We start from the raw sequence: 107,948 nt of genomic DNA on the forward strand, positions 1-107,948 counted from the left end.
GTTCCAGAGCTGCCTCACGGGTCGGTTATACATTCTGAGAAGTCATTCTGCATACCACTGTTGCATAGAGTTGATATTTTGTGCACTTGTAGTCATACTTTCATCTTTAAAAAGATCTGGCTCTTCTCCTCTGAACTCTCTCATTAACAAGCCATTTTTGATAATTATATAATAGCCTAAGACCCTGAGCTTCATATATCTGCCCCGCTGGGCTGATGCGTTTACCTGTCTTCTGAGGGTGGGACACTCCAGTCATCTTCTCTGCCAGGGCTTGGAAGCTGGTCGTTGCTCATAGAGGTTGTCAATTCTCGATCATCATTATCGCTTTTAGCATTTCTGTAGCTTCTGTCAGCGCTATGCTGGTCACGGCTGTAACTCTGTTCCCACACATCTGCTCCTGTTAAATTGTAACTGACTTTACAAGTGCCTTCCAAACAACGCACAGCCTGTTGTACCAGAGACCAGTGAACTTATCCAAAATTTATTGTGGACTATGCTCCAAACACTTATTCACTAAAAGCACTTTGGTTGAAAGCTACAGTTCCTAATATACGTACAAATCAGGAATATTCCTACCCAGGGTGGTATCAGAGGGTGCCTCTCCTTTTTCTGAGTACAGGCTTGTCTTTGGGTCCTGTTGGGAATGGGGGCTTTCCTGTTGCCCCACAACACCCAGGGATGCCCTACCAGGGACGGCATTTGGCTCCCACTGTAGAGACTGGACAGGCAAAAGTGGGAATCCAGGCCTGACTGCTGGCGGACTGCTTATGGCCTGAGAGGGAGTGGAAATGCCAATGGAGCCAGCCAGCAGGGCCCACTGAGAGGGCTCCGCAGTCACAGGGCCTTTTCCTGCCAGCAAAGAGGACCCTGCAAAATCTGAACAACATTAAAAACAATTGATGGACAGTCGCTATCATGTCTACAAAGACAGAAGTGGAATTACATCTGAAAAGAAACAGACATTCCTAAAGAGGTCACTGGAAATGTTTTTCCCCATTATTTAGTTAAAAGGACAGATGACACAACGCTAAGCCATATTCACCAAAAAATTACAGAACTACCTGAGGCTATGTTAAAACCAAATAAACACTGCTGAGCTTATCAGAAATCAAATGAAAATGCAGATGATTATACCCAATGAACAGATACCATATGTAAGGACACCGGAAATGACACAATGGCAGAATGTAAGCAGCAATAGCAGAATGTCTAAGCCTCTGAACTCATAAACCCAACATATAAATACACATATAAAACTAGGACATATGAAATTGCATTTTATTACCCATTCCAAAAACATTGGATCATTAAGCTCATGGTTTCTGTAACTTATGCTCACTTATACAAGCATGTAGTAGGCATTAAAGTACAGGTCGAGAGCAGCAGCATTATAATTCATTATCATCTTCCCATTGCAGTGACTTTCTTAAGCATTTATCAATCAAAGGCTCCATATCTTGAGAAATGGCACAGAGCAGCGATGCCAAACTCCAGTCCTGGGGGGGCGGCGCCCTGTGTAGCTTAATTCTTTCCCTGTTCCACCACAAATGATTCAGCTCAAGAGCTGTGTGGTAATGGGCAGAAGGAGTTGATTCAATTGAACCAGGCGTGTTAAATGAGGGGAAACCCAAAAATGTGCAGGGCTCTGACCCTCCAGGACTGGAGTTTGACATCCCTGGCATAGAGCACAAAAGTTTAACTATTCAACTCAGCATAAATGATTTGTGCTTGCTGGGCACTAATATGCAAGTCATAATTGACCACAAGGAGAACACTCAGAAGTGAAAGAAGTGATCGTACCTGTACTGCTATGCTGGCCGACTGTACCCAGGAACCTCTGAGGCTCTGGCAGTAGCGGGTGGAGCTGCTCCATCTGATGGGCTTTTAGCTGCTCCTGCATGGCTCTCTGCAACTCCTTTAACTGAAATCAAATGTGACTGTGAGCTTTTACCAAACTGGCTATGTACTTAACACACTAATTTGTGTCACGGCCACATTACACACCCAATTATTTTGTAAATTAACATACTAACCCCTAGTTAGGCAAAACATATGTATAGCCTAGAATACGACTGATTTTTTTTTTTTTTACAATGTTTTTAAATGGATTTGTGGTTACTACACGTTTTTAACAGTTTGACAGTTGAAGATTAGACTCATTAGAAGGGATAGTTACTTCCTCTAGTTTCTGTGCTATCGGACAATCGCTGATCTTCCTGTCAGCCACATCCAAGCACACCCTATCCTCGGCGATCCCGAGTGTGTCCAGCAGCTTCATTTTCCCCTTCTGGTCCGGGTCTCTAGTGTCGGCCAGCACCAGAGAATCAAGGCTTATGCTGCTGCTGCTGTTTGACGCGGGAAGGGGGACGAACTGCGAGGCGAAGGAATCGTCCCAACTGTCCCTCGGTGAGCCGGCTCCGTCCAGAGAAGGACTCAGAATGACTCCGGCCCGGTGCCTGCTCGGCATCCAGCGGGCGAGGATGCTGATTTCCGACGGCTGCATGCCAGCTGAAGATGACATGACGGCTTACCCTCTCGTACGTTAATCCTGGTTAGGTGGATTTAGAAACCATAGACACAGCAGTCAGTAACCTCTAACTTCAAATGGCCCTTTAATTAAAGTTGCTTACTTTCTAAAATCGGTCCACAAACAAAAGTTGACATCGCTTGAAAGACACTTCACCGCTCAGTTGTAATTCGCTGTACTAGTCGTAATGAAAACTCTCTCAGTGAGAGGAAGCCCAGCACCAGGTCAACTGTGGCATTAGCTAAACTTCCATTGTTACCTACGTTACGCATCGGTTTAAATTGTACTATATTACAAAATATTTAGCTTAAGTAATTAGGCGTGCCAATGCCTGAATAAATGGCTACAATTCACATAACACGTATCACGTACCTCTGACATCACTATAAACTGCCGTGGAGGTATTTAAAGTTGGTGTTGAAAACGGACAACATAAACTTCCAAATGTACCGCCACAACAAAACAAAGCCCGCGAGAGAGAGGAAGTTCGCGCTGACGATATGCATTATGGTTCGAGTAGTTCTTAAAATGTTAACGCGGAGGTTTGTGTTAGCTAGAGTTCGGTTTAGAACTACATATCTAAGAAGGCAATGCAATTGTACGAATGTTACACGGTGATAGTTATTTTTCACGCTTCTGTCGTGTAGCGGTACGGTCAAATGTTGTGTCTCCTCGTTCTTCTTAAACACAAAACAGCCACACGCATGCTAGCACTCATTTACAAAGGACCGTCAGCTTAAAATAAAATGGCTGCAGGGCCGGACTGCGAGGCTTGATGAGGCCAGGAATCTGGGGTAGGGTGACGATTAAATTTTCCGAGCGGTGCGAAACAATGCTGGTTCCAACCGCGACACAGCTTTTTGTTTTCAATGCGGGATGACTGAAAAATAGTGATGTTACAAGAACTGAAATCAATTTAAGGTGAAAACTTATTTTATCTGTCACCTTAAAGTACCGCGAAATGAGACACACGGGGCGGGACCATGCTGCGTGCGCATTTTGCACTACAGCATCTGTTTTGTAAAATGATCTACTTGTTTCAGAGGTCTGCTCTGAATGGCAGGCCAGAACACAGGGAAATATCCCGGTACTCCCAGTGGCCAGTTCGGGCCTGGATAGATGTGTAAGCCATTATGGAAGATGAAAGACAATTTCTATGTCCAGAATCAGTCGGCACTTCGCTGCTTAATTTAGAAAAATGCATGCGATTTTGTCTAACATTCTCGTACTAAGTTATGTGTACTTTTTATTGACGTAACGCTTGTATTCAATGGTTTAATCAAAATTAAATCATTTAAAAATACATTTCATTTAGCCTCATTTTAATTAAATAAAAACCATCATTATAAGGCAATTCAAACACGAAAATACAACATTTCTCAAGTGGTATTGAAATTTCTGCATTTTTATGAAATAACTAGAGTTTTGAGTGAAAGAAAATGCAGTGGAAAATCTTTTTTGAAAACTGAAAAATGTTGAATCTCATGAAAGTATTCTGGCATGTTAATGTGATACATACATACATACATACATACATAAATAGTCACATAGTCTAGGCAACCTAAGCACACCAGTTATGTTTACTTATTTAGCAGATCTTTTTCTCCCAAAATAACATACAAATAACCCGGATGATTCAGCCAAGCGATTTGAACCTGCAGTCTTCTAATCACATACACTAACCCACTTAGCCTCGTGCCACTAGTTAGTCCACTCTGTGTCTTTGGAAGGTGGGGGGAAACCCTCGTGGAGTGAACAGTGTGCTACCCAGCTGCGCTTAACAAATAAAAACTAAATAAAAATTGGCAACATATTAAAATTTGATAAACAGTACATCTGTAAAAACATGCAATAAATGTATATACTACAACTATTACTACTACTACTAATTCACTATGAAACAAGCTATAAAATGTGATATCATTAAGGGCACAAATTTCTGTACAAGAAGAAACATCTTTTATCAAAACACGATACCATTAGCAAGCAGCTGAATATGGTATATTATAAGTATGTTGTTAGTACTTTGGCAGCAGTTGTCAAATGTTATATGCTGTGATAGTTTTATAACAGTGTAGTTTTACTAACTGTAGTTGATTTACGAGTTCTAGCAGAAGCACGTAATTGGGGCATAATACTGTGTAGGCTAAGCCATGACATCAACCCACTGATATCAGGTAATTGAAGTGTAGAGTAGTGTTTACCATCTGAAATTTGATACCATAGCTGATACCATAGTACATCATTGTGGCTGTCAAAGTTAACATGCTGACATGTGTGATTAATTTTAAAAGAATAACTAATTAATTATTTTTAATCTCGTTATCATGCAGCCTACTATAGAGCAGAGCCCACCATGTGGGTGCAGTGGTGGCTCTGAGGCTAGGGCTCTGTGCTGGCAATCAGAAGGTTACTGGTATGAATGCCAGGAGTGATCCTACTCCATTGGGCCCTTGAGTAAGGCCCTTATCCTGTCATTGCTTTGTGGTGGCTATGGTGTTATGGTGCATTCGATTATTTCTCTCCAAGTTGGAACTCGGATGAAAACGTCACGAAAAACGTCACTTCCCGTTGGAAACACGCCTCGTTTATGTCGGACAGAATTTTCTTGTCCGAGTTGCCCCTGTGACGTAATTTCAACATGGGGGCTTACACGCTCAACAGTAATTCTATTTTATAAATATTTTAAAATGTTTATTTTGTTAAATGTATTAATAGTTATAAATGTAATTGCACGTGTCCGATTTAGAGAATACCATATCATAACCGCAAACAGTATCCTAGCATGAAATGTCAGATTTTTACCAATCCTGCCACTAAAGAGATGACAGAGAAATTTTAAAATGTCATGTATTAAGGGATGACAGCAATGAAAATTATGCTTTTTATACCCCTCAAAGGACAAATGAACAATGAAAAAACACATTACACATTTTGCAATATTTTTTTTGGACTAAGGTAAACTGGATAACTGACAGTAACCACAGATACTGGGGAACTACTGTATTTAAGCTTATGCTGGTACCCTCAGCCATACTTAATATACAGAAATAGACTTTGATTCCCAGATGATATTCAATGGAAATTTTCAAACAAGCAGACAATACTTTTGAAAAATGAAAAAAAACTCTACTCAAACTAAAATGTTTCAAATAAAAATAGTTTTTGAACATCATTATGTTCTGTTGACAAATGTACAAAAAAACCGGCAAGTGTAATATATAAAAAAATATTTTTTAATCACAAGTAATTATTTACTTAGCTGTGCAACTCCATATTTCATATGACTGCAGATTCACAAGTAATGCATCACAACATGACCTGTTTGGCATGAAAGTGACAGTCACTAAAAAGTCACACAATTTTCGAACTATTTGTACAACAGAATGAATAATAATAATAATAATAATACATATTTCGCTTAAAAATCTCCCATATCTGAAACCACTATAACTGTACTGTCCAAAGAGCCCTAAATAAAATTAAGGGAAATGAACAATGCAGCAAAACCCTCCAAAATACATATCAATACATAATTACAATGATCCAAACTACCCATTAGAAAAACATATACAGTGTAACAATATAAAAGTATATCATTCATAAAAGTTAAAATGCTCATTTAAGTGCATATAACTACCACATGAAACATTAGCATATTAGATGAATATCCTTCAGTAATGTCGTAATGCTGCGTGATGCACCAGCATGTTAGCACTACTCCTCAGGTCTTTGTGAACATGACTACATTGCACAAAATACCATTTAGTGTACACAAATAAAGCAGTCATATGTTTTAAAATTAATCTAATTTTAAAGTATAACTCAAAATGTACACCTTCATAGTTTTATTGACAATAGTTTTGCAGAATTTAGTTTGAAAATTAATTACATTTCATTATCTTTTTAGTGTACTTTTAAGAAATTATCTGTAGTCAGACTGCATATGTTCACTGTGACAGTGAGTTGCTTGATGTTTCTTTAAGTTACTAGTGTCTGCAAACCTCTTTCCACAGTAAGCACAAACGTGTGGTTTATCTCCTGAGTGAACTTTAAGGTGCCTTTTTAAGTAGGACATAGCCTTAAAACGTTTCCCACAATGAATACATATGTTCGGTCTTTCTCCTGAATGAATTCTCATGTGTACTGTTAAGCCACTTAACTGCGTAAAACATTTTCCACACAGAGTACAAGTGTACGGTTTTTCACCAGAATGAACTCTCTTATGTACTTTTAAGTTCATAGCCTGGCTAAAACTTTTCCCACATTCAGAGCAGCTGTAAGGTTTTTCACCTGTATGAACTCTCTTGTGTACAGTTAAGCGAAATGATCTAGTAAAACTCTTTCCACATTCAGTACAAATGTATGGCCTTTCTGAGTGACAATGTCTTCTTAAGGCTGCTGCATTTTTAAAACCTCTACCACACTGAGCACAGACATTTGGTCTCTCTCCAGAATGAATTAAAACATGGTTCTTGTAGGTTGCTCGGGTGTAAAACCTCATCCCACACTCAGTGCAGTGGTATGGTTTTTCACCAGTATGAAATCTCATGTGCACTTTTAAAGAATCTGCTACTGTAAACCTTTGTCCACATTCAGAACACATATAGGGTTTTTCACCTGAGTGAATCCTCTGGTGCTTTTTCAAGTATGACCGACTTGTGAACCCCTTCCCACACTGATCACAGATGAATACTTTTTCAGTTAAATGTGTTTCTTTGTGTTTTGATAAGTAAGTGGGATTCGCAAAACTCTTACCACATTCCCTACAAGTGTGCAGCTTTTCACCAGAGTGGATTGAAATGTGGGTCTTGAATGATGATCGACTGAAAAACCTCAAATCACATTCAGGGCAATGGTACGGTTTCTGACCAGAATGAACTCGCATTGTGTGAACTTTTAAAGAATCTGCCACTGCAAACTGTTTGCCACACTCTGAACAGCTATGAGGTTTCTCCCCCAAGTGAACCCTATGGTGCTTTTTCAAGTACGATGGCTTAGTGAAGCTTTTCCCACACTGATCACAGATGTGTGTTTTTTCAGATGAATGGGTTTTTTTGTGTTTTGCCAAATAGGTGGTTTTTGCAAAACTCTTTCCACACTCATTACAACTGTGAGGTTTTTCATCCAAACAAATTGCATTTTGCTCTTTAAGGCTTGAAAAGGATGGTCCATTTTCAGAGCCTGCACTTGAATCTGATCTTTGGGAATTAAGGGTATGGTGGTGTTTCATGGTATGTGTCTCAGGTAAAATCATTCCAGACAGCATGGAAACCAAGTAATCGCCGTCTTCATGATTGTCGTTCTCACCCTGATGGGAGTCAGACAATGGTTCTTTTGCATCTTCAGTTGATATACCTCTTTCAGATCTCTCTTCCTGATTCTCCACACACCCCTCTGTCTCACTATTAGCAGCAAGCCGTCCAAAACCCCCCGTCTCATGACTTGATTCAGAGCTCACGTCTGCTGCTTCACCTTCAAAGCACTGCATAGCAATTTGCCGTCCCACCAGAACATTCTCTGAATCAACAATCCTAATTTTAACTTCTTCTGATTCCTGATGGACTCCTGATTCTATATAGTCAACAATATTTTTTTGCACTGTAGGAATATCCACTGCTTGGGAATAGAGTTCCTTTCCGCTACTTGAAATACATTTTATTTTGTTAATTACTATTTTCTCACCAATAACATGCCGTGGTTCAGTGTTTTGCTGCTGCTGAAAGTTGTCTGGATCGATAATCTCAGTTTTGATGTGTTCAAAATTTGAATATAATGCTGACTCCATGGTATCATTATTAAGATCCTGTTCCATGGAATCTAGAGTATAGTTAGAGTCACGACCATTTGACTCACACTTCATTCTGTCAACATGCAGTGCCACAACAGTATAGCTTGGGTCAGTCTTTTCCATTTTTATTTCTTCATAATTTAGACATAGTCTTGATTCCATCTCATCTATGGTGAAATTATGCATTGTGGCTGAATCCACTGTGCTGTAAAACCCCAGATGAGATTCATTTTTAACCGTTACACCCATAACACTATTTACATATTTTTCTCCAGAATGAACTTTAAGGTGCCTTTCTAAATATGATGAACGCTTAAAGCATTTCCCACAACGATTACAGATGCTTGGTTTTTTTTCTGCATGACTTTTCATGTGCCCTGTTAATCCACTCGACTGTGTAAAGCTTTTCTCACATAAGGTACAGCTGTATGGCTTCTCACCAGAATGAATTCTCATATGTATCTTTAAGTTTGCTGCCTGAGTAAAACTCTTTCCACATTCAGAACAGCCGTACGGTTTTTCATCAGAGTGAACTCTCTTATGTGTAGTTAAGCGAAATAAACGAGTAAAACCCTTTCCACATTCAGTGCAACTGTATGGTTTTTCAGCTAAATGAATTTCACAATGTCTTCGTAAAGAGGCTGCATCCTTAAAACTTTTTCCACACTGACCACAGACATTTGGTCTTTCTCCAGAATGGTTTAAAATGTGGTTCTTGTAGGTAGCTCTGGTAAAAAACCTCATTCCACATTCGGTGCACTGATATGGTTTTTCCCCAGAATGAAATCTCATGTGCACTTTTAAAGAATCTGTTGCAGTAAACCGCTGTCCGCATTCCGAACAGACATGGGGCTTTTCACCTGTGTGGACTCTCTGGTGTTTCTTCAAGTAAGCTGGATGGGTGAAACCTTTTCCACACTGTCCACAAATGTATTTTTTTTCAGTTGAATGTGTTTTCGTGTGTCTTGTTAAAGCAGCTATATTCGTAAATACCTTTCCACATTCATTGCAGCTGTGTGCTTTTTCACCTGAATAAGGGTTCCTGTCTCTCTTTGTAGTGCAAAGTCTTCCATTGCTCAAATCAATTCCATTCAAGTAAAGTTGCTGGTGCTGTTTCTTATCAAATGCATTAGTGGAATTTGTTACAAACTGCAAAGAACCTAACCAATCAGTATGAATGTCTTTCCTCTGAGATGAAGGAATGGGCTGCTCCTCTTGATGAGCTCCTTTTGATCTCTCTTTACAATCCAATTCTAGTCGTGCCTCTGATTTCTCCTCTATAAATCCACTGGAAACTACTATATCTCCACTTGATTCAGATTTTATTTGGTCGACTGTAATTTCAACCCCATTAGTGCACTGAGAGTCATTGTACTGTGATGGACAAACAGAATCTGGACCAGTCCCTTTCTCTGTTTGATGATACTCCAGGCAAACTCCCAATCCCATCTTCTCAGTACCGGGATTCTGCATAGCAGCAATATCCCCTGTATGGGTGCAGCCCAGATCAGATTCATTTTTAACACACAAGGCCATGATTCCTCACTTTGCACGCCAGGATGTCAAGTGTAACATGCTCAGTCCCTCACTACGCTGTTCTCTGAGCTCCTCTTCCTTGTACGTTGTTTTGCTTGTGATCGTCTCTGTGAGCTGCTGTGAATATACACTGTGATTCACCTGTGATGGAGGATGATTTATTTTACATAGAGCCCCACACTCACCGGAGACTCATCAACCCACACAGCAGTGTTCAAGTCCCTGCTACTGAAGCCTATGCTGAATCAGAAAAAGGTTAGCTTTTTTTTTTTTTGACCAACGCAGTTTGTTACTTGAAGAATATTAGCAGTTTAGTACTGGTGAAGAAGAAGAAGAACAAGAAACAATTTAGCAATATCCATTAAAAAAACAACAGAATACACAAATATATCCCTTTTCAAGGGCATAACTTTGGCCGGAACATTGGGGGAGTTGAGGTCTCCACCCATTACGGGGGAAACATGATTTCTGGGGGGTTGTATTAGCTGGTTTTGATTTATTGGGGGGGCTACAACCCCCCCGAAATTTACGCCCATGTCCTTTTTATTGAAAAGAGAACTTGTGACGGTCTATCCTGTGAACATTAGTTGCATTAAAAGTCATACAAATGTAACTTTATGTATAACTTTGGGGGTATTCATTCCAATTGCTTTTTGCTGTAGCTTGCAAATATGCGAATTACTATTATAATATTGAAGAAAAGTATTATATATGCTGAATATTATATATCCAATTTTAACTTTCACGTTATATAAATTGAACACGGTCTCAAACAAAGGAGCTGATTATTGTGACAGGCTTTCGAATCGTAATTTTTTAGAATTAAGTACTATTGAAAAGAGTGGTTATTGTCTCATTTATGATCCGAAGCATTTTTACTAGGTAAACGCAACGACCGTGCGTGTTAGACATTTGCTAAACTATATCTTACTAAACTTTGACAGATCTTTAGAAACAGCAAAACTTTAAAGGTATTTTTAAATGGTCAAGGCGCAATATCCAGATAATTAATATTAAGATATATTAAAATATAATTATAATTTTATTAACAAAGCATTTCAATGTGTTTTGTTTTTCTTAAAATATAACACTCAGGGAATTACATATAAAATTGTAATTTTATATGTTCAGTATTCCGTTTGCTAAAGATTGCTGAAATTTGTAAATAGCCTAACGCATATTACACCGTACGTAAATAATTTAGAAATGGTGGTACGTGACAGTTTTCTACAGTGTAGCCACGTATGGTTCTTACAAATAAAAAACGCATCTGGATAATGGACTACTGGAGCAGCGGCTTTGCACCTCCTGTAACTCATGGCATAAATGCAAAAGCCCTCAAACTGATAATGCTGCTGAAAATCTGTCCGCTTCACCATAAACATTTCCAAGTGGATTACCGTACTGATGTTTAATTTCTAACCTTAAACTAATCATTTAGATATTCATGTAGCATTTGCAGTCGGGAAATGATTTTTATAACAAAAGCATGCAAAATTTACCTTAAGAATAAAGAACGTGATCCCCTTCTTAAAAACGGTATAGGAGAACAATGTCACGACAAAAAAGACAAAATGTGCAAGTGAGCAATTACGTCCAGTACCATAAAAATTGACAAGCTTTTGTTTTACATTTGAATCGCCCGTATCCCTAGAATTAAGTGGTTTTGTAGTAATTCTGCCCGTAAACTTCCGCAGACAATATACCACAGAACGCAACTTCTTCCTCTTTATTCTGGGTAAAAGGGCGTTGATGATAACTAGGTGCATTACCGCCACCCAGCGGCGTGGAGAGTGAAATAAGAACTGGCAATGAGATGCGCTCTAACTCAGGGGTACTCAGTTATTTTGGATTCAAATTCCATCATTGACACAAAACCTGGTTTCGCCAAGCGGAGGTAGTTTATGAAACGGGAGGGGGGATCAATCGCATGACCCGTTTTGCTCTCTAACTGAATATACACTGGTTCTGTATGTATGGTCATCCATTCATACATCCATGTCCACTGTAGGACACACATACAGTACAGTAGATACTTCCTCGTTAAAGTACAATAAAACCTTACTCAACGGGGCTCCGTATTATAGGATTGGACATTTTAAGGGATTAACGATGCTTGATATAATCAAGCAGTTCATCACATTACAATATAATCGCCACACCAGCAGATGACATGAACACAGCACAACAGAAACAGAACAGAAAGAAACACACAGCAGCCCATCATTAAAATGATAAAAGGAAATGAAATGTTTTGTATTTTGAATCATTATATCCTTTTATATCCTTAGCAGTCGGTATATCGTGTGTAATGCTGTTTTCTTAAGACTGGATTATTTTCATCTGAAGTTTAATGTAAAATTATAAAAAGTAACACATGCATGCTTTGAAAACTCCACCTGGCCTCTTGAGCAAAGAGGATGAAAAAATGGTATAAAACTTTAAATAATATACATTTTCTCTCTGTGCTATTTGGACCAATTTACCTGTCTGCAAATACCACTGTCAGGTATGACGACCAGCAAAGGAGGACACTTGCGCAGATACAGGATAGAATAGTGGAGTTTATTCAGGAGCAATCCAAGCCATAGTCCACAGTCCGAGGTCAAACCAGCGAATGCCAAAACAGGATCCAAATCACAAACGAAGCCATGGTCGAAGGACTTGTGAGGATCGGGCGATGAGCGTTGGACAGAAGGAGGGCGAGAAGGAATCGGGATTCAGGCGATGGGCGTAATCAGGCAAGAAGGACTGGACGGTCTCGTGGTCTGAATACCGACCGGCGGCCAGAACTGAGATATGGCAGAACTGAGATACAGCAGAACTGAAATATAGCAAAAAGCTCGAAATCCGGAAAAATCAGGAAGATCTCGCGTCTTAAGATGAACTAAAATAGACTCCACTGATAAGAACAATTAGAATCAGCTGTGAGGGCATAGCTACCCAAAACCGGAAAAAACCGACGCAGACACACGTAACCTGGGCGGGCACCGTATTCAGGAGGGTCAGACCGGTCGGGGTTTCCCTGGAGGCGTGGGCTTCGTGACATCATCCGGGGATCCCTAGGGTTGATCGGTCAGTCACAGCCCGCCCAAACCCAATAGAATGCTTTAACTCCTCAGAGTTAACTTACCTGTTTAAGCTAACTGATTAACAAGAAATTAAACCAGTCAAACACATCATTATCGATTGGAATAGAGTCCCAAACTTTAATGACAAATTTATAGTTCACTACTTCAGGTTTTCACCTCCAACACTAGTTCAAATATCATTCACAATTAGGACACCTTAGACAAAAAACCAAGCCAGCACCCAATGACAGCAAAGTTAAGCCAGTACCAAGAATGATAATACACTAAATTAAGATGGATTTAAAAAATACAATATTGAATGTGGACAAGAAAATTTAGGCTGTAAAATTCAAATCAAGGTCGGGTCGCGGGGGCAGCAGTCTCAGCAGAGAAACCCAGACTTCCCTCTCCCCGGCCACTTCCTCCAGCTCCTCCGGGGGAATCCCGAGGCGTTCCAAAGCCAGCCGAGAGACATAGTCTCTCCAGCGTGCCCTGGGTCTTCCCCGGGGCCTCCTCCCAGTGGCAATAATATCAAACGTAAATTATAGAACTGTACCGAGTAAAAAGTAAAAGTGAAATCTCCCTTCTTCGTGAAATAATCGGTAAAATGCCTATAATTTTCGTCCCCTAACTGTACTGGTTTTCTGTAAGACTGCAAGCAAAAGAAAACAGTTGAAAGGGACCCACTGGGTGATGCTTAATGCGTGTGCTCAAGTGGTATGAATGCTTAATGAAATACATGCCAGTCATCATTAGATGTATGATACAGACAAAATCCATGCAAAACCAGCAACAAACAGAAAAGCATTTAGGTTCTTTATGAAAATATAAAGACTTATAAACTTAAAAAAAGAAGAAAAGTATGACAATATCGTAATATGTATATAGGTAAAATAAGTATTTATTGATAGATTAACAAATTAAACAGTTACAAGTTCATGATTATCCTTTGTGAAAATTTAATAATTCTAATTCTATCTTCATCTGTGGAAGAGGTGATCACTGTTTACAAAAAGCTAGTGCATGTCACTTACACAGAAAAACATTCTGAATGAAGCAGCCAAAAATATTTGAAATATAAATTTAAGTTTCACAAATTTCTAGTCCCTGTTTACATAACAGTATGTACGATGCATGTTTTCATTTTCTTTTCTTTAAGAGTTAAAGCCTAAAATCTCTGTTTTTACTACATCACCTTTGTCCATTGAATGGATTCTTTCTTGTTTTTTTAAACTACTAGTGTCGGAAAATTTCTTTCCATACACAGTGCAACCATGAGGTCTTTTCCCCGAATTCACTTTAAGATGTCTTCTAAAACACATCGGTAAAACATTTTTTTCACGTCTTTTTAAGTTACTAATGTCAGAAAATTTCTTTCCTCATACTGTACAAGTGAACGGTTTTTCACCAGAATGAATCCGTTTGTGCACTGTTAGGTGAATTGCTCGAGTAAAACTCTTACCACATTCAGTACAAATATAAGGTTGCATCCTTAAAACTCTTTCTACATTTGCGACAGATATTTGACCTTTCTCCAGAATGCTTTAACAGGTGTTTTTTAAAAGTTGCTCAGGTATAAAACCATGTTACGCTCAGCGCACTAATATGGTTTTTCACCTGAATGGAAACTCATGTGAACTTTTAAGGAATAAGCTACAGTAAACCTCTGTCCACACACAGAACAAATGTGGGGCTTTTCACCTGAGTGAACTCTTTGGTGTTTCTTTAAGTAGAATTTGGTTGTAAATCCTTTTCCACACTGGTCACAAATGTATGTTTTGTCCATTAAATGGGTCTCTTTGTGTCTTGCCAAATGGGTCCGATTTGCAAAGGTCTTCCCACATTCATTACAACTGCATATTTTCACTTGAATGTGTTCTGTGGTGGATATTAAAGTTAGAATGGCTTTTAAAACGCTTTCCACAATCCAAAGAACCATGCTTATTCATATTTGAGTTATCCTGCTGGTGCTGCTCTATTTGGAATGAGTCTACACAAACACTTTCTTGATTAGTGTGATAATTTCTGGAAAATCACAATGACCCAGTGTCTAGTTAATAAATCCCTTTTAAATCTCTTTCCGTCATCCACTTTACACAGTTCAGTCTAAGAATTTATTGTAAACTCAATGAAATCTGATAAGCCATCACGAAGTTCAGACTTCACACCTGTTATTTTGTCAACATCACCAAACTTTGACTTAACCTTATGTCTCACCTGGTCATACCCTGGATCAATTGTTTCAATTTTAATATGCTCAGATTTGATTTGTCTTGCATTTGGAAAGACTTCATCAATATCAGCATTCTGTATGATGGTTGTATTTGCTGTGTTGGCACAATCCAAATCAGATTCAGTCTTACCAGTCATTAACAATCTGCCTTGTGATTTTTCACCAAAATGAACTTTAAGGTGTCTTTTTAAGTAAGACATACACTTGAAATGTTTCCCACACTGGTCACACTTGCTTGGTTTTTCTTCTGAATGAGTTCTCATATGTACTGTTAATCCGCTTCCTTGTGCAAAACTTTTCTCACACAATGTGCAACTATATGGTTTCTCACCAGAATGAATTCTCATATGCATATTTAAGTGTGTTCTGTTAGTAAAACTCTTTCCACATTCAGTACAGCTGTATGGTTTTTCCCCAGAGTGAACTCTCTTGTGTACAGTTAAGTGGAATAACGTGGTAAAACTCTTTCCACATTCACTACAGCTGTAAGGTTTCTCAGAGTGACAATGTCTTCATAAAGAGGCTGCATTCTTAAAACTCTTTCCACACTGACCACAGACATTTGGTCTTTCTCCAGAATGGTTTAAAATGTGGTTCTTGTAGGTTGCTCGGGTAAAAAACCTCATTTCACATTCGGTGCACTGATATGGTTTTTCCCCAGAATGAAACCTCATGTGGACCTTTAAAGATCCTGCTACAGTAAACCTCTGTCCACATTCCAAACAGACATGGGGCTTTTCACCAGTGTGAACACTCTGGTGTTTCTTCAAATACTCTGAACGGGTGAAACCTTTTCCACACTGTCCACAGATGTATTTTTTTTCAGCTGAATGCATTTTCATGTGTCGTCTTAAGGCAGCTACATTTGAAAATACCTTTCCACATTTATTGCAACTGTATGTTTTTTCACTTGAATAAGGGTTACTGTCTGTCATAGTAGTCAGAAGTCTTCCATTGCTCAATTCAATTCCATTCCTCTGAGATGAAGGAATGGGCTGCTCCTCTTGATGAGCTCTGTTTGATCCCTCTTTACAATCCCATTCTAGTCGTGCCTCTGATTTCTCCTCTACAAATTCATTGGAAACTACTATATCTCCACTTGATTCAGACTTTATTTGGTCGACTGTAATTTCAACCCCATTAGTGCACTGAGAGTCATTGTATTGTGATGGACAAACAGAATCTGGACCAGTCCCTTTCTCTGTTTGATGATACTCCAGGCAAACTCCCAATCCCATCTTCTCAGTGCCGGGATTCTGCATAGCAGCAATATCCCCTGTATGGGTGCAGTACAGATCAGATTCATTTTTAACACACGAGGCCATGATTCCTCACTTCGCAGGCCAGGACGTCAAGTGTAACATGCTCAGTCCCTCACTACGCTGTTCTCTGAGCTCCTCTTCCTTGTACGTTGTTTTGCTTGTGATCGTCTCTGTGAGCTGCTGTGAATATACACTGTGATTCACCTGTGATGGAGGATGATTCCTTTTACATAGAGCCCCACACTCACCGGAGACTCATCAACCCACACAGTAGTGTTCAAGTCCCTGTTATTGAAGCCTGAATCAGAAAAAGATTAGCTTTTTCATAATCAAACAAACGTAATTAGTTACTTGAAGAATATTAGAGGTTACTACTGGTGAAGAAGAAGATTAAATAATCTAGCAATATCCATTTAAAAACAATATCCCTGTTATTAAAAAAAGGAAACTTGTGACTATCTTTCCTGTGAACATTATCTACATTAAGTGTCACATAAATGTAATTATTCATGTATCACTTTGGAGGTATTCATTCCAACTGCATTTTGCTATAGCTTGTAAGTATGCAAATTACTATTAAGATATTGAAGAAAAACCTTATATATACTGAACGATTGAATCCAATTTTAACATTCACATTATATAAACTAAACAGTCGTAACTGATTATTTGTTAGTATTGTGATTCACTAGCTTTAGAATCGTCATTTTTTAGAATGAAGTCAAATTGAAAAGAAAGGTTTATTCCGAAGTATTTTTACTCAGTAAACACAACGACCATGGATATTAAACATTTTGAAATTCCTATGCGCTCACTAGAAGCTCAGTTGATACAGTAATGTATCTTACTAAACTGTGACAGATCTTTACCACTAAACTTTAAAGGTACCTTTAAAATGGTCAAGGCGCAATATCCATGTAACAATTAATATTAGGATATATTTAAATACAATTATTTTCATTGTTTTAACACAGCATTTCAATGTTGAAAACTTCTTGATCATGTCCAATTTTAATAATTCAAAAGTGTTGTTGTTCATAAAATATAAAACTCAGGACATCATATATAAAATTGTTAAATATTTTCAGTAACGTGTTTGCTTAGATTGGCAGAAATTTGGAAATAACGCATATTACACGGTATAATTTAGGTGGTACGTGACAGTTTTCTACGGAGTGTACCCACGTATGGTTCTTACAAATAAAAAGCGCATCTGGATACTGGAGCAGGGGGTTTGCACCTCCTGTAACTCATGGCATAAATGCAAAAGCCCTCAAACTGATAATGCTGCTGAAAATCTGTCCGCTTCACCGTAAACATTTCCAAGTGGATTCCCAGACTGATGGTTAATTTTTAACCTTAAACTAATCATTTAGATAGTCACGTAGCATTTGCAGTCTGGAAAAGAGTTAAATAACAAAAACATGCAAAATTTACCTTAAGGTATCCTGCCTATAAACTTCCGCAGAAAATATACCCCAGATCCTAATTTCTTACTCACTATTCAGGGTACGATGCGCTGATGATAACTAGGTGCATTACCGCCACCCAGCGGCCTGGAGAGTGAACTAAGAACTGGCAATGAGCTGCACTCTAACTCAGGGGTACTCAGTTACTTTACCCTGAGATTCAAATTCCATCATTGACAAAAAATCATGGTCCCCTCACTAGATTTCGCCAACACGAGGTGGTTTGTGAAACGGGAGGGGGGATCAATCGCATGACCCGTCCTGCCCTCTAACTGAGTATACACTGGTTCTGTTTGTATGGTCATCCATTCATGCATCTATTCCTTTTGTAATGTCCATTGTAGGACACACATAGATACTTCCTCAATAAAGTACAATAAAACTTTATAAAAAGGTAGGGCTTGACATTTAAAGGATTTACGAAGCTTGATATGATCTTGCAGTTCATTACATTACAATATAATCGCCAGACCAGATGACATGAACACACAGCACAATAGAAACAGAACAGAAACAATTACACTACAGACCATCACTGAAAGATAAAAGGAAACAGAAAGCTGATATTTTGCATCATTTTCTCTCTATAAGGTGGCAGGATGATGCAGTAGTTGCACTGTTGCCTCACACCTCTGTGACCTGGGTAGGAGTCTCTGCCAGGGTTCCATGTGTGTGGAGTTTTCATGTTCTCCTCATGCTGTCGTGGGGTTTCCTCAGGGTGGTTTGGTTTCCCCCAACTCTCCAAAAACATGCTGAGGCTGAATGCAGTTAGCAAATTGCCCATAGGTGTGTGTGTGTGCCCTGTGATGGGTTGGTGCCCCATCCTGGGCTGTTCCCTGCCTTGCGCCTCTGATATAAGCTCTGGACCCCCTGTGACCCTAAACATGATAAGCGCTTTCAGAAAATGGATGGATGGATGGAAATCCTTCTTACCCCCCCCCCAGCCCCCCCATATGGCGCCCCTGATTATGTGTAATGCTGTCTTCTGAGTACTGTGGATTATATTCATCTGAAGTTTAATGTAAATTTATAAAAAGTAACACATGCATGTTTTGAAAACTCTACATGGCCTCTTGAGCAATGAGGAGGAAAAAATGGTATAAAACTTTAAATAATATATATTTTCTCTCTGTGCTGTTTGGACCAATTTATATGTCTGTAAATGCCACTGTCAGGTATGACGACCAGCAAAGGAGGACACTTGCATGGATACAGGGTAGAATAGTAGAGTTTATTCAGAAGCAATCAAAGCCATAGTCCAGAACCTGAGTCTAAACCAGTGAATGCCAAAACAGGATTCAAATCACAAATGAAATCGTGGTCGAGAGACGTGCGAGTGTAAGGTGATGAGTGTCGGACAGTTGGAGGGCGAGAGAGAATCAGGACTCAGACGATGGACAAAAGGCAGGGTCAGGAAACAGGCAGGCAGTTACTGAGATATAGGAAAACACAAAAACTCCAGAAAAATCAGGAAGATCTTGCATCAGAGCACATCAGATGAACTAAAATACTTCCCACTCATGAGAACAATTAGAATAAGGTGTCAGGGCGTAGCTACCCAAAACCAGAAAAATACCAATGCAGACGCACGTAACCTGGGCGGGCACCATATTCAGGAGGGTCACACCGATCGGGGCTTCCCTGGGGGTGTTGGCTTCGTGACATCATCCGGGGAACCCCAGGGTTGATCCATGTGTCACATCATGGGCAAAGACGAAGGAGAAGGCAGGCATGGGGAAAATCGAAAAGGGCTTTATTAAACAAAACTATAAGCAAGGAAAAAGGAAAGGGATCACAGGGGGTCAAAATGGGGTAGGATCAGACCCGGGCACACTGGGGAGCTCAAGACAGGGAGGCCCTATACTGTATATACCACTAACGAGGGAGCAGACAAGAGGCACCTGGGGTGATCCACACAGAGGCTGTAACGAGAGGAAAGATTAAACAAGTAACAGGTGTGGCTCAAATGAGCGGAGAGAACAAAGGGGAAAGGAATGCAGGGCGTGACACCTCATATAATGCTTTAACACCTCAGAGATTACTTACCTTTTCATGTTAACAGAAAATGAAACAGTCAAACACATGATTACAGTCCCAGACATTAATGACAAATTTTCAGTTCATCACTAAAGGTTTTCACCTCCAACACTAGTTCAAATATTATTCACAAGTAAGACACCTTAGGCAAAAAACCAAGCCAGTACCCAATGACAACAAAGTTAAGTCAGTACTAAGAATGATAATACACTAAATTAAGATGAATTTTAAAAAAAAATAATAATAATAAAAAAAATAAAATACTGAATGATGACAAGAAAGTTTAGGTCTTAAAAATTTCAAAAATCAAAAGTTCAAAAATGCAAATTGATTTAAAAAGTAAATTATATACTTGCATTGAGTAAAACTTAAAAGTGACACCTCGCCTTTGAAATTATTGGTAAAAATGCCTATATTTCTCATCCCCTAACTGTACTGGGTTTCTGTAAGATTCCAGAGAGAAAAAAAAGTTGAAAGGGACTCACTGGGTGATGCTTAATGCATGTGCTCAAATGCTTAAGTGGCATGAATGCTTAATGAAATATATACCAGTCATCATTACATGTATGATACAGACAAAATCCATGCAAAAACCTTTCTAGCAGTAAATATAAAAGTATTTAGGTTCTTTACAAAAATATAAAGACAACATAAAAAACCAAAGAACAAAAGTAAGGACAATATTAAAAAATGTATATAGGTAAAATAGGTATTTATTGATAGATTAACAAATTAAACAGTTACAAGTTCATGATTATGCTTTGTGAGAATTTTATAATTGTAATTCCACCTTGGTCACTGTTTACAAAAGGCTAGTGGACTTCACTTACACAGAAAACATTTTCAATAAAGTACACAAAAATACTTGAACATATTTCAAATGTGATAAATTTAAGTTTTACAAATTTCTAGTCCCCATTTACAACACAGTATGTGTGATGCATGTTTTCATTTTCTTTTCTTCAAGAGTTCAGGTCTAAAATCTGTTTTTACTATAGCACCTTTGTCAATTGAATGGATTCTCTCGTGTTTTCTTAAGTTACTAGTGCTAGAAAATTTCTTACCGCACACAGTGCAACCATGAGATCTTTCCCCCAAGTTCACTTTAAGGTGTCTTCTTAAATATGACACATCAGTAAAACATTTTTTCACATGTTTTTTTAAGTTACTAATGTCAGAAAAACTCTTTCCACATACTGTACAAGTGAACGGTTTCTCACCAGAATGAATCCTTTTGTGCACTGTTAGGTGAATCGCTCGAGTAAAACTCTTACCACATTCAGTACAAATGTAAGGTCTCTCAGAGTGACAATGTTGTCTTAAGGATGCAGCATCCTTAAAACTCTTCCCACATTTACCACAGATATTTGACCTTTCTCCAGAATGCTTTAACAAGTGTTTTTTAAAAGTTGCTCGGGTATAAAATCTCATGTCACACTCAGCACACTGATACGGTTTTTCACCTGAATGGAATCTCATGTGAACTTTTAAGGAATAAGCTACAGTAAACCTCTGTCCACACTCAGAACAAATGTGGGGCTTTTCACCTGAGTGAACCCTCTGGTGTTTCTTTAAGTAGAATCTGGTTGTAAATCCTTTTCCACACTGGTCACAAATGTATGTTTTTTCCGTTAAATGAGTTTCTTTGTGTCTTGCCAAATGGGTCCGATTTGCAAAGGTCTTCCCACATTCATTACAACTGTGGATTTTTTCACGTGAATGAGTTTTTTTGTGTATTTTTAAGCTAGAAGGGCTTTTAAAACTCTTTCCACAATCCAAACAACCATGCTTATTCATATTTAAGTTATCCCGCTGGTGTTGTTCTATTTGTAATGAGTCAACACAATCGCTTTTTTGATTACTGTGATCATCTCTGGAAAATGAGACCTGCTTGGTGTCTGAATTTAACTGTGACTCAACATTATGTCTCACCTGGTCATAGCCTGGATCAACTGTTTCAGGTTTGATTTGCTCAGATTCCCAACATTCTTCTAATCCCACGTTGATAGTATGGAAATCCTGCATTGCACCTGAATTTTCTGTGTGCTTGAAAATTGCTCGACATCCTCTTGACTCAAGTTTGGCTTCAGTAAATATCTCACTGTCGATGCACTGTGTATTGGAGTCTTCTGCCATCTGAACATAATCTGGATCAATATGCTCAGATTTGATTTGTCTTGCATTCGGATAGACTTCATCAATATCTGCATTCTGTATGACGATTGTATATGCTGTATTGGCACAATCTGAATCAGATTTAGTCTTACCAGTCATTAACAATCTGCCTTGTGATTTTTTACGAAAATGAACTTTAAGGTGTCTTTTTAAGTAAGACATACACTTGAAATGTTTCCCACACTGGTCACACTTGCTTGGTTTTTCTTCTGAATGAGTTCTCATATGTACTGTTAATCCGCTTCCTTGTGCAAAACTTTTCTCACACAATGTGCAACTATATGGTTTCTCACCAGAATGAATTCTCATATGTATATTTAAGTGCACTGCCTGAGCGAAACTCTTTCCACATTCGGTACAGCTGTATGGTTTTTCCCCAGAGTGAACTCTCTTGTGTACTTTTAAGCTAGAAGGGCTTTTAAAATGCTTTCCACAATCCAAACAACCATATTTATTCATATTTGAATTATCCTGCTGGTGCTGCTCTATTTGGAATAAGTCGACACAGTAACTTTTTTGATTATTGTGATCATTTCTGGAAAATGACAACTGCTTGGTATCTGGAGTTAATACATCCCTTTCAAATCTCTGTTTTTCATCCTCATTACACACCTCAGTCGTAGAATTAGTTGCAAAATCAATTAAATCTGTTATGCCTTCACTAAATTCACATTTCACACCTGTTCTGTCACAATCAGCAAACTGTGACTGAACATTATGTCTCAACTGATCAGAGCCTGAATCAATATATTCAGTTTTGATTTGCTCAGAATCCAGACATCCTTCTAATCCCACCTTGACAATACTGAGATCCTGCATTGCATCTGAATTTTCTGTGTGCTTGAAAACTGCTAGACGTCCTCTTGACTCAAGTTTTGCTTCAGTAAATTTCTCACTATCGATGCATTGTGTATTGGGGTCTTCTGCCACTTGAACATAATCTGGATGAATATGCTCAGATTTGATTTGTCCTGCATTCAGATAGACTTCATCAACATTGGTACTCTGTATGATGGCTGTATATGCTGGGTTGGCACAAACTGAATCAGATTCAGTCTTAACAGTTCTTGTCAATTTGCCTTGTGATTTTTTACTAGAATGAACTTTAAGGTGTTTTTTTAAATAATAGGTACACTTAAAATGTTTCCCACAATGGTCACACATACTTGGTTTTTCTTCTGAATGAGTTCTCATATGTACTGTTAATCCGCTTCTTTGTGCAAAACTTTTCTCACACAATGTGCAACTATATGGCTTTTCACCAGAATGAATTCTCATATGCATATTTAAGTTTGTTCCGTTAGTAAAACTCTTTCCACATTCGGTACAGCTGTATGGTTTTTCCCCAGAGTGAACTCTCTTGTGTACAGTTAAGTGGAATAACGTGGTAAAACTCTTTCCACATTCACTACAGCTGTAAGGTTTCTCAGAGTGACAATGTCTTCGTAAAGAGACTGCATTCTTAAAACTTTTTCCACACTGACCACAGACATTTGGTCTTTCTCCAGAATGGTTTAAAATGTGGTTCTTGTAGGTAGCTCGGGTAAAAAACCTCATTCCACATTCGGTGCACTGATATGGTTTTTCCCCAGAATGAAATCTCATGTGCACCTTTAAAGATCCTGCTACAGTAAACCTCTGTCCACATTCCGAACAGACATGGGGCTTTTCACCAGTGTGAACACTCTGGTGTTTCTTCAAATACTCTGAACGGGTGAAACCTTTTCCACACTGTCCACAGATGTATTTTTTTTCAGCTGAATGCATTTTCATGTGTTTCGTAAAAGCAGCTACATTTGGAAATACCTTTCCACATTCATTGCAACTGTGTGTTTTTTCACCTGAATAAGGGTTACTGTCTGTCCTAGTAGTCAGAAGTCTTCCATTGCTCAATTCAATTCCATTCCTCTGAGGTGAAGGAATGGGCTGCTCCTCTTGATGAGCTCTGTTTGATCCCTCTTTACAATCCCATTCTAGTCGTGCCTCTGATTTCTCCTCTACAAATTCATTGGAAACTACTATAGCTCCACTTGATTCAGACTTTATTTGGTCGACTGTAATTTCAACCCCATTAGTGCACTGAGAGTCATTGTACTGTGATGGACAAACAGAATCTGGACCAGTCCCTTTCTCTGTTTGATGATACTCCAGGCAAACTCCCAATCCCATCTTCTCAGTACCGGGATTCTGCATAGCAACAATATCCCCTGTATGGGTGCAGCTCAGATCAGATTCATTTTTAACACACGAGGCCATGATTCCTCACTTCGCAGGTCAGGACGTCAAGTGTAACATGCTCAGTCCCTCACTATGCTGTTCTCTGAGCTCCTCTTCCTTGTACGTTGCTTTGCTTGTTATTGAAAAAGGGAACTTGTGACGATCTTTCCTGTGAACATTAGTTGCATTAGAAATCACATAAATGTAATAATTTATGTATCACTTTTGGAGGTATTCATTTCAACTGCATTTTGCTATAGCTTGCAAGTATACACATTTATATATACTTAATTATTGAATCAGATTTTAACTGTCACATCATATAAACTAAACCCGGTCTCAAACAGTAGTCGTTAGCATAATGAATCGTCATTTTTTACAATGAAGTCTAAGGCTACGTTCACACTGATTTGTCTATCTTGACAGTTCACATTCATAAGTACAAGTGACCTGTATCTGACTGTAATGTGAACGCATCGGTCCTCCGAAACGTCACGCATGCGCACATTGATACGTTTTTACTCGGGTTAAAAGATGGTCGTAAAATTGGCACCTTGTGCGGCCATGAACGCTGCGCTGATTCGAGTCTGTTGCCTCTTTAAACTTTCACTTCAGGCTCTTTATTTTTCTTTGGCATTGTAGCCAAAGAAAACGATATACTGCGCTGTGCCATTTCTTTGGCAATTATTTCAAATACTACTCTATTACGATAGTTTCCTTCTAGTTTAGCTTTAACAGATTAATTTCCCCAAATATCAATTAAATCCCCACCTTCTCCATCCTTCCACTGACTTATCGCAGCTCTCCTCCATTTTTACCTTCCTGCGCTGCCGGTGCAGGCTGATGTCAGCGCATGCGTATAAGCAAAAAGCCACATGAATTCCGATCTGAACGTTCACATTCAGGTCGCATGGCCGCGAATCGGATACATATCCGATTTAGTACCACATATGAAAGTGGCACAAATCCGGTTTGAAAAGATCAGATTTGCGTGTCCACACAGCCCTGAAAAGATCAGATCTGTGTCACATTAAGGCAAAAAATCCGATTTGAGTCATGGAAAAAAATGATTATTCGCTCATTTATGATCCGAAGCATTTTTACTCCGTAAACACAACGACCGTAGATATTAAACGTTTGGAAATTCCGATGCACTAGAAGCTGAGTTGTTTGTCCAACTAATCTTACTAAACTTTGACAGATCTTTAGAAATAGCTAAACTTTAAAGGTATTTTTAAAATACCTTATGGTTTCATTATTTTAATACAGCATTTCAATTTTGAAAAATTCTTCATGATTTCAAATATTAATAATGCAAAAGTTTTCATTTTCTTATATATAATGTCCAGAATTTTACATTTAAACAATGTTAAATATTTTCAGTAACGTGTTTGCTTAAAATGGCTGAAATTTAGAAATAACGCATATTACACCGTATGTAAATAACTTAGAAATGGTGGTACGTGACAGTTTTCTACAGTGTAGCCACGTATGGTTCTTACAAATAAAAAGCGCATCTGGATACTGGAGCAGCGGATTTGCACCTCCTGTAACTCGATGGCATAAATGCAAAAGCCCTCAAACTGATAATGCCGCTGAAAATCTGTCCGCTTCACCACAAATATTTCCAAGTGAATTCCCGGATTGATACTTATTTTTAACTTTAGACTAACCACTCAGTTATTCAAGTAGCATTTGCAGTTGGTCATAGAGTTAAATAACAAAAACATGCAAAATTTACCTTAAGAATAAAGAACACGGTCTTCTTCGAAAAAAAACTGTAGAAGAATAATGTCACGACAAAAAAGCAACCCACATATACAAGTAAGCAAACTATTTCAGTGCTACAAAAAAACCAATAAGCTTGTGTTTTACATTTGAACTGCCCGTATCCCTAACATTAAGTGGCTTTGTGGTAATCCAGCCCATAGACTTCCGCAGAAAATATACCACAGAACGCAACTTCTTCCTCTTTATTTAGGGAAAAGGTCGCACGACGATAACTAGCTGCATTACCGCCACCCAGCGGCGCGGAGAGTGAACTAACAACTGATAACTCAGGGGTACTCAGTTATTTTTATCACGAGATTTAAATTCCATCACTTACACAAAATCATGGTCCCCTCGCTTTCGCCGACCAGGGGTGGTTTGTGAAACAGGATGGAGGATCAATCGCACAATCCGCCCTACTTTCTAACTGAATATACACTGGTTCTATACGTATACCCATCCATTCATACATCCATTCATTTTATCCATGTCCACTGTAGGACACACATAGATACTTCCTCGTTAAAGTACAATAAAACCTTACTCAACAGGGCTCCATATTAGGATTGGACATTTTAGGGATTAACAATGCTTGATATGATCTTGCAGTTCATTACATTACAATATAATTGCCACACCAGCAGATGACATGAACACAGCAAAACAGAAACAGAACAGAAACAAACACACTACAGTTCATCATTAAAAGATAAAGGAAACAGAAAACTGATATTTTGTACTTTGAATCATTATATCCTTTTATATCCTTAGCAGTCGGTATATCGTGTGTAATGCTGTCTTCTGAGGACTGGATTATTTTCACCTGAAGCTTAATGCAAAATTTTTGTAATAGATGCATGTTTTGAAAACTCCAGATGCATGGCCTCTTGAGCAATGAGAAGGAAAAAATAGTATAGAACTTCCAATGGTATCTGGGTCAACTATGTATTGTTATGACACGCAGGGCAGGGACAAGCAACAGTGCAGCTTCTTGCAGAAAAACCCCACAAAGAGGACTTTATTCAGGGAAGCGAAAACAGGAACTGAAACACAGACAAACAACAATGACCAAACCAGTGAGTACCGGACTAGGGAGCATTTAAATACATAAGCCATACGACAGCTGGGAGTAATTAACTACAGCGAGAGGTACACTAACAAAGAGACTGACAAACCCCAGGTGTGGCCCTAGCTAGGAGAACCGAGAACCGAGGACAAGGCTGACAGGACATGACATGTATAAGGTTCTCAAATTAGCACAAAAAGTATTGCCACAGTTACAGTTCCCTAAAAGCCTTTTTTATGTTCATATTACTTCCATTCAAGAATAAAACCAATAATTCATTTTTATTGTGATTCATATGAATGTACCCTAGTAAAATGTCATTCAGCGTAATGCTAAGTGTTTTTTCCAAAAAATAATATTTTAAGCCTATTTTTCCCTAAAATTATCATGATTTATTCATCCTCAGACTGGCAGAAATACACTATATTGCCAAAAGCATTGTGACACCTTCCTTTACACATACACACATGAACTTTAATGACATCCAATTCTTAATACACTTGGCTTTAATATGACCCACCCTTTGCAGCTACATCAGCTTCAACTCTTCTGGGAAGGCTGTCCACAAGATTTAGGAGTGTGTTTATGGGAATTTTTGACCATTCTGCCAAGAGAGCATTTGTGAGGTCAATGTGATGTTGGATGAGAAGGCCTGGCTTACAGTATCCGCTCTAATTCATCCTAAAGGTGTTCTATTGGGTTGAGGTCAGGGCTCTGTGCAGGCCAGTCAAGTTCCTCCAACCAGACTCGCTCATCCATTTCCTTATGGACCTTGCTTTGTGCACTGCTGCGTAGTCATGTTGGAACCGGAAGGGTCCATCCCCAAAACTGTTCCCATAAAGATGGGTGCATGAAATTGTGCAAAATGGCCTCGAATGCTGTTCTCTTGTGCCGGTCCTTGTTCTCACCTGTCCTGTGTTTCCTTGTTAGCCCTGTGTATTTAAGTACCTGATTCTGCTCTGTTCCCCGTGGAGTCATTGACTGTGTTTTTTTGTTCTGTTAGTTTACTTCATACCCCTTTTTAGTTTTGACCCCTGGTGGTTCATTTTGTTTATAGTGCTTCCAGTGTCTTCAGTTTCCTGTGGAGCCGCAAGTGGATCGTCCCCTTCTATTCCTGCCTGTACCATGCCCCGAGTCCGTGATAGAAGCCCTCGAGTTCCTGACAAAAACGATATATATTTCAAATGAGCTGACTAGATGAACTTGGATCACTTCAATATGACATAGAGAGCAAGATGGAGAGAAATGACTCATATGCAACACACATAGAGAACATGGGTTTTACTGTGCAATATAGTTGAACTATATATAACAATTAAACAGTTATAGCATAAGTGCAGTGCAAAAAAACTGCAGTGTAATTGTACAGCTGAATATGATGTGTTACCCACCCAGCTATTGTATCCTATTCTGTTGCTGACAGCAGCATGAAACCACAAAAACCTCTCTTCTTCTGGCTGGTCTTTCCTGTCTAGAAACTGGATCGGAGTTGATCGTTTGTCTGTGCCATGCAGCCCTCTGAAATACCTTACAATGTCACAAAATAGTTAAAAATGACAGTAAATATGAATGTGATATAGTATATATGAATGTAATATAGTGAATATCAATGTAATATAGTGAATATCAATGTGATATAGTGAATATCAATGTGATATAGTAAACATGAATGTAATATAGTGCAGAAAAGTATTTCAGTTCTTTACAAAAATATAAAGAGTTGTGAACTAAAAACACGAAGGATAAAAGTAATGACAATATAATAAAACGTAAGTAGGTCAAATAAGTATTTATTGATAGATTAACAAATTAAATTCTTTGTGAAAATTTTATCATTTTAATTCCACCTTCACCTGTGGAAGAGATGATCACTGTTTACTAAATGCTAGTGGACTTCACTTACACAGAAAAACAATCTGAATAAAGTACACAAAATATCTGAACAAATTTAGTTTAAGTTTTACAAATTTCTAGTTTCCATTTACATAACAGTATGTGTGATGCATGTTTTCATTTATTTTTCTTCAAGAGTTCAGGTTTTTACTATACCAGCTATTTCAATTGAATGGATTCTCTCATGTTTTTTTAAGTTACTAATGTCGGAAAATATCTTTCCACACACAGTGCAACCATGAGGTCTTTTCCCCGAGTTCACTTTAAGATGTCTTCTAAAACACATTGGTAAAACATTGGTAAAACATCTTTTCACATGTTTTTTTAAGTTACTAATGTCAGAAAATCTCTTTCCACATACTGTACAAGTGAACGGTTTCTCACCAGAATGAATCCTTTTGTGCACTGTTAGGTGAATCGCTCGAGTAAAACTCTTACCACATTCAGTACAAATGTAAGGTCTCTCAGAGTGACAATGTCGTCTTAAGGATGCAGCATCCTTAAAACTCTTCCCAGATTTGCCACAGATATTTGGCCGTTCTCCAGAATGGTTTAACAAGTGTTTTTTAAAAGTTGCTCGGGTATAAAACCTCATGTCACACTCAGCACACTGATACGGTTTTTCGCCTGAATGGAGTCTCATATGAACTTTTAAGGAATAAGCTACAGTAAACCTCTGTCCACACTCAGAACAAATGTGGGGCTTTTCACCTGAGTGAACCCTCTGGTGTTTCTTTAAGTAGAATCTGGTTGTAAATCCTTTTCCACACTGGTCACAAATGTATGTTTTTTCCGTCAAATGAGTTTCTTTGTGTCTTGCCAAATACGTCTGATTTGCAAAGGTCTTCCCACATTCATTACAACTGTGGATTTTTTCACGTGAATGAGTTTTTTTGTGTATTTTTAAGCTAGAAGGGCTTTTAAAACTCTTTCCACAATCCAAACAACCATGCTTATTCATATTTGAGTTCATGTTTGAATTTGCATATTTATCCTGCTGGTGCTGCTCTATTTGGAATAAGCCAACACAATCACTTTCTTGATTGCTGCGATCATTTCTGGAAAGTGACGGCCGATCATAGCATGAATCAATTGTTTCAGTTTTAATTTGCTCAGATTCCAGACATTCTTCTAATCCCACCTTGACAATACTGAGATCCTGCATTGCACCTGAACTTTCTATGTTGTTGAAAATTACTAGACGTCTTCTTGATTCAAATTTGGCTTCAGTAAATTTCATACTATCGATGCACTGTGTATTGGGGTCTTCTGCCACCTTAATATAATCTGGATCAATGTGCTCAAATTTGATTTGTCTTGCATTCGGATAGACTTCATCAATATCAGTATTCTGTATGATGGCTGTATATGCTGGGTTGGCACAAACCGAATCAGATTCAGTGTTACCATTCATTGACAATCTGCATGGTGATCTTTCGCGAAAATGTACTTTAAGGTGTCTTTTTAAATAAGACATACACTTAAAATGTTTCCCACAATGGTCACACTTGCTTGGTTTTTCTTCTGAATGAGTTCTCATATGTACTGTTAATCCGCTTCCTTGTGCAAAACTTTTCTCACACAATGTGCAACTATACGGCTTTTCACCAGAATGAATTCTCATATGTATCTTTAAGTTTGGTGCCTGAGCGAAACTCTTTCCACATTCGGTACAGCTGTATGGTTTTTCTCCAGAGTGAACTCTCTTGTGTACTTTTAAGTTAGAAGGGCTTTTAAAATGCTTTCCACAATCCAAACAACCATATTTATTCATATTTGAGTTATCCTGCTGGTGCTGCTCTATTTGGAATGAGCCAACACAATCACTTTTTTGAGTATCATGATAATTTCTGGAAAATGACAACTGCTTGGTATCTGAAGTTAATAAATCCCTTTCAAATCTCTGTTTTTCATCCTCATTACGCACCTTAGAATTAGTTGCAAAATCAATGAAATCTGTTACGCCTTCACTAAATTCACATTTCACACCTGTTCTGTCACAATCAGCAAACTGCAACTGAACATTATGTCTAAACTGATCAGAGCCTGGATCAATCAATTCAGTTTTGATTTGTTCAGATGTCAGACATTCTTCTAATCCCACCTTCACAATACTGAGATCCTGCATTGCATTTGAATTTTCTGTGTGCTTGAAAATTGCTAGACGTCCTCTTGATTCAAATTTGGCTTCAGTAAATTTCTCACTATCGATGCACTGTGTATTTGGGTCTTCTGCCACCTGAATATAATCTCGATCAATATGCTCAGGTTTGATTTGTCTTGCATTCAGAGAACCTTCATCAATGGCCGCATTGCGTATGATACTTGTATATGCTGTGTTGGCACAATCTGAATCAGATTTAGTCTTACCAGTTAATCTGCCTTGTGATTTTTCACCAGAATGAATTTTCAGGTGTTTTTTTAAGTAATAGGTAGACTTAAAATGTTTCCCACACTGGTCACACTTGCTTGGTTTTTCTTCTGAATGAGTTCTCATATGTACTGTTAATCCGCTTCCTTGTGCAAAATTTTTCTCACACAGCGTGCAACTATATGGCTTCTCACCAGAATGAATTCTCATGTGTATGTTTAAGTGTGCTGCCTGAGTAAAGCTCTTTCCACATTCAGTACAGCTGTACGGTTTTTCCCCAGAGTGAACTCTCTTGTGTCTAGTTAAGCGAAATAAACAAGTAAAACCCTTTCCACATTCAGTGCAACTGTATGGTTTTTCAGCTAAATGAATTTCACAATGTCTTCGTAAATAGATTGCATCCTTAAAACTCTTTCCGCACTGATCACAGACATTTGGTCTTTCTCCAGAATGGTTTAAAATGTGGTTCTTGTAGGTAGCTCGGGTAAAAAACCTCATTCCACATTCGGTGCACTGATATGGTTTTTCCCCAGAATGAAACCTGATGTGCACTTTTAAAGAATCTGCTGCAGTAAACCTCTGTCCACATTCCGAACATACATAGGGCTTTTCACCTGTGTGAACTCTCTGGTGTCTCTTCAAGTATACTGGATGGGTGAAACCTTTTCCACACTGTCCACAAATGTATTTTTTTTCAGCTGAATGCATTTTCATATGTCTTGTTAAGGCAGCTACATTGGGAAATATCTTCCCACATTCATTACAACCATGTGTTTGTTCACCTGAATAACAGTTTCTGTCTGTCCTTGTATTGCAAAGTCTTCCATTGCTCAAATCAATCCCATTCAAGTAAAGTTGCTGGGACTGTTTCTTATGAAATGCATTAGTGGAACTTGTTACAAACTGTGAAGAGCCTAACCAATCAGCATGAATGTCTTTCCTCTGAGATGAAGGAATGGGCTGCTCCTCTTGATGAGCTCCGTTTGATCTCTCTTTACAATCCCATTCTAGTCGTGCCTCTGATTTCTCCTCTATAAATCCACTGGAAACTACTATATCTCCACTTGATTCAGACTTTATTTGGTCGAATGTAATTTCAACACCATTAGTGCACTGAGAGTCATTGTACTGTGATGGACAAACAGAATCTGGACCAGTCCCTTTCTCTGTTTGATGATACTCCAGGCAAACTCCCAATCCCATCTTCTCAGTGCCGGGATTCTGCATAGCAGCAATATCCCCTGTATGGGTGCAGCTCAGATCAGATTCATTTTTAACACACAAGGCCATGATTCCTCACTTCGCAGGCCAGGACGTCAAGTGTAACATGCTCAGTCCCTCACTACGCTGTTCTCTGAGCTCCTCTTCCTTGTATGTTGTTTTGCTTGTGATTTTCTCTGTGAGCTGCTGTGAATATACACTGTGATCCACCTGTGATGGAGGATGATTTATTTTACATAGAACCCCACACTCACCGGAGACTCATCAACCCACACAGCTGTGTTCAAGTCCCTGCTACTGAAGCCTATGCTGAATCAGAAACAGGTTAGCTTTTTCATCATCAAACAAAACTAATTAGTTACTTGAAGAATATTAGCAATTTAGTACTGGTGAAGAAGATGAAATAATCTAGCAATATCCATTTAAAAACTACAGAATACCCAAATATATCCCTGTTATTAAAAAAGGAAACTTGTGACTATCTTTCCTGTGAACATTAGTTGCATTAGAAGTCACACAAATGTAAATATTTATGTATCACTTTCCAACTGCAAATATGTGAATTACTATTAAAATATTGAAGAAAAACGTTATATATACTGAATGACTGAATTCAGTTTTAACATTCACATTATATAAACTAAACACGGTCTCAAACATCAGTCATTACCGATTATTTGTAGTATTGTAAGTTACTACCTTTCGAATCGTCATATTTTACAATTAAGTCTAATCGGGAAAAAAGGACTATTCTCTCATTTATGATCAGAAGCATTTTTGCTCAGTAAACCCAACGATCGTAGATATTAAACGTCACTAGAAGCTGAGTTGTTTGTTCCACTAATTTAGCTTACTAAACTCCGACAGATCTTTAGAAACAGTTGAACTTTAAAGCCATTTTTAAAATGGCAAAGGCGCAATATCCAGGTAACAATTAATATTAGGATATATCTAAATATTTTCATTGTTTTAACAAAGCATTTCAATGCTGAAAACTTCTTGATCACGTCAAGTTTTAATAATGCGAAAGTTTTGTTTTTCATAAAATATAAAACTCAGGACATCATATATAAAATTGTTAATTATTTTCAGTAACGTGTTTACTTAAATTTGCTTAAATTTGGAAATAACGCATATTACACCGTATGTAAATAATTTAGAAATGGCGGTACGTGAAAGTTTTCTACGGAGTGTAGCCACGTATGGTTCTTACAAATAAAAAGCGCATCTGGATACTGGAGCAGCGCCTTTGCACCTCCTGTAACTCATGGCATAAATGCAAAAGCCCTCAAACTGATAATGCTGCTGAAAATCTGTCCGCTTCACCAGAAACATTGCAGTATTAGCATTTGCAGTAGGGAAAAGAACTTTCCCGAAAAACATGCTAAATTTACCTTAAGAATAAAGAACACGGTCCTCTTCGAAAAAAACAGTGTAGGAGAACAGTGTCACAAAAAATACAGACAAAATGTGTAAGTGAGCAACTACTTTCAGAGCCACAAAAAACAACAAACTTGTGTTTTATATTTGAATCGTCCCTACCTCTACCATTAATGGTTTTGTAGTAATTCTGCCCATAAATTTCCGCAGACAATATACCACAGAACCAAACTCCTTCCTCTTTATTCTGGGTAAAAGGGTACAGACGATACCTTGGTGCATTACCGCCACCCAGTGGTCTGGAGAGTGAACTAAGAACTGGCAATGAACTGCGCTCTAACTCAGGGGTAGGGGAGAGCGGGGTAAGTTGTCACATGTGACAACTTGCCCCAGTACAAATAAATGCTCAAAAAAATTGTGATATTGTAATTCATTTGTATTTGTAATAAGGTTTTTTAAGAAAGGAAGAAAGGAAGGAGAGGCAGGAATTAAGGAAGGAAGGAAGAAAGTAAGATGGTTCGAAATTATCAACGAAAGACAGAGCGTGGCAGTACACCACCTGACATTCTGTTAAAGGCAGTCAGGCAGGTAAAGATGCAGAACAAATCAATCAGAAGTACAGCAAAGGATTTTGACATAAATTACCGTACTCTAACTCGGTATCGTCAAAAGATTACCAGAGAAGAAATTGAAAGTCAGACAGCCATGCCAACAACAATGGTTGGTTATAGGCCTACAACGCCAAGGAAGATTTTTTCCCCTGATTTGGAAAAGCAGCTTGTTGAGTATATTACTAGGTCAGCTGACATTTATTTTGGTCTGTCACCAAGTGAGGTCAGAAAGCTTGCCTACCAGTTTGCCGTGGCACACGAACTGAAGTTTGTGCCTTTGTGGGCAGAGAAAGAAAAGGCCAGCAAAGAGCGGCTTACAGGCTTTTTAAAGCGGCATACGACATGGTCACTGAGAAAGCCAGAAGCAACTAGCCTTGCCAGGGCAAGTAGCTTCAACAGAGAGAATGTCAATGCTTTCTTTGACAACTTAGAGAAAGTGTTATGCAAATATGAGTTTGGACCAGGAGACATTTGGAATGTTGATGAAACTGTGGTCACCGCTGTACATAAACCAGACAAAGTGTTGGCCAGACGTGGATTCAAACAAGTAGGGTCACTGACCTCTGCTGAAAGGGGAACCCTTGTCACACTGGCCTGTGCTGTCTCAGCCATAGGGAATAGTTTACCTCCATACTTTATTTTCCCGCGTGTCCACTTCTGTGACCATTTCCTGATCAACGGGCCACCCGGCAGCAAAGGAGGGGCAAATTCCTCTGGATGGATGAAAGACACACACTTTGTTGACTTCCTGCAACATTTCAATGAACATACAAAGTGCTCAAAGGAGAAGCCCTGTTTACTCCTTTTGGACAACCACGATTCTCATCTGTCCATTGATGGACTCAATTATGCCAAAGAAAATGGCATAATCATGCTGTCATTCCCACCCCACTGCTCACATCGGCTCCAACCATTAGACAGGTCTGTCTACGGGCCACTAAAGAGGCACATCAACAGCACGTGTGATGCCTGGATGAGGAACAACCCTGGGAAGACAATGTCTATTTATGACATTCCTGGGATTATGGCAATTGCCTATCCTCTGGCTGCAACCCCATTGAACATTCAGGCTGGCTTTAGGGTGGCTGGGATTCAACCGTACAACAGAAATGTATTTCTGGAAACCGAGTTTGCACCATCCTACGTCACAGATCGCCCAATTCCGGACCCTGCCCTGCCAGGCCCCAGCACCAACTCTGAACTGCCAAGCTCCAGCACCATCTCTATCACCAGCTCACCCTTACCCAGCACTGCAATTACTGACAGCGGACTACCAACTCCAGAGGACATCCGGCCATATCCAAAAGCTGGCCGCCGAAAACCATCCAGCAAAGGAAGAAAACGACGCAAATCAGCAATTCTAACCGACACGCCAGTGAAGCAGCAACTAGAAAAAGAAAAGAATAAGGCTGAATCTAGCAAAAAGCTGTTTCAAAAGAGAGGGAAGCGAGGGGGGAAAACATCTGGACCTACGAAGAACAAGGCAGCTAACAGAAGAAAAATCATTCAAGAGTCATCATCAGATGATGAAGAGTGCTTCTGCCTTGTCTGTGTGGAGCCATTTTCAAACAGTCGTCCAAAAGAGACCTGGGTAAAATGCGTAAAATGCAACAAATGGGCCCATGATGCTTGCACCTCAGGCCAGGCAATTTATGTGCCAGAATTGTGACTCTGAAGTTGAGTCTGATTAATCAGAAATAGGGCATCTGTTTTGTTCAGAGGATAAACATGTTAAGTAAAGCAAGTTATTTGCAGCATTCCATTCAGTTATGATGGATTTATGTGCAAGCCAGAGAACATTTGAGTTTAAAGTTCAAACTAAAGTTTTCTTTCTACTTAATGTTTTGATTAAAATGTGTATTGGATTGAAATAATTGTTTTTTTTCCAAATTCTCTTGGCATAATTGTTCAAATTTCCAGTTTTGGTTTGAATTTAACAATTAAAATCAATAATCACAATTAAGTATTTGTGTTCTTATTTTAAGATAATCTAGTGTGACAACTTACCTGCCGATGGGGCAAATTGTCACAAGTGCACATTCTCCATTCAACAGTCTACAACTCCGTAATGAGATAAGATATGAAAATGTAATGAATACATCATATGTGCCCGAGACTTCCTTCTTTCATTTGGTGAAACATTTATTACGTTGTGATGTATGGTGCTCAGTAAAAGTTAGTCAATGTGAAAAGTGTGGCAACTTGCGGGGTAAAAAATCATGGTCCCCTCACTAGATTTCACCAATAGGAGGTGGTTTGTGAAACGGGAGGGGGGATCAATCGCATGACCCGTCCTGCTTTCTAACTGAATATACACTGGTTCTGTATGTATGGTCATCCATTCATACATCTGTTCCTTTTATAATGTCCATTGAAGGACACACATAGATACTTCCTCAATAAAGTACAATAAAACTTTATAAAAAAGTTAGTGCTGGACATTTAAAGGATTTACGAAGCTTGATATGATCTTGCAGTTCATTACATTACAATACAATCACCAGACCAGATGACATGAACACACAGCACAATAGAAACAGAACAGAAACAATCACACTACAGACCATCACTGAAAGACAAAAGGAAACAGAAAGCTGATATTTTGCATCATTATCTCTCTATAAGGTGGCAGGATGATGCAGTAGTTGCACTGTTGCCTCACACCTCTGTGACCTGGGTAGGAGTCTCTGCCAGGGTTCCATGTGTGTGGAGTTTTCATGTTCTCCTCATGCTGTCGTGGGGTTTCCTCAGGGTGGTTTGGTTTCCCCCCAACTCTCCAAAAACATGCTGAGGCTGAATGCAGTTAGAAAATTGCCCATAGGTGTGTGTGTGTGCCCTGTGATGGGTTGGTGCCCCATCCTGGGCTGTTCCCTGCCTTGCGCCTGTAGCCTCTGATATAAGCTCTGGACCCCCTGTGACTCTAAACATGATAAGCACTTTCAGAAAATGGATGGATGCAAATCCTTCTTACCCCCCCCCCCCCCCCCCCCCATATGGCGCCCCTGATTATGTGTAATGCTGTCTTCTGACTGTGGAACATTTTCATCTGAAGCTTAATATAAAATTATAAAATGTAACACATGCATGTTTGAAAACTCTGCATGGCCTCTTGAGCAATGAGGAGGAAAAAATGGTATAAAACTTTCAATGGTATCTATGTTCTCTCTGTGCTTTTTGGACCAATTTATCTGTCTGTAAATGCCACTGTCAGGTATGACGACCAGCAAAGGAGGACACTTGTGCAAATACAGGGTAGAATAGTACTTCTTTTTTTTTTTTTCTTTTTTATTGCCCACCACCACCCCCCCTCTTCCGAGGACTTTATTTTACATTAAATTCAAGAGCAAAGAGTGTGGCTGCTCTGAACTCACCAGTACTGTGGAAGAAGGAGAAAAAAAAAAAAAAAGAAAAACGGGGCGATACAGAAACAACAAGCGTAACAATAACAGACATCAATCACCATGGGGAGAGAGAAAAAAAAAAAAAGGTATACAGAAGTAATAACACTAATGATGTAGGTGGGATGGAAAAAAAATTAAGTATAGGGGAATACAGAATACAAACAACCATAAGAAACATAACACTCGTCAAACAACAAGAATTATAACAACATCAGTGATAATAATAATAATTAATAATGTGACAAATCGGTATTATATATATGTAGCATACACACACGTGATCGTACCCTTATATATGTATATTTCAATTCCTATATCTATAACATACCCTAAAAAGTAATAATAATAATGATATTGATCGCTCAACCATTCTTGTATGCATGTGCAAGTGTAGGTGTGACCTGATTTGTCATTGGATGTGCTGGCATTTAATGCCGTCAGGGGAGGCGGCAGCACCGCCCCCCCCGCCCCCCAGGCCCAAGGCGAAGGCAGGAGAGCCAGGCAACCGAGGCCACCCTACCGTCCCCCCGGCACAAGGGCCCACAGCCACGCATCCCCGAGACAACCACCCGCCCAACCCGAGAGGGAGCCCGCGAGGGACTAAGGGGGCGCCAACCCCCGCACAGGGAGGCCCGCAGAGGGAGGACGGGCGGCGAGCCCCCCAGCCCCACCCGCAACCCCACCATCGAGGCAGGCGGGTCCTGGGCCGAAAGGCCCCACCAACCGGGACCACCCCCCCCCCCCCCCCCCCGGCGGACGGCCCCCCACACACCCGAGGAGCCCCAGCCCCCCCAGCCGCCCACCGCAGCGACCCGGCACGCCTCCCCCCCCAACACTGCAGGATGATCCAAGGAGGGCCCATACAAAGAACCCCCCCCCCACCCGGAAGCGGACCCGCGGCGACCGGGGAGCGGCAGACCCCCCGCCCAGCCCAGACCGAACCCCCCAATCCGCCTGGCAGGGCCCAGAGCGTCCCAAGATTCCCCGGACTGCCCGCCAGGGCCCCACCACGGCGCAGCAGAGCCAAGCACCACCCAGCCCGCAGCCCAAGAGAGGAGGCTGCCCCCACCCGCACAGGGCCAGAGACAGAGAGTTAGGAGCAAACCAAGGCACGAAGCCAAGAACGAGTGACATGTGAGTGTCGGGTGATGAGCGTCGGACAGTACGAGGGCAAGATGGAATTGGGACTCAGGTTTTAGGCATAATCAAGCAAGAAGGGCTGGATGGTCTTGTGGTCTGAAGACAAAAGGCAGGATCAGGAAATGGGCAGGCAGGCAATCAGGTAGAACTGAGATATAGGAAAACGCTCAAACTCTGGAAAAGTCAGGAAGATCTTACATCTGAGCACAACATTAGATGAACTAAACAGTCTACACTCATGAGATCAATTAGAATCAGCTGTGATGGCATAGCTACCCAAAACCAGAAAAATACCAATTCAGACACACGTAACTTGGGCGGGCACCGTATTCAGAAGGGTCAGACCGGGGGTTTCCCTGGGGGCGTGGGCTTCGTGACATCATCCGGGGATCCCCAGGGCTGATCCATGACAGTCATAGTATGCCCAAACCTCATAGAATGCTTTAACACCTTAGAGCTTACTTACCTTTTCAAGCTAACTGATTAACAGAAAATGAAAGAAACACATGATTATCGATTAGAATACAGTCCCAAACTTTAATGATACATTTACAGTTCACTACTTCAGGTTTTCACCTCCAACACTAGATCAAATGTTACTCACAGATTAGACACCTTAGGCAAAACATCAACCCAGCTGTCACGCCCTGCATTCCTCTCCCCTTTTTTTCTCCATTGTGCGGTTCTGACAAGCCACACCTGTTAATCGTTTAACGCTTCCTCTCGGTACAGCCTTTGTGTGGATCACCCCAGGTGCCTCTCATCTGCTCCCTTGTCAGTGGTGTACATAGTGCCTCCCTGTCTTGAGCTCCCCAGTCTGGTCATTAACGTTGCTACCTGTGTCTGCTCCCTAGTTTACCCTGAGTTCTGGACTAATTGTTTCTACCCCGTTTTGACCCCTGTGGTCCCTTTCCTTTTGCCTTGCTTGTTGTTTTCGTTGAATAAAGCTCCTTTTTATTTTTCCCACGCCTGCCTTCACCTCCCTTTCACTATGACATGACAGAATGACCAGACTCAACTGACAAAGCCCTGGCAGCTCCCCAGCCCTCTTGCTGTTCGACAGTCCTACCTTCATTCAGTGAATGATCCTGGAGAACTACGTGTTGTGTGATCCCCATTTATACTGGAGAGACGCCAACCCGAGACTGGAACTGTCCTATTTACAGACATGAGCCCCTGCCTGCGGGCCGGCTGCAACCATCGCAACCTGACTTTTGGCTGCTGCTGGCTCCGAGGAAGGGTATCCAGAGAATGACCCTCCGGATAAACTAGAGTGGGACCCTCTAGGTCTGGCCCTGAGTTCTGCACTAGGATTCCCGGTCCTGCCCCAGACTCAAGCTACCCAGGTCTCCCGTCCCAAAAGAACCTCTGGTGTACACGGGGATCCAGGAAGGGGGCCGGCCGAGTCTCGATCTCCCAAAGAGGGAGATGGGGACACGCTACCCGTGGCCACTACATGTCTTTACAAAAAGAACCTAAATGACATATAAACTTAAAAACCGAAGGATAAAAGTAATGACAATATCATAAAACATATGTAGGTAAAATAAGTATTTATTGACAGATTAACAAATTAAACAGTTACAAGTTCATGACAATCCTTTGTGAAAATTTAATATTTCTAATTCCACCTTCATCTGTGGAAGAGGTGATCACTGTTTACAAAATGCTAGTGGACGTCACACAGAAAAACATTCTGAATAAAGTACACAAAAACATTTGAACAAATTTCAAATGTGTTAAATTTAAGTTCTCCATTTACATAACAGTATGTGCAATGCATGTGTTCATTTTCGTTTCTTCAAGAGTTCAACAAATCCCTGTTTTAACTATATCACTGTTGTCAATTGAATGGATTCTCTCATGTTTTTTTAAGTTACTAGTGGTGGAAAATTTCTTTCCACACACAGTGCAACTATGAGATCTTTCCCCCAAGTTCACTTTAAGGTGTCTTCTGAAATTTGACACATCAGTAAAACATCTTTTCACATGTTTTTTTAAGTTACTAATGTCAGAAAATTTCTTTCCACATACTGTACAAGTGAACGGTTTCTCACCAGAATGAATTCTTTTGTGCACTGTTAGGTGAATCGCTCGAGTAAAACTCTTACCACATTCAGTACAAATGTAAGGTCTCTCAGAGTGATAATGTTGTCTTAAGTGTGCAGCATCCTTAAAACTCTTCCCAGATTTGCCACAGATATTTGACCTTTCTCCAGAATGCTTTAACAAGTGTTTTTTAAAAGTTGCTCGGGTATAAAACCTCATGTCACACTCAGCACACTGATACGGTTTTTCGCCTGAATGGAATCTCATGTGAACTTTTAAGGAATAAGCTACAGTAAACCTCTGTCCACACTCAGAACAAATGTGGGGCTTTTCACCTGAGTGAACCCTCTGGTGTTTCTTTAAGTAGAATCTGGTTGTGAATCCTTTTCCACACTGGTCACAAATGTATGTTTTTTCCGTTAAATGAGTTTCTTTGTGTCTTGCCATATGGGTCCGATTTGCAAAGGTCTTCCCACATTCATTACAACTGTGGATTTTTTCACTTGGAGTTCTTTTGTGGATTTTTAAGGTAGAAGGGCTGTTAAAACTGTTTCCACCATCCGAACAGCCATGCTTATTCATTGAGTTATCCTGCTGGTGCTGCTCTATTTGGAATGAGCCAACACAATCACTTTTTTGATTATCATAATCATTTCTGGAAAATGACAACTGATTATCTGAAGTTAATATATCCCTTTCAAATCTCTCTTCTTCATCCTCTGTAGACAGCTCAATCTTAGAATTAGTTGCAAACTCAATGAAATCTGATAAGCCATCACTAAGATCACACTTCACACCTGTTCTGTCACAATCAGCAAACGTATGTCTTACCTGGTCATAGCCTGGATCAATCGTTTCAGTTTTAATTTCCTCAGATGCCAGACATTCTTCTAATCCCACCTTGACAATATTGTGATCCTGCATTACATCTGTATTTTCTATATGCTTGAAAATTGCTAGACGTCCTCTTGATTTAAATTTGGCTTTAGTAAATATCTCACTATCGACACACTGTGTATTGGGGTCTTCTGCCACCTGAATATAATCTGGATCAATATGCTCAGATTTGATTTGTCTTGCATTCAGATAGACTTCATCAATATCAGCATTCTGTATGATGGTTGTATTTGCTGTGTTGACACAATCCAAATCAGATTCAGTGTTACCAGTCATTAACAATTTGCCTCGTGATATTTCACGAAAATGAACTTTAAGGTGTCTTCTTAAGTAAGTTATACACTTAAAATGTTTCCCACAATGGCCACATTTGTTTGGTTTTTCTTTTGAATGAGTTCTCATATGTACTGTTAATCCACTTCCTTGTGCGAAACTTTTCTCACACAATGTGCAACTATATGGCTTCTCACCAGAATGAATTCTCATGTGTATTTTTAAGTGTATTGCCTGAGTAAAGCTCTTTCCACATTCGGTACAGCTGTATGGCTTTTCCCCAGAGTGAACTCTCTTGTGTACTTCTAAGCGAGAAGGGTTTCTAAAATGCTTTCCACAATCCAAACAACCATATTTATTCATATTTGAGTTTTCCTGCTGGTGCTGCTCTATTTGGAATGAGCCAACACAATCACTTTTTTGATTATAATGATCATTTCTGGAAAATGACAACTGCTTCGTATCTGAAGTTAATAAATCCCTTTCAAATCTCTCTTCTTCATCCTCATTACACACCTCAGTCTTAGAATTAGTTGCAAACTCAATAAAATCTGTTAAGCCATCATTTAGTTCACACTTCACACCTGTTCTGTCACAATCAGCAAACTGCGACTCAACATAATGTCTCAACTGATCAGAACCTGGATCAATCAATTCAGTTTTGATTTGTTCAGATGTCAGACATTCTTCTAATCCCACCTTGACAATACTGAGATCCTGCATTGCACTTGAGTTTTCTGTGTGCTTGAAAATTGCTAGACATCCTCTTGACTCAGGTTTGGATTCTGTAAATTTCTCACTATCGACACACTGTGTATTGGGGTCTTCTGCCACCTGAACATAATCTGGATCAATATGCTCAGATTTGATTTGTCTTGCATTCAGATAGACTTCATCAATATCAGCATTCTGTATGATGGTTGTATTTGCTGTGTTGACACAATCCAAATCAGATTCAGTGTTACCAGTCATTAACATTTGGCCTCGTGATTTTTCACGAAAATGAACTTTAAGGTGTCTTCTTAAGTAAGTTATACACTTAAAATGTTTCTCACAATGGCCACATTTGTTTGGTTTTTCTCCTGAATGAGTTCTCATATGTACTGTTAATCCGCTTCCTTGTGCAAAACTTTTCTCACACAGCGTGCAACTATATGGCTTCTCACCAGAATGAATTCTCATGTGTATGTTTAAGTGTGCTGCCTGAGTAAAGCTCTTTCCACATTCAGTACAGCTGTACGGTTTTTCCCCAGAGTGAACTCTTTTGTGTCTAGTTAAGCGAAATAAACAAGTAAAACCCTTTCCACATTCAGTGCAACTGTATGGTTTTTCAGCTAAATGAATTTCACAATGTCTTCGTAAAGAGGCTGCATCCTTAAAACTCTTTCCACACTGACCACAGACATTTGGTCTTTCTCCAGAATGGTTTAAAATGTGGTTCTTGTAGGTTGATCGGGTAAAAAAACTCATTCCACATTCGGTGCACTGATATGGTTTTTCCCCAGAATGAAACCTGATGTGCACTTTTAAAGAATCTGCTGCAGTAAACCTCTGTCCACATTCCGAACATACATAGGGCTTTTCACCTGTGTGAACTCTCTGGTGTCTCTTCAAATACTCTGAACGGGTGAAACCTTTTCCACACTGTCCACAGATGTATTTTTTTTCAGCTGAATGCATTTTCATATGTATTGTTAAGGCAGCTACATTGGGAAATATCTTCCCACATTCATTGCAACCATGTGTTTGTTCACCAGAGTAACAGTTTCTGTCTGTCCTTGTATTGCAAAGTCTTCCATCGCTGAAATCGATTCCATTCAAGTAAAGTTGCTGGTGCTGTTTCTTATCAAATGCATTAGTGGAATTTGTTACAAACTGTGAAGAGCCTAACCAATCAGTATGAATGTCTTTCCTCTGAGATGAAGGAATGGGCTGCTCCTCTTGATGAGCTCCGTTTGATCTCTCTTTACAATCCAATTCTAGTCGTGCCTCTGATTTCTCCTCTATAAATCCATTGGAAACTACTATATCTCCACTTGATTCAGACTTTATTTGGCTGACTGTAATTTCAACCCCATTAGTGCACTGAGAGTCATTGTACTGTGATGGACAAACAGAATCTGGACCAGTCCCTTTCTCTGTTTGATGATACTCCAGGCAAACTCCCAATCCCATCTTCTCAGTACCGGGATTCTGCATAGCAGCAATATCCCCTGTATGGGTGCAGCCCAGATCAGATTCATTTTTAACACACGAGGCCATGATTCCTCACTTCGCAGGCCAGGACGTCAAGTGTAACATGCTCAGTCCCTCACTACGCTGTTCTCTGAGCTCCTCTTCCTTGTACGTTGTTTTGCTTGTGATCGTCTCTGTGAGCTGCTGTGAATATACACTGTGATTCACCTGTGATGGAGGAGGATTCATTTTACATAGAGCCCCACACTCACCGGAGACTCATCAACCCACACAGCAATGTTCAAGTCCCTGCTACTGAAGCCTATGCTGAATCAGAAAAAGTTAACTTTTTCATCATCAAACAAAACTAATTAGTTACTTGAAGAATATTAGCAGTTTAGTACTGGTGAAGAAGAAGATGAAATAATCTAGCAATATCCATTTAAAAACTACAGAATACCCAAATATATCCCTGTCATTAAAAAAGGAAACTTGTGACTATCTGCCCTGTGAACATTAGTTGCATTAAAAGTCACACAAATGTAAATATTTATGTATCACTTTCCAACTGCATTTTGTTATATGTAGCTTGCAAATATGCGCATTACTATTAAAATATTGGAAGAAAAACGTTATATATACTGAATGACTGACTTCAGTTTTAACATTCACATTATATAAACTAAACACGGTCTCAAACATCAGTCGTTACCGATTATTTGTAGTATTGTGAGTTACTACCTTTCGAATCGTCATATTTTACAATTAAGTCTAATCGGGGAAAAAAAAGATTATTCGCTTTCGATTATTCATTTATGATCCGAAGCATTTTTGCTCAGTAAACCCAACGATCGTAGATATTAAACGTTTTGAAAATCACTAGAAGCTGAGTTGTTTGTTCCACTAATTTATCTTACTAAACTCCGACAGATCTTTAGAAACAGTTGAACTTTAAAGACATTTTTAAAATGGCAAAGGCGCAATATCCAAGTAACAACTAATATTAGTATATATCTAAATACAATTATCATTTTCATTGTTTTAACACAGAATTTCAATGCTGAAATTTTAATAATGCGAAAGTTTTGTTTTTCATAAAATATAAAACTCAGGAAATCATATATAAAATTGTTAATTATTTTCAGTAACGTGTTTACTTAAATTTGCTGAGATTTGGAATTGACGCATATTATTTTTATTTTTAACCTTATAATTTTTAACCTTAGACTAACAAGTCGGATTTTCAAGTAGCATTTGCAGTAGGGAAAAGAACTTTCCAGAAAAATATGCTAAATTACCTTAAGAATAAAGAACACGGTCCTCTTCGAAAAAAACAGTGTAGGAGAACAGTGTCACAAAAAATACAGACAAAATGTGTAAGTGAGCAACTACTTTCAGAGCTACAAAAAATAACAAACTTGTGTTTTATATTTGAATCGTTCCTACCTCTACCATTAATGGTTTTGTAGTAATTCTGCCCATAAATTTCCGCAGACAATATACCACAGAACCAAACTCCTTCCTCTTTATTCTGGTTAAAAGGGTGCAGACGATACCTAGGTGCATTACCGCCACCCAGTGGTCTGGAGAGTGAACTAAAAACTGGCAATGAACTGCGCTCTAACTCAGGGGTACTCAGTTATTTTACCCCGAGATTCAAATTCCATCACTGACAAAAAATCATGGTCCCCTCACTAGATTTCGCCAACAGGAGGTGGTTTGTGAAACGGGAGGGGGGATCAATCGCATGACCCGTCCTGCTCTCTAACTGAATATATATACACTGGTTCTGTATGTATGGTCATCCATTCATACATCTGTTCCTTTTATAATGTCCATTGTAGGACACACATAGGTACTTCCTCAATAAAGTACAATAAAACTTTATAAAAAGGTAGGGTTGGATATTTAAAGGATTTACGAAGCTTGATATGATCTTGCAGTTCATTACATTACAATACAATCACCAGACCAGATGACATGAACACACAGCACAATAGAAACAGAACAGAAACAATTACACTACAGACCATCACTGAAAGATAAAAGGAAACAGAAAGCTGATATTTTGCATCATTATCTCTCTATAGGGTTACAGGATGGTGCAGTAGTTGCACTGTTGCCTCACACCTCTGTGACCTGGGTAGGAGTCTCTGCCAGGGTTCCATGTGTGTGGAGTTTTCATGTTCTCCTCATGCTGTCGTGGGGTTTCCTCAGGGTGGTTTGGTTTCCCCCAACTCTCCAAAAACATGCTGAGGCTGAATGCAGTTAGCAAATTGCCCATAGGTGTGTGTGTGTGCCCTGTGATGGGTTGGTGCCCCATCCTGGGCTGTTCCCTGCCTTGCGCCTGTAGCCTCTGATATAAGCTCTGGACCCCCTGTGACTCTAAACATGATAAGCACTTTCAGAAAATGGATGGATGGAAATCCTTCTTACCCCCCCCCCCCCAGCCCCCCTGATTATGTGTAATGCTGTCTTCTGACTGTGGAACATTTTCATCTGAAGCTTAATATAAAATTATAAAACGTAACACATGCATGTTTGAAAACTCTGCATGGCCTCTTGAGCAATGAGGAGGAAAAAATGGTATAAAACTTTCAATGACAAAACTGGGTCAAATCACAAACGAAGCCATGATCGAGTGACATGCGAATGTCGGGTGATGTGTCGAACAGTACGAGGACAAGATGGAATTGGGACTTAGGTTTTGGCCATAAACAGGCAAGAAGGGCTGGACAGTCTTGTGGTCTGAAGACAAAAGGCAGGATCAGGAAATGGGCAGGCAGGCAATCAGGTAGAACTGAGATATAGGAAAACGCTCAAACTCTGGAAAAATCAGGAAGATCTTACATCTGAGCACAACATTAGATGAACTAAAACAGTCTACACTCATGAGGTCAATTAGAATCAGCTGTGATGGCATAGCTACCCAAAACCAGAAAAATAGCAATTCAGACACACGTAACCTGGGCGGGCACCGTTTTCAGGATGGTCAGACCGGTCAGGGTTTGCCTGGGGGCGTGGGCTTCGTGACATCATCTGGGGATCCCCGGTGCTGATCCGTGACAGCCACAGTACGCCCAAACCTCATAGAATGCTTTAACACCTTAGAACTTACTTACCTTTTCAAGCTAACTGATTAACAGAAAATGAAAGAAACACATGATTATCGATTGGAATACAGTCCCAAACTTTAATGATACATTTACAATTCTCTAATTCAGATTTTCACCTCCAACACTAGATCAAATGTTACTCACAGATTAGACACCTTAGGCAAAACATCAACCCAGCTGTCACGCCGTGCATTCCTCTCCCCTTGTTTTCTCCATTGTGCGGTTCTGACAAGCCACACCTGTTAATCGTTTAACGCTTCCTCTCGGTACAGCCTTTGTGTGGATCACCCCAGGTGCCTCTCATCTGCTCCCTTGTCAGTGGTGTACATAGTGCCTCCCTGTCTTGAGCTCCCCAGTCTGGTCATTAACGTTGCTACCTGTGTCTGCTCCCTAGTTTACCCTGAGTTCTGGACTAATTGTTTCTACCCCGTTTTGACCCCTGTGGTCCCTTTCCTTTTGCCTTGCTTGTTGTTTTCGTTGAATAAAGCTCCTTTTTATTTTTCCCACGCCTGCCTTCGCCTCCCTTTCACCGTGACGTGACAGAATGACCAGACTCAACTGACAAAGCCCTGGCAGCTCCCCAGCCCTCTTGCTGTTCGGCAGTCCTACCTTCATTCAGTGAATGATCCCGGAGAACTACGTGTTGTGTGATCCTTATACTGGAGAGACATCAACCCGAGACTGGAATTCAAAGACTGCGGTATACCTCGAGCGATGGCTCACTCTTTGGTTTCGTCCACACAGACCCTGACCCTCACACAGTTGGACTTCACTGTCCAGGGTCTGTACTGGCGGGTGCAGTATGATCCAGCAATACGGGACTCTTCCTCCTGTCCCCAGAAGTAGTAGAGCTCCACCCAACCCCAAAGGTGTTTGAGACTCCTGCCGTGCTTAGCCCATTTCTCAAGGTACCTGAACTCCGCCCGTTCACAATCTGACTTTTGGCTGCTGCTGGCTCCGAGGAAGGGTATCCAGAGAACGACCCTCCGGATAAACTAGAGTGGGACCCTCTAGGTCTGGCCCTGAGTTCTGCACTAGGATTCCCGGTTCCTGCCCCAGACTCAAGCTACCCAGGTCTCCCGTCCCAAAAGAGCCTCCGGTGTACACGGGGATCCAGGAAGGGGGGCGGCCGAGTCTCGATCTCCCAAAGTGGGAGATGGGGACACACTACCCGTGGCCACTACTTCGGTGCCTCTGGGCCCTCTTGCCCTACTGGCCACTCGGGTCTCTCCGGTTCCTGTTCCTGCCCCTGTTCCTGTTCTCACCCTACAGGTTCCCCCTCAGTAACAGGTCCCTGCCCCAGCACCCAATGACAATGCAGTTAAGCCAGTACCAAAAATGATAATACACTAAATAAAGATGGATTTAAAATAAAATATTGAACGTGATCAAGAAAATGTTTTAAAATTCAAAAATCAAACATTCAAAACTATGAATGAAATTAATAGCAAATGTAAATTACATAACTGCACTGAGCAAAATGTATAAGTGACATCTTTGTGAAAATACTGGTAAAAATTCCTATTTTTTTCATCCCCTAACTGTACCGGTTTTCTGTAAGATTCCAGAGAGAAAAAAAACAGTTGAAAGGGACTCACTGGGTGATGCTTAATGCATGTGCTTAAGTGGCATGAATGCTTAATGAAATATATACCAGTCATCATTACATGTATGATACAGACAAAATCCATGCAAAAACTTTTCCAGCAACAAAAAGAAAAGCATTTAGGTTCTTTACAAAAAGAACCTAAATGACATATAAACTTAAAAACCGAAGGATAAAAGTAATGACAATATCATAAAACATATGTAGGTAAAATAAGTATTTATTGACAGATTAACAAATTAAACAGTTACAAGTTCATGACAATCCTTTGTGAAAATGTAATATTTCTAATTCCACCTTCATCTGTGGAAGAGGTGATCACTGTTTACAAAAGGCTAGTGGACGTCACAGAAAAACATTCTGAATAAAGTACACAAAAACATTTGAACAAATTTCAAATGTGTTAAATTTAAGTTCTCCATTTACATAACAGTATGTGCAATGCATGTGTTCATTTTCGTTTCTTCAAGAGTTCAACAAATCCATGTTTTAACTATATCACCCTTGTCAATTGAATGGATTCTCTCATGTTTTCTTAAGTTACTACTGGTGGAAAATTTCTTTCCGCACACAGTGCAACCATAAGGTCTTTCCCCCGACTTTACTTTAAGGTGTCTTCTTAAGTAAGTTATACATTTAAAATGTTTCCCACAATGGTCACACTTGTTTGGTTTTTCTTCTGAATGAGTTCTCATATGTACTGTCAATCCACTTCCTTGTGCAAAACTTTTTGCACACAATGTGCAACTATACGGCTTCTCACCAGAATGAATTCTCATGTGTACTTTTAAGTGTATTGCCTGAGTAAAACTCTTTCCACATTCGGTACAGCTGTATGGCTTTTCCCCAGAGTGAACTCTCTTGTGTACTTCTAAGCGAGAAGGGCTTTTAAAATGCTTTCCACAATCCAAACAACCATATTTATTCATATTTGAGTTATCCTGCTGGTGCTGCTCTATTTGGAATGAGTCGACACAATCACTTTTTTGATTATCATGATCATTTCTGGAAAATGACAACTGCTTGGTATCTGGAGTTAATAAATCCCTTTCAAATCTCTCATCCTCATTACACACCTCAGTCTTAGAATTAGTTGCAAAATCAATGAAATCTGTTACGCCTTCACTAAATTCACATTTCACACCTGTTCTGTCACAATCAGCAAGCTGTGACTCATCATTATGTCTCAACTGATCATAGCCTGGATCAATCAATTCAGTTTTAATTTGCTCAGATGGAAGACATTCTTCTAATCCCACCTTGACAATACTGAGATCCTGCATTGCACTTGAGTTTTCTGTGTGCTTGAAAATTCCTAGACATCCTCTTGACTCAGGTTTGGCTTCAGTAAATTTCTCACTATCGACACACTGTGTATTGGGGTCTTCTGCCACCTGAATATAATCTGGATCAATATTCTCAGGTTTAATTTGCCTTGCATTCAGATAGACTTCATCAATATCTGCATTCTGTATGATGGTTGTATGTGCTGTCTCAGCACAATCCGAATCAGATTCAGTCTTAACAGTTAATCTGTCTTGTGATTTTTCACCAGAATGAACATTCAGGTGTTTTTTTAAGTAAGATATACACTTAAAATGTTTCCCACAATGGTCACAAATGCTTGATTTCTCCCCTGAATGAGTTCTCATATGTACTGTTAATCCGCTTCCTTGTGCAAAACTTTTCTCACACAGCGTGCAACTATATGGCTTCTCACCAGAATGAATTCTCATATGTATCTTTAAATATGCTGCCTGAGTAAAACTCTTTCCACATTCAGTACAGCTGTACGGTTTTTCCCCAGAGTGAACTCTCTTGTGTCTAGTTAAGCGAAATAAACAAGTAAAACCCTTTCCACATTCATTGCAATTGTATGGTTTTTCAGCTAAATGAATTTCACAATGTCTTCGTAAATAGATTGCATCCTTAAAACTCTTTCCACACTGACCACAGACATTTGGTCTTTCTCCAGAATGGTTTAAAATGTGGTTCTTGTAGGTAGCTCTGGTAAAAAACCTCATTCCACATTCGGTGCACTGATATGGTTTTTCCCCAGAATGAAATCTCATGTGCACTTTTAAAGAATCTGCTGCAGTAAACCTCTGTCCACATTCCAAACATACATAGGGCTTTTCACCTGTGTGAACTCTCTGGTGTCTCTTCAAGTATACTGGATGGGTGAAACCTTTTCCACACTGTCCACAAATGTATTTTTTTTCAGCTGAATGCATTTTCATATGTCTTGTTAAGGCAGCTACATTGGGAAATATCTTCCCACATTCATTGCAACCATGTGTTTGTTCACCTGAATAACAGGTTCTGTCTGTCCTTGTATTGCAAAGTCTTCCATTGCTCAAATCAATTTCATTCAAGTAAAGTTGCTGGTGCTGTTTCTTATCAAATGCATTAGTGGAACTTGTTACAAACTGTGAAGAGCCTAACCAATCAATATGAATGTCTTTCCTCTGAGATGAAGGAATGGGCTGGTCCTCTTGATGAGCTCCTTTTGATCTCTCTTTACAATCCAATTCTAGTCGTGCCTCTGATTTCTCCTTTATATATCCACTGGAAACTACTATATCTCCACTTGATTCAGACTTTATTTGGCTGACTGTAATGTCAACCCCATTAGTGCACTGAGAGTCATTGTACTGTGATGGACAAACAGAATCTGGACCAGTCCCTTCCTCTGTTTGATGATACTCCAGGCAAACTCCCAATCCCATCTTCTCAGTACCGGGATTCTGCATAGCAGCAATATTCCCTGAATGGGTGCAGCCCGGATCAGATTCATTTTTAACACACAAGGCCATGATTCCTCACTTCGCAGGCCAGGACGTCAAGTGTAACATGCTCAGTCCCTCACTACGCTGTTCTCTGAGCTCCTCTTCCTTGTACGTTGTTTTGCTTGTGATCGTCTCTGTGAGCTGCTGTGAATATACACTGTGATTCACCTGTGATGGAGGAGGATTCATTTTACATAGAGCCCCACACTCACTGGAGACTCATCAACCCACACAGCAGTGATTAAGTCCCTGCTACTGAAGCCTATGCTGAATCAGAAAAAGGTTAGCTTTTTTTGCTTTGACCAACGTACTTTGTTACTTGAAGAATATTAGCAGTCTAAGAAGAAGAAATAATCTAGAAATTTCCATTTAAAAACAACAGAATGCCAAAATATATCCCTGTTATTAAAAAAGTGAACTTGTGGCGATCTTTCCTGTGAACAACAGCTGCATTAAAAGAACATAAATTTACAAACGAGGAGGCCATTCGGCCCATCAAGCTCATTTGGGAAGAACTTACCTAATAGCTCGGAGTTGTTAAAATCTTATGTAGCTCTGATTTAAAGGGACCCAGGGTTTTAGCATAAGAACACAAATTTAACTAATTTATCACTTTGGAGGTATTCATTCCAACTGCATTTTGTAATATGTAGCTTGCAAATATGCAAATGACTATTAAAATATTGAAGACAAACGTTATATACTGAATGATTCAATCAAATTTTAACATTTAGATTAAATAAACTAAACACGGTCTCAAACAGGAGTCGTTACTGATTATGTGTTAGTATTGAGGGCTATTAGCTTTTCAGTTGTACGTTTAGAATGAACTATAATTTATTTGCTCATTCATGATCTGAAGCATTTTTTTAAACGCAACGACCGTGGATTAAACGTTTGGAAATTCCGTTGCGCTCACTGGAAGCAGAGTCGTTTGTCCCAATAATTTATCTTATTTTACATCGGCAGATCTTTAAAAATAGCTACACTTTAAAGGTATTTTAAAATTCACATGGCGCCTTATCCAGGTAACAGTTAATATCAGGATATATTTAAATACAATTATCATTTTCATTGTTTTAACACAGCATTTCAATGTTGAAAACTTCTTGATCATGTCAAATTTTGATAATGCGAAAGTTTTGTTTTTCATAAAATAGAAAACTCAAGACATATATAAAATTGTTAAATATTTTCAGCAACGTGTTTACTTAAAAAGGCTAATGTAGCTACAGAGGAAAGCAGAATGTTATATGACGATATCAGGATTATGAGTAATAAAAATGATGTGGTGGTTATGGGCGATTTTAATTTACCTGGGATAAAGTGGTACATAGTCTCTGTAAATGAATGTGAGATGGTGGAATTAGTACAGGATTGTTTTTTTACTCAGTTTAATACCCCAACCAGGGGAGAAGCCCTTCTTCGTCTTGATTTCTCTAATAACCAGGATAGGATTGGAAAATTAAAGGTTTTAGAGCCACTGGAAGGTAGTGATCATAGAATAGTTAAATTTGAGGTTAATTTTAGTGTCTGAAGAGCAAAGTCCAAAACAAAAGTGTGGAATACAATGTGAGGAAGGCTACCTTTAACAGTATGAGACTGAAACTAGAAACTGTAAACTGGACGGAGTTAAATAGCAAAACTGTTGAGCCATGGGAATTTTTTAAAAGCACATTGTTGCAAGTGCAAGAGGACTTCATACCTGTTTCCAGAAAAACTAAATCTAGAAAACTGCAACCAAGGTGGTTTACTCTGGAAATTAAGAATAAAGTCAGGAGGAAAAGCTAATTATTTAAAAATAAAGCAGGAGTATCTAAGTCTACAGGTTGAGTTAAAAAATAACATTAGACACTCTAAGAGGAATGTAGAAAGAAAGATTGCATTGGAGGCTAAGGATGACAATAAAAGTCTCTTCCAATTTTTTAATTCCAAAAGAGTTCTAAAAGCTGAAATCACTAATTTGCAGGATAGTAAGGGCCTTATAATTGAAAATGAAATTGATATAGTAAATGAGTGTATGATTATTTTACACTGGTGTTCACAGACATCACGAGTAACTTACCACCATTGAGTACGAATACAGCGTCGTCTATGACCAATATATGTATAACTGAGGTTGATGTGATACTAAGCCTAGCTAAACTCAAAATAAATAAATCGCAGGGCCCTGATGGCATCTTACCTATAGTCTTAAAAGAGATGAGGGATATTATTAGCCAACCTTTAACTTTAATATTCCAGAAATCGTTATCTGCGGGTGTGGTACCTTCTGATTGGAAGCATGCTAATATAACTCCCATATTCAAAAAAGGGGATAGAAGTAATCCAGCAAACTATAGGCCAATCAGTTTAACTAGCATTACTGGAAAAATAATGGAAGCTATAATCCAAGTGAAAATGGTAGATTACCTGGATTCAAATAACATTCTGAGGGATAGCCAACATTGATTTAGGAGAGGTAGATCCTGTTTAATGAATCTACTTGAGTTCTTTGAGGAAGCTACAAGAGAAATTGATCACAAAAAGGCCTACGATGTCATCTACTTAGATTTCAAGGCGGCGTTTGATGTTGTCCCCCACAAACGGCTCTTGCTAAAGCTCAAAGCTGCAGGGATTTTAGGAACTGTAGCAGCTTGGATTGAAAACTGGTTAAGAGACAGGAAGCAGCGGGTAGTTATTAGAGGCACAATGTCACAGTGGGCCTGCGTTCATAGTGGGGTACCGCAGGGTTCAATTTTAGGACCACTATTGTTCCTAATTTACATTAATGATACTGACACCAATACATACAGTAAACTGGTCAAATTTGCAGACGACACCAAGGTGGGTGGTGTAGCAGATACTGATCTAGCAGCAGAGAGGCTACAACAGAATCTTGATTTAATTAGCAACTGGGCTGATACCTGGCAGATGAAATTTAACACATAAATGTAAGGTAATCCATGCAGGGAGCAGAAATATAAAGTACAGATATTTTATGGGTTCCACTGAAATAAAGGTAGGTGATTATCAGAAAGATCTCGGTTTGTATGTTGATGATTCCATGTCCCACTCTCGCCAGTGTGGGGAAGCAATAAAAAAGGCCAATAGGATGTTGGATTACATTTCTAGGTGTGTGGAGTTTAAGTCAAGGGAGGTGATGCTGCAGTTACCGTATTTGCCGACGTATAAGACGACTGGGCGTATAAGACGACCCCCCAACATTTCCACTCAAAATATAGAGTTTGTTATATACTCGCCGTATAAGACTACCCCCTCTTCCGCACACCCCTGTGTGCTATTATTGTTACCGGTATTATACCGGTATTACATGAGTGCCATTAGTATTAGTGCCATTACAGTACCTGTCATTGTCACCATTGTACAGCCGCAGCGCGACCGCAGCGCCTCCGGCCCGCCCCTGCATCTCCTTGTGACCGGCACTAGTGCGCAAGTGCGCATGTGCGAGCTCTGCGTAGACAAGGGGCGGGCTGGAGCGCCGCTGCTTCCCGCCGAGCAGAACTGGCCGGTCACGCCGAAAAGGCTGGCACCCCTGTCTCGCTGCTGATGCTCGCCGCGGCCACGCTGATGACCCACCGCGGCTGCGCTGGATACCGCGCGATACTGTATGGTATGTAGAATGAGGTGGGCGGGCATCGGGAGGCCACTATGGGCACCGGGCGGGCATCGGGAGGCCACTATGGGCACCGGGCGGGTATCGGGAGGCCACTATGGGCACCGGGCGGGCATCGGGAGGCCACTATGGGCACCGGGCGGGCATCGGGAGGCCACTATGGGCACCGGGCGGCCACTATGGGCACTGGGCGGGCATCGGGAGGCCACTATGGGCACCGGGCGGGCATCGGGAGGCCACTATGGGCACCGGGCGGGCATCGGGAGGCCACTATGGGCAGCTATGTCTATCCCAACTGAAGTGCACCCGGCGTATAAGACTACCCCCCCACTTGGAGGCATGTTTTTCAGGGGGAAAAAGTCGTCTTATACGCCGGCAAATACGGTATATAATTCCTTGGTAAGACCCCACCTAGAATATTGTGCGCAGATTTGGTCACCATATCTTAAGAAGAACATTGCTACCGTGGAAAGGGTGCAACGTAGGGCTACTAAAATGATTCCTGGTCTTAGAGCAGGGATGCCCAACTCCAGTCCTGGGGGGCCAGAGCCCTGTGTAGCTTAGTTCTATCCCTGTTCCACCATAAATGATTCAGCTCAAGAGCTGTGTGGTAATTAGCACAAGGAGTTGAATCAGGTGTGTTAAATGAGGGGAAACCCAAAAATGTGCAGGGCTCTGGCCCTCCAGGACTGGAGTTGGACACCCCTGTCTTAGAGGAATGTCTTATGAGGAGAGGTTAGCTGAGCTGAATCTGTATAGCCTTGAGCAAAGGAGACTAAGGGGGGACATGATCCAGGTATATAAGATTCTAACAGGTCTGGATGCTGTTGAGCCAAATGGCTACTTCAATATTAGTTTAAATACTAGAACTCGTGGCCATAAGTGGAAATTAGCGGAAGAACATTTTAAAATGAATTTGAGAAAGTACTTCTTTACAGTGTTAAGTTAGAGTATGGAATAGTCTTCCTATAGTGTAGCGCAAGCTAAAACCCTGGGGTCTTTTAAATCAGAGCTAGATAAGATCTTAACAGCTCTGAGCTATTCGTTAAGTTCTCCCCAAACGAGCTAGACGATCCGAATGGCCTCCTCTCGTTTGTAAATTTCTTATATTCTTATTTGGAAATTACGCATATTACACCGTATGTAAATAATTTAGAAATGGTGGTACGTGACAGTTTTCTACGGAGTGTAGCCATGTATAGTTCTTACAAATAAAAAGCACATCTGGATACTACTTGAGCAGCGGCTTTGTACCTCGGATTTTCAAGTAGCATTTGCAGTGGGGAAAAAAATTTAATAACAAAAACATGCAACATTTACCTTAAGAATAAAGAACACGGTCCTCTTCGAAAAAAACAGTGTAGGAGAACAGTGTCACAAAAAATACAGACAAAATGTGTAAGTGAGCAACTACTTTCAGAGCTACAAAAAATAACAAACTTGTGTTTTATATTTGAATCGTCCCTACCTCTAACATTAATGGTTTTGTAGTAATCCTGCCTATAGACTTCCGCAGACAATATACCACAGAACACAACTTCTTCCTCTTTGTTCTGGGTAAGAGGGCGCTGCCGATAACTAGGCGCATTATCGCCACACAGCGGCGTGGAGAGTGAACTGGCAATGAACTGTGCTCTAACTCAGGGGTGCTCAGTTATTTTATCCCGAGATTCAAATTCCATCACTGACACAAAACCATGGTTCCCTCACTTTCGTCGACCGGGGTGGTTTGTGAAACGGGAGGGGGGATCAATCGCATGACACGTCCTACTCTCTAACTGAATATACATTGGTTCTGTATGTATGGTCATTCATTCATACATCTATTCCTTTTGTCATGTCCATAGATACTTCCTCAATAAAGTATAATAAAACGTTACAAAACGGGGCGCCCATAGTAGGGTTGGACATTTTAGGGATTAATGATGCTTGATATGATCTTGCAGTTCATTACATTACAATATAATAGAACAGAAAGAAACACACTACGGCCCATCATTAATAGATAAAAGGAAACAGAAAACTAATAATTAGCATTTTGAATCATTATATCCTTTTATATACTTGGTGTTATGTTACGCGGTGCAGGCGAGCAGAACAGCAGGCAAGCTCAGCCGGACTGACAGGCAAACGAGGTTTATTGCTTACAGACGGGCAGGCAGGGACAGGACCAGGCACTACGTCAGACAACGTCAATGACAGAACTAGGGAATACAGGTACAGACGCCGACTAAATACACCAGACGGATAGGAAAGCACAAGGAACAGGTGATGACAATCGGGTAGCCACGTAGGTAATGAGGGGGGCGTGGCACACACAAGGATCGGACGAGCTGGGCGTAACACTTGGCACTCGATATATCATGTGTAATGCTGTCTTCTGAGGACTGGATTATTTTCACTTGAATCTGAATATAGAATTTTAAAAAGAAATAGATATGTGTTTTCAAAAGTTTACATGGCCTCTTTAGCAATGAGGAGTAAAAAAATGGTGTAGAACTTTCGATGGCATCTACAATCTCTCTTTGCTGTTTGGACCAATTTGCAGGTCTCCAAATGCCATAGCATGCCCAAACCACATAGAATGCTTAAACATCTCAGAGTTTACTTACCTTTTTATGATAACTAAGTAACAGTAAATGAAACAGTCAAAGCCATGATTATCGACTGGAATACAATCCCAAACATTAATGACAAATTACAGTACACAAATTGAGTTTTCACCTCCAACACTAGTTCAAAGGTTATTCACAAATAACAATACACCTTAGGCAAAAAAAAACCAAGTCAGTACCACGTGACAAAAAAAAATAGAATTAATATGACAAGTAAATTATATAAACGCACGGAGTAAAACATAAAAGTGACATCTCCTCTCTTTGTAAAATTATTGCTGAAAAATACTTATATTTCCCATCCCCGAACTCTACTGGTTTTCTGCATGATTCCAGAGAGAAAAAAAACAGTTGAAAGGGACCCACTGGGTGATGCTTAAGGCGTGTGCTCAAGTGATATGAGTGCTTAATGAAATAGTATATACCTGTTATGGCCAGGCACGTCGAAAGGGAATGACAATCCAGAGTGGCTCCAAGAAAGGGTTTATTAACAAATAGAACAGAATGTAAAGGAGAAACCAGAAAATAAAGGGACCATGAGGGGTCAAAACCAAAACAGGTAATACAAAACACTAACTAAATGAATTATAAAGAAAACAAACAACTAGACAGGGAGCAATACCAGGAATAACAAAACCACGGATACATAGGAACACAGGGGAAAAAAGCACATCTACAAACACGCAGAACAACTACAATGACTGACTAAAGAACAGAATGAGGGCAAGCACTTAAATATACACAATAAGAAGGGTCAACAAAGGGCAGTTGGGGACCATAACCAAAATCAACCAATCAGTTAAGGCACAGGGGAACAACAAGCAGGTGGAATAAATTACAAATAACAACCACTGGATAATAGGAAACATTAACAAACCCTGAGGGCTAAGTACACTAGGAGAGAGAAGGAACATAAATATGAGCAGAACATGATTAAACAAGGCACGGGCAGGGTAGACCATGAACAGGCACACAAACCAAAGGCATAGACAAACAATACTAAATACTAAGGATAGCATAAAACCAATATATTAAAAAAAGGTGAGGCTCACCTCAAGCCATCAAGCTACACGGGGGCTGAGAGAGCAGGAAAACACAGTAGAGAAACTCCGAAGGAGGAAAAGACACATTGGACAGAGCCAGATGGGCAGCGACCCAGACATATATAACAGCTGACATTAAAAGTACAATACAGACCAAATTTATATAAAAAAAAAACCTTCCCAGCAGCAAATATAAATGTATTTAGGTTCTTTATAAAAATATTAATGCTCTAAACTAAAATATAAAAAAACATATATACAAGTTCATGATTATCCTTTGTGAACATTTTATAATTCTAATTACACCTTCATCTGTGTAAGAGGTGATCACTGTTTACAAAAGGCTAGTGGACTTCATTTACACAGGAAAACATTTTTAATAAAGTACACAAAAATATTTCTATATATTTTAAATAATTTAAATTCAAGTTTTGCAAATTTCTGTAGTCTCCATTTACATAACAGTATGTGTGATGCATGTTTTAATCTTTTTCATCAAGAAATCAGGTCTTAAGTCTGTTTTTACTACGTCATCTTTTTCAATTGAATGGGTCCTCTCATGTATTTTTTATGTTACTAATGTCAGAAAAAATTCTTTCTGCACACAGCTCAACGATGAGGTCTTTCCATCAGGTCAACCTTAAGATGTCTTTTTAAATACCACACTTTGGAAAAAAGTTTTCCAATGTTCACAGCAGTTCGGTCCTTCACCTGAATGTACCATCAAGTATTTTTAAAGTAGTTTACTTCTGTAAAACCTTCCCCACAAAAGTTCAGCTGTATGGTTTTTCAACAGAATTAATCGACAAGTGATTTATTAAGCAATCTGCCTGTCTGAAACATTTACCACATGCAGTATAAGTGTTTCTCACCAGAATGATTCCTTTTGTGCACTGTTAGGTGAATTGCTTAAGTAAAACTCTTCCCACGTTCAGTACAAATGTAAGGTCGCTCAGAGTGTATATAAAACCTCATGTCACACTCAGCACACTGATACGGTTTTTCACCTGAATGGAATCTCATGTGAACTTTTAAGGGATAAGCTACAGTAAACCTCTGTCCACACTCAGAACAAATGTGGGACTTTTCACCTGAGTGAACCCTCTGCTGTTTTTTTTAAGTAGAATCTGGTTGTAAATCCTTTTCCACACTGGTCACAAATGTATGTTTTTTCCGTTAAATGAGTTTCTTCATGTCTTGCCATATGGGTCCGATTTGCAAAGGTCTTCCCACATTCATTACACCTGTTTATTTTTTCACTTGAATGAGTTCTTTTGTGTATTTTTAAGGTAGAAGGACTTTTAAAACACTTCCCACAATCCAGACAACCATGCTTATTCATATTTGAGTTATCCTGCTGGTGCTGATTTACTTGGAATGAGTCGACACAATCACTTTCTTGATTATTTTGATCATTTCTGGAAAATGAAAACCGCTTGTATCTGAAGATACTATATTCCTTTCACACTTCTCTTTTTCATCCTCCTTACATAACCTAGTCTCAGAATTAGGTGCAAAAACAATTGAATCTGTTAGACCTTCACTAAATTCACCCGTTATTTTGTCACCATCACCAAATTGTGACTTGACATGATGCCTCATCTGGTCATAGCCTGGATCAATTGTTTCAGTTTAGATTTGCTCAAATTTCAGGCATTTTTCTAATCCCACCTTGCCAAAATTGAGGTTCTGCATTGCATCTGAATTTTCCATGTTCTTGAAAATTGCTAGACATCCTCTTGATTTAAATTTTGCTTTGGTAAGTTTCTCACTGTCGATGCATTGTGTATTGGGGTCTTCTGCCATCTGAACATAATCTGGATCAATATGTTCAGATTTGATTTGTCTTGCATTCGGATAGACTTCATCAATATCAGCATTCTGTATGATGGCTGTATATGCTGGGTTGGCACAATCCGAATCAGATTCAGTCTTACCAGTCATTAACAACCTGCCTTGTGATTTTTCACCAAAATGAACTTTAAGGTGTCTTTTTAAGTAAGGCATACACTTGAAATGTTTCCCACACTGGTCACACTTGCTTGGCTTTTCTCCTGAATGAGTTGTCATATGTACTGTTAATGCACTTCCTTGTGCAAAACTTTTCTTACACAATGTGCAGCTATATGGCTTTTCACCAGAATGAATTCTCATATGTATCTTTAAGTTTGTTGCCTGAGTAAAACTCTTGCCACATTCAGAACAGCTATATGGTTTTTCCCCAGAGTGAACTCTCTTGTGGATTTTTAAACTATAAGGCCTTTTAAAACGCTTTCCACAATCCAAACAACCATGCTTATCCATATTTGAATTATCCTGCTGGTGCTGCTCTATTTGGAATGAGCCAACACAATCACTTTTTTGATTATCATGATCATTTCTGGAAAATGACAACTGCTTGGTATCTGAAGTTAATAAATCCCTTTCAAATCTCTCTTCTTCATCCTCATTACACACTTCAGTCTTAGAATTAGTTGCAAAATCAATTAAATCTGTTAAGCCATCACTAAATTCACACTTCACACCTGTTCTGTCACATTCAGCAAACTGTGACTGAACATTATGTCTCAACTGATCATAGCCTGGATCAATCGTTTCAGTTTTAATTTGCTCAGATGCCAGACATTCTTCTACTCCCACCTTGACAATATTGTGATTCTGCATTGCATCTGTATTTTCCATGTCCTTGAAATTTGCTAGACGTCCTCTTGCTTTAAATTTGGCTTTAGTAAAATTCTCACTTTCGACACACTGTGTATTGCAGTCTTCTGCCACCTGAACATAATCTGGATCAATATGCTCAGATTTGATTTGTCTTGTATTCTGTATGATGGTTGTATATGCTGAGTTGGCACAATTCGAATCAGATTCATTCTTAACAGTTATTTTTAATCTGCCTTGTGATTTTTCACAAGAATGAATTTTCAGGTGTTTTTTTAAGTAATAGGTACACTTAAAATGTTTCCCACACTGGTCACACTTGCTTGGTTTTTCTTCTGAATGAGTTCTCATATGTACTGTTAATCCGCTTCTTTGTGTAAAACTTTTCTCACACAATGTGCAACTATATGGCTTCTCACCAGAATGAATTCTCATATGCATATTTAAGTTTGCTGTCTGAGTAAAACTCTTTCCACATTCAGTACAGCTGTACGGTTTTTCCCCAGAGTGAACTCTCTTGTGTCTAGTTAAGCGAAATAAACAAGTAAAACCCTTTCCACATTCAGTGCAACTGTATGGTTTTTCAGCTAAATGAATTTCACAATGTCTTCGTAAATAGATTGCATCCTTAAAAGTCCTTCCGCACTGACCACAGACATTTGGTCTTTCTCCAGAATGGTTTAAAATGTGGTTCTTGTAGGTTGCTCGGGTAAAAAACCTCATTCCACATTCGGTGCACTGATATGGTTTTTCCCCAGAATGAAACCTCATGTGCACTTTTAAAGAATCTGCTGCAGTAAACCTCTGTCCACATTCCGAACAGACATGGGGCTTTTCACCTGTGTGAATTCTCTGGTGTTTCTTCAAATACTCTGAACGGGTGAAACCTTTTCCACACTGTCCACAAATGTATGTTTTTTCCGCTGAATGCATTTTCATGTGTCTCGTTAAGGCAGCTACATTTGGAAATATCTTTCCACATTCATTGCAACTTAGTGTTTTTTCACCTGAATAAAGGTTTCTATCTGTCCTTGTAGTCAAAAGTCTTCCATTGCTCAAATCAATTTTATTCCTCTGAGATGAAGGAAGATTACAATCCCATTCTAGTTGTGTGTCTGATTTTTCCCCTACAAATTCATTGGAAACTACTATGTCTCCATTTGATTCAGACTTTATCTGGTGGATTGTAATTTCAACCCCATTAGTGCACTGAGAGTCATTGTACTGTGATGGACAAACAGAATCTGGACCAGTCCCTTTCTCTGTTTGATGATACTCCAGGCAAACTCCCAATCCCATCTTCTCAGTGCCGGGATTCTGCATAGCAGCAATATCCCCTGTATGGGTGCAGCCCAGATCAGATTCATTTTTAACACACAAGGCCATGATTCCTCACTTTGCACGCCAGGACGTCAAGTGTAACATGCTCAGTCCCTCACTACGCTGTTCTCTGAGCTCCTCTTCCTTGTACGTTGTTTTGCTTGTGATCGTCTCTGTGAGCTGCTGGGAATATACACTGTGATCCACCTGTGATGGAGGATGATTTATATTACATAGAGCCCCACACTCACCGGAGACTCATCAACCCACACAGCAGTGTTCAATTTATTGCTACTGAGGTCTATGCTGTATCAGAAAAAAATTAGCTTCTTCATCATTATTATTCGTTTTTTGATCAATGTAATTAGTTACTTGAAGAATATTAACAGTTTATTACTAGTGAAGGCCAAGAAGAAAAAAGGCTATTCAGCCATATCCATTTAAGAATATCTGAATACTCCAGTATATCCCTGTTATTAAATAAGGGAACTCGTGACGATCTTTCCTGTGAACATTAGCTACATTAAAAAGTCACATAATTATTCATGTATCACGTTACAGGTATTCTAATTGCATTTATTATAGCTTGTAAATATGCAAATTACTATTAAAATATTGTAGAAAAACGTTATATATACTGCATGATTGAATCCAATTTTAACATTACAATTAAACGGGCAGTGGTGGTTTAATGGTTAGGGAAGTGCACTTGTAATTGAAAAATTGCAGGTTTGAATACCCGACCAGCAAGGCACCACTAAGGTTCTGCCCCCAAGGACTGCTCCCCGGGGGCTGAATTAGCTGCCCCCTTCTATGTCACATATGGGGTTAAATGCAGAGGACACATTTCGTTGTTGTGCGCTGTGGTGTGTCACAATGACCACTGATCACCAAATTCTAAATAAACATGGTCTCAAACCGGGGTCGTTGTTGATTTTTTTGTTTGCATAGTGAGTTACTAGCTTTTCAATCATAATTTTTTAGAACGAACTATTATTGAAAAAAGGTTTATTTGCTCATTTATGATCCAAAGCATATTTATTCAGTAAACACAACAACGGTGGATATTAAACATTTGGAAATTTCGTTTCGCTCACTAAAAGATGAGTTGTGTGTCCCACTAATTTATCTTATAATAGCTTGACAGATTTTTACAAACAGCTAAACTTCAAAGGTATTTTTCAAATGGTCAAGGCGGAATATTCAAATAATTAATATTAAGATATTTTAAATACAATTATCATTTTCACACTATTAATAAAGCATTTCAATGTTGAAAACTTCTCGATCATGTCAAATTTTAATAAGGCTAAAATTTTGTTTTTCTTACGTATAATGTCCTCAGTTTTATATTTTAACAACGTGAAATATTTTCAGAAAAACGTGTTTGCTTAGATTTGCTGAAATGTGGAAATAACGCATATTGCACCATATGTAAATAGTTTAGAAATGGATCCAAGTGGATTCCCAGACTGATGCTTGATTTTTAACCTTAAACTACCCATTCAGATATTCACGTAAATTTGCAGTCAGGAAAAGAGTTTAATAACAAAAGCATGCAAAATTTACCTTAAGAATAAAGGACACGGTCCCGTTCGAAAAAACTGTACAGTAGAACAATGTCAATACAGACAAAATGTGTAAGTGAGGGAATTAGTTTTAAGTCCTAGAAAAATCAACAAGCTTTTGTTTTATACTGTATTTGAATCTTCCCTACCGCTACCATTAATGGTTTTGCAGTAATCCTGCCCATAAACTTCCGCAGACAATATACCACAGAACGCAACTTCTTCCTCTCTATTCTGGTAGAGTGCGCTGACGATAATTAGGTGCATTACCGCCACCTAGCGGCGTGGAGAGTGAACTGGCAATGAACTGCGCTCTAACTCAGGGGTACTCGGCAGTGCTGCCAGATTGGGCGGGCCCCAGCCCAAATCGGCTTCTTTTTATTTCCTTTAGCGGGTAAAAATTGACTTGGGCGGGTAATTAAATTTTGGGCTACTATTCCGCACGGGGTTAACGAGGGGGCGTGGCAGCCAGCTGACTAAAGTTGGCAAGTGCGTCTGTCTACGTGACGTCATTGGAAACATGGCATTTTGATTATTTCAATTGATTAAGAAGCAGCATTTTCAACCGGGATTTGGGGGGGTCTTATTCATCTTGGCTCACGCAAATGCATAGTGAATAGTACATAGCATATAGGCCTCTGTTAAGAAACACTGAAATTAGCTTGACCAAGGTTGACTGGATTGGTTTTCTACCCGAAAAACAGCTGAAAACATGGTGATTTCAGTATTTCAGTTGAACCAACCATGTTTCCAATTGGATTTGAGAATCTTGCTCATCTTGGGCCGCACAAATGTGAATTACATAGCAGGTAGACCTCTGTTAGGAAACACTGAAATTAGCCTGGCCAAGGTTTGATTTGTGCCTGAAAAACAACCGGAAACATGGCATGCTGGAAAATTGTGCACACTGATTTGAATAAGAAGCCATGTATCCAAATGGATTTGGGTGACGTTCATCTCGGGCCAGGCTAATTTCAGTGTTTCCTAACAGAGGTCTACCTGCTATCTACTATCTACCGAGGGTATTCTCAGCTGCTTTTGGCTGCTGTTTACATCCCGCCGTGAGCGAACTCCACAGCAGCGCTTGGCAAACTCCACGACGTCATCAGCGCGTTAGAGACGTCTCGTCCAGAAGCTGTATTCATCGTTGCTGGCGACTTCAACCAGTGCAACTTACGGACTGTACTTCCCAAATATTACCAACACGTGGACATTGCCACCCGTGACAAGAACACCTTGGACCATGTTTACAGTAACATACACGGCGCATAAAGGGCTGCACCCTGCCCCCACAATCAGACCACATTTCTCTGTTCATGTACCCAGCTTACAGGCAGAGACTGAAACAATCAAACCTTGTCACCAAACTTATGAAACGATGGACCTCAGAGACTGAGAGCATCCCGCAGGACTGTTTTGCTCAGACAGACTGGGATGTGTTTAAAACTGTAGCCACTATGGAGGACTATTCTGTCACACAGGACTATGCTGAGTATGTGACTTGATACATTAGCAGTTGTGTTGACGATATCATGCCCACCACACAAGTCAAGACGTTCTCCAACCAGAAGCCCTGGATTAACAGTCAGGTATGACACATGCTGCGTACTCGCTCTCTTGCCTTTAGATCAGGCGATGAGATGGAGTACAAGGCTGTGACGTACAGACTGAGGAAAGCCATCACGGTGCCCAAGAGACAGTACAGAGAGAAGCTAGATGGCTTCTATTCTTCTGCTGACTCCGGGCGGATGTGGCAAGGCCTGCAGCACATCACAGAGTACAGGGCCAACACCATCAGCTTTGCAGGCAGCCTGCTGGATGATCTCAACACCTCCTACACCCGCTGTGAGACCCCCAGCCACAGCACAGAGAGGAGGCATGCATACACCCAGACCACCCGACCCCCCTCCCCCCTATCAACAGTCTCAACAGACTGAGGAAGATCAACCCCTACAAGGCAGCAGGACCAGACAACATCCCTGGGCGGGCCCTCAAAGCATGTGCTAACAAGCTGGCTGATGTTCTCACCTCAATCTTTAACCTTTCCCTCAGCCAGAGCACTGTCCCCACCTGCTTCAAGACCACAACCATTGTCCCCCTTCCCAAGAAAAGCACAGCCACCTGCATGAACGACTACAGACCAGTAGCACTCACTCCAATCATCGCAAAGTGTTTTGAGAGACTGGTGCTGGCCCACATCCAGAGCAACATCCCAGACACTCTGGACCCCCTGCAGTATGCCTACCGGCCCAACAGGTCCACAACAGAAGCCATCGCTGCTGCCCTTCTCTATTCCCCCTCTCACCTGGAAAACAAAGACTCCTACATCAGGATGCTCTTTGTTGATTACAGCTGCGCCTTCAACACGGTCATCCCCTACAAACTCATCAACAAACTGACCACACTCGGCCTGCACCCCACCCTCTGTGACTGGCTCCTGGACTTTTTGACTGGCAGACCTCAGTCTGTCAGGATCGGCAACAGGACTTCGGCCAGCATCACCACAAACACTGGCATCCCACAAGGTTCTATTCTCAGCCCCATCCTCTACACCCTGTTCACCCAAGACCGTGTCGCCTCCCACAAAGACAACATCATCCTGAAGTTTGCAGATGACACCGCAGTGATTGGTTGCATCACTGGAGGGGACGAAACGGTCTACAGGAGAGAGGTGGCCGGTTTGGTGTCATGGTGTGAGGACAACAACATCACGCTCAACACGGACAAGGCAAAGGAGATGATAGTGGACATGAGGAAGAGGAGGAGGCCTCATCAGCCACTGTTCATCCGGGAGCTTGAAGTGGAGAGAGTGAGCAGCTTTAAGTACCTGGGCGTCCACATCAGTGAGGACCTCACCTGGTCACTGAACACCACACAACTGGTCAAGAAGGCTCAACAGCGGCTGTACTTCCTGAGGAGGCTGAGGAAGTTTGGTATGTCAACCAAGATCCTCAGCAACTTCTACAGCTGCATCGTGGAGAGCACACTGACCGGCTGCATCACCGTGTGGTACGGCAGCACTACAGCTATGGACTGCAAACACCTGCAGAGAGTGGTGAAGACTGCGGAGAAGATCATCAGGACTCCGCTGCCCTCTTTGCAGAGCAGCTACCACCGCAGAGTCCAGAGGAGAGCTGCCTCCATCCTCAAAGACCCCACACACCCCCCAACAAGGACAGTTCACACTTCTGCCCTCAGGACAGAGGTACATTAGTGTGAAATCTAGAACCTCCCGACTTAACAACTCCTTCTTCCCCACTGCCATTAGACTCCTTAACAGCTGACAGGAGTATGATTAACAGACATCATACTACCACACCATCAGTGTTGTCATCTTACTTCAAAAAAGTAATTAGTTACAGTTACAAATTACTTCTGCCAAAAAGTAATTGAGTTAGTAACTCCGTTACCACACTGTAAAAGTAATTAGTTACTCAGCAACATAACTGACATTATTTTTTATGTTCTACAGCGCTATTATGTTCTATAACATCTTTAACGTCAAAGATGTTTACAATAACTGATTGAAGAATAAAAACAGTATTTTAGAACATTTGGTATTTATTTGAACTTAGCTTGCAGCCTGCCATATGATATGCCTAGAAATAAAAAACATATAAAAAATAAAAATTGAAAATAAAATTCAAGTGCAAAATTAAGACACACAAATGTAAACTTGGGTAAAAAGAAACAAAGGAAAATCTAGCCTTTAAGTACTGCAGTTACTCTGTAACTGTATATTAGGCCTACTGCACAATAAACGGAACACTATCCTACTCTTAAATATTCCGAAAAGTAACCAAATTAAATATTGAAAATAAATAATGTTAACACACTTTGCATTTAAGACCCGAAAAATCGAGCGATGCTTGTTTTAACGGAGTGTCTCCGTCTCCTTCGCTGGAGCTCACGCTAGCTGCATTTGAGCTTGGGGTCTGGTTAGCAGCAGCAACAAGTTTCGTGTTAGCATGTGTAGATGTAAGGTGCTTCATAAGGTTAGAGTTGCTTGAGGTAGACGTGGATAATATCTTTTTTCCTGGGCATAGCGTGCATGATACATATACATTATTGCCTTTAATTTCGACGAGGGAGAAGTAGTGCCGGTACTTCCAGTTCGGGAACGCTACCTTTGAATTTCCCTGGCTCGTCGCCATTGTCGCTGTCCAGTGTGTTCAGAGGTAGTGGAAGTCGGAGTGTCAGTGAGCGTGCAGTGAGACACCAGGAGCATGGCATCCGCCCACCCAGCCAATCATCATCGCATTTGCAGCGGCGTCATCATTATCTCTCGTCAGGCAGCTGATAAAACCAAAGCTTGACATCTCACGCGTCATTCAACCAAATTTTAGTAACGCGCTACTTAACATTCTCAGTAACGATAACGGCGTTGCAAGTATGGGAAAAATAATTAATTAGATTACTCCGTTACTGAAAAAATAACGCCGTTAGTAACGCCATTATACTTAAACGCCGTTACTCCCAACACTGCACACCATACTACCTCATACTATAATTTTTTTGCACACTAAGCTCTTTTGCACATTGCATTTAAAAGTATTTATTTTTATTTTTATTTTTATATTGTACCTCTGCATTTTTGTGTGGACAGCAAAGTAAGAATTTCATTGCACAGAGAAATGCACATTTCTACTGCACATATGACAATAAACACTTTGAATCTTGAATCTATGTAGTATTTCACATTTGCCTCACCCAACATGAAAAAGACCCCCAATTCCAAATGGAAATGTGCCTTCTTATTCAATTGAAATGATCAAAATGCCATATTTTTTCTAGGTACCAAACCAGTCTAGGCCAGGCTAATTTCAGTGTTTCCTAACACAGGTCTACCTGCTATGTACTATGCATTTCACATTTGCCTGGCCCAAGATGAGTAAGACCCCCAAATCCCAGCTTAAATGTTTTATTGTTACATTATTTTGTGTTTTCAAAATGAACACTGCACTCTGTGGAAGTTGTCAATAAGCTAAATTCAGCCTTGTCTGGTTCTGTATGTATACTCATCCATTAATTTTTTCCATGTGCATTTGTGATTTTCCATGTGCCCGCTGGCCGGCGTAAGAGGTGGAGACAGTGAATGGATGCCACGACGCCACCTTGGGAGTTTCACCCAAGGCAATAATTAAGTTCCGAAATAAGACCTCAACTCACTCACTAAGGACACAAGTTCGTCACGAAACTGACAGAGAGATGGTTACCAGATATAAATAAAACAAATTTATTTAACAATTAAAAAGCAAATCAATCTCTGGCTGCTGTCCTACATAAATCTGGCTGGGAATATATTACCAGAGCTAAATAGTTGAGCACAAGAGGTAGCCAAACCAGAAACAATTATACAGTGTTCCACACATTCACAATAGCACTCGTGTTAAAAACAATTACACATGTAATACTTTGGCACACCACAGCGCACACAACACACGACAGAAATAGAAAACTAAACAAAACAAAACTCCGCAAAACAAAAACCAACAAAAACAAAGAATACCAACAGCACGTTTAGTGCGTGTCCGCACATGGCAGCAGCCGATTCGTCCCGACGTTATGGCGTGGATTGGCGTCGCAAATCACCACCGAAACTGGCCAACCAGGCGCAGGACAGCTCCGAGCTTCAGTCCAATCAGCCTGCTGGAACCTCGCGGAACGCGGATGTTCCGAAGCATTTTTACTCGCAACGACCGTGGACATTAAACGTTTGGAAATTCATTAGAAGCTGAGTTGTTTGTCCCACTAATTTATCTTACTAAACTTTGACGGATCTTTAGAAACAGCTAAACTTAAATGGTTTTTTGGAAATGGTCAAGGCGTAATATGCAGATAACAAATAATATTGGGATATTTAAATACAATTATCATTTTCATTATTTAAACAGCATTTTAATGTTTGAAAACCTCTTGATCATGTCAAATTGTAATAAAGCGAAAGTTTTGTTTTCTTATATATAATGTGTTGAGTTTTATATTTTAATAATGATAAATATTTTTAGTAACGTGTTTGCTTAAATTTGCTGAAATTTGGAAATAACGCATATTACACCGTATGTAAATAATTTAGAAATGGTGGTACGTGACAGTTTGCCACGTATGGTTCTTACAAATAAAAAGCGCATCTGGATACTGGAGCAGCGGGTTTGCACCCCCTGCACCTCATGGCATGAATGCAAAAGCCCTCAAACTGATAATGCTGCTGAAAATCTGTCCGCTTCACCACAAATATTTCCAAGTAGATTCCCAGACTGATGCTTAATTTTTCACCTTAGACTAACAATTCGGATTTTCAAGTAGCATTTGTAGTCGGGAAAATAGCTTAATGACAAAAACATGCAAAATTTATATGGTCCTCGATCTTCGGAAAAAAAAACTGTGTAGAAGAATAATGTCACGACAAAAAATCAGCCCAAATATGTAAGTGAGCAAACTGTTGCAGTGCTACAGAAAACCAACAAGCTTGTCTTTTACATTTGAACTGCCCGTATCCCTACCATTAAGTGGCTTTGCGGTAATCCAGCCCGTAGACTTCCGCTAAACAATATACCACAGAACGCAACTTCTTCCTCTTTATTCTTGGTAAAAGGGCGATGACGATAACTAGGTGCATTACCGCCACACAGCGGCGCGGAGAGTGAACTAACAACTGATAACTCAGGGGTACTGAGTTATTTTTATCACGAGATTTAAATTCCATCACTGACACAAAACCATGGTCCCCTCGCTTTCGCCGATCGGGGGTGGTTTGTGAAACGGGAGGGAGGATCAATCGCACGATCTGTCCTGATCTCTAACTGAATATACACCGGTTCTTAAAATAACCAAAAACCAACATACCTTTCCCACAATCACGCTAAATTTTTGGATGGGTATACTTTCACCATCAAATCATTATTTGTAGCACCTGAACTAGGATTAGTAATATCTTTTTTAACATTAGGGCTCAGTATATCATTAGATTAGATTAGATTAGATTAGACTAGATTTTATTAATCCCACAATGGGGAAATTCTTTGAGAAAACAGCAGCAATAATGAAAAAAGACAGTACAAAAAAGGACAGGATCCATAGGATCAGCAAAAAAATAACAATACAGATAATAAAAACAATAGAAAACAATTTCTAAAACTGTATAAATATAAGTAAAAATGTAAGAAAAAAAGAAAATTCGTGTGTCATGCTGTCTTCTGAGGACTGCAGATTTCATCTGAAGCTATAAATTATAAAAAGTAATAGACGTATGTTTGAAAAACTCTGCATGGCCTCTTGAGCAATGAGGAGGAAAAAATGTTATAAAACTTTTGATGGTATCTATGTCCTGTGCTTTTTGGACCAATTTGCCTTTCTGCAAATGCCACAGTACATAACTTTCGCATAAAGCTCACAGAATACTTAAAAACCTCAGAGCTTCCTTACCATTTTGTAAGCAATGTTAACAGGAATTAGAACAAACACATGATTATCTACTGAAATAGAATCCCAAACTTTAATGACAAATTACAGTTTACAAAGTCAGGTTTTCACCTCCAACATTAGTTCAAATGTTATTCACAAATAAAACACCTTAGGCAAAAAACGAAGCCAGTACCCAATGACAACAAAGTTAAGTCAGTGATTCAAAAATAAAATACTGGACGTTGACAAGAACATTTAGGTTATAAAATTAAAAAATCAGACGTTCAAAAATACGAATTCATATCAAAAGTAAAACATAAAAGTGATACCTCCTTTCTTTGTGAAATTATTGGTAAAAATGCCTACATTTGTCATCCCCTAACTGTACTGGTTTTCTGTAAGACTCCAGGGAGAAAAAATAAGTTGAAAGGGACTCACTGGGTGATGCTTAATGCATGTGCTCAAGTGCTTAAGTGGCATGAATGCTTAATGAAATATATACCAGTCATCATTACATGTATGATACAGACAAAATCCATGCAAAAACTTTTCCAGCAGCAAACAGAAAACCATTTAGGTTCTTTACAAAAATATAAAGACTTATGAACTTAAAAAACTAAAGGATAAAAGTAATGACAATATAATAAAACGAATATCAGAAAATAAATATTTATTGATAGATTAAAATCAAATAGTTACAAGTTCATGATTATCCTTTGTAAAAATTTTATCATTTTAATTCCACCTTTATCTGTGGAAGAGGTGATCACTTAAACTTAAAAAATAAAACAAATGATAAAAACAATGACAATGTAAACATACATAGGCAGAATAAGTATACATTGATAAACAGATTAAATAGTTACACGTTCATGATTAGCATTATAAAATTTTCATGAAGGATAATTGCTTTATCTGTGCAAGAGCTGATCACTCTACAAAAGGCTAGTGGACTTCACTTTACACAGAAAAAATGTTGAATAATTTAAAATACTTAAAATATTTGAACATATTTCAAATATGTTAAACTTAAGTTTTAGAAATTTCTAGGGTATCCATTTAGATAACATTATGTGTGATGCATGTTTTAATTGTTTTCTTCAAGAGTTCAGGCCTAAAATCTCTGTTTTTACTATATCACCTTTAGGGATGTTAACCGATGACCGTTTGACCGGTGGTTGACCGTATCAACGTTAACCGGTCAAAGTTGTCGGTAGTCGGTTAAAAAAAAAAGTGATATCTAAATTAGGCTATTATAGACAGTGGACTATACGCTACTACAGTTAGCCATCTCATTCCTCATCTTTTTGTGTTAAGTGAACAAATTATCCCTCACACTCAATTTTTCATAACTCGCCTGTTTGTACTTAATAAACCAATAAAAACATTTGGCGCGAGGTCACAGCGTTTGGGTTCGCGCGCTCACAAGGTTTGCGAAAAGTAAAGGGAATCATCTTTCTTTATTATGGTTAGCACTACCTCAACTAAAGCGGCGTCTCTTCGGAGCTGTCATTTTCTTAAATGAGCCGTGGCAATGTTTCAAATGAGCTTCTAACCTAGACAAACGCCTTTATTTTCAAAGCGATCACCTTGTACCCAAACCATTTGAAACTAAGGAGCCATTTGTCCTACGATTACATACAACAAGCTCTTCGGCGCCGCGTTTGCGGGACTCATGTTTCGCGCTGTAGGGGATTTTAAAAAAGTGACGTGAGTGGCAGTGTGTGTGTGTGTGTGCGGGAGGCAGAGCGGCAGAGAGATGCGACAGAGTTGCGAAATTGCAGGCGCGGCTCGAAATGGCTGTTATTTCAAATAGCGTACCATATTTTAAACTAATCGGTTAACCGGTTTCAACCGGCTACTGAGGCTCGGTGGTCGGTCAAGAATTTTTTTAGTTTTCGCCATCCCTAATCACCTTTTTCAATTGAATGCATTCTCTCGTGTTTTTTTAAGTTACTGATGTCAGAAAACTTCTTTCCGCACACAGTACAACCATGAGGTCTTTCCCCCGAATGCACTTTAATATGTCTTCTTAAATATGACACATCAGTAAAACATTTTCCACAATGTTCACAGCAGTTGGGTCTTTCACCAGAATGTACCCTCAAATGTTTTTTTAAGCAGTTTACTTGGGTAAAACCTTTCCCACAAAGAGTGCAGCTGTATGGTTTTTCACCAGAATGAATCCACAAGTGATTTGTTAAGCAGTTTGCCTGCCTAAAACATTTACCACATACAGTACAAGTGTACGGTTTCTCACCAGAATGAATCCTTTTGTGCACTGTTAGGTGAATCGCTCGAGTAAAACTCTTACCACATTCAGTACAAATGTAAGGTCTCTCAGAGTGACAATGTCGTCTTAAGGATGCAGCATCCTTAAAACTCTTCCCACATTTACCACAGATATTTGGCCGTTCTCCAGAATGGTTTAACAAGTGGTTTTTAAAAGTTGCTCGGGTATAAAACCTCATGTCACACTCAGCACACTGATACGGTTTTTCGCCTGAATGGAATCTCATGTGAACTTTTAAGGAATAAGCTACAGTAAACCTCTGTCCACACTCAGAACAAATGTGGGGCTTTTCACCTGAGTGAACTCTCTGGTGTTTCTTTAAGTAGGATCTGTTTGTGAATCCTTTTCCACACTGGTGACAAATGTATGTTTTTTCAGTTAAATGAGTTTCTTCGTGTTTTGCCAAATAAGTCCGATTTGCAAAGGTCTTCCCACATTCATTACACCTGTGTGTTTTTTCACTTGAATGAGTTCTTTTGTGTATTTTTAAGGTAGAAGGACTTTTAAAACTCTTTCCACAATCCAAACAACCATGCTTATTCATATTTGAGTTATCCTGCTGGTGCTGCTCTATTTGGAATGAATCTACACAATCGCTTTCTTGATTATTGTGATCATTTCTGGAAAATGACAACTGCCCAGTATCTGGAGTTAATAAAACCCTTTTAAATATCTCTTCTTCGCCCTCTTTACACAGCTCAGTCTCAGAATTAGTTGCACACTCAATAAAATCTGTTACGCCATCACTCAGTTCACACTTTACATCTGACATTTTGTCACCATCATCAAACTGGGAATCAACATCGTCTCTCACCTGGTCATAGCTTGGATCAATTGTTTCAGTTTTAATTTGCTCAGATTCCAGACATTCTTGTAATCCCACTGTGACAATATTGAGATCCTGCATTGCATCTGAATTGTCCATGTTCTTGAAAATTGCTAGACGTCCTCTTGATTCAAATTTGGCTTCAGTAAATTTCTCACTATCAATGCACTGTGTATTGGGGTCTTCTGCCACCTGAACATAATCTGGATCAATATGCTCAGATTTGATTTGTCCTGCATTCAGATAGACTTCATCAACATTGGTACTCTGTATGATGGTTGTATATGCTGAATTGGCACAATCTGAATCAGATTCAGTTTTAACAGTCATTGCCAATCTGCCTTGTGATGTTTCACCAAAATGAACTTTAAGGTGTCTTTTCAAGTAAGACATATACTTAAAATGTTTCCCACAATGGTCACACATACTTGGTTTTTCTCCTGAATGAGTTCTCATATGTACTGTTAATCCGCTTCCTTGTGTGAAACTTTTCTCACACAAAGTGCAACTATATGGCTTCTCACCAGAATGAATTCTCATATGTATCTTTAAATTTGCAGCCTGAGTAAAACTCTTTCCACATTCAGTACAGCTGTACGGTTTTTCCCCAGAGTGAACTCTCTTGTGTATAGTTAAGCGGAATAACCTGGTAAAACTCTTTCCACATTCACTACAGCTGTAAGGTTTCTCAGAGTGACAATGTCTTCGTAAAGAGGCTGCATCCTTAAAACTCTTTCCACACTGACCACAGACATTTGGTCTTTCTCCAGAATGGTTTAAAATGTGGTTCTTGTAGGTTGCTCGGGTAAAAAACCTCATTCCACATTCGGTGCACTGATATGGTTTTTCCCCAGAATGAAATCTCATGTGCACTTTTAAAGAATATGACACAGTAAACCTCTGTCCGCATTCCGAACATACATGGGGCTTTTCACCAGTGTGAACTCTCTGGTGTTTCTTCAAGTATGACTGATTAATAAATCCCTTGCCACACTGAGCACAGATGCATTTTTTTTCAGTCGAGTGTGTTTTCGTGTGTCTCGTTAAGGCAGCAGTATTTGTGAAACTCTTTCCACACTCATTACAACTATATGTTTTTTCAACTGAAAGGGTTTTCCTTGATTTTGCTGAAGTCAAATATGATCCATAGCTTACAAAATCCGAAGCAGAGAGAATTCCATTTGAGTTATGTTGCTGGTATAATTTTATATTAAATGTATCAATAGAACTACTTCTGGATTGGGTAGAGCCTGACCAATCAGATTCTTCATGAGTGCAATTCTTATTCAGATAGGAAAAAACAGGCTGATCATCATGAATTAACGTGCCTGCTTCTGATCTCTCTTTATGATCCTGTTCACAGAGCTGCACCTCAGGTTTTTCAGTTGTAAATCCACGTGTGCCACAATTGTCTTGGTGGACGGCAACTTCATCTCCATCAGTGTACTGAGAGTCAGTATGTTGTGATGTTTTCTCAGTATCAAGATTCTGCATGGCAGCTGTATCCACTGGATGGGTGAAGCAGAGTTCAGGTTCACTTTTAATACATAGGGTCATGACTTCTGACCTGTTCACCTCTGAAGTCAGTCTGTCACCTGTGACATTTTCTCACTCCTTTATTTGGGTCAACTGCTGTCCTCTAACTGCCTTCTTTCTATCTGACTCTGTGTTACTTGTTGATTCCCTTTGTAAGCCACCGACACCCTCTAAGCATGTGACCATCCTTACCCTAGAATGGAAAAGATTGTACACAGAGCATCATACAAAAATAACCGATTTTACAGAGCAGTTTTCTAATACAGATTCCAAAAAGTAGCAAAAACATAAGTTTTCTTTTATTGTGTTTTTCATTTATGGATTTTTGTTTCCTTTAACAGAGCAATAGTAACCTGGAAGTCGAGAGTTCTAAAGTTCCAAAAGAGATCCAGATGTAGGCCTAGCATCTGCAAGTAATGCACTTCCACCCCATTAAAATATACAGCTGTATAAATGGATAAAAGCCAGATATTTTGAATACTAAGCTCAGTATTGCAGACATCAGTGCTACGTCAAATACCACAACGCATCATTCTAAGACTGGTAATCAAGCCTGGTTAATACAACGCATTGTAAACAGCATTCCAAAGTGAATGCTACAAAATTATAAAACGTTACTAATGTACATAGGCTATTCCAATACATCACACTTATTATATACTGTGATTCAAATCAAAGCGTAACACTCGCTAGTCGTTAACCACAGAGGTATCACTTTGAGTTCAGTATAAAGCATCTGTAAACTCCCCAAAAGGGCGCAACAAAACATCTGTATTAACAGAAAATCCACGATGTGAAAATGACCTGGACACACGTTAGTTTGAGTATTATTGTTACTGTTGTTATTATTTTACAAACAGGTGAACGTTTTGTTTTCATGTAGTACAAAATTAACACTGCTTCTCGCATTCAACAGCTGGTTATAAAAGAGACCAAACCTTGCACGTTGTACCATCTGGTTGATGGCTACCGTAATTAATAACACATTTTCATCACTGCTACAACCGATATTCAAATGCACATCGTCCGCCTCAGTGCCAGTCTTTCCAAACGGACTTGCATATTAACGCCTGATTTCGATCGCGGATGTGCGATTACCAATGCGCAGCTTAGCAGCTGGATAATAACCAAATCATGCCGCATTTACCTTGGGAAGCCATGAAAGAGCCCGTTGCTAGAAAACGGTGCTGATGGGCATCATCAGAAAAAGACTTCAGTCCAGCGCAGAAGTGCCAACCAACAGGGCTACTGCCAGTCGTAAGTGCTCAACATACTGCGCCGTTTTACGAAATCGCCATACCTGCCCTTTAGATCAAGTGGGTTAGTATTAGTAATAATCCGGGACATAAAATTGCACAACAAATAAAAAAAACTAAATAAATAAAATCACACGAGATGCAGAGTCTTGCTCCAAACAATATGATCGAGTACGTTGGCGACTTATGAAAGATTTACTGCCGCCTACAGCACTGGAGGACGGACATTGGCAGCCTATTATCTATACACCCCCCCCATCCCGGGATTGCTTTTTAAGGAAATTAATTTAACTTTACTTTTGTCCGACACAATGAAATTGCAGAAGGTCCAGTACTGCAGCGCTTTTCTTAAAGGAGTTTTCGCAATAATTCCACCGTAATACAAATACTGTGCTGGGAAACACCAGAAGATAGCGAATTAAATCTTGCATCTCTCGGACGCCTTTCCTCGTATTAATCCGTTAATGGTAATAGAAATAATGTGGAGGTATATAGAAATAGTGTCTCTTCAGCAGTGTCGCCCAGTGGTGAATGACTGTAATTACAAACAACGCAAATGGACGTGCAATCCTACTCCACCTGCAGGGACCTTATTTACTTACTTATTACGTGTACCATTACTGGGAATCACACCCACACTCCAAGAGGTGTAAGGCAACACTGCTAACTACAGAGCAATCTGCATCATTCGATTAGAATATGAGCAATTTAGAAACAGTAAACAAATGCTGCTCTCCATTTTTCAACCACTTATGCAATTCTAGGTTTTAGGGTGGGGTGGGGTGAGGTGGGGGTATCACATGCATCACAGAGCAAGCACAAAGCAAGACTAAAGGCTTGTGCCATTTCAGCTGACTGCATGTCTTTAGCCAAAGAGAGTAACCTACAAAACGTTTAGAGGACACTTAAACCCCACCCTCTGATTTATGTAGACTTATACATAGAAAGGCATATATCATATATCATTTCATAAAAAATGAGGATTTTATTTAACCTACAAATGCTTTAGAGTCACAAAATCATCACCGGCAAAAATATCACCATCAGCTTAGATACTAAAAAATCCATGAAGTACACTCTTCCACAGAAATATAAAATAACTTACCTAAAGGAAATCTAAAGAAAAGGAAGGCTTCTCCACAACTTTCAAAATAAAATCGCACAAAAAATGTGTATAACATAATACATGGTATAGAGCAGTGTTTCCCGATGTGGTCGCTGGGATCCACAGACACTCCAGCTTTAAACTCCATCCCAGCTCCCTGCCAGACAGCCCGTATAAATGTGTCTGTCGCACACTGGGGCAGGTATGCTTGCTCTCTGGGTTTTTGTTAAAATTAAAACAATGAGAGTCCTGGACTTAAGTGGCAATTTGTGATTTATTTAGGTGCCCGTGAGGGTAAAAATGTGGAAAAAAATTAAGGGGAAAAAAATGATAAAGCTGCACCGCGCCGGAGTGAAGGCAGTACTCAGCTGGGGAGCTTCATGCCCATGACCAGCCCACTTTTTTTCAGGAAAGTGAAAACTGGATAAATAAGGCAATATTTCATTTCTTATTATTCACTGGTTTTATTTGCTTTTTTCAAATATGAACGAAACACAAGTTCTTCACATGTGCAGCATGTTGTACTACTATACAAATTTTTACCTGTAAATGGCTTAAACAACAATAACATAATATCTATAACAGTAGCCATCTATAACAGTAACAGCTGCCTGAGTAGTGTACTGGTCTCTGCAACTTTGTTTATTACCGTCTCATTATCTATCAACATAAGGATTTCCTTCTCTGTGCACATTAGCACAAAGGCCTTTAGTAACTTTAATTCATATATAATACCTGCCCCCTCCGCCGTCCTGGCATCCTCACTGCTCATCAGTCCCTCATTCTTGGCAGAACACCGACTGACAGGGGACTGCTGGTCAGAAACTACAAAATGGTTAAATGGTCATTTTACTGAATACTTAGATCGTGCTTTAGTTTTTTTATATACATTTTATTTCTTAAAATTACATTTGCGCACACATTGATTCGTCATGATAAGCGATAGAAATACGCTATTTGAATCGGTTTAATATTTTGCAACAGGTTAACCACATTTACCTGTTGTCAGTTCTTTTGGTTCTTTTGAAAAAATCTCTCTGATTTTGGCACATTTGGCCGCATCCCCCATGGGCACTATTGTTTGCTTTATGTTTAACAGAATATATTGAAGAGAATCTGGGTTAGGTGTTCAATTTCCACACACACGCAGCCTGAGGATGTACCCAAAGGTGAATTTGCAAGTGCAATCTGCCCCCTTTTTGTACGCTTGTGCACATTCCTGCCCCCTGGTGGGCTTCACACCCCTGATGAATCACAGACATGCTAAAACAGGGGTGGCCAATGTTATCTGCAAAGGGCCGGTATGTATGCAGGTTTTTGGGATAATTACTAAATTAGTTATTACAAATAACTACTAAATTATTAACTAACAAAGCGACTTATTTATGCTCCGTTGTTTTGGCGTAGCGGTGCAATTATGTGTGGAGTTTAACCTACGAGCTTAAAGGTGAAGCTGAAATGCTGTGTCCCATCTTGCACCAATATGGAACATATTTAATACTTTACCGTGAAGGAAGTCCTGTATTTCTTTAGATTGAAAGTGGCAACAATTATAGGATGGAATGACCTACAAAAATTGTTATTAGCCAGCAGCACTTCTGTGACATAATATTGAGAGCCAGGGCGCTTTACCAAACTAGACTCAAGATTCAAGAAGTTTTATTTCTCACATGCATATACATGTACAACATGCAGTGAAATGCAACCCTGAATCACTCCAGAGACTGATTGGTTTAAATAAAAAAGATAACTAAACATGGTGATATGTATGAGAAGCTGTTTAGACCAAAACTGCATATTTCACTTGCACTTATATACACTCACCTAAAGGATTATTAGGAACACCATACTAATACGGTGTTTGACCCCCTTTCGCCTTCAGAACTGCCTTAATTCTACGTGGCATTGATTCAACAAGGTGCTGAAAGCATTCTTTAGAAATGTTGGCCCATATTGATAGGATAGCATCTTGCAGTTGATGGAGATTTGTGGGATGCACATCCAGGGCACGAAGCTCCCGTTCCACCACATCCCAAAGATGCTCTATTGGGTTGAGATCTGGTGACTGTGGGGGCCATTTTAGTACAGTGAACTCATTGTCATGTTCAAGAAACCAATTTGAAATGATTCGAGCTTTGTGACATGGTGCATTATCCTGCTGGAAGTAGCCATCAGAGGATGGGTACATGGTGGTCATAAAGGGATGGACATGATCAGAAACAGTGCTCAGGTAGGCCGTGGCATTTAAACGATGCCCAATTGGCACTAAGGGGCCTAAAGTGTGCCAAGAAGACATCCCCCACACCATTACACCACCAGCACCAGCCTGCACAGTGGTAACAAGGCATGATGGATCCATGTTCTCATTCTGTTTACGCCAAATTCTGACTCTACCATTTGAATGTCTCAACAGAAATCGAGACTCATCAGACCAGGCAACATTTTTCCAGTCTTCAACTGTCCAATTTTGGTGAGCTCGTGCAAATTGTAGCCTCTTTTTCCTATTTGTAGTGGAGATGAGTGGTACCCGGTGGGGTCTTCTGCTGTTGTAGCCCATCCGCCTCAAGGTTGTTCGTGTTGTGGCTTCACAAATGCTTTGCTGCATACCTCGGTTGTAACGAGTGGTTCAAATTTAAACTCTAAATGCAATTAGAATTGTTATGATGCACGCAGAAGTGCTGCAGATCCGTTCTCAACACAATTGTGAAGTTTCCTGGTGACAATGAAACATGGAGCTGAGCAGACCTCATGGCCAAGGACAGCATACGAAACAGAGGATGGGCTAACAGTGGCCAATAGGACACTTCAACGCTTCAACTTGAATTCCTGGGAGCCTTATTTTTTGCAATCATTGATTTCATAAGGATTATTAATTATAGTACCATCTTTGGATTTCACATATGAAACAGTAGCAAAGGAGTTACACTGATGGAGCTTGAGCGCTCAGAAATTACTAGGCTTTACTCCATTAACATAGTACCATGTCCTGGGGTGGTGAGCATGAAATTCAGCCTTACACATAAGCAGACCATTAAGTTTGCCCTGCACTCTGGAGATCTGAGACTCTGGGTCCAGATTGCATAGACTCCAAACCATTCAGTCATGTCAAACACATGGATATTTAAACACGCCGGGTTCAGCAGGGAGCTTCTGGTTTCCGTCTCTTCTGACATCATTATACAGCTTTCGGCACTGAGCGGATGATCTGGTGATGTGAGAGAATGAGGACATACTCACTGCTACCTCATCCCATGCCTGTCTCACCTTGAAAGGCTTAGGTGGAACAGTGGTGCTCCGATAAATGATGTGTTCCCACAGGAGCACCTCCGTTTTTGCAGGTGAAAACCGATCAGGCTTGGCAGGCAAACACACCATTGTAATAGCAAGTCACTGTAGCTCATGCCTTCTAAAGGTGAGGTGTTGTGCCATTCTGATTGGTTCATTGCATGTAACACCTAAACATACCTCTGAAAAATTAAGAGTTAGGACAACCAGTTTGTGCCTTGCACTGGTGCAAAGTCTGTTTTTTCTGCTGTCAAAATAGCAAAATGGATTTGGATACACCCATAAACAAGCTTAAAATGCTCTCGATTGTATATGCTGGAAATAGGATATTTTACATAAAATACTATTTTTGCAGTAATGTTACAGACTTTGTCATACACAATATCAGATACACAATACTTTTGAGCTCTGAAGCTTCTGGCAGGTGGGTCACCAGGAACAGGATTGAGAACCACTGGTCTATGTCAACACTAACTACTGTTTATATGTTACATTACCTTAAATCAAGTGAAACAGACCTCTGTACATCTTCATTTAGGCACTAAAGCTTTTGAGCTAACTGATAGGCTACCCACTAATGTTATATCATGAATTGATATCTGAGAATCACTGCAATCCAAAACAACATCGACAGCAACGGCTATTAAAAAAATATTACCTGGTACAAAGGGCCTCCGTTTGTGATGTCATAAGCGGGAGGGGGCGTGTCCCTTATTCTGATTGGGCGAGGGATTATGACCATATATGGTATCACATGCTTATGCCACAGTTGCGGATATGGGGATTATGTCCATATATGGTATCATACATGCTTATGCTATGTGATAAGGGGGGCCACATGGTTTGGCTTGACGTTAAACTTTAACAGAACAAAAATACATTGCATGTATTTATTAATGTGTTATTTTTAATTACGTTTTAAGGAATAATAAAACATATAGCAGGATGAATGTAAGCTAGCTCCGTCTGCAGTAGACATTAAAATACGTTGTATTTTAAAATGCAGAAAGCACTTAAACTCATTATACTTAGCCAGCATGTTTAAAGTAGAAAAACTTTAGCGTTATTTTAAAAGAAAGAAAAGCCAGAGCAGGCAGAACTTAAACAAGTACAAACATGCCCGAATGAAAGTCAGAAGAGCAAATGTTGAGTTTAAACAAGCACAAGTCCCGAGCGAAACCAATTAACATACAGCACGTCGTTTGACAAGAAACAAAGCACTTAGATATTTTAACACAAGTTTTAAAAATGATGCAAGAGCCAGCAATAGCCGCTCTGGGTTCCTACGACGCCGCACAAACAGCGGGGTCAAGGCAGCCATTATCCCACAATGGAGCGAACGCGACACACTGTTGCCAACTCCTCAGCAAGGAATGTCGCTATTGGTTGTCCCAAAAGTCGCTAGAAGTCGCTAAATGATGGCATCACCTAATTTGCATAATGTGCATGTAATTATAATGGACGCTGTAGGAGAGAGGAATAATGTCAAAAGACAAAAGGTGGTTAAAAAACACCCTAAATACATTTAGAACTACAAATGAACTTTCTTCTGTCGATTCTTGTTTTTTTATATCATAATTCCAACCCTCTTCCTATATCTGGGCTTGGGACCGGCAAAAGTGACCCCAAAGAGATACTCTGGCGGAATTACTTATTCTTAAAAACTGTCATACTTGGCGGAGTTTTTGGCAATAAGCCAGGGCAGGATCAGCCAGTGGTGGCTTCGCGCATGCGCAATTAATTTGCAGTCTGGACACGGAAAGGTGAACATTTCCTGCTCTGACTGCAGCTGGGCGGGGCTGCTGCGTGAGGACTGTCCGCCTGTGAATGCTTTGGGACGGGAGGGGAGCCCACGGCAGCACCCGCTGCTCGGTGAGGAGAGTAATGGTGCGTTCGTTTTTCTCTCGACACTCGGAAATTCCGAGTTGAGTGACATCACGTCCGACAATCTCCCGTTCGAGCTACCCACATCTCGGAACAAACATGGCTGCCTCCATGAACACGTTGCTGTGTGTTGTTGCTTTATATTTTAGCAGGTTTGGAGTTTTCCAAACAGACACGGGCTGGGAGTTAGTGACTTTACTGTCAGTTCTGTGAATTTGGAACAGGACTTTCTGATGCATTGCGTGACAGACTGGTTTGTGGCATGCATTGTGGAAGCACACAAAAAAGACTCTTGTCAGAAAAGGATCTTACTCTAGAAAGAGCATTAGCTACTGCAGTGTCTATGGAGACCGCTGCCAAAGATGCCTTGGAGCTACAAAAAAGGGCTGTGGATAATGGGCTACATAAAATATCAATGAATGATGCCAAAGGATATAAACAGAAGTGCTACAGGTGTGGCAAAACATCACACAATGCTAATGATTGCTGGTTTAAGGACAAAAACTGCAGAAGGTGTAATAGACCTGGACATATTGAGCGGGTGTGCAAACAGAAATCCACCAGTAAGCAAGCACATGAAAAAGATAAAAGAACAAAACGCAGGGACAAACATATACATAATGTGACTGAAGATGAAGGTGAATCAACTTCAGAGTCTGATACTAATGGACTGGGCTGTTTAAGGTTGCATAGTGTAACTGAGAGTGAAGATAGAAAAACTATCTGGGTTACACCAGATGTGTCTGGTGTGAGATTAAAGATGGAGCTAGATACCGGGTCAGCTTTATCAGTCATTTCATATGCTGACTACAAGAGGCTGCTCCCCAACCTACAGTACCATTGTTAAAAACATCTGTGCACCTAAAAACCTACACTGGTCAAAAGGTGTGCCCAAAGGGTAAACTTAAGGTGACAGTGACATACGAAGGGAAAACACTGCAGTTGATGCTGTATGTGCTAGAGAAGGGTGGACCACCACTGCTCGGACGTGAGTGGCTAAGAAAGATTAAACTGGACTGGTACACCATTAAGGCCTTAAAATGGTCGCAAACAGAAAACGACAGTCCCTATAGAACCACACAAAAACTGCCACAGCTACTTAATGCCCATGAGAAGGTGTTTGCAGAGGGCATAGGCAGGCTAAAAGGAATAAAAGCAAAAATCGAGCTGAATGGAAATGCATTGCCTAAATTCCACAAAGCTCGTCCCCTCCCATACGCACTGCGTCCAAAGGTGGAGGCCGAACTTCAAAGTTTGGTAGCATCTGGTATCCTATCAAACGTGGAACATAGTGATTGGGCAACGCCTATTGTCCCTGTGCTTAAGAAGGGAAAGGCTGAATCGGTTCGTATATGCGGAGATTTCAAAGTGAGCATCAATCCTATGCTGCGTACTGTGCAGTACCCACTGCCACGTATTGAGGACATTTTTGCTACATTGGCAGGTGGTGAGAAATTCTCAAAGGTTGACTTAGCACAAGCTTACCTGCAAATGGAGGTGGAGGAGTCAAGCCGAAAACTTCTCACCATCAACACCCATAAAGGCCTTTTCCAATACAATAGACTTGTATTTGGCATTGCATCAGCCCCCGCACTCTGGCAGAGAGCGATGGATCAAGTGCTGCAAGATATTCCGGGTACACAGTGTTACCTCGATGATATCATTGTGACCGGCAAAAATGACGACGAACATCTAACTAACCTCAATAAGGTACTTACCAGGCTGAGTGAGTATGGCCTGCGTGCTAAGAGAAGCAAGTGTGAATTTTTCAAGAGTGAAATCTCATACTGTGGACATGTTATTGATAAGCTGGGCTTACACAAATCTCAAGAAAAGGTCGAAGCAGTGCTCCAGGCACCTAAACCGGAGAACGTGTCACAGCTCAGGTCCTATTTAGGCCTTGTGAATTACTACCATAAGTTTCTCCCAGACCTAGCCACTGTGTTGTACCCACTTAACACACTGCTGCGAACTGGAGTACAATGGAAGTGGTCAAAGGAATGTGACAGGGCATTCCTAGAAACAAAGAGACTAATGACTTCAGATAAACTACTCACTCACTACGACCCATCAAGACCCATCAGACTGGCTTGTGACGCTAGCCCATATGGGATTGGCTGTGTCTTGTCACACATTATGGAAGATGGATCGGAACAACCAGTGGCGTTTGCCTCAAGGTCACTGACGAGCGCTGAACGCAATTATGCTCAAATTGACCGTGAGGCCCTCAGCATAGTATGGGGTGTCAAAAAGTTTCACCATTACCTATATGGACAAACATTTATGATTGTGACTGACCATCAACCCCTGGTGTCGATTTTTAATCCCCAGAAGGGAATCTCAGTGATGACAGCTGCACGGTTGCAGCGATGGGCACTTTTTTTAGGAGCTCACTCATACAAGTTTGACTTCAAGGGAACCAGTCAACATAGCAACGCTGATGGCTTGTCCCGCCTGCCACTGCCTTTGAGAGAGAGTGAAAAGACGACTTCTCCAGACCCCGTGGAGATGTTTCATATAACAGTAGTGGACAAGCTGCCTGTAACAAATACTGAAATACAAAAATACACCAGAAGTGATCCGATATTATCAAAGGTATATGAAATTACCATGCGAGGATGGCCAGTGCATGGTGACCCCATGTTTCCAGAGTATTCAGCGAGACGAGACCAACTCTCCATTTGTCATGGAACGGTGCTGTGCGGCTTCCGAGTTGTAGTTCCCCCAAAACTACAAGCCAGGGTGTTAGAGACCCTACATGAAGGGCACCTTGGCACAGTCAAGATGAAAAGCCTAGCCCGGAGCTATGTTTGGTGGCCGGGTATAGACAAGCAGATCGAGGATCTTGCCAAAGGCTGCTCGGGTTGCCACAGTGTTCGAAACACACCACCTCCAGCACCCCTCCACCCCTGGGAATGGCCATCTGCACCATGGCAAAGGGTACATATTGACTTTGCTGGACCATTTTTGAAATCCATGTTTCTGATTGCTGTTGACGCCCATTCAAAGTGGCCAGAAGTGATTCGGATGAAGTCAACCACATCAGTATTCTCAGATCCATCTTTGCCAGAAATGGCTTACCTGAACAAATTGTGAGTGACAACGGTCCCCAGTTCACTTCAGAGGTGTTCTCTGTATTTATGAAGAAAAATGGCATCAAACATTTCAAGTCAGCACCTTACCATCCAGCGACGAATGGATTAGCTGAACGGTTTGTCCAGACCTTCAAAAAGTCCATGAAGGCGATGGACAGGGAGGACATCCCTCTCCAGCACAAAGTGGACAACTTCCTCTTTGCCTACAGAAACTCTGTGCATGCAACAACAAGTCAAACACCTGCAATGCTATTGCTTGGCAGAAACCTTAGGTCCCGCATGGATCTCCTGAAACCAAATCTACGGAGGGACGTGCAGAATAAACAATTTAGCCACATGTCAAACAGGGCTGCAAGGGATTTTGAGGTTGGACAGGAAGTCCTGGCACGTGACTACCAGGGAGGCAAGTGGACACCTGGTACAATAGCCACAAGAGCAGGTTCACTATCATACACAGTTGATGTTGGTGAACAAACATGGAGACGTCATGTGGATCAGATTCTGGATGTACAGCCCAAAAATGACACTCAGCCAGCTCCAGACCCACCTTTCGATGACAATCAGACCGCAACCACCAGTGGGTTGCCTGCGACCGTGACCTTTGCCCCAGACAAAAGCCCTGTTACCCCACAGGTCCAAAGGCGTTACTCAGAAAGGAACAGAATGCCCCCAAAGAGACTGAACTTGTAGTGTTCCAATGTTCACCTATGGACTGTTGGAAAAAAAAAAAAAAAAAAATCTGTATTGCATATTGGGGAAGAATGTTTTGTTATAAGGGTAATATGAAGTGTTTATCTAAAAGGGGAGGAAGTGTAGTGTATGGACTAACTTTTGTGCGGAGTTGTCTCTTCTGTGTTCCCTGTGGTTCAAGCCTGGAAGGTGTTCGTCAGTTTTATGTGCATTGATATGCCTGTTCACAGTTGGCTGTGAGGCTCTCCGAAGCTGACAGTAAACTCCCAGCCCGTGTCTGTTCTAATTAATCCATTCCGGTGTTCAAAAACACCACAGTGCAGTGTAGTGACATTTGGGGTGAATCATGGACGATTGATCCAAATTTCAGGATGACACGCGATCCACACGCGATCAGAATTAATCCATAATTATAACTTAATATTATAGTAAAAGGATTAATTCCATATCACGTGGGTGACGTAATCATCTGTGAATTTATCCTAATACACTTACATTCGTCACTTTTGCGTTCGTAGACTTCCGTCTAGTGCAGAGAACACCCAAACGGCCGAGTACCTGGTCTCTAACTCGCTCCAAAAAACCCGAGAGCCTGTTCAATGAACGAATCGAACTTACGGGTTTTCGGACACTCGGTGACTCAAAAGAACTTGTTCGATGAACGAATCGGAATTTACGGGTTTTCGGACACTCGGTCGGTGAATCAAACGAATGGTTTGCGAACTGATCCCAAAAGGCATTGCGGCGTTTATTGCGGAAATACAGTTACGTTTATGAATAGGGTAAAATAAATGCATCTATTGCCGATTTATGAAAGCAGTAAGTTATTAAATTTATATATATTAATCAATAAAATAACGCACTTATTGCATTTGGTGTTTATACAACTGTTTGTACATATTTATTTGAGCTTATTGTATGTGACTGCTTACAGTATTATTACTTTGTCATGTTCATTTCAAGGGTCTAATTCAGGGGTGGCCAATCTTATCTGCAAAGGGCCGGTGTGTATGCAGGTTTTTGGGATAACCTGTAGGTCAGCTGTTCAAACTCAGGTGTGAGGACTCTTCAGCCACTCAGTCCTCTAATTAGTAATCAGGGAGTTGCAGCGAAAACCCGCATACACAGCAGCCCTTTGCGGATAAGATTGGCCACCCCTGGTCTAATTGGTCGCACATGTCTTTTCTTGTATTAAAATAAAAGTGAAAATGTGTCCTATTTCTCCAGCGAAATTGCTACAAAGACTAAACTGAATGCAATCAACAATGTAAAAACAAATCATACTTAAACAAGGCATATGTCCTGTAATAAATATTTTATTCGTGCTAATGCTATTATTATTATTATTGTTATTATACCTATATGGTTCAGTCACTTACACTTGTGCACAATATGCTTGCAATTATTTTAAAAACAAATTATCACAAGTATATAGGCCTATATTTTTATATTAACATAATAAAGTAATACTAAACAATAACACAAACCGACAAATAAAACACTTTTAAATTCAAATGCCTACGAGTTTTTTTACACATTTCTGCAGAAATAACTTTGTCACCTCTCTGGTGGGGAAGGAGCCTGAGCTGGTGCGCGAGGCTGCGAGGTTCCGACTAGATATAGTTGGGCTCGCCTCGACGCACGGCTTGGGCTCTGGAACCAGTCTCCTCGAAGGGGGTTGGACCCTCTTCCACTCTGGAGTTGCTCACGGGGAGAGGCGCCGAGCTGGGGTGGGCATACTTATTGCTCCCTGGCTGGGCACCTGTACATTGGGGTTTACCGCAGTAGACAAGAGGGTAGCCTCCCTTCGCCTTCGAGTGGGGGGACGGGTCCTGACTGTTGTTTGCGCTTATGCGCCAAACGGGTTCAGAATACCCACCCTTTTTGGAGTCCTTGGAAGGGGTGTTGGAGAGCGCTCCCCCCGGGGACTCTCTTGTTCTGCTGGGGGACTTCAATGCCCATGTGGGCAATGACAGTGAGACCTGGAGTGGCGTGATTGGGAGGAACGGCCCCCCCGATCTGAACCCGAGTGGTGTTTTATTATTGGACTTCTGTGCCCGTCACGGATTGTCCATAATGAACACCATGTTCAAGCATAAGGGTGTCCATATGTGCACTTGGCACCAGGACACCCTAGGCCGCAGTTCGATGATCGAACGCGGCCGCATGTATTGGACACTCGGGTGAAGAGAGGGGCGGAGCTGTCAACCGATCACCACCTGGTGGTGGGTTGGCTCCGCTGGTGGGGGAGGAAGCCGGTCAGACCTGGCAGACCGAAGCGTATAGTGCGGGTCTGCTGGGAACGTCTGGCGGAATCCCCTGTCAGGGGGAGTTTCAACTCCTACCTCCGGCAGAACTTCGCCCATGTCCCGGGGGAGGCGGGGGACATTGAGTCCGAATGGGTCATGTTCCGCGCCTCCATTGTCGAGGCGGCTGACCGGAGCTGTGGCCGTAAGGTGGTAGGTGCTTGTCGCGCCGGCAATCCCCGAACCCGCTGGTGGACACCGGCGGTGAGGGATGCCGTCAAGCTGAAGAAGGCGTCCTATCGGGCCTTTTTGGCCTGTGGGACTCTGGAAGCAGCTGATGAGTACCGGCTGGCCAAGCGGAAAGCGGCTTCGGCGGTTGCTGAGGCAAAAACTCGGGTATGTGAGGAGTTTGGCGAGGCCATGGAGAACGACTTCCGTACGGCTTAGAGGAGATTCTGGTCCACCATCCGGCGTCTCAGGGCGGGAAAGCGGTGCAGCATCAACACTATTTATGGTGGGGATGGTGCACTGCTGACCTCAGCTCGGGATGTTGTGGGTCGGTGGAAGGAATACTTCGAAGACCTCCTCAATCCCACCGACACGCCTTCCAATGAGGAAGCAGAGTCTGGGGGCTTGGGGTTGGACTCGCCTATCTCTGGGGCAGAGGTCGCTGAGGTGGTTAAAAAGCTCCTCGGTGGCCGGGCCCCGGGGGTGGATGAGATCCGCCCGGAGTTCCTCAAGGCTCTGGATGTTGCGGGGCTGTCTTGGTTGACACGCATCTGCGGCATCGCGTGGACATCGGGGGCGGTGCCTCTGGATTGGCAGACCGGGGTGGTGGTCCCCCTCTTCAAGAAAGGGGACCGGAGGGTGTGTTCCAACTATAGGGGGATCACACTCCTCAGCCTCCCTGGTAAGGTCTATTCGGGGGTGCTGGAGAGGAGGGTCCGTCGGATAGTCGAACCTCGGATTCAGGAGGAGCAGTGTGGTTTTCGGCCTGGCCGTGGAACAGTGGACCAGCTCTATACTCTCCGCAGAGTCCTTGAGGGTGCGTGGGAGTTTGCCCAACCAGTCTACATGTGCTTTGTGGACTTGGAGAAGGCATTCGACCGCGTCCCTCGGGGAGTCCTGTGGGGAGTTCTCCGGGAGTATGGGGTGCCGGGCTGCCTTATAAGGGCTGTTCAGTCCCTGTACAACCGGTGTCAGAGCTTGGTCCGCATTGCCGGCAGTAAGTCGGACTAGTTCCCGGTGAGGGTTGGACTACGCCAGGGCTGCCCTTTATCACCGATTCTGTTCATAACTTTTATGGACAGAATTTCTAGGCGCAGCCGGGGCGTTGAGAGTGTCCGGTTTGGTGACCTCAGGATTGGGTCTCTGCTTTTTGCAGATGATGTGGTTCTGTTGGCTTCATCAGACCGCGACCTTCGGCTCTCACTGGAGTGGTTCGCAGCCGAGTGTGAAGCGGCTGGAATGAAAATCAGCACCTCCAAATCCGAGACCATGGTCCTCAGCCGGAAAAGGGTGGAGTGCTCTCTCCGGGTCAGGGAGGAGGTCCTTCCCCAAGTGGAGGAGTTTAAGTATCTCGGGGTCTTGTTCACGAGTGAGGGAAGGATGGAGCGGGAGATCGACAGGCGGATCGGTGCGGCGTCAGCAGTGATGCGGGCGCTGCATCGGTCTGTCGTGGTGAAGAAGGAGCTGATCCAAAAGGCAAAGCTCTCGATTTACCAGTCGATCTACGTTCCTACCCTCACCTATGGTCACGAGCTTTGGGTAGTGACCGAAAGAACGAGATCGCGAGTGCAAGCGGCTGAAATGAGTTTTCTCCGCAGGGTGGCTGGGCTCTCCCTTAGAGATAGGGTGAGGAGCTCAGTCATTCGGGAGAGACTCAGAGTAGAGTCGCTGCTCCTCCGCATTGAGAGGAGCCAGATGAGGTGGCTCGGGCATCTGCTTAGGATGCCTCCTGGACGCCTCCCTGGTGAGGTGTTCCGGGCATGTCCCACTGGGAGGAGGCCCCGGGGAAGACCCAGGACACGCTGGAGGGACTATGTCTCTCGGCTGGCCTGGGAACGCCTCGGGATTCCCCCAGAGGAGCTGGAGGAAGTGGCTGGGGAGAGGGAAGTCTGGGTTTCCCTGCTGAGGCTACTGCCCCCGCGACCCGACCTCGGATAAGCGGAAGTTAATGGATGGATGGATGGATGGATGTTTTCTCCATTTGCTTTTAACCCCACATGGTCCTTTTGTTTTGTAGTTTACCTGGTGTGTTCAGTTTCCCCAATAAATCCCTTTGCCTTATAGCTTTGAAGTGGATTGTCACTTCCTGGAAGAAGAGATATTGTATCTCAATGGAACCTTCCTGGTAAAATAAAGGATGGATGGATGGATAGATAGATAGCTAGTGTTACGTATGTATTGTAGTGGTGTAGTATTAGTGATAGCCCAGTTCGACCTCATCGCTTTTACCTTGTACCCCACACTCGAACAATTCGATGTGTGCCGTAAGGACGATCTGCTGCAAATTGGAGAGTTCTTTAATGTTTTTGTTCCCGCTGAGGCTTTCAAGCGGATTATTAAACAAACCCTGCTTGATGAGTTGATTCGGCAAGGTATTCTGCCTGAGTTGGGTGGGTCCCCGAGTGTTGCTGCTACCCCAGTTCGGTTGTCTTCTGCAGTGGAGGCCAGCAGCGACGATCTAGGGGTTCAACACCGCATGGATCTTGGAAATCCTTGCTCAACCAGGGAGGACCTGATGCTTACGATTAAGCTAAGGGAGCTCGAAGTTGAGATCAAGAGACAGGAGCACCAGGCTCAGCTACTCCGTCTCCAGGCTGTGGAAGTTGAGGCTGAGAAAGAAGTAGAGTTGTGGCAGTTGAGCATGGATGAAAGTAAGCCGGTGCCTCTTCCGCCTAAGGTACCCACGCCAGGTACGACTCCTCAATCCGGCTGCCCCACCCTAGACCAAGCTGATGCCCCAGACGCTCCTAGGCCTAGGCCCCGGTCTCCCTTGAGCTCGCCTGTCTCCCCAGAAATTGATAAGTCGAGCTTTGATGTTAGTCAACACATTGGTCTTGTTCCTGTGTTTCGGGAAAATGAGGTAGACGCCTACTTTTCCTTATGTGATCCAGAAAAAAACTTAGTCCCACCAATTATGTGTTAGCAACCCCAGATCGCAGACGAAAGACGTGAACAAGCCCTACCTCGATCGTTCAGTACCTCGCCCCTTGCTCGTTTCCGCTCAGCCTCCCACTCCTATTGGAATTGTATCTGTTAAGTTATTCGGCAGAGACTAATGACTTGCATCTTGGAAGAAATTGTTTGCCCTGTGCTGGTCTCCCTAACTCAGAAGCTCTGCAGTACCTTTCAGCCCGACTCAACCATCTGCCCCAGTCCACCCAAGCCGACATTTCTTCCCTGGTGAGATGTGTTCAATCCCTATTTTCGGACACCCCTTCACGCACCCCTGTTGGTCAGCACGACATAGATGTTGGTGCTCACCCTCCCATTAAGCAGCACCCGTATCGGGTTAACCCTCAGAAACGATCTCAATTCAATTATGGCGTGAAACTCCTTGTAATTTTGGTTATTTTAATTTTCTTTTCTTTTCTGTGATCCTGTTTTGGCTGTTATGTATAACACTCCTATTTGTCTTTTAATATTAGTAATTGTGTGAACTCCTGCTGGGGGTTCATTCTTGTGTGGGGGGGGTGTTACGTGCTGTAAATTTCGGGTATGTGCCGTAAGTTCAGGAGGATGCCCTACAGCAGGGTTATTCAACTCACGGTCCTCGAAGTCCGAGCACTGCTGGTTTTCCAGCCTTCCTTTACCTGTCAGTCAGGTGTGAAGCCTCTGACCAATCAGAATCAGTAATTATTAAACAACTACCTGGGAGAACTGAAAACACAGCCTGGATTTGGAATCGAGGTCCAGAGTTGAAGAACCCTGCCCTACAGGTTCTCTGGACGTCCTGCCCAGTCGCCTTCGTCAGCCTCTCCTTCGACTCCGCCTTCTGGACCTGGACCTTACTCCCACACCTTCGGAGCGGTTTCCGGTTCGCCGACAGAAACGGCGTGTGTAAGGGTGATTGCCTTTTTGTTTTTGCATGTCGTTGGGATTACTTTTTGGTTAGGAAGTTAGGCTTAGGCATTGTTTCGTTTTACACCTTTTGCTTTCACTTAGGTTTAGCTTAGATTGGGGCTGTATTGTTTTTGTTTATTTCTTTGGCCTTTGTCTCACCTGAAGTGTGTTACACCTAGTGTTTGTAAAGTGTCTGTCTGTGGAAAAACTATTAAAAACCATAAAAAGACTCCCTTTGTGTCCCATGTTCCCTTCTCCTAGCCCCTGGGTGTCTTGTCCTTCCCATTCCCTCCTTCCCTTCCATGCTGTTAGGTTCCAACCCTAGACTGGAGCGTAACAATAGATTGCTGTAAATGTAGACAATATGGTTTGCTTTTAAATGACAGAATAGAATAGACAGAATAGATCGGCAGTGTCAGAAAATGTAATGTGATGGATGTGAGTTGAAGATGCTGTGCAGGCGTATGAGGTAAAATCTGGTAGGTGGTATGGCTCGAGTAGTGACAACACCAACTGTTTATCTCAGGGCATTTAACTTATTTAGGTTATATCTGCCATCTACAATTTTTGTTTACAAAGCTTAAAAGACAAACAGAAATGCAGTTTTTATTTGTTTCAATATTCGATTCTTCATAAGGTATTTATGCAGTATTAAACTATAATTAGGCTAACTCTGGGCTGTGTAATAAAAAGAATCGTTAATCGCAATTATTTCTATGACAATTAATTAGCTAAACTAAAATTTCATGACCGTGAAGGCCCTATCTGCAAATAAGTATAGTACCTTATTCAAAACCCAGAAGCAAACACACACATATACACACTGTTAAAATCCACTAGAGGTCACTGTTATCCAAGTCAAAAACCAAATGTAGCTGTAGAACTAGGTTTTCCCATAAGAAACATGGTGCGTTTGATAACATAAATAGTTTGGTTCAAGGTACCAACTTCAAATTTTGTCCATTTACCATATGATTATTTTATGGCAGATGGGCAATATTATGGGCAATATTGACTTGAAATATACAGGGGTTAAATAATTTTTAGTGCTTATGTCAGACATTTTGATTTCTTTCAGATATGCACCTAGTTGCTAAGAAAGTACAACATGAATATTTATATATCCAAATTTTAAATATGTGGTTGAGTGTGAATATAGTGGGCAAAAGTTGCTCTGTGGGTCACTTATTTTTTGAAGTTAAAGAATCTAACTGTAGCATTACTCTTTGGATTGATGGCTGAAAGACTTGACTGACGGTTCACAATATATTTAAAATAAATTAATCACACAAAAAAAACCCCAAAATAACGTATGAGCTTGTGCCTTTACCAGGGAGGGGTGCTTAAACCATTTACAAAATATTATAAAGCAAATGAAAAACACGTTCTCCGCTTAGCTTAGCGACGTGTTTTTGTAAACGAAAAACCGGAAGTCCCTCACAAAAAGGGGTTCCACTAACAACATGGGAAATAAAACTACATAAGCATAAATGCATATACATGAATACAGAATACAAACGTGTATAAAAATATGCAATACGCAACTCAATATGTTTTGTAACATTAATTAGCTTGTCCCATGTGTCAAACCCTGGGGTTATTTACACTCCCACCAAAATTATGTGTGTTCCAAACAATACCCACAAACACAAATAATCTTCACAACTGTATCATTTGGAAAATAAACCATAAACATCAGTGAACTGTACTAAAGTAGCTTCTACTAACAAGACTAACTTCTGCACTGGACGTTCTAGCACTGACAGTTTACCAAGGTGTTCCAGTTTCTTGTTAAGTCTCTTATCTCCTATACATATTTTACCTTTTCTTACCAGTCCATCTTCATCAGTGACAGTCTCTAAAATCCGTCCAAGTTTCCATTCACATCTGGGTAACAAGTCATCCACAACCATCACTATACAGTATCTCCCACTTGTAAATTTCTCTTCTGCGTGTGCCAACGCTGTCTCGCAATAATGTTGTGGAGATACTCCCTTTTCCAGCGACTCCAAAATTGTTCTGCCAGATACTGTACTCTGCGCCATCTCCTTTGTCCATAAAGGTCCTGACAAACTTCCCTGGTGGAGGTAGAGCCATGTTGGACTTCATTGTAAGTAGATGATTGGGTGTGAGTGGTTCCATACTATCAGGGTTGTACAGGTTGTCCACAGTAAGTGGGCGACTGTTGACTATAGCCATGACTTCATAAAACAACGTTCGCAGAGAAGTATCGTTAGAGTCTGCAAGAGGCCAGTGATAATGTGGAGTTCAATACACTCCTTATGGTCCTTATCTGGCGCTTCCACACAACTCCGTCGTGACAGGAGTGAGGTGCACTGAAAACAAAATCACAATGTTTTTCGGATAGAAAGGTCGTGAGTCTGGGGGTGTCAAGTTCTTGTAAAGCTTTGTTCAATTCGTTCTTTGCACCCACAAAATTGGTGCCTTGATCACATTGGATTTGCCGAACAGCACCACGAATTGCGATTTATAAAGGCATCAGTGGACATATCCTCTAACATTTCAATATGGATTGCTTGTGAGCAGAAGAAAGTGAAAAGCAAACCATATCTTTTATGCTGCCTTCTTCCTTCTTTAGTGGTAAAGGGATCAAAACAGTCCATGCCACAATATGTGAAAGGAGGGAAGGGCTCTACACGTTCCTTTGGAAGGTCACTCATCCTTTGACCTTCTGGAGGTGATTTCTGATTTCATTGATGGTAAAGCCCTTGCCTTGATGTTTTACTCTTTTATGATAATGACTAATTATCAGCTTAGTCAGATGATGGTTTTTCTGTAAGATCATTGGGTGTCTAAGTAAGTTGGAGAAGGATGATCGCCTTCCTCCCACCCTGAGTATGCCATCTGCATCTCTAAATGTCTGAGGCTGACTTCAGCAAGCTGCCTGTTATCAGGTAAATGTGGCCGTTGTTTAAAAGGAAGTGGCATTTCATAATGTCCTTGGTTGTCTTTCTTTATACAGTACCTTCCTTGAGCCTGTCCAGGAAAATTACATCCTCTTGAGAGACTGCCTTATCCTCTCCTCTGACATCTTTGAAATCCAACTCCAGGATCTGAAGTATATCCGTTGGTGTTATTAGAGGGAGCTCCTTTATCGCAGCTTGGTGACATAAGGCAAATTCTGCTGTTGTATCAAGGTAAGGTGTTGAGCAGCCAACAGTACTCCATCCTAAGTCTGTTAGCACAGCATATGGTTCATTGTCTCTACCTAGTATCACCTGTCTAGGCGCCAGCGTTCTTGAACAGTTGTACCCAATTAAGAGTCCAACATCGCAGCTGAGGAGGGGTGGTATCTTGTCTGTGATTGCAGCAAGGTGACTCCAGTGTTTAGCAGTTTCATGTCAGGGTCAGCCCCTGTGGTCCTATTGTGTCCCTTCCCCGTTTGGCCAGCAGGCGTTGCTGGTCATCCCGTCCTTCATGTTAGTCTTTGTGTGTCCCCTGTTCCCTGTTGGCCTCATAGCTCAACACATTGAGCATCCAGTTGTCTATGAACCCTTCTGTCCTGTGTTTGAATCCCACCTCCTCTGTTTTTGTATTTTGATCCCTAGTGTTTCATTTGAGTTTCTCTAGTTCTTGTGTCTGATTTGTAGTTGGTTTTTGTTTTGTTCCTTGTGCTCCTGCTTGTGTCTACCTGTTTGTAATTCCTTTGTGTTGGTTTCTATTTCCCTGTTTCCTTGGTTAGTTCTTAGTTTCCCTGTTTTGTTCCTTTGAGTTTATTAGTTTCACCTGTGCCCTGTTTTCCTGGTCTATGTTAATTAGTCTCACCTGTCCAGTGTTAGTCTTATTTCCCAGTTTTGGTTTCTGTATTTAAGTCCCTGCTTCTGTTCTGTTCTCTAGTGGTATGTTGATTGTGTTTGATGGTTGTGGCCCCCAAAGGCGCGCACACCGGGCACGCCCGAGAGGAGGCGACGGACGGGACCGGGGAACAGGACCTGGAAGACAAGAACAAAACCATCAACGAGACCAGGGAAACAGGACAGAGACACAGAACAGGAACAAAGACGAGAAAAACGACAAGACCTGACAGAGAACAGGGAACGCAGACAGGCAGACAGAAAAGGGCGACACGGAGGGAACACCCACAGGCGACACGAAGGGGCCAGGAGTGAACAGAGGAGGAACAAAGGGACGAGGAACAGACACAGGCGGGACAAAGGGAGGAGGAGCAGACAGGGGAGACCAGACCGGAACGGAAGGGGGACAAAGGGGAGCCCGAGGGAGCCCAGGCGGGCGACGGGCAGCGGCCGGAGGGGCCACAGGCGAGAGGGAGAAGGGAACAGAAGGGGACCACCCAGGGGCCAAGGGAACGGGACGAGGGAGTGACGGAGGGGACACGGAGGGAGCCGGAGGGAACACCAGTGAAGGCAGGCAGGAGGGGGAAGCCGCGGCAGGCGGAGGCGCGGCCGGAGCCAGGGAAGGCGCCGTCTGATGCCAAGCCGGAGCAGGGGGGCCCGGAGGTGGCCGACACGGAGCCGGAGGCGGGACCGAGGACCGGCACCGCGGAACCAGGGGGGGACCCGGCGGAGACCGCCGACCCCGAGCCGGAGGACCTGCAGGCAGCCACCGAGCCACAGCCAGGGGCCGAACGGGCGAGCCAGGGGGCAGGGAGGGCGGGACCCGGACCCGACGCCTGTGTCCCCGTCCCTTACGGGACACTGAAAGGCGGGGTCCCAAGTGGCGTTGGCCTCGTCGGGGCAAGGGCGAGGGAGTCAGGAGGGAGGTGTCCGAGGGAGTAGGCTCGGGCAGAGCAGGGGGCGTGGCCGCAGGCGATGCAGCCGGAGCCGCGGGCGTGGGCTGGACTGGAGCGACGGCCTCAGACAGGGCCGCGGGCAGGACGGGAGAGACGGCCTCAGGCAGGGCCGCGGGCAGGACGGGAGAGACGGCCTCAGGCAGGGCCGCGGGCAGGACGGGCATTACTTGGCCAACAAGGGGCGTCATGGGGGGCGCCTCAGTCACTTGGCCAGAAGGGGGCGCCGCTGCGGGCACCACCATCATGCGGCCAGCAGGGGGCGCAACCGCAGCCACCTCAGGCCGTTCAGGCGCCGGCAGGACAGGCGAGACAAGCAGTTCAGGCGCCGGCAGGACAGGCGTTCAAGAGGGAGCGCCTCGGCGGGTGCCTCTGGCGTGCGGCCAGCAGGGGGCGCCGCAGCGGGCGCCGCCATCACGTGGCCAGCAGGGGGCACCGCAGCGGGCGCCGCCATCACGCGGCCAGCAGGGCAGAGCGGTGGCAGCTGCAGGGACTGCATGCAGGTCATGCAGGACAGGCAGGTCATGCAGGACAGGCGGGTCAGGCAGGACAGGCGGGTCAGGCAGTGCCACGGGCCGTGCGGCGGCAGCAGCAACAGCAGGCAGTGCCGCGGGCAGAGCGGCGACAGCAGCAACAGCAGGCAGTGCCACGGGCAGAGCGGTGACAGCAGCAGCAGCAGGCGTTGCCGCGGGCAGGTCCGGAACGGGCGTCAGGAGGGGAGCCGAGCGACTAGGCGCTGCCCCTTTAAGGGCTTTGGAGACCCGGGGAATAGAGTCTCTCACGGCGCGCCCTAGACGCTCTGGCCGGTAACAGTAAGCCTCCAACGGAGGCGGCTGCTCTCCGTGGAAGCCAGGAAAGCGGGCAGAGGCGATGTCACCCCAGGCGGGCGATGAGCTGTCATGCTCCCTGGGTAGCTCCCAGGCGGGGAGCAGAGAGCAGGCTCCCAGGAAGAGTGTCGGGGTGGCTGCCTCTCCTTCTTGCCGCGTTCGGCGTTGCTTACGCCGGTTCCTTCTGGAGCTGGGGGGTGGAGCTGTAGGGGCGGACCTCTCGATCGACGAAGAGGTGCTCCACTGGACCAACCTGTTGGAACTCCGCGACGATCCAGAGGCACGCCCGCTCGTAGAGGAGTGTTGGCAGCTCTTGAACAAGAGAGACATTCTCGGTGAGAAACAGCTCCACGTAAGGGTGGAAGAACACCTTCGTCGGCTGAGGGAGAGAGCAGCTGTTTGGTTGTCCCCGCTGGGATATACCTCCTGGGAGCCGCCCCCCGACTCACCTTCAAGCGTCCTCTCCGTCCTGGGCAAGACGGCTAGAGCAAAACGCGTCTTCCACAGCGCATTACTGAGCCCGCGGCACTGCCTGACCCGCCTTTAAGCTTTTAATGCGCTGTGGAAGACGCGTTTTTTGCGCGGGGGTGGAGGCTGGAGCTCTAGCCGTCTTGCATCTGGTTAAAACATTAACCAGATGTACAGGAATTAGGGTAAATAATGCCGATGTCCATAACTAAGGGGAACATTTTTTTAGCTTCCTTTCCCTTCATTTTAGCCCAGCAGGCAAAGGAAAAAGACTTCCTTCTTGAAACACAAGGAACAACGGACAGGTTAAGAATTTTGGTTCATGAATAAAGAACTTATTTTTAAAAATTAAATAGAATATGGGTACACAAGATTGACATACACCCCAATTTCATTATATTTTAAAAAATCTATTCAGCAATACCATTGGGAAAAACCTTACGTAAGATTACTGTTAAGTACGGGACTAAAAGCAACAAAGAAACACAGATGCAAATATTACAATCGGCAATGCAAAATGGTTTAAACACCACAATAAAGCGACGACTGAATTACAAATATAAACATTGATGACCCATCTCACAATATGTGATCAATGCATGATGATACACGACGTCCACACCCTGAATCACGCAATCATGGTCTGCCGCAAAATGTGAATAGTAGCGGAAGTTACATTTTCGGTAGGTGTAACATTTTCGGTAGTGACAGCTATGCACACATATCTTCCGGATTCTCCTATACGGGCAAATCAACTTCCGGTTTCTATATGCCTGTCAAAAGGCCGAATGATAAGGTTCTCTTTTACACTCTTTAATCCTTCGGGTTATCTATCTTTTAACAGTAGTGCCATATTCCTTTGTCACCATTAACCCAATACCCCATTAAATAGTTTTACTTTCTCTACCCTCTTATTAACAGTTTTAAATTCTGAAATGTTCTTTCACCCCAGAAATGTCTCAGTAAAGTATAATTCAATCCAATTCCTCTTTCAGGTTCATCTGGAGTGGAGATGACATCCTCAGACCCTGAAACAGCAAAGACATGTAAACAGTTATTTGCAAGTCGTGGAGTACACTGGTATTTTAACACAAAAAGTTTATCATACCTCGATCCAATACAGTACCATTCTGAGGCCATGATGCCGGCACATGGGGAAAGTGTCGGATGGGGAGGAGCAATTTCCTCCTGTATGGCCTCAGATGCTACAATAGGAATTGAAACCAATGCACAGTGTAAGACAAAACTAAATACTCCCATTAACAGTAACAGCTTCAGTACAGGACATTAGGCATACATGTTAGAGTACCTGTTTGATTTGTCAACGGGATCTCCATGGCGTCAACTGACGCCATGAAACTTGGGTCTCTTAATTTTTCCATGAATATATTATTATTACCTATTTTTATACTTTATCGTTGTTTTCTGAGTTGGTCACTATGCTTTTTCGAGACGGCGGTTGTATTTTGTGTTTGCAAGGCAAGTTATTTGCATACGCAGTCAACAATAATCACATTTGCAAGACCCAACCCCAAGCACCGAAGTAGAAAATGAGTACTCCAATGGGTTCAGTATTTTGGTACTGGTACTGGGCTCAAAATCAAAGGAAAATGGCCTGTACTGATATTTTTACCAAAAGTTCAGTACCTGGTGCAGTGGAAAACAATACATTTATTGGCACCACTTTCAATTTCCCAAGAGATATGAATCTGAATGAACTAATGCACCGGTGCTATACAGTGAGTATTCATGCATTTTGGTGTAATTGCTCTTAATGTCTTGTTATGGGCATGTACCTCTTGGCATGTTTCATTAATACAGATGAAAGCATGATTCCCAGAAGAAGCAAAACAAATCGCATTGTTTCCATGGGGCCAAGGCACTTTATTCATCACCAGCCATTAGACCAGCCAAGAAAATCACTCATGGTGTTGTTTTATAATTAAGTTTTGTTTAATCCATTTAGCACTGCTGCGCATGCATGCTTCTGAAATGGGAAATCTAGACTCCTATTTATAACCTTCTTCGATTCTGAATCACTCCTGATTTTGGAAGGGGTGCTTGGTAGCTGCAGAGGACTGGTATATCCTTAATGTGTTTCCTTATACTATGAAATGTTGGGCTTGAATGATTAATCATCCATAACCCCTGGATGAAAATATGCACAGAATAATAATAGATGATAATAGATGGCTGAAGTTATGAGGTGCCTTACCATTCATTGATCTTTGGTTGATCAGTCGCGTCATCCCCCTTCTAAATACAATTACAGGGTTCTGTCACACCTGTCCTATTTTTTTAATCAGATAGTTGAGCCTAGTCTGTGTGATCCTGCTCTAAGGCAATAGTTGGTTCAGAGTCTAGATTGTGGGGTTTGTTGGTATTTTAGTCTTGGGTCACTGGCACTCAGTTACGTGCAAACTAAGAAAATCTAATTATTGTGTTTTAGTCCAACTGAAAAAGGACTCTTACTGTACAGTGCATGTAAACATCTTAGTCTGACTGAACGCAAACTAAATCGAATTTCTCTAAATCGGACTAAGATTCCCAGATAATGCTATTGGGAATTGATTTACTCCTGCATGTATACAGTACACTCAGTTGGACTCTAATTGGACTAGGCGTTTTATGCATGCTCCACAGATATCAAACCAAAAGTATGGTACTTAAAGGTGTAAAGACTGGTACCGGTGCTGTATGACATTACAACGCAAGGTAGAGTTTCTTTGTACTGAATTTGAAAAATTGCTGTAGTAGGACTGGACAACATGCAATATTAATACCAACATCACATGTTATGGACATGCAATTCTTATATCGCTAATCAGCTAGATTAAGATAAGGCTTTTTAATTCTTACCTTCAGTTTGGTAAGCATATTATAGCGCAGGGAGTTTAAGTCTCACTAAAACATTTTTACTCTGTCATATGAAAAAGAAACCTAGCAAGTTTTGCAATTTTAATAATTATTCATTTTCAAGATTATCTAGTATTTGTTTAAAAATCAGTTTACCTCCACTGCTTTTGCATGAGCTTTGCATGTGTTGTCTGAGACAATCATAATCATTTTCATCCATTTTCATCCTTGTCATTTCTCCTAGACAGATTTATTACAACAAAATCACATTGCAATATCTCAAAAATGTCTAATATCGTGCCAGGGCCAGCGTGGGACTCATTTTCAGTCCTGGAGTTTCATGCCTCAGACCGGCCCACTTTAGATCACGACCTATTATTATTAAAATCATGTAATTATAACCTTACATGTTAAGTCTACAATAGCGCACTGTCCTGTAAAACTTTGTAATTCAGTGTATTTTTCTAAAATATTTCCAATTCAGTGCAAGTAAAGGTTGCTTCACAATGTAGATGTCATGCCCTGCTCGTCCTACCCTCTTGTCGGCCACGCCCCCTCATCTACCCCGTGTGGATTCCCCATGTTCACCAGCTGTTTCTCATTGTTGTGATTAGTCCTGTGTATTTCAGTCCGCGTTCGAGTATGTTTCCCCAGTCCTGTCACTGATGTTGCATGTTGCCAGTGTCCTGTGGTCGTGTAATTCCTAGTAAATCCCTAGTAAACTCTCCGATCCTCCATCTCCCTGCTCCTGCTTCCCAGTCCCGCGTTGTAGATTTATTTCAACATGAGGCACATCTCCAACATTACTCTTTATAACACATCCTTTTCAACAATATCAGAATCTATATTCTGTTCAAATGAGTGTTCACAGATATCCAAACCTTAAAAATTAAATAAAAGAATAAATAAAAATATTAAATATTAAATTATAAAAAATAAAATAAAAAGTGTTGCACTTTCTAATAACACTATCATCTCTTTTTCCTCTGCAAGGACAATAATAATCTGTAAAGCTTTAGCACATTTGATATGGAAAACACATTTTGACTTAACCAAGATATTTTCAATGGCAAAATATGCTGGCTTATTTGATATTACTTTCATCCTATTGCCGTTTAATTGTGGGCTTTGTGTCTTTACTATCTTATTTTTAATGATAAAAAATATAATGGGTCACTACTATCGTTTGGGCATAGAAAGTGGTTATATTGGAACTAAAGCTTGTGTGGAGAAATCTAGAGTAGGCATCTGGATAATTATTTTCTTTCCCCTGTAATGTTTGTTCAATAGTGAGTGATTGTTTAACTTTGTTTAGGAAATATTCAGTACAAGCATGCATTTCTTGCGTATTCACAGCGTGGAGTGTCCAGTGGGTGGCGGTAGTCCGATGGAATCCCCGGGGCAGACCTAAAACGGAAGAAGAAGAAAGTGAATGTAGTAGCCGCAGTAGCTCGCGCACGGTCGTGTTGCACGGAGTCGTGGAAGGCTTGGAAAAACTGCTTGCTGAATAAACAATAAAACGAACTCAACTACAAACCACGCTTGTTTACTTCTTCAAGTGTGTTACACTTGCTTGTTCACACACTCTGTTACAACAGCTCCCCTGTTCCTTCCATACTGACAGGAACAATCACCTCATCAGTACTGGCTCCTGGCTACTTCTGACACTAAATCACATTTTAAAAATGGTCATAATTCTCAGCACAAATCTCCCCTTTTTACAAAACCTTCTGATCAATTCAGGTCAGTGTCATTAATGTAGTGCTGAATCATCTAGCATCTCAGGGCACTTTTCATATAGAGCAGGTCTACACCATACTCTTCATTATATTAATGCTAATGATATTCACTCAATGAGTAAACCTGCTTGCCCACTCTGGACTTGTGGGCTAATGGCTGGTGTTTGGTGCTGGATCTTGCTTCTGACTCTGAGAGGCTACAAGACAAAGTTTCCCAGTTATGTGGCATCACATCATGCTATTATTTAAATTATATAACGTTATGTTATAAGCCACACAATTCATTGACTTGATAATAAATTAACTTGAATGGTGGTTTGCAGGCAAAGTGTTGCGTTTCGTGCGTGCGGGCGAGCGGGCAAACAGGCAAGCGAAGCCGGAAGTGCAGGCAAACGGGTTTTACTGGACAGAACCAAGGCAACAACAAACATTAACGAACATTAATGACGGATCTGGGGAAGACTGACTCAGACACGGACTAAATACAGAAGACAAGCCGAAATAACAAGGAACAGCTGGGCACGATCGGGGAAGCACACGTGGATAATGAGGGGGCGTGGCACACATCGGGATCGAACGGAGCGGATCGTGACAGAACCCCCCCCCAAAGGCACGCACACCGGGCGCGCCTGAGAGGAGGCGACGGACGAGACCGGGGAACAGGACCTGGAAGACAAAAGCAAAACATCAACGAGACACCGGAAACAGGACAGAGACACAGAACAGGAACAAGGACCAGAAAAACGACAAGACCTGACAGAGGACAGGGAACGCGGACAGGCAGACAAAGAAAGGAGACAGAGAGGGGACAGAAAATGGAGGAACAAAAGGGACGGGAGTGAACACGGGAGGCACAGAGGGACGAGCAGCAAAAACCGGAGGGACAAAGGGACCAGGAGGGGACGGAGGAGACACAGAGGGACGAGGAACCGAGACAGGAGGAACAAAGGGACGAGGAGACAGAACAAAGGGAGGAGGAAGAACAGGGCGAGCTCGAGGGAACCCAGGCGGGCGAGGGAAGGCAGCCACAGGGGCCACAGGCAGAAGGGAGGCCGGAGCAGGAGGGGACCACACAGGGGACAAGGAGACAGACGTAGGGACCGACAAAGGAAACAAGGAGGGAGCAGGAGGGAACACTGGCGCAGGCAGGCAGGAGGGGGAAGCCGCAGCAGGCGGAGGCGCAGGCGGAGGCGCAGCCGGAGCCAGGGAAGGTGCCGTCCGACGCCCAGCCGAAGTGGGGGGACCCGGAGGCGGCAGCCGAGCCGGAGCCGCAGGACCCGCAAGCAGCCACCGAGCCACGGCCAGGGGGCGCACGGGCGAGCCAGGGGTTAGGGCAGGCGGGACCAAGACCCGACGCCTGTGTCCCCGTCCCTTACGGGAAACGGACAGGCGCGGTCCTGGGGTGTGTCGGCCTTGCTGAGGCAAGGGTGAGGGAGTCAAGAGGGAGGTCGGTGCTGGGCGGACAGAAGTCAAGGCCTCTAAAGAGGCAACAAGCGGGCGGCCTCAGGCGGGGCCGCGGGCGGAGCTGCGGGCGCGGCCGGCTGGACCGGCGAGCCGGGCGGGGCCGGCGAGCAAGGCTGGCCGGACAGGGCAGGCGAGTGGTCAGCAAGGGGCGCTGCGGGCGTGCAGGGCTGGCCGGACAGGACAGGCGAGACGGGCTTGGGCGTGCGGCCAGCAGGAGGTGCCGCAGGCAGAGCAGGCACCTCGGCGGGCGTGGGTGCTGCCGGAGGTAGCACCGGGACCTCAGACACAGCCGTGGGTACCACCAGCACGTGGCCAACAGGGAGCGCCGCAGCAGGCACCACCAGCACGTGGCCAGCAGGGGGCGCCCCGGCAGGCACCTTGGGCTGAGCAGCAGCCGGATCTGCAGGCGGTGCCGCAGGCAGAGCGGCCACCTCGGGCAGGTCGGGCGAGGCGGCCTCGGACAGGGCCGCGGGCAGGACGGGAGATGCGGCCTCAGGCAGGGCCGTGGGCATGACGGGAGAGGCGGCCTCAGGCAGGGCCGCGGGCATGACGGGAGAGGCGGCCTCAGGCAGGGCCGCGGGCAGGACGGGAGAGGCGGCCTCGGACGGGGCCGCGGGCGTGTAGCCAGCAGGGGGCGCCTCGGCGGGCACCTCAGGAAGAGCGGAGGCAGCTGCAGGCGTGCGACCAGCAGGGGCCACCTGGGCAGGCGCCTCGGGCGTCCGGTCAGCAGGGGGCGCCGCCAGCACGCGACCAGCAGGGAGCGCCACAGCGGGCACCGCCATCACACGGCCAACAGGGGGCGCAACCGCAGCCACCTCAGGCAGTTCGGGTGCCGGCAGGACAGGCGAGACAGGCAGTTCGGGTGCGGGCAGGACAGGCGAGACAGGCAGTTCGGGTGCCGGCAGGACAGGTGAGACAGGCAGTTCGGGTGCCGGCAGGACAGGCGAGACAGGCAGGTCAAGAGCCGGCAGGACAGGCGAGACAGGCAGTTCAGGTGCCGGCAGGACAGGCGAAACAGGCAGTTCAGGTGCCGGCAGGACGGGCGCTGCCGTCACGTGGCCAGCAAGGGGCACCTCGGGATGCACCTTCGTCGTGCGGCCAGCAGGGGGCGCCTCAGCGGGCACCTCCATCGTGCGGCCAGCAGGGGGCGCCGCAGCGGGTGCCGCAGCCTGAGTGGTGGCAGCTGCAGGGACTGCAGGCAGAGCAGGAAGGACAGGCGGGTCAGGTCGGACAGGCGGG

General features: G+C 41.8%; 8 protein-coding genes and 1 pseudogene across 14 annotated transcripts; all 9 read right to left on the reverse strand.

The window, feature by feature from the left end:
* Nucleotides 1-225: 225 nt before the first annotated feature.
* LOC140586943 (uncharacterized) lies at nucleotides 226-3,501 on the reverse strand (the record flags this gene model as incomplete). The annotated part of the gene is made up of 5 exons (XM_072708485.1): nucleotides 2,900-3,501; nucleotides 2,177-2,548; nucleotides 1,801-1,921; nucleotides 577-876; nucleotides 226-397 (listed from the first exon to the last, which is right to left on the reverse strand). Coding segments are annotated over exons 2-5 (938 nt in total), but the record flags the coding sequence as incomplete, so codon positions are not given.
* Nucleotides 3,502-3,911: 410 nt separating this feature from the next.
* Nucleotides 3,912-11,575, reverse strand: LOC140586939 (uncharacterized). 3 transcript variants are annotated; one of them, XM_072708479.1, is made up of 2 exons: nucleotides 11,357-11,575; nucleotides 3,912-9,805 (listed from the first exon to the last, which is right to left on the reverse strand). In XM_072708479.1, exon 2 carries the CDS (start codon nucleotides 9,789-9,791, stop codon nucleotides 6,453-6,455), a length of 3,339 nt encoding a protein of 1,112 aa, XP_072564580.1. In that variant the 5' UTR covers nucleotides 9,792-9,805; nucleotides 11,357-11,575; the 3' UTR covers nucleotides 3,912-6,452. The 3 variants fall into 3 exon arrangements, with proteins under 3 accessions (XP_072564580.1, XP_072564578.1, XP_072564579.1); XM_072708477.1 differs by having other exon boundaries at nucleotides 3,912-9,995; XM_072708478.1 differs by having other exon boundaries at nucleotides 3,912-10,171.
* A 3,284-nt stretch (nucleotides 11,576-14,859) lies between these two features.
* On the reverse strand, nucleotides 14,860-34,255 carry LOC140586942 (uncharacterized; annotated as a pseudogene).
* Nucleotides 20,622-26,275, reverse strand: LOC140586938 (uncharacterized). Its single transcript, XM_072708476.1, has 2 exons — nucleotides 26,060-26,275; nucleotides 20,622-24,487 (listed from the first exon to the last, which is right to left on the reverse strand). Exon 2 carries the CDS (start codon nucleotides 24,355-24,357, stop codon nucleotides 20,875-20,877), a length of 3,483 nt encoding a protein of 1,160 aa, XP_072564577.1. The 5' UTR covers nucleotides 24,358-24,487; nucleotides 26,060-26,275; the 3' UTR covers nucleotides 20,622-20,874.
* On the reverse strand, nucleotides 28,929-34,238 carry LOC140586937 (uncharacterized). Its single transcript, XM_072708475.1, has 2 exons — nucleotides 34,182-34,238; nucleotides 28,929-32,849 (listed from the first exon to the last, which is right to left on the reverse strand). Exon 2 carries the CDS (start codon nucleotides 32,706-32,708, stop codon nucleotides 29,187-29,189), a length of 3,522 nt encoding a protein of 1,173 aa, XP_072564576.1. The 5' UTR covers nucleotides 32,709-32,849; nucleotides 34,182-34,238; the 3' UTR covers nucleotides 28,929-29,186.
* Nucleotides 34,256-40,707: 6,452 nt separating the features above from the next.
* On the reverse strand, nucleotides 40,708-46,079 carry LOC140577623 (uncharacterized). 3 transcript variants are annotated; one of them, XM_072708473.1, is made up of 2 exons: nucleotides 45,864-46,079; nucleotides 40,708-44,769 (listed from the first exon to the last, which is right to left on the reverse strand). In XM_072708473.1, the coding sequence occupies exon 2, from the start codon at nucleotides 44,650-44,652 to the stop codon at nucleotides 40,981-40,983; it is 3,672 nt and encodes a 1,223-aa protein (XP_072564574.1). In that variant the 5' UTR covers nucleotides 44,653-44,769; nucleotides 45,864-46,079; the 3' UTR covers nucleotides 40,708-40,980. The 3 variants fall into 3 exon arrangements, with proteins under 3 accessions (XP_072564574.1, XP_072564573.1, XP_072564575.1); XM_072708472.1 differs by having other exon boundaries at nucleotides 40,708-44,793; XM_072708474.1 differs by having other exon boundaries at nucleotides 40,708-44,793; nucleotides 46,012-46,051.
* A 3,410-nt stretch (nucleotides 46,080-49,489) lies between these two features.
* Nucleotides 49,490-57,258, reverse strand: LOC140586941 (uncharacterized). Its single transcript, XM_072708484.1, has 2 exons — nucleotides 57,013-57,258; nucleotides 49,490-52,244 (listed from the first exon to the last, which is right to left on the reverse strand). Exon 2 carries the CDS (start codon nucleotides 52,101-52,103, stop codon nucleotides 49,761-49,763), a length of 2,343 nt encoding a protein of 780 aa, XP_072564585.1. The 5' UTR covers nucleotides 52,104-52,244; nucleotides 57,013-57,258; the 3' UTR covers nucleotides 49,490-49,760.
* A 3,429-nt stretch (nucleotides 57,259-60,687) lies between these two features.
* On the reverse strand, nucleotides 60,688-96,451 carry LOC140586940 (uncharacterized). Of its 3 annotated transcripts, none has more exons than XM_072708483.1 (2): nucleotides 96,410-96,451; nucleotides 60,688-63,538 (listed from the first exon to the last, which is right to left on the reverse strand). In XM_072708483.1, the coding sequence occupies exon 2, from the start codon at nucleotides 63,395-63,397 to the stop codon at nucleotides 60,983-60,985; it is 2,415 nt and encodes an 804-aa protein (XP_072564584.1). In that variant the 5' UTR covers nucleotides 63,398-63,538; nucleotides 96,410-96,451; the 3' UTR covers nucleotides 60,688-60,982. The 3 variants fall into 3 exon arrangements, with proteins under 3 accessions (XP_072564584.1, XP_072564583.1, XP_072564582.1); XM_072708482.1 differs by lacking the exon at nucleotides 96,410-96,451 and adding an exon at nucleotides 71,403-71,472; XM_072708481.1 differs by lacking the exon at nucleotides 96,410-96,451 and adding an exon at nucleotides 64,901-65,136.
* On the reverse strand, nucleotides 72,619-78,386 carry LOC140577653 (uncharacterized). Its single transcript, XM_072708480.1, has 3 exons — nucleotides 78,106-78,386; nucleotides 74,219-77,151; nucleotides 72,619-73,444 (listed from the first exon to the last, which is right to left on the reverse strand). The coding sequence occupies exons 2-3, from the start codon at nucleotides 76,977-76,979 to the stop codon at nucleotides 73,404-73,406; spliced, it is 2,802 nt and encodes a 933-aa protein (XP_072564581.1). The 5' UTR covers nucleotides 76,980-77,151; nucleotides 78,106-78,386; the 3' UTR covers nucleotides 72,619-73,403.
* Nucleotides 96,452-107,948: the final 11,497 nt, after the last annotated feature.

This window comes from Paramormyrops kingsleyae, unplaced genomic scaffold (assembly GCF_048594095.1).
Source record: "Paramormyrops kingsleyae isolate MSU_618 unplaced genomic scaffold, PKINGS_0.4 ups98, whole genome shotgun sequence".
In the NCBI taxonomy this organism is placed as follows: Eukaryota; Metazoa; Chordata; class Actinopteri; order Osteoglossiformes; family Mormyridae; genus Paramormyrops; species Paramormyrops kingsleyae.

Excerpts from the sequence above, each read along its gene's own strand:
- LOC140586939 (XM_072708477.1), bottom strand. The coding sequence starts at position 9,854 with ATGGCCTTGTGTGTTAAAAATGAATCTGATCTGGGCTGCACCCATACA.
- LOC140586938 (XM_072708476.1), bottom strand. The coding sequence starts at position 24,357 with ATGGCCTCGTGTGTTAAAAATGAATCTGATCTGAGCTGCACCCATACA.
- LOC140586937 (XM_072708475.1), bottom strand. The coding sequence starts at position 32,708 with ATGGCCTTGTGTGTTAAAAATGAATCTGATCTGAGCTGCACCCATACA.
- LOC140577623 (XM_072708473.1), bottom strand. The coding sequence starts at position 44,652 with ATGGCCTCGTGTGTTAAAAATGAATCTGATCTGGGCTGCACCCATACA.
- LOC140586941 (XM_072708484.1), bottom strand. The coding sequence starts at position 52,103 with ATGGCCTTGTGTGTTAAAAATGAATCTGATCCGGGCTGCACCCATTCA.
- LOC140586940 (XM_072708483.1), bottom strand. The coding sequence starts at position 63,397 with ATGGCCTTGTGTGTTAAAAATGAATCTGATCTGGGCTGCACCCATACA.
- LOC140577653 (XM_072708480.1), bottom strand. The coding sequence starts at position 76,979 with ATGACCCTATGTATTAAAAGTGAACCTGAACTCTGCTTCACCCATCCA. Across the intron at positions 73,445-74,218 it reads AATGCATTCAATTGAAAAAG|GTGATATAGTAAAAACAGAG; the intron begins GTGATTAGGGAT and ends ACATCCCTAAAG.